This window comes from Onychostoma macrolepis, chromosome 20 (genome assembly GCF_012432095.1).
Source record: "Onychostoma macrolepis isolate SWU-2019 chromosome 20, ASM1243209v1, whole genome shotgun sequence".
Classification (NCBI taxonomy): Eukaryota; Metazoa; Chordata; class Actinopteri; order Cypriniformes; family Cyprinidae; genus Onychostoma; species Onychostoma macrolepis.
Genome location: NC_081174.1, coordinates 17,991,208 through 18,114,115, shown reverse-complemented (window position 1 = coordinate 18,114,115; position 122,908 = coordinate 17,991,208). Strand labels below are relative to the sequence as shown.

Below are 122,908 nucleotides of genomic sequence, written 5' to 3'. Positions count from 1 at the left end.
CTCTGCTCGGGGGGGGTGTCAGTGGGGGTTAGACCGTCCTACACCCTCCAGCCACCCTACAGAGCACATCATAAACAAGCCATCCACCATCAGCTCTTTTCCAATGAATTCAGCTCAGTATAACAATAAAATATCAGTGTGTTTAGCTGCTCAGATTGACACGTTTACATGTCCTGACCCAGTTAATTGACGTTAACCATGGTTTATATCGTTGTGTATACATAAACACTCCAGAGGCACATGCGCTCCCTTGGTTTATAAACTAAAGTACTCAAGTGGTAAAACTTGTCATTTTCAGCACAAGTGGGAGGAAGGCTCTGTTTTGGGCTTTTTTTCACGCAAATGATTGTAGAAAATGGTTTTTGGATTATGAAAACACTAAGAAAAAAGGTTCTTTTAAGAACTATTCACAGAAATGTTCTTTAGGGAGCCCAAAATGGTTACTCTGTGGCATCGATGTGAAAACCCGCTTTTGGATCCTTGTGTTTAAGAGTATATTTAAACCGAGACCCCTCGTGAGCGGATTTAACTGCTACATCTGATTGCCTGAAGGATGGGCTGTTTTTGGAGGGAAAAACAGTTGTGTGGGAAGGGTGCAGGAACCCCGCTGTGATGGGAGTTCCCCTTCTGACACTACTTTGCCTCCCTGTGGACTTTTACTATGTGTTAAGGTGTAACATTCACAGGCCATGAGGCAACACAAAAACACCCTAGTGATAGAATATGGACCGCTGCAGCGATTCCCCTCTCAGTTGTAATCTTCTTGTCATTGGCCACCATTTATTTATTTATTTTTTTGTATGCAGTTGCTAACTCATGGGTTGGATGTACTTATGTTACTAGGAATCAGCATAATCCCTCCCTAAACTGTGTTTGTGTGCTTTTTGTATTGTGTAATAATAACATATGCAAATAGTGCTGAGCAACTCGATGAGGAAAATCTCACTGCATCTGCTTCAGTTATTGACTTCAGATATGCAAGTATAGCAAATATAAACTGAAGTAAATCAGGATATAAAAACAATTTGAGGGCATTATAAAGGCTTTGAAAAAGGAGAATGCTCGATAGTTTTACCCAGGAAGCTATGCTGCTGTGCTTTTTCAATGCTCTCCATCCCCCATACCTCTCTGAATAACAAAACTGTTACTGGAACTTCAACCAGAAAGCCCACCCCTTCAGCCTCAAGTTTTCATTTGAATCTTGGCTCAGAACTCCTCAGCTTCTCTTGATAAACGTGTGCAGAAACGTAGGACAGGTGCTGTGGATATGCATCTTTTGTCACCTGAACTGACTCATGGGAGCTCGGCGGCGTCCTTTGCCTTGCCTTGCAATTTATTTCTCAAAGCAGCCTGTTCTTTTCTTTTTTTTTTTTCAGCTTTGCAAAGTTAGGTACTCAAGCTCTCTCTCTCTTTTTTTTTTCTTTTTTTTTCCTGAGGTTGTTTTGGACTGCAGTTTCCATCTGCCTCCCTGTGAACCTTCACCTAGAAATATCCACCAGATATCCTCTTAAATTAATTTCTCAAGTTTGCTACTGCCAAGCCCCTTAGAACGGCAGAGAGGGAATAAACTATTTTTGTGATAGCAGGTCAGGCAGCACTGAAGTTGAAAGGTGACTCTATTAACTCATTATAATAAAACGAAAATAACCGTAGTTGTATTGACATCATTTTCTTTAAAATCCACACCCTGGAAGTTATTGTAAATAATCTGTTGGGAATGCATTATTGAGGTCAAATGCGAGAACTAATAAATAAAATACTTGTGTGTGCGTTTAATTTAACTTTGAAGTAGTGAACTTTCTATTTATCAAAGAATCCTGAAAAAAAGTATGAGAGGTTGCATAAAATATTAAGCATATGTTAAGTTTATTACACACAAAATCAGCATATTTGAATGATTTCTGAAAGATAATGTGACACTAAAGAAAATTCAGCTTTGCCATCACAGGAATAAATTGCATTTTAAAATATATAAAAACAGAAAATTATTTTACAATATTACAGTTTTTACTGTAGTGTTGGTGAGCATACGGGACGTCTTTCAAAAACAGAAATCTTATGGAGCCCAAACTTTTAAATGGTAATGTGTCATTTACAGGTTTATCATACATTGTCAGATGTCATTAAAATGACCCTTATGGCGTTTACAGTACCTTCTTTTTTTGAAAGGCACTTTTGTATTTGCAGCAATATCATTTCCTCAAGGATTAATCTGAGGGCCTCAGTTTCACTGGAGCTTAATCATCTAGAGCTCATTGTCTAAGTCTGTGGAAGCGGATGTTGATGTGTTAACCCAGCTCTCTGCTCACATTACCTCACCAGCAGTTAGCTGATCTGAAGGCTGGGCCGATAGATGTTCTTCCAGTCAAACCGGCTCTTTTGACTCCGTGGCTTTTAAGATGAGAGGCGAGAGAGAGAGCTTGTAAAGCCGGTCAGGTGAGCTCTCGCTTTGTTAACAAATCTTAAGCCTCGTGCAGACTTCGCTTTAAATCATCCGTTTACCTCTTATCAATGACCTTTGGTCTGGATATACTTTATACTTACATTAAGAGCCACAGTATGTGTTTCCATAGCTGGGTTAAATTGCACATTTGTAGGGCTGATAACGTTGATCATCCACTCATTTGCAGAAGTTATCTTCAAATAATTAAAGAGGAAATTCGTTTGTTGTGACATCATGCTAACAAAAATGTTATCTTCAGTGTTGCTATCATCTTTTGGGTATATTGGTGCTTCCAAATAATCCACGTCAGTGTCTTTTTCCATCATTTTAACAATCAAAAATATGTAAAGCTTCTTCAAAAAACTGAATGAGTAAGCGAGAACCAGTCAAGTTTAAACGTTTGGTAGATATCATTGGAAACACATGCTGACCCACATGCCAGTCCTGCATGCATTGCATTCTTACGGTAATACTACGATTAGAGCTGACAAATGATAACACTGATGTCTGAACTGTCGCAGCTCATTCTTACAAAGGATTATACGGCTCTTGTATGCTTCCTTTTCTTAGCTCAATGTCAAGAACTTAATCTGACTTTGTCTCATAGTAGTGTTCAGCAGCAGCGCCTTTCTATCTTTCTTTAAAAATAGCCAAGTTGTCACTTCACTAATGAGAAATGTAATAAAGCTAAAAAATCGAAATATTGACAATGTTGACAAAACGTTTCCGTTTGTGTTTGTTGAGGGAATACAAGGTAATTTCCCCAAACATTTTTGTCTGGACAATATCTTTTGTATTATTTCCTGGTTCGTTTGGTGCTGTGAACCATTTAAGATGACTGAAATAAACTGCCAAACTATGGAACTGTAATATCTGTCAGCTAATCAGAATCAAGCGTTCTAGAGTGCTGTGCTATCCTTGCAACATGAAATTAAGCTATTTTCTGTGAATGTGCGAGACTTTTGATTCATTAGCTGCTATAGGTAATTAACTACAAGAATAACAAAGTTCATTACTATTTGTGCTAAACCAGAGGTTTTATGATAAAGGTGATAAATTAAGTCACCCAAAACTCACCCTCATGTTGTTCCAAACCTGTAAACCTTTTGTTCATCTTCGGAACACAAATTAAGATATTTTTGTGAAATCCAAGAGCTTTCTGACAACTCCATAGACAGCAACGCAACTGACACGTTCAAGGGCCAGAAACGTAGAAAGAACATCGTTTAAAATAGTCCATGTGACATCAGTGGATCAACTGTAATTTTATGAAGCTACGAGAATACTTTTTGTGCGCAAAGAAAACTAAAATAACGTCACATGCACAACGACACCATACAGATGCATCATACTGTCATGAACGTGCAGAAGAGAAGAAATGTGACCCTGGAACACAAAACCAGTCTTAAGTCGCTTGTAGCAATAGCCAACAATACATTGTACGGGTCAAAATTATTAATTTTTCTTTTATGCCAAAAATCATTAGGATATTAAGTAAAGATCATGTTCCATGAAGATATTTTGTAAATTTCCTACCATAGTATGTCAAAACTTAATTTTTGATTAGCAATATGCATTGATAAGGACTTAATTTGGACAACTTTAAAGGCGATTTTTCTCAATATTTAGATTTTTTTGTACCCTCAGATTCCAGATTTTCAAATAGTTGTATCTCGGCCAAATATTGTCCTATCCTAACAAACTATACATCAATGTAAAGCTTATTTATTCAGCTTTCAGTTGTTGTATAAATCTCAATTTCAAAAAATTTACCCTTATGACTGATTTTGTGGTCACAAATTGTTGAATAAATTCATAATTTTTGTTTTCTTTGCACACAAAAAGTATTCTCGTAGCTTCATAAAATTAAGGTTGAACCACTGATGCCACATGGACTACAGGTGCATCTCAATAAATTAGAATGTTGTGGAAAAGTTCATTTATTTCAGTAATTCAACTCAAATTGTGAAACTCGTGTATTAAATAAATTCAATGCACACAGACTGAAGTAGTTTAAGTCTTTGGTTCTTTTAATTGTGATGATTTTGGCTCACATTTAACAAAAACCCACCAATTCACTATCTCAACAAATTAGAATATGGTGACATGCCAATCAGCTAATCAACTCAAAACACCTGCAGAGGTTTCCTGAGCCTTCAAAATGGTCTCTCAGTTTGGTTCACTAGGCTACACAATCATGGGGAAGACTGCTGATCTGACAGTTGTCCAGAAGACAATCATTGACACCCTTCACAAGGAGGGTAAGCCACAAACATTCATTGCCAAAGAAGCTGGCTGTTCACAGAGTGCTGTATCCAAGCATGTTAACAGAAAGTTGAGTGGAAGGAAAAAGTGTGGAAGAAAAAGATGCACAACCAACCGAGAGAACCGCAGCCTTATGAGGATTGTCAAGCAAAATCAATTCAAGAATTTGGGTGAACTTCACAAGGAATGGACTGAGGCTGGGGTCGAGGCATCAAGAGCCACCACACACAGACGTGTCAAGGAATTTGGCTACAGTTGTCATATTCTTCTTGTTAAGCCACTCCTGAACCACAGACAAGGTCAGAGGTTGCTTACCTGGGCTAAGGAGAAGAAGAACTGGACTGTTGCCCAGTGGTCCAAAGTCCTCTTTTCAGATGAGAGCAAGTTTTATGTTTCATTTGGAAACCAAGGTCCTAGAGTCTGGAGGAAGGGTGGAGAAGCTCATAGCCCAAGTTGCTTGAAGTCCAGTGTTAAGTTTCCACAGTCTGTGATGATTTGGGGTGCAATGTCATCTGCTGGTGTTGGTCCATTGTGTTTTTTGAAAACCAAAGTCGCTGCACCCGTTTACCAAGAAATTTTGGAGCACTTCATGCTTCCTTCTGCTGACCAGCTTTTTAAAGATGCTGATTTCATTTTCCAGCAGGATTTGTCACCTGCCTACACTGCCAAAAGCACCAAAAGTTGGTTAAATGACCATGGTGTTGGTGTGCTTGACTGGCCAGCAAACTCACCAGACCTGAACTCCATAGAGAATCTGAAGGCCACTGTCAAAGAAACCTGGGCAGTGCCACAAACTGATCACCTCCATGCCACGCCGAATTGAGGCAGTAATTAAAGCAAAAGGAGCCCCTACCAAGTATTGAGTACATATACAGTAAATGAACATACTTTCCAGAAGGCCAACAATTTACTAAAAAAAATTTTTATTTATTTTTTTATTGGTCTTATGAAGTATTCTAATTTGTTGAAATTAATGAATTGGTGGGTTTTTGTTAAATGTGAGCCAAAATCATCACAATTAAAAGAACCAAAGACTTAGGGTGAATCCCATTTCTCTGTCTTACCCCTTCCCCTACGTCTTACCCTAGCCCTTGTCCCTCGAAACCGAGTGGTAAGCGCTAGGGGTGAAAACATACCCCTATGAAATGAGACACCACTTGGTTACGGTTACGTCATCATATACCGTCGCTAGCTGGCTGCTACGTCACCAGAGCCGACAACTGTCGATCACGAACTTTGGATCGTTTTACAAACTTGTTAAAACTGTAGACATGCATGGAGTCCATTCAAGGCTAGTCTGCGGGACTGTTGTGCAAATCAGCAATGTAACGTTAGCGTCGCAAACTAGCGATTTTTTAAAAACGTTTCAATTAAGAACATGGTTGCAAATATATATGTACAGGACTGTCTAGAGCACAAAACAAGACTGTCGTAATTTTTAAATAAATTATTTAAGCCGAAAATACTTGATTGTTGCCGGTTGCGCAGTGTGTTCTGGGTACCCTCGGTTTCAAGTAAGCTCATGAAAATGCTTGGTTTTAAGGGTATCTACCACTTCCCCTTAACCCTACCCCTCGATCAAAACGAGAATTGGGATAGCCCTTACTCTCACGTGAACGCGCAAAACTAAGGGGAAGGGGTAAGGGGAAGGGGTAAGACAGAGAAATGGGATTCACCCTTAAACTACTTCAGTCTGTGTGTATTGAATTTATTTAAAACACTAGTTTCACAATTTTAGTTGAATTACTGAAATAAATGAACTTTTCCACGACATTCTAATTTATTGAGATGCACCTGTATTTTAACAATGTCTTTACTACCTTTCTGGGCCTTGAACGTGTCAGGTGCATTGCTGTCTATGCAGGTTCAGAAAGCCCCTGAATTTCATCAAAAATATCTTAATTTGTGTTCAGAAGATGAACGAAGGTCTTACAAGCTTGGAACGACATGAGGGTGAGTAATTAATGACATAATTTTAATTTTTGGGTGAACTAGGCCTACCCCTTTAAAATAGCATGATAACTAATGATACTTTGCAATATAACGGACTGTTTGGAAGCTGCTGGCTCTGGAACCCTGGCACATTCAAGTTAAAAATGGCTGTGCCAACTCTTAAGATAAAGGTGGATAACAAGGATGTAATGTAGAATACAGTGCAGATATCTGAAAATAAAGCATTCTCCATTATGTTTTTTAGAGGTTACTTATGTGGAATGATAATTGAGGGACGGTGATGGCGTTCTCATCAGCCAATGTTCTTGTTATTTAACAAGCCTTAGCAAGCTTGTGAGAGTTGATGCACCATTTGTTAACATGTTCTGATGTCAACTTGTCTTCTCTTTCGGTACTGGCTCAGGTGGTTGAGAAGTGTGGGATACTGTTGGTTGTTGTTATCATCTTGTCCTTACTTGCAGTTGCGCCACTCAGTTGGCTCGTGAGGCTGCACCCCCACCCCTACATGCAAAGTGTGAGAAAGGCACCGCCTCCTGATTCTCACCCTTGATGGACCTATCATAATTAATTCACTTATCTTTACAGAAGCATCTCATCATTACAATAAAGCTATTGATGTTTCTGAAACTTTATGTTGGCTGTTTGTGTTGCCAGTTTGTCTTGAAGTATGACTGTATTTGTCTACACTGTAAAAAGTGAAAGTTGACTTAACGTAAAAAAGTTGAGGAAACCCGTTGCCTTAAAATTAAGTACATAATTTTTTTAAAAAGTTAAGTGAACTTGACAATTCAAATAACTTTTTTTAAATTATCATTTACTTAAATTTTAAGGCAACGGGTTTCCTCAATTTTTTTAAGTTAAGTCAGCTTATCACTTTTTACAGTGTATGACTAAGCTTCTTAAATTAAATGAAGTGACCAATTTTGAATGCTCTACAGCAAACTGAACAGAAGACTTGACTCACATTTGCTGCAACCTTAATGAAGCAATTCTCTAATAAGCATAAAAAGCCCTAAAATCACATTTGTTTTTTTTAGTTTTTTTTTTTATAAAATACTTTCAAAATATTAATTTAATTAGGCTTTGGTATTTTTTTTTTCATGGATCTTTTGTTGTTGTAAGAAGCTCTTTAAATAACTTAATAAATAAATTAAAGTCATTTGGAACTGCAATATCTGTCAGCCAATCAAAATCTAGAGCACTGTGGTATCCACCTTATTTGGCAACATGCAACTAAGCTGTTTTCTGTGAATATGCAAACTTACTTCACTGATTTTATATATATATATATATATAACAAATCCCGAATAAAAGTATTAATTTCTTAAAAAAATAAATAAATAAATAAAATGAAAGAAAAAAATTTACTGACCCCAAACTTGTTTTTAACTTTTTATTTATCAAAGAATCTTGAAAAAAGTATCACAGGTCCCAGAAAATATTAAGCAGCACAACTGTTTCCAAACAATGATTATAAATCAGCATATTAAAATTATTTCTGGAGGATCATGTGACACTGAAGACTGGAGTAATGATGCTGAAAATTCACCTTTTCTTCACAGGAATAAGTGATATTTTAAAGTATATTAAAATAAAACTGTTATTTTAAATTGCAATATTTTAGAAAAAATTTTTTTTGATCAAATAAATGCAGATGTGATGAGCATAAGAAACCTCTTTAAAAAACATTTTAAATCTTACTGATCCCAAACTTTTGAGCAGCGCTGTGTGTGTATCTATATCTATATGTATGTATATATATATATATATATATATATATAAATAATGAATTTGTCATTTAGATGCTTTTACATTTTGTATTAATATTTTGAATTAGTTTTTAGTGTATTTTGAATTTGTGTTTTTACTTTAATTTTAGTAATCTTGTTTTATGTTTGTCGTTTTTATTATTTTTGGTTATTATTTCTCCCATCTGTTAAATACATCAATTTTTCAATACAAGTTTGCAACAATGTGCTCTAGGATTTTCATTTCTGCAGGGACGATGTGATGCTGTGTTAAAATTTGTCTTAGAACGCAATTATAATTTCCTTTTGGAAATCAAAATACAGCAAAGTGAAATGTCAGCATGTAACATTGTGTCATGTGACAAGATTGTATCTTTGTGTTTATGTTGACCAAGATGGATCTTTTATTGGTCAGACTAAGCAGATCATTGCTCAATGGGTTTCAAAAGGTCAAACTATAATGTGGACAAGAGCGACATGTCAATGGCATAAGAGCCATGCAATTGATTTAGATCAATGGTCAAAATGATACCATCACATTGAACAGTCCAATCAAGGCTCATATCAAATCTTTGAAGTCATTATCAGCTCATCAGTCTTGTGAAAGGGGACCAATCTGAGGATCAGGTATGATTTCTTTGAAGACGGACATTTGTAATGCACTGAAAGACGTACTATTGCAGCTGATGAACTGTCATTCTCTAATGAGGCAATCCCTAAGTGTTATCAAGAAATCAGTGTTCACAAGATCACATGACTACTTACCAGTTATCTGTCGATACAGCCAGCAACAGATTTAACAGGATTCTGTCTTACAGTACGTGTGTGAGAACTGAAACCATAACAGCTTATAAGCCACACACCCGAAACTGTGGATGAATCAAATAAACATGACAGTGAGTGTGGGAGTGTGTAACGTTACTGCCTACAGGCAGTTCGGCAGACAACAGCTGTGAGACAAGCAGAAGCCCTCGAGCTGTCCGTTATCACTACTTTTATTTTCCTGATTAAACCTTCCCTTTGCTCCAGGGATATTTTCCACAGCAACACTTGCTATCTAATTATTAAGAGTTCTTCATTTATAGTTAAAAGCATCATGTTTAACTAATTACATGAAGACAGTTTATTAGTGTCAATTTGTAAAGCTAACAAAGATTTATGTAAAGAAAGTTTGAATGCATGAAAACTAAAGTGACATGAAGTATTTTTTGCTTATAGTTTTAGGAATGTAATGTAAAAACGTAAAATCATTTTCATCAATTGAAATAACACTGAAATGAAATAAAATATAAATAGTAATATTAGAAATAGAAATAAAACCGAAATGCATTCTTGTCTTAGGACAACTTTGAACTTTTTTGATCCACTTCAAATGTTGACTACTATATATACAAATATATTTTATATTGGTAGTTCTTCTTACTACTAATGACCACACTGTCTGAATCTGGGAAGCATTCCTAAGATAAGATTTCTACTACTGATCCTATACTATGGTCAGTTTGGAATTCCTCACTCAAGGACTGAAGTGTTTTGGGAGCACATGGTGGAGATTGTTTGGTGAACCATGGGATGCACATTGAACTTTGTCATCATAATCATCGTCTTCTTCAACATCATCAATATCTCATCTACAACGTCATCAATTATATAAGTACTACAGACATTCATTAAAAGACATTCGTGTTCATCATTGGACAATGCTCAGGTTTATCTTTCATCCATAATTTCACTCCTGGTGCTGTTTGTTTGCTTGTAAGCGCAAATACTTACATTTCATGAAAGTTACTGAGACTGCTGATTTCCTTGTTTTTTTTTTTTTTTTTTTTTTACAATAAGAATTGGGTAAATCTCATCTGTGTGTTTATTTGGACATTGTGTTAACGCTATATTCCTTATTTAAGGTACATATATTAAGAAGGGTTGGTGGGCCCCTCCCTCAAAATATTTTGTAGTGGCTCTTTCTTTAAAAGAGAAGGGGAGCAGTTACATATTGGCAAATAATATATAACATATAATAACATATAAGTTATATATAACAAATAATTTTCATCAATTGAAATAAAAATGAAATGAAATAAAATAAAATATAAATAGTAGTATAAAAAACTTAACTTGTATGAAAATTTGAAATGTTGCATTGACAACTGGTTAAAAATAGAAATGTTGCATTGACAACTACACTGTAAAAAGTAAACTTAAAAATTTGCAATGGGTTTCCTCAATTTTTTTCAGTAAATGATCATTTAAAAAAATAAGTTAAGTGAATTGTCATGTTCACTTAACTTTTTTTAAATTTTTTTATTATTATTTACTTAATAATTTTAAGGCAACGGGTTTCCTCAATTTTTTTAAGTTGTCAACTTATCACTTTTTACAGTGTAGTAAAGTTGAAGTACTATAATTACTAAAACTGAAATAAATTAAAGCTAAATCAAAAAATATTTTTAAAATACAAAACAACAAAGTATTTAAAACAAACTAAAATATAATTGAAAATAGAAAATATCACAATAAAAGCTAAATAAAAATATGTATAAATACCCTAGCAACTGTTTAGCAACATGCTATAAATCGCTCAAACACCCTGGCTAAAACAACCAAGCAACTAGCATAAATTACGCAGGTTCAATGGTTGATAAAGCGCAAAAATCTAGTTAGCGTCTAAAAGAATGAAGTAAATGTCATTTTGAAAGCAAAATTTGTAAGATTAAAATTAAAACATTGTGTTAATACAAGAAAACAAGCCGCAAATAAGTCCCAAAGGCCTATGCATGATCTTGTCTGTGAATCAGCCTATGGCAATAACAGTAATGGGTGATTTGGCTGACCAGGAACAGGCCGGGTCTGTGACTGTGTACCTGTCTCCTCTCAGGAGGCCTGTAGGTAAATGTGACAGGAGTGAAACTCATTGAAACTGGCTGCGTGCCAGAGAAGGCACTAGTCAGTTTGGTCTGAGGCCTGGGAAAAGGGGCGGGCAAGAAAGTTAACAAAGAGGTGAGTAACCGTTTCTTTAACCACAAAGTGAGATGAACACCTCACCATTCATGGGAACCTAAACCTGTCAGGCCTGGCCTCTGTTGCTCAACATGTGGAAAACGGTATCATGCTAGACTCCAAAGCACAAATGCATCCTCAAAGAAACGTGGGTGTGTGTGAAGATGGCTGAATTTACAAGCAGAGAAGATTAGTTTAATTACTTCATGTCAGGCTAATTATAGAAATGTGTTATTTCTTGCTTTCCTGTAGTTCTCTGACTTCTTACTTAGAATATGTTCACTATGCTGCTAGAATAGATGTAATAAAAAGTACTGTATTGTTTGATTCCATTCATTCAGTCAATCTGTGCTGTGGTCTAACAAACATGACGGTCATGCGTCATTTGATCTTTCATATTGTTAGGAGTGGCAACACCTAATGAAGTCCTCATAATCCATAATGGTTCACTTCAGTGCAACAGGAATTGCGCAACTCATTTAAACAGGATTGTTCTTCAGGTAGCAAGAGCGTAACCCCACAGTGGAAGTGATTCATTGTTGTTAGGCTTTGTTACAGCAATAGTGAGCAATACCATCATGCACATGACAATTTCACTATGTGGTTTTTGTCATTTAAATAGGTACTAATGGCAGCCGCTACTTCTGTAATTCAACATGACTGTTTAGTGTTTTATGAGACATGTGAAAGTTTAAATGTAAACTGTTATGATAGAAATTTGAATTTGATCTAGAGAACTATAGTTTGTCAAGACACTTTAAACGCTGACACCATATTATAGTTTTACCTGAAAGTTTAAACACATTGTTGCTCACCGATGAATCCTCTGCAGTAAATGGGTGCTGTCAGAATGAGTACAAACAGCTGATGAAAACATAATATTGATGAATAATCCACACAACTCCAGTTCATCGGTTCACTCCAAAAATACAATTTTTTGTATCATTTAGTCAGTCACCCTCAAGTTTTACCAAACCTGTATGAGTTTCTTTCTTTTGTTTAACACAAAAGAAGATATTTTGAAGAATGCTGGTAACCAAACAGTTGCTGTAGCCTTTGACTCCCATAGTATAGAAAAAATACAATGGAAGTCAGTGGGAAAACAAACAAACCAAACTAAAGAATTTTTATTTTTGGGTTTACTATACCTTTAATGTCTTGTGAAGTGAAATGCTGTGTGCTTGTAATATACAAATACATAATTAAATTAATATTTTACATGGTTAATTGATGGACTGTAATGCAATGTGGATTAATTGTAGACAGCTGTTTGGACTCTAATTCTGATGGCACCCATTCACTGCTGAGGATCCAGTGGTGAGCAAGTTTTGTAATGCTAAATCTGTTCCGATCAAGAAATGAACTCCTCTAGATCTTGGATATTCTGAGGGTGTATACATTTTTAGCACATTTTCATTATTTGATGAAGTACTCCTTCAAAGCCTTGAAGTTTTAATTCTATAAAGAAAGAAAGAAAGAAAGAAAGATTTATATATAATATAAATGTATATATTTATATATAATTAGTGCTGTCAAACGATTAATCGCGATTAATCGCATCCAAAATAAAAGTTTTTGTTTACAGAATACATGTGTGTGTGTACTGTGTATATTTATTATGTATATATAAATACACACACATGCATATATATATTTAAGAAAAATATGTCTATAAATAATATATAAATGTATATAAATATATAAATATTTTTATATGAAAAATATTTATATATAATATAAATTATATGAATATAAATATATACATGTAAACACATGTAAATATTTTCAATATATATACTGTATGTATGTGTCTTTATATATACATAATAAATATACACAGTACACACATATTTTGATATTTTGGATGCGATTAAAGGCGATTAAGTGTCAAAATTAGCACGTTAACGCAGGCAATACATTTTTTCAGTTTAACGCGTTAAAAATATTAAAGCTGCCTTAAAACTGTGCATACATGTAATATATTTTATATAAGTCACATTTAAGAACATGACTCTGAAATAGTTTTCAAAACTGTCCTGGAGCAGCCGAGCACTGTCACCCTCATCTAACACACCTGATTCAACTCGTCAGCGCATAGACTTTAAGACCTGAAGTTTGTCAGAAAAGGTAAAATGAGTTGAGATTGATATGATGCGTGTCAGATCCGCGTCACCTTCAGCAGCGGCCGCTCTTAAAGAAATAACAACCAAAATAACCTAATGCTGCTGTGATGTCTATTAATCAAATGGAAAAAGAAAAAAAGAGGAAAAAAGAACTTTTATAGCTTTAAGGATTCATCTATATTTAATTTAGAATTTAGTGTTTGATAACTTCAATTTCAATTTCTGTATATTTCAGCTGAAGGAATCAATTTTATAGAGAAATCAGTATTGGTATCAGTCTTTAGTCATAAAAAAAGATGCCAAATATTACAAAATATACTGTCTTTATGTTGTTTGTACATTAATTTGAAGATCGAATGTGAAATTATTGCAATATAAAAGTTTATTTAAAAACTTTAATGTTAGGTGGGATTAATCGCGATTCATTTCAGAAAAATTTGCAATTAATTTGTTTTTTTTTGTTTTTTTTCATCAATTGACAGCACTAATATAAAAATTTATATATATCTTAGGGCTTGAATGTATGAACTTTTGGAAAAAAAAATGTAGTCAATGTAACAGTATGAATTTCATTTTGAGCAGTTTGAACACTACAAACAACGGCAACAAGCCCTTTGTCTCCTGTTTACACTTCAAGGGTATGTGAGTGGTATCCTCTCCCACATTCATCTGAGCTCGGCTCAAAGTCACAGCATGAGACCTCGGAGCAGATAAGTGTGAGTTCACAATGTATTCATATTCCTTCAGTACCTGACACCTCTCTGTGTCTCATTTACACCCTCTGAAGATATTTGCAGGACCATTTACATCAAGTACTCACGCTGGTTGGGAAGTGTATTCTGATCTCTAACATTTGATTGCTATGTACATATAATTTAGTAGTACATAGTGTGTGTAAAGAAAGCGATGTTTGTTCTCATAACCACATATTTAATTTAGTCTTTTAATTATTTTTAATCAAAATCAAAACCAAATCAGCATATTAGAGTTTTATGAAAGGATCATGTGACACTGAAGATTGAAGTAATGGCTGCCGATTCAGCTTTGCCATCCTACGGATAAATTACATTTTGAAATGTGTGTGTATATATATATATACACATTAAAATAGAAATTATTTTTAAGTTATATTTCACGATATTATAATTTGTATAGTATTTTTGTTTGAATAAATGCAGCCTTGTTGAGCACAAAAGACAAAAAAAATCTTACCGACTCCAAACTTTTGAATGATATAATAGCTTACACTGTTGCTTAACTGAGCTCAAAAATACAATTAGGGAACAATATCCATTTTCATTGTGTTATTTATTTGATATTTAAGAGAAACACACGATTGTGTAAATAAACAACTTTCACATATTACACTTGAAGCAGGAAAAAAGAATAAAAACAGAGAACTTGCATAGTTGTGTTGGGAAAGCAGCTTTGGAAATGTATTTTGCCCTTTAAATGTATTTTTACATGATGCAAATAAACACTGAAGGAGAAACTGTATAAAAGTGCTGCTTGAATTTGATCAAAAGGCAAAACAATAGTGAAGACAGATAAAACGATCAAGCGGTACATCCTTCTTGCCTGAGGCATCAAACCAGAACAGTTAAAACTGTTTAAAAAAAAAAAAAAAGAACTGTTAAAACAAACAGCATTTAAAAAAAAAAAAGATAACTTCCACAAGAAGCATATTTGTAACAAAGACAGTATTGTTTACCCCGTGAGAAGCACACACTGTCAGTAAAAGATTAAAAAATAAACATAACCAAGCTATGGCTCCACAAAATGGGCTGGGCTTCTATACTTTCATCCGTGTATGCGCTAAACCCGTCTTAAGAAACCAGGAAGATTTTCCCTGGATGTAGGAAACCATTTTCACACAAGCCTAATAATCTTATCTTGCCAATTTGCAAGACAATCCCCAGCTAAGGTTTATCAGGAGAACAGGCTGAATAATTGTAAGAGTGATGTTGATTTCATGTCACAGGCACCTAAGAAGGAGACATCTCACACATTGGCTTTAGTTTGGGCTGTTGCATATGAAAGAGTCAGTCTAAGTATCGCCTGACACAAAAGAGATAAGACAGATACCCGCTCTTGTTCCCTCGACCATCAGAGACATCTCCACGTGAGCACCATTCAAGCTTTGAATAGGCAGCTATCCAGCTCATGCAAATTCATTCATTTACATATGGTGGGTGCTCTTTGTGAACAATAAATGATTTAAGGAGTAGTTTTCTCTAATCTTTCTTCATAATGCGTGTATAAATCTTACAGCAAGTGTTACTCATACAGCTTGTGCGATTAAAATGCTCCGTAAACTTTGTGTCGAGTAACACAACAGCTCTCAAATGTCACTCGAACATTTCCTGGGAAGTTTCCCACAGATCAAACAACTCCGCCCATAGAATAAAGCTAAATGACCGTAGGTAAACACATTGTCCAAAATAAATTAATATCTCATGTAAACAGTCCACACATTTTGACCCACAGGGTCAGATGAAGCAGAAGAACTTCTTCCAGCTGCACTTGGAAAAAGCTTTAGCTCGTCTGTCCGACAGTCTCAGTTTTTTGGCCTTCCTGGCCTTGTGTTTAATAGCCGCGAATATTGCCGAGTCGAAGGCCTCCTTTAGGTTCTTCTGGGTCAGGGCCGAACACTCCACGTACTCGGCGGCCCTGATCTTCTCGGCGAGGCTCCGTGCCCGTGAGCTGAACACGGGTTTGACCTTGTACCTGTCCAAGTCTATGAGAACGTTAACGTCCAATAGAAGGTCCGACTGAGTTCCGACTAAAATGATGGGGGAGGATGGGTTGCACGCACGAATCTCAGGGATCCATTTCTTGGTTATGTTCTGGAACGACGTGGGGTTAACCACACTGAAGCAGAGAAGGAAGACATCCGTGTGTGCGTAAGACAGAGATCTGAATTCATCAAATTCTTCCTGCAAGTCAAAGACAAAGACAGATAAGAACACTAGACAAAGTTAACAAACTTCTGTTTAACAGAATTTACACTTTACAAACTTAAATGTCACTTCACAGATTTATTTAACAGAATATAAACTTTTTTTCACTGTTTACGCTACAAACTTTTAAGCAATGTTTTCAGTTTACCAACCTTTTAAAGGTTCTTTACAAACTTTTTAAAAAAAGTTACATTTACAAATCTTTCTGAACAGTTTATACTTTACAAAAAACTTGTTTACAACTGACAAACTTTTAAACAAAGTTCACATACTTTATCCACTCTCAACTCACAAGAAATTTCTACAGCTAATGTGAAATATTTGATTAAATTTATCACAAATGAACAAAATACCTGTCCAGCTGTATCCATCAACTGAATCCGCACAGGGGTCCCATCCACCTGAACTTGTCCTGCATAAGCATAATGTAAAGACTCTTTAAGTTTTCATCCTCATAATTCATCTAATTACTTTAATTTAACCATCAGAGTTTAGAAGGGGTCAAAGATCATCCGCTTACCCGAGAAGACGTCAAAAGCCGTCTGTTTGTAATCCGTAGGGTATCCATTGGTTGTGTAGCTGACTATCATACTAGTCTTCCCGACCGCACCATCCCCAACCAGCATACAGCTGATCCCGGGCTCCAGCGCGTCGTCCTGCTCTAAACACACGGACGGAACTCTTGACTCGTGGTAAAAGTAATCCATTTGAGGTGGCATGTCCAACAATTAAAGCCAAGAAGAATTGTCTTCAGGAAAACTTTGTAAACTCCACAGTATTGGGTGGTGTCTTTGTTGAGACTGATGAGTGACTCATTACTTTCTCAGCTCAAAAGCTGACTCTCTCTGATCTGTGACGGATCTCTCTGTGCCTTTTCTATCAGCGATTCGGAGAGGCTTGACTTTGCATAGCCACGCCCACCGCAGTCCCGGGCCTCAATGGAAAGAACAAATCTTTGGTTTGAACACAGATAAGCTATTTAACGATTCGTTAACGATTCTCAAATGAAACAAAGTGCATGCCTTTTCTAAACGGTTAAATGAAATGCATTTTATTACTATGCAATTTAATAGACCCTTTAAATATTAAATGTAGGCTACTAAATGCAGAATACAGTAGTGTCCTGAGGCGTTTTATCCTGTTTTCACAGAGTCATCATCTTTAAGAGGAAAAACTGGAATTACACAGCCCTGGTCGACTGACTAGTTAAACATGAGCCGTGTACAAATGTTAAAAATAAAGTCTGCATTTTCATGTTTGTTTTTACTCTTTTTAGACCTTTGTCTTTGCATCTGGATTTAAAATATTAGACTGCCATGATTGAGTAATTATTTTTAAATGTAGCACAAAAATAACCATTACAAATTAAGCATAATTCGCTTGCATGATATTCAATCCTTAACTAAACAGTGCCACTACGTGGACAGATAAAGAACAACAGTGAAGTTTTGTCATGTAATCACATGATACTCATCAGCTGACCAAGACAGCCATGCACACAACACAACTCGGTCTCTTAGTTCTGTCTTTATTCATACATAAAATATAACTTAAAGCTCAGTTTCGTTTTATTTTGTATCTGTTTTAGTTCCAGTCTATATTAATTAGCACATAGCGGAGGCATTGCCAGTAAATGAGCTTTTGAACGGGATATTTAGCTCACATGCTAGCGTGTAATGGATGGGAACAGCTGCTAGAGATACTGTGCATCTTTACGTGCAATGTGAACACAGCTTCAGTGTTTGTTGTACATACTGTAGTTTTGTGAATAATTGATAATTTGCAATGGCGTCTATTCTGGATCAATATGAAGATTCTCAGAACATCCGTCAACACAGCCGTGTGTCAGCGGCCAACATCGGGATTACTCATTCAGGTACAAACCTCTGCATTGCAAATATTATGATTTTGTAATTTGGGGTGACTGTGGTACTTTACGTGATTTTTTCCGTTCAAAGGGTTTGTGAATGTAAGGTTGGAGGAAGAGAAACCTATTTTCAACAAGCAGCGCATCGATTTCTCACCTCCTGAAAAAATCAACCACTTATCGGTGTGCAACAACCAGTTATGCATGAGTCTGGGGAAAGACACCCTGCTGAGGTAAAGCTGCCATTTCTCAACTCTATGTTATCAACAACTGTTTAATTGGGATATTTTGCAGCTGTTGCGTTTTGCATTGATTAGTTTATGTACATGCAATTAGTGATTAATGTGTATTTTATTGTCTGAATATTGAAAGGCAGTGAGGATGTGGACCATTAAAGACAATTGTCTTTGAAATGCAAATTTAATCTGGTCACAGGCTGTTAAAGTGGGATAAAAATAACTTAATCTGCCTTTTATTTGTGTTCTTGTGAAAAAGCAATTGCTAATTACGATTATTTGTTACAATTCCATTAAAATATGTATAGCATGAATTCCTGTAAACTGACCTGAAAGATTTACAGAGCAGTTTAAAGTGTTGTAGCCTAATATGTTGACATGCATATTATGTTTCAGAATTGATCTTGGAAAACCTGATCAGCCAAATCAGATTGAACTGGGAAGAAAGGATGATAGCAAAGTGTACAAACTTTTTCTAGATCCTACAGGTAATCATGTGTCGTTGTTTACACCTTGAGGATTTAAATGCATTTGGATCATCTATTAGATGTCATTAGACAGACACATACGTGGTTTGATTAGATTTCCATTGAAATTAGTATGATAAAAGAAGCTTCCCAAAGTAGTTTAACAGAACTGGGAAATTCAATTAGGAAAATGTATATTTTCAATGCTTGGAAGCTAGTACAATGGATAAACGCATGAAATGTAATCTGTTTTTAATATGATTTATATCATGTAATGCTCTACAATGCATCCCATTAAGAGAAACCAATTCTCTGTTTAAGCCTGGTATTATGATCTGTTTTGTGTGATCCATTCACAAATGGTCAGGTGAGACGCGGCATTGTTTACATCTGATAACAATGTGCATTTGTCGTACAAACACTGTTTAAGCTTTGCAAAAATATAAATTTTTGTGTTTTCCATTAACCTTTTAAACTTGTCAGCTGGCATATGATTTATTTATTTTTTTTTACAATGATTTTCCCCCCTTTTGTCTGTTTTCTTTTTGTGTAACAGTATACCACAAATTAATCAGTTTAATAATTTTTTACTCGGTATGCTATTATTTAATGTTTTAATAACAAATAATTTTAAATAATTTTAACATAAATATGAAATAAAAAAATATAAAGAAATTCAATGAGAAGTGCAAATTTATAAATGTAAATATAAAATTGTAATTTTAAAGTTTTTGTTTTTGTTTAAAGCTGTAACCAGCAAAGTTTAATATCTCTTTTTGGCACATTGTTTGATTGACAGATGAGTAGGATCATCAAATTTTTTAACTGTTTTGCTTGGATTAAATGCCTGACATTGCAAGATTATCTTGTGGTAGTAAATAGCACAAACTGTACAGTAGTCTTTTGCCATGTATGCCACAATTTGAATGCTTAATAATATTAAATAATTTAGAAATTAGTATTTAAATAACACACACACACACACACACACATATATATATATATATATATATATATATATATATATAGTGTGTGTATGTATAGAGAGAGAGAGAGCTGTAAAAGTTAAATAAAAATACATTTAAAATGGTTAACAGCAAAGTTAAAAAATTGTCTTCACACAGTGGTTAGTTGACAAGTCATTAGGCTCATGAGAAGGATTAGCTTTTACAATGCGACATGGTCATTTTGAACCCCATTTACACCCATGTGTAGCATTGACTGAAGATGGATCTTATACCAGGTGTAAATTGGATCAAAAGCTCAGGCCTGGCATTTTTAAACTTGCTATTTAGTGTTGAACTGCTTAAATTTATTTGCTTTTTAATGGAATCTGTAAAATGACCTTATCGATTGTTTTACAGGGTCACATTTAGTCATCAGCCTCACCACAAACGAATGTGTATACCTAAACCGAAACACTCAAAAGGTCCGAAGTCTGTCACGATGGAGAGGCCACCTGATTGATAGCATAGGATGGAACAAATTAATCGGCTCTGAGACCAACACTGGGCCGATTCTGGTCGGCACCAGCCAGGGAATCATCTTTGAAGCGGAGATCTCTGCCTCAGAGGGCAGTCTGTTCAACACTAACCCAGACCAGTACTTCAGACAGGTTCATTCCCTGGAGGAGGATGGTAAGCCAGCTCCGGTTTGTTGCCTCGAGGTGGAACGTGGCTTGGAATCCAAGTACTTCATTGTTGCGACCACACGGAAACGCCTGTTCCAGTTTGTAGGAAAGCTGGCAGAGGGATCCGAGCAGCAGGGGCTCAGCTCCATCTTTGCCCAGAACCAGGATCTCCTACCCAGCTTCCAGGAATTTCCAGTCAACATGGGCTACAGTGAGATCACATTCTATACATCAAAGCTGCGCAGTTCCCCGAAGACCTTTGCATGGATGATGGGAAATGGGGTTTTGTATGGACAGCTGGACTATGTGCGGCCCGACTCCCTACTCAGTGATGTTCAAGTGTGGGAATACACCTCAGACATCGATTTAAACTCCATCAAGCCCATCTCTATAGTACTCACCCAGTTTCACTTCCTGCTCCTGCTCCCAGACCGCGTCAAGAGTATTTGCACTCTGAATGGACAGGTAGTGCACGAAGAAAAGTTTTTTCCGGAAAAGTTCGGCAGTCTAAAAAAGATGATCAAAGATCCAATCACTGGGCTCGTGTGGATCTACACCGAGAAAGCTGTGTTTCGCTACCACATCCAGAGGGAGGCACGGGATGTTTGGCAGATGTACATGAACATGAATAAATTTGACCTGGCTAAAGAGTACTGCAAAGACAGACCAGAATGCCTAGACATGGTGCTGGCCAAAGAGGCGGAGCACTGCTTCCAAAACAAGCGCTACCTGGAGAGCGCCAAATGCTATGCTCTCACTCAGAATTACTTTGAGGAGATCGTGCTGAAGTTCATCGAGGCCAAGCAGGAGGAGGCCTTGAAAGAGTTTCTGATTAAGAAACTGACCAACCTCAAGCCCACCGAGAAGACTCAGATCACCCTGCTGGTCACCTGGCTGACAGAACTCTATCTGAACCGGCTCGGTCAACTGGAGGCCGATGACGGCAAGCAACACCTCTTTCTGGAGACCCGTGAAGAGTTCCGCACCTTTCTTAAAATCTCCAAACATAAAGACTGCTTCTACAACAATCGCAACACCATCTACGACCTGCTCGCTAGTCACGGCGACGTGGACAACATGGTGTATTTCTCAGTCATCATGCAAGATTATGAGCGTGTCATATCTCATTACTGCCAGCATGATGACTACAGTGCAGCCTTAGATGTTCTCTCCAAACACTGTGATGACAAGCTCTTCTACAAGTTCTCCCCGGTCCTCATGCAGCACATCCCCAAAAAGGTGGTCGATGCATGGATTCAAATGGGAAATCGGTTGGATCCGAAGAATCTGATCCCAGCGCTGGTGAACTACAGCCAGATGGGCAGCATGCAGCAGATAAACGAGACCATCCGGTACATGGAGTTTTGTGTGTATGAGCTGGATGTCAAAGATGAAGCCATTCACAATTACTTACTGTCGCTTTATGCCAAACACAAGCCAGACGCTCTGTTGTGGTACCTCGAACAAGCAGGAACGCACGTCTCTGACATCCACTACGACTTGAAATATGCCTTGCGCCTTTGTGCCGAACATGGTTACCTGCAGGCCTGCGTCTTGGTTTATAAGATTATGGAGCTGTATGAGGAAGCTGTGGATCTAGCTTTGCAAGTATGCGTGCTTTTATACTTTTTACATTTCTCTTTTAATATTCCGTCATTAATTACTCACCCTCGTGTTGTTCCAAACCCGCAAGACCTTAAGATATTTTTGATGAAATCCGAGAGATTTCTGACCCTGGATAGACAACAAGGCTACTGACACATTCAAGGCTCAGAAAGATAGTAAGGACATCATTAAAATAGTCCATGTGACATCAGTGTTTCAACCGTAATGTTATGAAGATACGAGAATACCATTTGAGTGTGAAGAAAACAAAAATAATGACTTTATTCAACAATTTCATCAAAAATATCTTAATTTGTGTTCTGAAGGTCTTGAGGGTTTGGAACGACATGAGGGCGAGTAATTAATGACAGAACTTTCATTTTAGGTGAACTATCCCTTTAAAACGGTCTGTATTGGTATAATTATACATTTACATTTTTCTAAAATAATGCCTATATTTATTCCTTTAGGTGGATGTAGATTTGGCCAAGTCTTGCGCCGACCTTCCAGAGGATGACGAGGAGTTGAGGAAGAAGCTGTGGCTGAAGATCGCTCGTCATGTGGTTCAGGAGGAGAAAGATGTCAAGAAGGCCATGAACTGTCTGTCCAGTTGCAACCTTCTTAAGATTGAGGATATCTTGCCTTTCTTTCCAGATTTTGTTACGATAGACCACTTCAAGGAGGCAATTTGTAACTCCCTGGAAGAGTACAACCACCACATCGAGGAGCTGAAGCAAGAAATGGAGGAGGCCACAGAAAGTGCCAAACGCATCCGTGAAGACATCCAGGAGATGAGGAACAAGTACGGAGTGGTTGAGTCTCAGGAAAAATGTGCCACTTGCGAATTCCCCTTGCTCAACAGACCTTTCTATCTCTTCCTGTGTGGACACATGTTCCATTATGATTGCCTCTTACAGGAAGTCATCCCTCACCTCTCTGCCTATAAGCAGACTAAATTAGAGGAGCTTCAGAAGAAGCTGGCAGCGACCACGCAGACCACCAAATCCAGGCACAGGCCCAAAGAGGAGGATACGGTCAGCTTAGGTAAGGGCCAAGGAAGCAGAGAGCAGATCAAGTCTGACATTGATGACATCATAGCGTGTGAGTGTGTCTACTGTGGTGAGCTGATGATCAAATCCATTGACAAGCCTTTCATAGATCCACAGAAGTTTGATCAAGAGATGTCCAGCTGGCTCTGAAGGACACATTTCTCCATGAGTTCATTTGAGGGCTGCACAATAAATATATATTATACATTGTACATATCCTGACAAATTAACCATTTGTGCATTGTGAAAGTTGCAATTTGTTTAGAATGTTACATGCTACATGCTGAATTAATGAGTATTAACAGATATGTACTGTGCAAATGGCCTTCTTTGATTTTATGTTGCTTCCTTAGATCACTGGTCACTTCAAAATTTAACATGCACTTGTTTTCATTTTGCATTATGAGTAATGTGAATAATATCTTTTTTAATGTATGCAGCAAAAAATAATAAATGATTGCTATTTGACCAGACTTTGTGTTGTGATACATTGTTATGGGACAAAGGCGTAAAGGGATTACTCCTAATGTAAAGACATTTTATGGAAATTGTTTTCATTTTATAAAAAAAAAAAACAGTTACATTTTTATGAAATCAGTAAGAAATGTACACTATACACAATTTTGCATTTAAGCACAATTTTAAGTTATTGGTGTTATTTACTTGATAAGTTAAATGACCTCTGTTCATTAGTGTTTATTTTTAACAATTGTATACTAAATAAATAAATAACCAGAGATATGGCCAAGGGTTTATACATATCACTATAACACAGAGATAAAGGAAAATATATAAAATGAGAAAATAAAAAGCAAAAACTAAATGAATGTTATATAGATCACTTAATACAATAGTCCTTCATATATAGCCAAATAGCCAAAAATTTTTTTATATATATATATATATATATAAACACCAAAATGTGAGCATTTCCAGTTTTAGTAGGTTTTTTTTTTTTTTGTTACAGTTAATAGATAGATAGATAGACATATAGATGATAGACAGACAGACAAAATTGGGTAAGAAAAATTGGGTTAATTTCAATACCTTACAAATAGCAAAATAATTAAGTTGCATAGAAAATAAAAATTTTCATATTGCATTAGTGCTATTTGTGTATTACAAGACTGTGACAAATTCTACGTCAAGTCCCAATCACGCGATATTTTGAGGCTACATTCGGAAAGTGTTACGTCATAAGACCTTCGGCAACGTTCGGTTTTTCTAGGCGCAATCAGTAGAACTCCGATAGCCATTACTCTCTCCTCCAATATAACCCACTTAATTTATAATGGGTCGCATTCTCACCACTATCTTTTTTAAATGAAACTACTCTTTTCTTTTTGCTACTAGTACTTTATTATGATACGTCCCTAAATGCTTATAAGATTGCAGCCTTCGCTCTATAATTGATTGGTACGCCTGTTCCCCACTCTGTCCTCGCCATGGCGCCGTGTCCCTGCTCTCTCAGTTACTGAAAGTGGCCGCCTCTCTGCTGCTACCGACTCACGGTCTCTCTCCTCGCTCACAACCGCCATTTTGGAGACAGAGAGCTGCGAGTCGGCTGCAACAGAGACAGAGCAAAAACGGCGGACACGGGGGACAAGGTGAGCTAGCGTTTATGAGGAACATGGTGGGGAGCAATGGGGGAAGATGGCCGGGAGGGAGAAAGAATTAGAATATGGGAATCGCAGATCTGCTGGCCTCCTCGACTCCCGCAGTGCATATAGACATGAGACGGGACAGATGGTGCTTGACCTCACGTGGAACAAGGCCATGGAACGTTACGAATTATTTTAAATCTTATCTCCCTACATTTCATTTGACAAAGAGGTGGTGGCCTTAAAGAGACAGAACCCATTTAAAATATTCAAAATGATCAAGAACTTGCCATGATACTAAACCTTTGCTAAAAAGTCACCTCTGCACGATTATTATTCAAAATAGCAGCCAGCTAAACTTCATAGCCATGTTTTAAAAAAAAATCTCATAAAGCTCGTTTTTAGTGGTCGTGGCTCAAGTTTACCTTACATTGTCGCGCTGCTAACTAGCAACATATACAGTAACCCTGGATTTAGATTAACAAGCAGCACTAGCTGCTGAGACGCTTAACGTTAGCGTTAGCTAAACCTAGCCAGCTTAGTGTGCTAGCTAAGCTAAGTCGGAAATAAAACATTAGCCTGTCGATAGTATTCTGTGAACTAACAGTAGTTTTACCCGGATTTCATAATAAGTCTTAAGACACCTTGCGCCGCTGTACATTTCCTCTTTATATAAAAGGATACGCTCGTAGTGTGCGTTAGGTTTATAAATTGCGTTGTCTTGTATGAAGAAACCAAAATTGACGAGTATTTGTCAGGAACGCATAAGTCTATTGATTTTATAATATTAGTTTCCCGGACATTAATGCCAAATGAGTAGCCAAACTATTGAAACGAGTAACTCATAGGCTAGCCATTGCTCTGTTGGTTACATTGCATCCAGGAAATGGTTAAATGGGGCACTAGTGGTGTGAGTGCATTAGTTATGTTTACAAAAACTCTCAAAAACCTGTGCACATGCACCAGTATTATTTGAGGTGGAGTATCATGTTTGCTTTAGATTTGCAGTGGGTTGAATTACTACAAACAGATGTAAATCCTTCTCTAATGGTGCATTTTCAATAAAACTGCCTATTTTTATATAAATAATACTTATATTTTGAGCGTTCACTAGTAGTTTTTAAAGTGGATGTGAAAAGGAAATTCACCCTATTTTCTGTTTTATAAATTTTATGAACAATTCATCAATTCAACAGTTCATTAGTTCAGTATTCCACATTTTAATAGTCAAAAATCCATCCATGCGCTTCACGTTTTTATTTTTTTTAAGTCACAGGGAAGTAGCAATAGATTTGTTGCTACATTTTCTCAACATTAAAGACCCCAGGAAATGATGCCACAAAAAGATGATTTGCTACTTGGTACTTATTACAAGTATTTTTGGAGGGTGTGGATATTCTCATTCTAGCGAGCATTTGGTTTGAACAAAAATCTGCAGTGCAAGATGAGTTATCAATACCTTTTGATAAAATGTCAAGTAAATCTGGCTGTTTTTCTGTAATACTTGTAAGGCAAGTTTTTTTGTGGTCAGTAGGATTTTTTTTAGTTTTATCAAACAAGGATGATTAATGTGACTAAAAGTAACAGTAAAGACTTGTTACAAAGTGTATCTCATTTTACACAAAAATATTAAACAGCACAACTATTTTTAATATTGACAATGATAAATGTTTCTTGAGCAGCAAATCAGCATATTAGAATGATTTCTGAAGAATCATGTGACACTGAAGACTTGAGTAATGATGCTGAAAATTCAGCTTTGCCATCACAGGGATAAATTACATTGTAAAATCTATTAAATAAAAAAAAATGTTATTTAAAATTGTAATAACATTTCACAATATTACTGTTTTTACTGTATTTTTATCAAATAAATGCAGCCGTTGTTGTTAGCATAAGAGACTTTTTTAAAAAACATACATTTTTCTTTTTTTACCGGTCCCAGACTTTAATAAGAAAAATGTACTTTTCTTTGAGTCTTTGAACAGATGCAAATCTAAAAAGTCCAATTATAAGTTCAGGCAAAGTCATTCACAAGTTTGTCCAGCTGATTCTGAACCTCGCAAGGCTGTTTATCAAGTTGATTAGCGCCTCTGTTGCCCTACAGAGGGCACATCCTGCTACAACAATGGAATAAATTAAGTATTACATTTCAGTACGCTGTCAATAAACCTGTCAGCTGTGTTAATCTAAATCCACTTCATTATCATTCAGCTACTTCCAGTATGCCATGTGCAAATATATTTTATTAATTTATTTCTCATTTTTATTCGCAATTTGTTATTGTCATTAAGTTCTGAATATTTATATGCAATATTCTTATTCTACATGTGCAGTAAATCTTACAGTGATCTATATAAGAGCAGACAGGTTCATCAGTGAATAAATCAATATCACATCCTTTTCTGTTTCAGATTAATCATTTCTGGGACACTGAATGTTGAAATTGTGAAATATGAAGTTTCGCTCTCCAAAGGTACTGTACTGTTCTTTGACCACAGTTTTATTACCTTGATTCAAAGCATTCAGATGCTCTTCATAATCTCATTTAGAGTTAACCGTCAAACACTTTCCATATTGTATTTGCAGTGATCGCCCTTTCGGGCTCTTAACCTCTACCTATGGCCTCGGAGCAGGATGGCGTGGGAGACTCCACATGCTCAAAGTTGGCCAAACCACTTCACCTGCAGTACCTTGAGCGATCCCTCCGCCTAGACACTTTTCTAAGGCAGACTGCTGCTGTTTTTAACCAGAACATTTCCAGGTAAATTGTTGTGTAGTTCCTTTTTGGCCTTTTATCGTTTGAGTCACTGCATGACTACCTTGCTTTTACAAAAGACTATAATGTCTTAACCCAGTTTGTGATTTTCAGCTCTTTTGTTGTTTTTGAATGATTCTCCATTCCCCATAGTTCCAAAATCCAAAAGATAATTTTGGGAAATAATGCACTGCAGCTTGATTGTAAGGCATGTGGTGGGTTGTTTATGGTTGTGTTTGTGTGTGCTTCTCTATATCAGCGATGACAGCGATGATGGTTTGGGCGAGGGGTCTTCTCTGGCCCCGTCTAACCCACTGCTGGCAGTGAAAAATGATCACATCAACCCTGAGAATGAGAGCAAGGACTCCTGCAGAGATAGAGAGGCGGAGTGTGGCACTCTCAATGGGGCTGTGCTGCAAGGTACAAGACATCAAATAAAAAATAGCCATGCTATATAACATAAGAATGTAATTTTCTGTATATATTGCGCTGACCAGTTGTCGTGGACTTCTGCTGGCATCTAATGCCATGAATGTAGTACATTTTGCCTTATTGATATGACAGTATTTAGCTGGTCATGTGATTTCAACATGGCGGCCTTTATTAGGCCTTCCAATGTTTATATGATTTTAAACATATTTTTCAAAAGTACTCTTCATTTATTTAGGGGTAGAAGCTAACCCCAAATTGTCATCCACAGAACACAAAGCTGACAAGGCCAGCCTGTATAACTTCTCAAAACTGAAGAAAAGCAGGAAATGGCTAAAGGTAATGTATAGATACAACGCTACAGTAATTCTGGGAAAACCTTTATCTAAATCCAATCCCTGCTTTAAAGAAGCCTGTTTCTGCCTCGAGTAAAAATAAAACCAGTTATTGCTATATAAATATAAAATTTAAAATAGTAAATAAAGGCAATTCACAAAATATGAACTAACAGTTAGAAGAAATATAGTCCCAGTTTTGATATGAAAAGTCAAAATTGTGAGAAATAAAGTGGCAGTAATAGTGAAAGTAAAGTCGCAATTAAAAGAAGTATACTCGCAATATTGAGATACAAACTCTAAAAGGACATGGTGATGGAAAAAAATTGTTGCAATTATGACAAAATGCAAATACATTTCAGTAATAAGATATGAAATTACAGTTGTTTTTGCTCTGAAGAGGAAACATGTTTATCCATACTACTATTTGAACTGGCAAAAAAGTCATTCATTGGTAATTGTGCCTCTCATATATGTCTGTGTCTAAGCATTCTGATGTTTGGGAGATTGTTTGTGAATTTCAGGGCATCTTGCTGAGCGATGACACCACAGATTCCGATACTGACTCGGATGATTCTGACTTCACAATGACACAGGAAGAGCTCCAGGACATGCTGCGCCTGCACAAGTTCACCAAACTCCACCAGAGCAAGTTCCACTCTGACAGAGAAGTACGGCACACTTGCTGAGTCTGGGATAGTTTCCCCCGCATAAATAGCTTCATGGAAACAGTTGGTAATGTGTGTTTGTGTTCACAGCTGCAGCACTATCAACACTACAGCACTGGCCTCCTGTCCACTCACGACCCATTCTACGAGCAGCAGCGCCACCTACTGGGCCTCAAGAAAAAGAAAATCAAGGAAGAGAAGAAATGTAAGGGTAAGCCTACAGAACAAAAGAGGATGACAGCTGTTTTCTGGTCATTTGAATACTCATCCTTCTTCTGTTTTCATAGCCAAGTTAAAAAAGATGAAAAAGAAGAAGAAACGAGGAGAGGAGTTCTCCATGGAGGGACGGCCACACGTTTCTAAAATTTTTGCCAAGTTTTCTCACGATGCACCTCTTCCCATGATCAAAAAGAAGCACTTAACCATCGAGCAGCTCAATGCTCGTAGGAGAAAGGTCTGGCTCACGATTGCCAAAAAAGAAATCCCAAAGGTACAACCATTTTCTTGGGAATCCCATTGAGCTTTGTGACACACACAATATCTATTTCTTCTGTTCCCGCTTTAATCTATGCTTTCATTGTCTCGTTTCAGGCATATAAACAGAAAGTCTCGGCAAGGAACTTTGTTTTAACCAATGCCAGAAAGGTAAGAGATGTTTATTTTTTATATAACCTACCACTGGGGTTTGAGAGAAATCTCTTATGCTCACCAAGGATGTATTTATTTGGAAAAAAAGTCAAATAATGTAATTCTATTTTCAGCAATCTTCAGTGTCACATGATCCTTCATCAATCATTCTCATATTCTAATTTGGTGCTCTAGAAACGTTTCTTATCATCAACAGTTGTTCGACTTAATATTTTTGAAGAAATATTTTTCAGTTTTATTTAATGAATATAAACGTATAAGATACATATAAAGGATGTAAGTATAGTACACACAAAGTATAAACAGAATTGATTTGAAATAGAAATCTTTTGTAACATTATAAATGTCTTTGCTGACACTTTCGATCAATTTAGTGCATCCCTGCTGAATAAAAGAATAAACATCTTGCAGACCCTAAACATTTGAATGTCACAACATTTGAAGGTCAAAATTCTGAGACAACACAGCCATTAAAAATGCATGTGTACACTTGTCCAGTTGGCCCACCAGTGTATGCGGGAGGTCCGGAGGGCTGCGATCCAAGCGCAGAAGAACTGCAAAGAGACTTTGCCGCGAGCACGCCGCCTCACCAAAGAAATGCTGCTGTACTGGAAGAAGTACGAGAAGGTGGAGAAGGAGCACCGCAAACGTGCTGAGAAAGAAGCTCTTGAGCAACGCAAACTGGATGAGGAGATGCGGGAGGTATCAAAATATATGCACTAGAAATGATATTTCACTGAGACTCGCTACCTAAAAACATTGTCCTGACAGTTCTTCCTTTGTGTCCTATTAGGCTAAGCGTCAGCAGAGGAAGCTTAACTTCCTGATCACCCAGACAGAGCTGTATGCTCACTTCATGGGGGGCAAGCAGAACGCTGGGGGAGACGGCACACAGGAGGAGATCCTGCGCAAGCTTGAGGACAACACCTCCCAACGGCAGATCGACATCGGTGGAGGGGTTATGGTCAATGTCGGCCAGGAAGACTATGGTAAGATCTTATTCTGACCCTGATAGATCTTATCAAAATGCGGATTACAATCATATGCATTTTAGAGTCATTTTTATGCTGTCCTTTTGCAGATAGTGAATATTACAAGTCTCAGGCCCTTAAAAATGCAAAAGAGGCATACCAGATTCACCAGGCCAGAGTAAGTGGCAATCTGATTTGCATTATACATGTTTATTTTATTGAATTTCTGCTGGAAATGATTACATTGTCCCTCTTTTTGTTGTATAGACTAGGTTGTTTGATGAGGAAGCAAAGGACAGTCGCAGTGCCTCTGTGCATGCGGCTAGTGTGTCTGGCTCTGGCTTTGGCGAGAGCTACAGTTTATCAAACCCGTCTATTCAAGCAGGTGAAGACATCCCCCAGCCCACCATATTCAATGGGAAACTTAAAGGCTACCAGCTCAAAGGCATGAACTGGCTGGCCAATCTTTATGAACAGGTGATTTTTGATGTTCTCTTATGTTTATTTCTATATATATATATATATATATATAAGCGTTCAAAAGTTTGGGTAATTCCGATTTTTTTTAAAGGAATTGATACTTTTATTCATCAAAGATGCATTAAATTGATCAAAAGTGACACATTCATGATGTTGGAAACGCTTTCATTTGAATTTTCTAATCATCAGAGAATCTTGAAAAAATATATATCATATGCAGCATGACTCTTTTCAACTTTGATAATATAAAATAAATATTTCTTGACTAAATCAGCATATTAGAATGTTTTCTGAAGGATTGTGTGACATTGCAGACTGGACTAATGATGCTGAAAATTCAGCTTTGCCATCACAGGAATCAATTATATTAAAATAGAAAATGTTTAATTTAAATTGTAATTGTATTTGACAATATTACTGTTGTTACAGTATTTTTGATCAAATAAATGCAGCCTTGGTGAGCACACAAACAAATTTTACAGACCCCCAAACTTTTGAACAGTAGTGTATATCGCATTTTTCCATCATGTCTGTGATCTTTAGATGATTCATGTCTGTTTGTCTCTCATAGGGCATTAATGGCATTCTGGCAGATGAGATGGGGCTTGGAAAGACAGTGCAGAGTATCGCTTTACTGGCTCATCTGGCAGAGGTAAGGACTGATGTTCCAAGAAAATGAAGTAGTTACACACTGAAAATCTTGGGATTCACCCTAACTTTTAATAATACTATTTTAGTATTATTAATACATTTACAGTTCCATAAACAACAAATAGTAATACTACTATTATGACTACAACTACTAATAAATAAATCTCAATTTTAGTTTTCTTATAGCATTTAAGAGCAAATACACGCATATGCTCTCTCCATCCATATTGTATCATCTTCAAGCCAACAGATTTCACTTGAAAGATACTGTATTTCCCAATCTCCAGGCTCTCAGGTCGAAAATCTGGAAAAGGTTTATTTTTTGGGAATGAGACACCAGAATTTTAAAAGAAAATAATTATCCGTTCTGCTTTCCTGTGCTATCATATTCTTTTCTCCCAAACAAACCCCTGACACCACAAATCAGTTATTTGGCATCAGTTCGAACCCTCCAGCTGTCTCTGCTGCTCTCCTTGACTTCCAGGGCTTGCGAAAAGAGGAGGATACAGAGTTTTGGTATTTGATATGAAAGTGTAGCACTGTGGGCCCATAGGAAGCCATGGTAGCATGTTACCTCGTTCTTCAGTTGTTTCCTGTTTTGACCCCTCTCTCCTCTCTCTTTCTTTCCCACCATCTCCGTCCCCTTCCCCCTCCGCTGTCTGCACCTGTTTGGCTTATTTTGTGTTCGTGTGCTCTATCTGACAGAGGGAAAACATCTGGGGACCCTTCTTGATCATCTCCCCAGCCTCAACACTCAACAACTGGCATCAGGAGTTCTCCCGCTTTGTCCCCAAATTCAAGGTGAGTGTGGCAGCTGTGCAGGGAAACACCTGCAGCCGTGGAATCCTTTTTACCGCGCTCTCTCTCTTGCTCTCTTTCAGTGTCCCTCACTGTCTCAAACTTTTTATAAACCCATTGAACTACGTCTATTTTCAGAACAATGGAAAATGTGTTTTTTCTTAGCCTTTGCATATTTTTGCTGTAAGGAAACGCATGACAGATTACTGCACTTCTCGTCTGATTTTTGTAATCCTTAGGGGGCAGTGTTGTATCATTTATAGCGTGTTCCACTAATATCAGCATCCTAAATATTCATTTCCTGCCAGTCAGACTAAATCTCACAAATCATCTGTATCTGAAATCCCAGCCAGAAAAACTTTAGGAATATGGGAGGGCTGAGCAATAATTATTTCTTTTTGTTGGCCTGGTAAGGCCAGTAGTTCGGATTAATACTTGCCCTGCCAATGTTTTTACTGGCCCTGACACAATTTTATTTTTAGCAACACATTTTTGTGTGTCAGAAGGAAGAAATATGTTTTTCATGAAACACTAGTTTTCTTTATATTAAAAACAAGATACAAAAAGTAATTTATCACGTTTTTAATTTGTGTAATAACTGGAAATTATAGAGGTGCAATGTCAATGAAAGCTATAAATTCTAACACATACTTTTACTTTCTCATTCTTGCCTGGCTTAATCAGTCTATCCTTATTGTAGAGGCCTAATTAATTCATGTAATCATGTGAAGTTAAGATTATGAAAAGTATATACTTATATTTGAAAGTTTTTTTTCTTTATTTGATTTCATCAGGCTTTCATCAGTTTTGTCTCATTCTGTCTTGCAGGTGTTACCATACTGGGGGAATCCTCACGATCGTAAAGTTATTAGAAAATTTTGGAGCCAGGTAAACATTTCATAAGAATATTGCTCTATACTGGGGGAATTCTCACGATCATAAAGTTAATAGAAAATTTTGGAGCCAGGTAAACATTTTATAAGAATATTGCTCTAAAACATAGAACTTCAAGCCTGCTCCTTGGGACCCACTGTCCTACAGAGTTCAGTTCTAACCCTAATCAAACACACCTGAACCACCTAATCAAGGTGTCTTCAGGATCACTTGAAAAGTCACATGCCAGGACTTTACAGGATAGTGGGTCCCCAGGAGCAGGGTTGAAGACCTATGCTCTAAAATATTAGAGTAATTGAAATCTACTACTTGAACCATGTTTTATTTTTTTGGCTTCTGTAGAAAACCCTGTATACCCAGAACGCACCGTTTCATGTGGTCATCACCAGTTATCAGCTGGTGGTGCAGGATGTGAAGTATTTCCAGAGGGTGAAATGGCAGTATATGGTTCTGGACGAGGCCCAGGCACTGAAAAGCAGCACCAGGTATTTAGCACTCAATTAGTACTTTTTAAATGTAAAATAGCAGTTTTTAGAATGTATACATGTAGCACTATATGTAAATAAATTTTGGAATAACAAGATGATTGACAGCAAAGCATATGGGATTATTACATACAAACTAGTCTTGAAAAAACAATAAATACACAAAATGAAATATGCTTAACATAAAAGAAAAACTGAAAAGAAAAAAAAAAATCCCCATACAAATAGAATTTCACCCCTTAAAGCTATAAACTTTGTTTTACATAGTATTTACTTAAGTAGTTTTGGAACTGACACGATCACTGCCACACTGCTGATAATCTTAAAATGGCCTAGTATAGCCAGTTAATCACTGTATTTTCTTGCAAATATAGCTGCAAAGTCTGGTTGTCTCACTGATATGCATCCTTAGTTGAACCTTTCAACAAGGGAAAAAGATCTTATAAAAAGCTCCAGATGCTCCAGGGAGTCTCCAGTTCCCGTCTTCGTAGTCAGTGACACTATGTCTGGACTGGAACCCTTCAGAGAATGAGGGCCTCTCGAGCTCTGAGTGTGAGTTTGTGCCTCTCTGGAGATGACAGCACATGTGCCAGCAACTTCTGTTGTGGTGGAACATGATTTATTGCCCAATCAGAGTCTCGACAGGCCGTCAGAGTGGCTTTCATGAGCTTTTAAGTCTCCAAAGTCCCCATAATCAATGAAAGACTTTACCGAGTCTGAGAAGTGAGCTCTGAAGAGAATACCTGTATGACGTGACGTGACAATTTGTGCTCTGCATTTATCCCATCCAAAGTACACACACGCAGCCGTGAACACACACAGCCATTTTTTTGTTGCTCAAGGGCACCTCAGTCGTGGTATTGAAGGTAGAGAGAGCGCTGGTTATACACTCCCCCCACCTACAATCCCTGCCGGACTGACCTTTGGGTTACGAGTCTGACTCTCTAACCATTAGGCCACGAATTCAGAGTTCAGCGTTGAGTGTTGATGTCATGTCGAGAGTTGTATCCTCCGTTAACCTCAGCTTGCTGCTTGCTTGGGAGGTCTTAGTAGCTGTGTCTGGGTATTCTTGGCAGTGTCCGATGGAAGATTCTCCTTCAGTTCCAGTGCAGGAACCGCCTTCTGCTAACAGGGACGCCAATCCAGAACACAATGGCAGAAGTGAGTGTATTCATGTGAACCTTGTTTGAGAGTCCACGTGTGCGAGTGAAAAACCTGACGTTGTTGTTCTTCCTCTCAGTTGTGGGCCCTGCTTCATTTCATCATGCCCACTCTATTTGACTCTCATGAAGAGTTCAATGAGTGGTTCTCCAAGGACATCGAGAGTCATGCTGAAAACAAATCTGCTATTGATGAAAGTCAGTCAACTCTTGTGTTTATTTCCTTTAAGTTGTTGTTTACTGCTCATTTGATCTCCAAGTAGGCTACAATATATATTAGTGTAAATTATTTTTAAAAAGTTTGTCAAGACAAATATGGATGTTGATGTGAGAAAGACAGTATAGAAAGTCTGAAGTAGATTTTAAAGCTTGAAGGTTTTCAGTTTGAAGTAGTTTTAAAAGTCATCCTCATCTATTCTTCATCTAGTCATTTTGATAGCATATTTTAGCATGTTGTTAAACTTTGCTTGTATGTTTTAGCATTTAGCTAGCGTGCCCTAAGCTAGTTGTTAGGTTTTGATACTGAGGAGTTTGTATCAGAAATTGTAATCTCAGAATAACAGTCCAATTAAAATGAAGAACTGTAATATATAATTTAATAACATGTAATATTAAAACAGCAGCACTCCGGCTGAGCAAGCAAAGCCTTCATGTTTTGCTCATGTTCTTCTGTCGCTTGATGTGATTTACCGTGGTTTACCCTTTCAGACCAACTTTCCAGATTGCATATGATCCTAAAACCCTTTATGCTGCGCAGAATAAAGAAGGATGTGGAGAACGAGCTCTCTGACAAGGTGATGTCCTATAGCCTCTAAATCAAAATTATGGTTTCATACCTAAAATGTTTATGTATGTAATATTTACGTTGCTTATTTTTCAAACCTGCATCTCAGATTGAAATCCTGACATACTGCCAGCTGACCAGCAGACAGCGGCTGCTCTACCAGGCTCTAAAGAACAAGATCTCCATCGAGGACCTGCTGCAGTCATCAATGGGCACATCCCAGCAGGCCCACAGCACCACCAGCAGCCTCATGAATCTTGTCATGCAGTTCAGGAAGGTGAGGCCGGGTTAGTCAGCTTTAAAGGGATAGTCCTCCCAAAAATGAAAATTTGGTTGGAAACCACGATAGGGTGAGTAAATTATGACACAATTTCCATTTTTGGGTGGACTATCCCTATAAAGCCTGTGTTACCTTTTAAACTCTTACTGTGTACAGTGCCTTGCGAAAGTATTCATACCCCTTAATTTTTTTCACATTTTGTTATGTTGCTGCCTTATGTTAAACTGCTTTAAATTACTTTTTTCCACATCAATCTACACTCCATACACCATAATGGTAAAGCAAAAAAACTGTTTTTTAACATCTTTTAAAATGTATTAAAAATAAAAAAAAAACTTAAATGATTCCATTGCATAAGTACTCATACCGTTATCTGGGACAGCTGAAATTTAGCAGGGCTTGACATTAAGCATTCTCATGTGGTTGTCCTTCGGACAAGTAAATTTGTCATTTACTTGTCCGAGTATAAAAGTTACTTGCCCGGGGAGAAAAAATTAAGTTAAATTGAGTTATAAATATAATTATTTATTGTAGTTATACAACACACATTTAGTTTATTTAGATTCGTCTTTTTAAATGAAATAATGAACAAAATAATAAAGTGTGATAATACTATTATATTTTAAGGTAAAAAGTTAGAATTAAATACAAATACAATTATTTTATAGTAAACTTAAAAATAAAATGCTAATATTTACTTATTAGCTTTAACCTATTTTTAAATACTGTAAATGTGAAATTAAAACCACCAGTAGGTGGCATCAAGTCACTGTTAATAAGTGAGTCGACTGAACCGAATCATTTAAACGGTTGATTCATTCAGGCACAAAACACCGTCATGTTGCTCAGAGACGCAAAACAGCACTGTGGCTGTGTTTGGAGTTATTTTTGTTGGTGAATAGAGCAAAAACAGGCAATATGGTGTCTAAAACGTAACTCACTTAATGTTAACTTCTTGTTTATTGAACTGTTATCACATTTGTAATCATGATGATTTTTGAAGCAAAAAAAAAAAAAAAACGGCGTTCGATCTTCGTGTGATATTAACTATATGAAATTATATAAATGCATTCATTTTCCTCCCCCATATCTTTAATTTTCTGATTATTCTATATGCATTGTAATTGTAATACTGAATCATGCAGTGAAAGAATGCACGTGAGCTAACGTTAGTCTAACCTAGACAACTTTACGTAATTATGCGTGCACTCTTTGTTTGATTCTTGCAATATACAAGTTAAAACTACAATTACGAAATTATCGCAAACGATATATAATCGCACACCCCTATAACAAAGGCTATATCACAAATAAAGGCAGTTATTATTGTTTTTGGTATTGACATTTTCAAGTTACTTGTCCGATTGGGCAAGTAAATTTCTCTTTCACTTGCCCGTCCAAAACATTCACTTGTCCCGGACAAGCGGACAAGCGTTAATGTCGAGCCCTGACTACACTTTGAGTGAAGGTAACCTGTGGCAAATTCAGTTGAATGGGTATGATTTGGAAAGACACGCGTCTTAATAAAAGGTCTAACAGGTGATAATGCATATCAGAGCAAAGACCAAGCCCTGAGGTCAAATGAACTGCCTGTAGACCTCCGAAACAGGTTTGCGTCAAGCCATACATCTGGGGAATTTTTTGCTTCATTGAAGGGTCACAGAGGCATGTAGTCTCTGTTAACCTTAATAGAATAAGTTTGAAACAACCAGGACTTTTCCTAGAGCTGGCCTCCTGGCCAAACTGAGCAATTGATGGAGAAGGGCTTTGGTTAGTGTGGTGACCAAGAACCTGATGGTTACTCTAGTTGAGCTCCATGATCATATGTGGAGATAGGAGAAATCTACAGAAGGACAAATACCACTGCAACACTCCACCGATCTGGGCTTTATGGCGGTGTGGCCAAACTCAATCCTCTCCTCAGTGAAGACACATGAAAACCACTTGGAATTTGCAAAACAGCACCTAAAGGACCCTCAGACTCTGAGAAACAAGATTATCTGGTCTGATGAACCTCAATTCTAAACATGTTTGAAGGAAATAGGCACTGCTCATCACCTGCAGAGTACCATCCCAAAAGTAAAATGTGCTGGTATCAGCCTCATGCTGTGGGGCTGTTTTTCAGCAGTAGGGACTGAGGGATTAATGAAAACCCAGTCCTGAGCATTCAGAACCTCAGACTGGGCAGAAGGTTTACCTTCCAACAGTACAATGAACCTAAGAACACAGCAAGAGTGGCTTATAGACAACTCTGTGAATGACCTTGAGTGGCCCAGCCAGAGCCTGGGATTGAACCCAATCAAATATTTCTAGAGAAACCTGAAAATGTGTGTCTGCCCCCATCCAACCTGGCAGAGCTTGAAAAGTGAACAGGTGAGGAGACAAATGGCAGATAATTTCCAAATGCTGATGAGCAAAGCTTGTTGCATCAAACAAAAAAGCCTTGTGGCTGTAAAGGTGCTTCAGCTAAATATTTAGTCAAGGGTATGGATACGTATGCACTACTTATTTCAGTTTTTTTATTTTCGATAAATTTACAAAGTTGTGACAATTCTGTTTTTGCTTTGTCAATATGGTGTATGGAGTGTAGATTGATGTGGGAAAAAAGTAATTTAAAGCAGTTTAACATAAGGCAGCAACATAACAAAATGTGAAAAGAAAATGAAGGGGTATGAATACATTCGCAAGGCACCGTATATAGTGAAGAGCTGCTGTTTTTAAAAAATGTTTTTCTCAACTTTAAAAGGTTTGTAACCACCCAGACCTATTTGAGCGTCAGGAGATACGTTCGCCTTTCCACATGTCCCTGAAGCCCTTCATCATGTCCAAATTTCTGTTCCGACACGCCCTCCTCCACACGTCTGACCACGGAAAGACCAAGTGAGTTGATCTCAATGTAGCTCCCAGGTTTACTGTACCTTCCTTAAGGCCCTTTCACACCAAGGATGATAACTATAAATTTAACGCTCTAATTCTGTAAGAATAGGGAAGTTCACACCACAAATATACATAGAGGAACAATATCGTTGGAATAACCTGTTGGAGTAAAGAGCAATATATATATATATATATATATATATATATATATATATATATATATATATATATATATATATATATATATATATATATATTATTATCATTATTATTATTATTATTTATTTTCCAGCTAATGAATGATAAAAACATTGTCAGCTTATCAGAACATTTAAAGCAGCAGCCAACAAACAATATACAGTTGTGCTCAAAATGATTCATACCCTTGGTAAATTTGATCGAAGAAGGCTGTGAAAATAAATCTGCATTGTTTATCCATTTGATCTCCATTTGAGACTGTCCCTGCTAGAAATGTTATAATGGGCCATGGTTGGATCTTCCATCAGGACGATGTTCCAAAAAGGCATCAAAAACAAAACAAAACTGGGTCACTGAGTACAAAATGAAGCTTCTGCCATGGCCACCCAGTTCCCTGACCTGAACTCTATAGAAAATGAATGGGGTGAACTGAAGAGTTGAAGCACCAACATGGACCTGGAAATCTGAAGGGTCTGGAGAGACTGTAGTTTATAGTTTTTGTTACAGTTCTTTGTGGTTATCAAGCTTTATGTGAACAAACCTTTAGGGTGATTCTTAACCAATGGTGTGGCATTGTTGATTCCATCAAAATGTTGTTATACAACATGTGTAATAGCTTTTACAAATCATTGTTTTATTTATTCTCTCACTCCTCAGGCTGAAGCAGACTTTTCTCTCTCCGTTCTCTGCTCAACACATTCAACAGTCCTTGTTTCACCGAAAAAGTAAGTCTATTATTCAACAATTACATTCTGATTTTGTAAACTTGTCTAATTTCTGATCATATGTTCAACTGATACAGCTGACGATGGAGGCAGCAGCTATTCTTTCCTGCGTTTCATCGATGTGTCTCCTGCTGAGATGTCCAACATCATGCTTCAGGGGACTCTAGCGAGGTAAGTTATGCCACACTCACGTTAGTCAAAGAACAGGATAGTTCACTTAATATATCAAATAAGAATTTAATTATTGCCACATGTGAGATTTGGGTGTATTCCAGCACACTGATTGTTTCCTATGGCAAACAAAAGCAACTGAAGAGCTGTTTAGATAATAAAATCTCCTCTTTTCTCAGGTGGTTAGCCCTATATCTGTCTTTCAAATCGGCCTACCGGCTCCACCACAGCCGTCTGTGGGATGAAGAGGTGCAGGAGAACGAGCATAAAGGGAGAGCCCGGTTAGGCAAGCTGTGTTTTTCACACAGAGATCTCATCCTGTGGCTTAACCGGCCAACATCTTACCCAAATGTCCACAGGAGTCCTATTCTACAGGTGAGCTCTGTTGTTCTTTTTCTTGCTTTGTCATATGACAATATCTTTACTAGCTGCCTTAATCACCATATGTTAGTGGTTCTCAACCCTTTTGAAGGCCCCACTTTATCCAAGACTATTCAACAGCCCTTCGACCTAAGATGAGATGACCTCAATTTTTTGATTGCATTTTAAAGATCATTAATATAAATAAATGTAAATAATTTTGACATTTATTTGGCCCCTTCTGGAAGTTTGCTGAGGCCCCCTCCTGATAGAAAACTTCTGCTATATGCTGTCCTTTGTAAGTGTTCTTTTGTCTGAACTGTGACAGATTACAAAAGTTAAGCGTCGACTGTTGTAAAATGGTGTCAGGTAAGTCATGACAGCAGATGCAACAGCTTCATTGCTCTGATTTACTGTAGTGCTGCAGAACCAAGAGCCATTTACACAATTATTATGTTGAAAGATGTGAGAAGTGGGCAATGGAATGGAAAAAAATTGTGCTGTCAAACAATTAATCAAAATAAACTTTAGAAAATGTGTATATTTTATATGTATATATTTATATATATAATATATAAATGTAACATTTTTCTTAAATATATACATGTGTGTGTATTTATACATAATATATATATATATATATATATATATATATATATATATACTGTATATATACAGTTCATACGCATATATTACAGGTGCTGGTCATATAATTAGAATATCATCAAAAGTTGATTTATTTCACTAATTCCATTCAAAAAGTGAAACTTGTATATTATATTCATTCATTACACACAGACTGATGTATTTCAAATGTTTATTTCTTTTAATTTTGATGATTAGAGCTTACAGCTCATGAAAGTCAAAAATCAGTATCTCAAAATATTAGAATATTACTTAAGACCAATACAAAGAAAGGATTTTTAGAAATCTTGGCCAACTGAAAAGTATGAAAATTAAAAGTATGAGCATGTACAGCACTCAATACTTAGTTGGGGCTCCTTTTGCCTGAATTACTGCAGCAATGCGGCATGGCATGGAGTCGATCAGTCTGTGGCACTGCTCAGGTGTTATGAGAGCCCAGGTTGCTCTGATAGTGGCCTTCAGCTCATCTGCATTGTTGGGTCTGGTGTCTCTCATCTTCCTCTTGACAATACCCCATAGATTTTCTATGGGGTTCAGGTCAGTCGAGTTTGCTGGCCAATCAAGCACAGTAACACTATGGTCATTGAACCAGCTTTTGGTACCTTTGGCAGTGTGGGCAGGTGCCAAGTCCTGCTGGAAAATGAAATCAGCATCTCCATAAAGCTTGTCAACAGAAGGAAGCAAGTGCTCTAAAATTTCCTGGTAGATGGCTGCGTTGACTGTAGGGTTGGGTATCGTTTGGGTTTTTTTCGATACCGGTGCCAAATCGATACTTTTAAAACGGTACTGGTGCCTAAACGGTGCCTGAACCGATACTTAAAAATAATAAAAAAGAAATAAAAATGACCAATTCATAATTGGATTGGCCATTAGCACTAAACACATGATGTCTTTTTCATTCATACTGGATGCCAGAGGGCGCCCTCGCACAAAAAATCCACATATCCAGTCACAGAAGTAGCGGAACTCATGAAGCTCTAGGAAATCCCCAATATGGACAAATGCATTGCTATGGATGTAACTGAGTAAACAAGATATAAACGTTTTGAATGATGAAACAAATACAATAAACACTCGACTACAACAATGTATAGTTTATCTGTGTTATTCAAGCCATCTCTGGTATTTCCATAATAATTAAGTATATTTATAATCTATTGCCAATCGATGTATTAGTAGCCTATGGGTCATTTTCTGCCTCATTCTGTGACAAGAAGCTACATCAGATCACAAAAGGAAGCATTTAACTGGTGCTGTGGACTAAAAAGTTAATGCTCTCTTTTGTTGGACAACAGGTTTAAAAACATGAATGCAAGAGAATTTTAGCTTTAGGCATTTTAATTTAAGAATGTTTAGCTTAGCTAGTTAATGGAAGGTTATCTGCTGCAGTCAGAGCAAGTGTAATTTCTGCATTCATGCGCTCCTCGGATGCTGTCATTTCCAGAGTTGTGCTTTTAAGGCGGAATGTGAAAACAGCACGCTCGCGTTACTACAAAGATTTGTTGGACTTGTATTATTAGAGCTTTGGACTTGAGTTCACGTGCATTTTCTCAGTCGGGAAATTATTTTTCACATGAGGTTGATGATGATGCTTCTTACGTTCGTTTTGGAGAAACAAAGGACAAATATTTCAATCGATTGCTCAGGCATGGCACCGAAATGAGGCACCGAAATCTGCGTTCTGATTAGGTTCTAGTACATACCGGTTACATAGGTACCGGTGCCATATTGGTACCGGGTTTTGGTACCCAACCCTAGTTGACTGTGGACATCAGAAAACACAGTGGACCAACACCAGCAGATGACATGGCAGCCCAAATCATCACTGACTGTGGAAACTTCACACTGGACTTCAAGCAACATGGATTCTGTGCCTCTCCACTCTTCCTTCAGACTCTGGGACCTTGATTTCCAAATGAAATGTAAAATTTACTTTCATCTGAAAAGAGGACTTTGGACCACTGAGCAACAGTCCAGTTCTTTTTCTCCACAGCTCAGGTAAGACGCTTCTGACATTGTCTCTGGTTCAGAAGTGGCTTGGTAGCCCTTTTCCTGAAGACGTCTGAGCGTGGTGACTCTTGATGCACTGACTCCAGCTTCAGTCCACTCCTTGTGAAGCTCTCCCAAGTGTTTGAATCGGCTTTGCTTGACTGTATTCTCAAGCTTGCGGTCATCCCTGTTGCTTGTGCACCTTTTCCTACCCAAATTCTTCCTTCCAGTCAACTTTGCATTTAATATGCTTTGATACAGCACTCTGTAAACAGCCACACCTTTCAGTAATGACCTTCTGTGACTTACCCTCTTTGTGGAGGGTGTAAATGTTCGTCTTCTGAATCATTGCCAAGTCAGCAGTCTTCCCCATTATTGTGGTTTCAAAGAACAAGAGATACCCAGAATTTATACTGTAGGGATGGTCATTTATTCAAACTCAAATGTAAATATTCTAATATTTTGAGATACTGATTTTTGAGTTTCATGAGCTGTAAGCTCTAATCATCAAAATTAAAAGAAATAAACATTTGAAATATATCAGTCTGTGTGTAATAAATGAATATAATATACAAGTTTCACTTTTTGAATGGAGTTAGTGAAATAAATAAACTTTTTGATGATATTCTAATTATATGACCAGCACCTGTATATAAATAATAACTTTTATTTTGGATACGATTAATCGTGATTAATTGTTTGACAGCACTAGAAAAAATGTTCTTTTAACACGAACGCCACGATCCACTAGATTTTGTGAGACGGAAGACGTGAGTGTAACATGTATACATAGAAAAACATACGAAACGCAGTACAGTGGAATACAAAAAAACACCTTCTGTGTGAACGTCCCCTAGACTTCTCATTATTGGCATATGATCTGGTTGAAAGGTACATTCCAAAATAATAAGTACTGGTTAGTGGAACAGTCTCGCTTATAGATGTCTAGTTAACATCCTCGAGCAAAACTGAATATCTTCCAAAGATTAGATTGCACAAATTTTAGCGTATTTTTTGCTCATCATATTTCTTGCATCCACCATTTTGGAGTTTGGAGTGTATGAGTGCTCAGGTCTACTCTTGCTTTGGGTTACCTCACCGAACCAGATTAAATGACCCTCATCTTTCATTAGAGGCAAAGTCTCGTATTTCGTTATGGAAACCTATTTCTACTCACCCACGAGACTCTCCAGTGTTGCTGTGTATCAAATGCGGATGGGAATATCAAAGGTCCAAACTGATTAGCGGGGAAAGGAAAGACGATAGAGGAAGTGATGCTGGATCTCCCAGTCCAGAAGCTACAGTGTCGTCCCCTGGGGGCCAAACAGCGGCAGGGGTTAAACTGCAGTTTGGCGCGCTGGCGTGTGTTCAGGCTACGGTCAGGGGAAGCTGTGTTCAGAAGGTGCTGACTGAGGTGTAATATTATCCACTTCCCACTATGGCTTTTATACCACACAAGCGTCTCCTAGCTCCACTGGGGCATGGATGGGGAACACGACACCACAACAGTCAGCTCCCCGTGTGGACTGGCCCATATCGAGCACTCAGAGGCCTGCCGTTAGACTTGTAAAGAACCTTAAACTATACTAACTAGTGACAAAAGTGAAAGCACCTGCCTTTTTCTAAAATTTCAGATCTCTCCCAGACATAATTTGGAGCAGTTCGGTTTTCTCCAAACATTGCAACATACTGCGATTTTGAGTTGTAAACCAAGATACTCAGCAAAACTGATTCTCAGTCTCTAGGCAGTGTGTGATTTGTGAGTAATCACGTATTGCTCAAGCCCTGTGCCGAATGTGAACCGAGGGATCCTCTCTGTGCAGATGTAGCTGATCTGTGTGTTGTTGTATGGTAATTAGCGTTTCATGTATTTGTATCAGTCAGTGAGCAGCCGCAGGCAGCAGTGCTGTGAGAATCTCAGGGCTCTAGATGCTGGATCGTATTGATGCCTCATCTGTGTTTGTACGGTCACTCTCAGTGATGTCCTGGCAAGAGTTTCAAGCCTGTGCTTTATGAAACGAGACAAGCACTCCTGCTGACACTGCCCTACTGCACCTTTCTTTCTTTCTCTGGCTTTTTGTTCTTTCATTTTATTGTTGCTGTTTATTTGTTCTTTCACTCTCCCTGTTTTTGTTCTTTAATTTTATTAATTAATTAATTTATTTATTTTTTGATTTTCAAAAAAAAAAAATCATACATACTCTATGCTTGTTTTATTTTTACCCTATTTTTCTTGACTTTATTTTTGTTCCTCTGTTCTTTTTTCTTTCTTGCACTCTTCCATTCTTTTATTTCTGCTCTCTTTTTCTATTCCTTCATTATTTTAGTTATTGCTGTTGTTTTGCGTTTTCTTTCTTACTTTGTTCTTTCTTTTCTTCTTTCTTGGTTTTTGTTTTTGGCTTTTTTGTTCTTTCATTCTCCCTCTTTTTGTTCTTTCATTTTTAATTCCCTGTCATTTATTAATTTGTTTTGTTTTTATTTTTATTTATATATTTTTTGATTTTCTTGCCTTTTTTGCATTTTTTTTATCCCCTATTGTTCCACCTTGACTTTATTTTTGTTCCTCCTGTTCTTTTATTCTTTCTTGCGCTCTTTCATTCTTTCATTTCTGCTCTCTTTCTCCATTCCTTTTGTTCTTTTAGTTATTGCTGTTGCTTTGCTTGCATTCCTTTTCTTGTTTTTTTCCTTCTTGTTCACTCTTATTCTTTTCTCACTTTTTCTCTTTTCTTTCTTTCTCTCTCATCACATGTCTTTCACACCTCATCTATCATTAGCTCACAGCCTCCTCTAAATGAAGTTGACATGTCTGTTTATTCTTGTCACTTTTGTGGATGCAGACAGGAAACAGGCAGATATATAGGCTGGTCTTTATGATTCATGTGGGTCATTAGAGCTGTAGTTTTGACTGTGACCCCTTCTGGACGTCTGTTACCACTGTGGTCTCATTTAGGGTATCACTTCTGCTCAGTGTGACCTCTTGACTTGTGACAAATGGAGCTGATGAGATGGGAGTTGGGTTTACATTAGATTAGCAGTAACTCGTTGTAGAGAGTAGTGAGATCACTAGGAGGTGCTGCAGGCACATGTACTCCTTTGTGACAAATTCACACATCATGCAGAAAAACGGCCATCCTCACACACACACACACTCAGTCATACGTGTTGACGTTTTGACAGTATGTGATTTAGTAGGGTTTAATGTGCAATACCAACCTTGTTTTCTTTCTTTCCTGCAGGATTTAGTGTTCACGTCTACAGGGTCTTCGCTGATCTGTCACACTGACGTGGTCATCCACAGCAGACGCTCATCCACTCAAACCTTCAGACCGTGCCAGCCTACCCAACCACCCAAGTTTTTACTCACTGTCACACCCAGGGTGAGAAACACACAGCCTTTCCCTTCAAAAACATCTAAGTGGACCATATTGATTGCCAGAACTTTCACTCAGTTTAGCGGTTTGAAATAAATCCAGATTTCTATATTCAGTAACTCTGTTTTCAGTATCCAGTAACAGTTTGGCAAAAGTCTGAAACTCATCAGCGTGGATTTCTGCTGAGGGTGGTCAGATGCTGACAGGGATCTCCCGCTGTCTCAGAAACAAACTTTCTATCCAAAATGAAAGACTTGTTCTCTGTGTGGCCCTCAGTACAAGCCTGGTTTATTTATCCTCTTTGACCCCCTGACAGATCTTCTGCTCAGCTGATCATGACCCCGGTGGAGAGTAACCAAACAACACAAGCCCACCAGTGAGAAATCAGAGGTCTTGGTTAAGGGCTGCTTCTCTGGCTGTGAATACACAGCCCATCAAAAACCACACCGCCATTTGGGATACTCCCAAACTCTGGGATATTATCAAGATATTGTCAATTCACATGTTTGTTACTAAAGGAAACTTGGTAGTTGAGACTGACAACATTATTAGCTGGTTCAAGATCAACATTCCTATCAAACAATTCTAGCCAAACTATCTGAGTGGTTTTCAGATCTTTTTAGATTGAAAAAATATACAGGTGCTGGTCATATAATTAGAATATCATCAAAAAGTTGATTTATTTCACTAATTCCATTCAAAAAGTGAAACTTGTATATTATATTTACACACAGACTGATATATTTCAAATGTTTATTTCTTTTAATTTTGATGATTATAACTGAAAACTAAGGAAAATCCCAAATTCAGTATCTCAGAAAATTAGAATATTACTTAAGACCAATACAAAGAAAGGATTTTTAGAAATCTTGGCCAACTGAAAAGTATGAACATGAAAAGTATGAGCATGTACAGCACTCAATACTTAGTTGGGGCTCCTTTTGCCTGAATTACTGCAGCAATGCGGCGTGGCATGGAGTCGATCAGTCTGTGGCACTGCTCAGGTGTTATGAGAGCCCAGGTTGCTCTGATAGTGGCCTTCAGCTCTTCTGCATTGTTGGGTCTGGCATATTGCATCTTCCTCTTCACAATACCCCATAGATTTTCTATGGGGTTCAGGTCAGGCGAGTTTGCTGGTCAATTAAGAACAGGGATACTATGGTCCTTAAACCAGATACTGGTTGCTTTGGCACTGTGTGCAGGTGCCAAGTCCTGTTGGAAAATGAAATTGCATCTCCATAAAGTTGGTCAGCAGCAGGATGCATGAAGTGCTCTAAAACTTCCTGGTATACGGCTGCATTGACCTTGGACCTCAGAAAACACAGTGGACCAACACCAGCAGATGACATGGCACCCCAAACCATCACTGACTGTGGAAACGTTACACTGGACCTCAAGCAACGTGGTTTGTGTGGCTCTCCTCTCTTCCTCCAGACTCTGGGACCCTGATTTCCAAAGGAAATGCAAAATTTACTTTCATCAGAGAACATAACTTTGGACCACTCAGCAGCAGTCCAGTCCTTTTTGTCTTTAGCCCAGGCAAGACGCTTCTGACGCTGTCTGTTGTTCAAGAGTGGCTTGACACAAGGAATGCGACAGCTGAAACCCATGTCTTGCATACGTCTGTGCGTAGTGGTTCTTGAAGCACTGACTCCAGCTGCAGTCCACTCTTTGTGAATCTCCCCACATTTTTGAATGGCTTTTGTTTCACAATCCTCTCCAGGGTGCGGTTATCCCTATTGCTTGTACACTTTTTTCTACCACATCTTTTCCTTCCCTTCGCCTCTCCATTAATGTGCTTGGACACAGAGCTCTGTGAACAGCCAGCCTCTTTTGCAATGACCTTTTGTGTCTTGCCCTCCTTGTGCAACGTGTCAATGGTCGTCTTTTGGACAACTGTCAAGTCAGCAGTCTTCCCCATGATTGTGTAGCCTACAGAACTAGACTGAGAGACCATTTAAAGGCCTTTGCAGGTGTTTTGAGTTAATTAGCTGATTAGGGTATGGCACCAGGTGTCTTCAATATTGAACCTTTTCACAATATTCTAATTTTCTGAGATACTGAATTTGGGATTTTCCTTAGTTTTCAGTTATAATCATCAAAATTAAAAGAAATAAACATTTGAAATATATCAGTCTGTGTGTAATGAATGAATATAATATACAAGTTTCACTTTTTGAATGGAATTAGTGAAATAAATCAACTTTTTGATGATATTCTAATTATATGACCAGCACCTGTACATTATCCTTATTATTATTATTATTATTATAAAAGCCCAATTATTTTTCATTAATTAGTCTGTTGATTCAATTTTAATTCTCTCTTTTTAAATATTATTATAATTTTATTTCTACAATAATGTTATTTGTTTACATATTTTTATTAGATTTTATAGTTGTGAAATTAATAATATAATTATTATTTATATAAATAGTAATGTCAGAATTTGTCTTATAATTTCATGAAATATAATGAAATAATTAAGTATTTAAATATATTTTATAGTATTTTATTTTATAAAACTAATAATTGTATAATTCTTCTATTTTACATATTTAATTCTCTAAATTCTCACGTTTTATTCTCTCGGTTTTCTTCCTTGTTTTCCCAGTTTGAACCACTGCTCTTTTTTTCGAACCCCAACAATGACCCACCTTTTAAACCTGAGATGATTTTATCTTTTATCAAATGACAGTTTGATCAGAATCTTTTTCAAGCCCTTAAGCCTAACCGCAACCCTAAACCTAATCTGAAAGGTTATTTCAGACCCAACAAAAGACGGTGAGCCAGGAAAAATTTCTACTTCAGCTAGTCAAGATTTTAATCTTTAATACGTGACCAGTGTGCTTGTACTGAATCATATCCGCAGCGTTAATGGTTCAGTCATGTATGAGAAACTTCTTTTTCCTCCAACATCTGCTGTTAACTTGGCTAATGTGAGGCTATCTCTGTTTTATCCCAGCCCCGAGAGTCAGGATTGTGTCTGGCCTCATGGGCTCGATGTGAGAATTGGCACCGCATTGGCACCGGCCCCTAGGCACCAGGGGCATATGGGCACTGTGGGAAAGTGATAAGATAGATTAGTCGCCTTTTTCTCTTTATTCATGAGGGACTCTTGACCCTGTTGGCTTTTTATGGCCACATCTGCGTGTTCGCGCTCCTATTGGTCAGCTGTTCGCTACAAAACTGGAAGCCTGGCCAAAGCTGAGCTGTTTTTCATCAGAGATAAGAATGAAAGGAAGATAATATCATCCGCTTGTCAGCACGCCATAAAATTCTCCACAAAGCTGAAAGAGGGATAAAGCGAGAGGGAGAGGGAGAGAAAAGAAACGGTCAGTGGAAGGGGTTGTGAGCAGTGTGAATCACTACAGGAAATGGTCATCTGTTACTCAAAGGCCTGTTAGCGCTGTTAGCACCGCTGACCTCTGCCACGCTTTCCTGCCAGAGCGGCGGGGTTCGGACAAAATGTCAGAAAGACAGGGTTGTGCGTGCCTGTGTGTGTGTGTGTGTGTGTGTGTGCACGTTCGACAACTGGAAATGATTCTTCTACCCCCTCAAGCTCCAATTTGTTTGCTGTTTCTTAGCGATAAAAAGACTGAATAGGGAAATAGATGCCAATTATCTGGAGGAAAGACACATTGATAGTGTAAACAGCCTCGGAGGTGCTGACTAAGGGATTTTCTTCTTTCCCTAGGTGACTTCAGTTCCCATGGAACGCTACTGTGCGGATCGCAGCGCCGAGTATGAATGGAGGTTAATACGAGATGGAGGGAGTCTCATTGCCAAGCAGTGCTTCCTGTACGGTTCCCCCGAGCTGGCTTGCGCCTGGGCTCAACGCTCTCAGGCCTTCCTCCCTCAGAGCCCAGGGGGCGTCATGGCCCTGCAGCAAAGACACGGCTGGTCCTTCATAAGGATCCCAGGTAGGTGAAATCCTGGGTGGGAGTTAGCGTGCGTGCATGTGTGTTTGTTTATGTTTGCTCGTGTGTAAAAGCGGTCGAGAGGTACTTCATTTTTCCAAGACGTTTGTATCCGGCTATTGTCCTTGCAAAGACATTTTTATTTAAGACAAAGGACTTTCTCACGTTCATTGGTTTGCTCATAAAGGTTTCGAATGTCTCGAGAGGAAGTCAAAATTTTATTGAAATTTATAATGCCCTCAGAAGCGACAACTCCCTCCTTTAGACCAAACACAAACCAGAGAACTGTGTCTCAGCTCCTCATGGCAAGCCTTCAGGCCCTGAGGGACCCCATGGCACCGCTGTGCTCTGGGGCCAAAGTGCATTTCAATCAAAGAAAACTGGCTAAAAACGAGATGGAGACCCATGGGAGAGTGCTGGAGGTCATGGAAGAGGCCATATCTGAGGGCCGGTGCACCTCAGTCACGGTCACTGTTTTGGCACCAATGCACAGCCATTCGTCACATGTTTAGCAGTGCGATAGGAGTAGTGCCAGGCGATACTTAAGACGATACTTAAGACTTCATTTGCAGATAAGACTGATTTTTGCATCAGCCTGTTGTGTGATTTGCGCACAGGCATGTGTATTTGTGTGCGCGTTCCAGTGTAATTGCTGGGAGCAGACTGGGGAAGAGAAAGAGGTCTGGGAGCGCTTGTGAAGTTGGGAGGGGGGACAAAGCAAGGAAGTTGGACTATTGGACATTGTTTCTGCACAGCGTTAGGTAAGCGCTTTGAATGTGTATGTGTGTGTATCACTGTGAATGTTCATTCACAGGCTTAAGGTGTTTCAGAGCGCACTTTTCCCATTTTCTCAGAGTCATACTGTACCCAGGGAAGGAAATGACACAAGACTGGGTAAGAGTCATTGAAGTATGCTGGCGGTCCCACCACTGGCTCATGGATTTGAAAGCCTACATCTCCATATAGAGGCTGATCGAGAATTTATGAGCAATGACTGGATACTGTATTGAACGATTCCTAATTATGGGTTATATATATATATATATATATATATATATATATATATATATATATATACTCGCATAACTCACATTCTTTATTCTCGTTTTTAATGTGTTATTTCCTTGTGAGTGGGGAAAAAACATTTAATATGTCAAAATCTGATTGTGGCTGTATTTGTAAATCTGTAACGTAAGATGCAAATAAAAAAATTACATATAGATAAGTTATATAGGTCAGGTGTTCATAAATGGGGGGGGGGGAGGGTCATAAATAATTGAAAATGAGCTTAAAGTATATGAATAAAATGAGTGAATAAATAAATACAGTACTATAACAGTACAGTATTATGAGTAGAAAGAAACATAATAGACACATACTTTAGGCGTATTTATTATTTTCCAAAGTGTATGTTGGGTATTTACAAGAAGCTATATAAATGCCTTCTAAATTTTAGGATTTGAGTCCGTTGCATGAGGATGATGATATTTGGGTGTCTGTGACATCTTAAAGATTGGAAAAACTTGATTGCATGAATTATATCATTACAGATACATTTTTGATTGTATAATAAAATCATATAAAAAAATCAGGATGATCACATTATCATGTCATATATATAATTAAGATTAGTAGTAATAGAAGAAGAATATATATTTTTATTTACCCCTTAGTTCTAGAGTTATAGATACATTTATACCTGAGACAACCATTGAACAAATGTGGACATATTCGCCTTCATAGTGCAAAAACATTTACTGTGTTTACTGTATCACACACACACATTTAGCAAGATGCATATTTTTGGGGGGGCTGTCAACTTCGGTCTGGCCGCCCATAGAGCAGTTTGCACACATGAAAGTGTTGGTGTACTATCTGCTGTACCTTTCGTGTCACACTAATTGGGGGGCAGGCCACAGGAGGACAGGCTTTCTCTTACAATAGCTCTGCACATTGTTGTAATGCGGCTGCTGCTTTGAGCTGTTGTTTTGAGGGAGAGAGAGTGAGAATGCTGCAGAGCTCAGCTCACAGACAGCCTGTGGGAAACTCTGCTTTCCCTTCCTGTTCTTTCAAAGAATCTCTGCACTCCAGCAAAATGGCCGGAAATATTCCTGGCCTTTTTGATTTGGGGCCCAAACAACAGTGACTGCATAATTGTTTGTGATCTGCTCCCTCGCCCCGCCTTTCTGACTGTGAAAAACAGCCAGACTGCACCAAGGTGTTTGGAAAGATTATCCACATGGTTTGTATATTAGAAAGTAATATATATATTGGCCTGTCGAAAATCCTTATACGTCAATGACTCATATATATATATATATATATATATATATATATATATATAGATATTATTTTAATCATTTTAATCTAATTATTTATTATTCTTTTACAATTACTATACCTTTTTTTTTTTTTTTTTTGTCTGAAGCTACATTTATTTGCTAAATGGAGGACACATTATGGGAATATGGCCACGAACAGACTCGAACCCTCATTTCCCATGAGCTCCACTGCTCAATCTGTTCTCAAGACCACCGCTTATTTTGCTTTTGCAGGTCAAAGGCTGTAGAAGTCATGAAACGAGTGCTTCCCTGATGTAGGTCTCCTTTTGGCCTACAGAGGGAGCATTTTGCTTGGTTTTAGTCTGCTTTGCCTCTCCCTTTTGTGTGAAATTCAAAATGTGGTCACATCTTTCACCCCCTTTGCTTTTGTGTTTGGGTTAGTGCTCAGATCCCAGGCGGGATCTGGTGAGTATAATCGATATGCGACAACTTAATGACAGTCTCCCTGATTCGCTCATTTCCTGTCCCAGCAAGATCTGTGGTCGCTGGTCTGATGCAAGACTCTGTAAACATTGTGTGTGGCAAATGCATCACACATTTCATATGATTTTTACCTACAAAAAGATGGCTTTAGATGGAATATCCTACTATCTGAACCCATTTCATCAGCAGCTGGCCTGTGGCTTTTTTGATTTGAATATTGTATTTAGCACTTTTTTACTCCCTTTTTGGGCCATAAAATGTTTCGGTTGCGTTGCTGTCTATGCAGGGTCAGAAAGCTTTCGGATTTCATCAAAAATATCTTCATTTGTGTTTCGAAGATGAACGTAGGGCGAGTAATTAATGACAGAACTTTTAATTTTTGGGTGAACTATATACTAAGGCAGTGGTTCTCAAACCTCTCCATGAAGTACCCCCAGCACTGCACATTTTGTATGTCTCCCTATGGCCGCATTTACACTGCATGGTTCAAGTGACCCAATTCCGATTTTTTTCCTCCCATGTGGCACAGATCGGATATGGCCCACGACCGTGTTAGCAGGAAAAAATCACATGGATTCCGATCGGTTTCAGGCCTCATTCATATGTGGAAATAAATCAGATATGAATCGGATACGTGCACTTGCGCCTGCCGTGTAAGCGGTCAGATCGGATATTCCCCTGCAAATGCGACTCCTACGTCATTGAAAAGTGAGTTTTTAAACATTTCGCGGTACAGACATAACTATAAAAAATTAAACATCTCTAGCTGAGTAGCAGAGTATTAATTTCGTTTGTTTGTGTTACATAAAAGGCGGTCTGACGCTGAAATGTGTTGCTTTTGAAATCACGCTGAGTGCTGTTGTCAGTTACGGCTCGTGCTCAGACGAGCGCTTCAAACCCGTTCGTTCCATTGAAACCACAAAATAAAATGCACACAAACATGTCCCTGCCTTTGATATACAATCACTGATGAACGCATTTGGGTTTAATTACTAAAAAAAACACAGACAATGTGACATGCTTAACAATATAGATATTGTTTTACTATATAAAGTATATTATACATATTTATTTGTTTATAGATCTACCTGAGTGTTATTCCACTCGCAAGCTTTCAGCGGAGCTGCGTACATCACTGTCCTGAAGAATTTGTTCTAGGCTATATAATTATTTTGATGCAACTATTGCATTAAAAACGTTTCTATATGAATTCCATGTCAATAAATTAAACTCTATGTACTATTCAAATTGATTTGTGATGTCATATGCTATTTTTGGCTTGTTTCACCAAGTGCAGTGTAAAATGCACACATCGGATGCGGGTCACTTTTAAAAGAAATGTAAGCACGTCGTCCAAAAAATCGGATATAGTCACAAAATCGGAATTGGTCATCAAGACCTGCAGTGTAAATGCAGCCTATATCTGACACCCCCATTTCAGGTCTTGCAGTCTCCACTAATGAGCTGATGAATTGAATCAGGTGTGATAGATGAGGGAGACATACAAAATGTGCAGGGCTGGGGGTACTCCAGGACAGGTTTGAGAACCACTGTACTAAGGTATAGTTCACATAATGTTGTTTTTAACCACACTTTCAAAAACAGTTGAAAGGTCCATCAAAATATCTTTTGGGTTCCCCATTAGAAAGTTATTCAAAACAAAATCAGGGTGAGTAAATGATGACAGAATTTTAATTTCAAGTGCATTACACCTTACTTTGGAATTATGAGCTCATGCCCTTCTAATTTATTTGTGCAACTCTGCCCTGTTTTTAAGGTGCAGTAATCACTGTCACTTCTGCGAAGTTTTTCCAATTGACAGAGTGGCAAAACAAATATTGTTTATGTTGTGCACCAGCCTCACCCCTTGGCCCTGTGCTCATGTTTAGGTGTTGACTAGTAGTTGTACTGGGCGTCAGTAAACACTAAAGCTAATTTTATAGCAAGTTAGGCTGGTGCTTGTGTTGTCGCCCACTGTCCCTTTTCCAGAAGAAGCGGCCCTAAAGCTGAGATCACTTTAATGAAATTAGCAAGCAGCGGAAAGGCAATTAAGTAGGCAGGGGGGTTAATGAGCTCGTCCAGGGCTCTGTGACAGATTTTTTAATTGGTTCACCCTCGGGTCAGACCTGAATTCTGGACAGGAGGGATTGGATTAGAGCCGAGGCTCCTGGAAGGGCACTCTTGAGGGGTTTCCACCAGCAGGTGGGTTGAACTGATAGCAGTAACCAGAATGATGTCTGATGGCACAGTGCTTGGTATCTTTGTTCTCCCTCTGTTTTGCAGTTGGAAGGTATCCTGAAAATACACGAAGCCGTCCTCGATGAACTTTCATTCCGACATAATCCACCCCTAAATCTGTTATCGTGAAAATCTAAATGATGAATTCACCCTTGTTAGTTTCCCCTGAAAATGTTTTTGTATGAGATTAGTTGTGTTTGATAAGCATGTCTAAGAGCTGGTTTTAGATGAAGTAGCATGTGTCTGACTAATTGCAGACTCGTCAGACTTGTGAAATAGGACGTGTGGGGGGATTTGATAAGACGGGAATGGAAACACCAGAGGAGACTCTGTGGTGCCGGTGCCATTGAGTTGTGGGTACCAACGGGTCACATCATCCCCTTAGACCACCATCTTCATCCCACAGTCTTTCAGGGACTTCATAAAGTGGGATCTGGCAGCTCTTTGCCTCATCCCTCTGACGCCAGACCCATTAGATTAGAGCTTTATGGGGAAGAGCGTATGGGAGACTCTTCTCTCTTCCTGAAACCGTCCTTCTCTCAGTCGGGAACCTGAAACCTCTGCTTTTTTCTAAAGAAACCATTTCTGTTAACACTGTGGGATATGGTTGTTAAATGTCTACATGTATTTCAGCAGGCAATCTCTTGGTGAAAAATGTGATCCTACTAGCAGTCTTTAGTGGTCTGAAAATAGTATAGTATATAATCATTATGTAGTGTAGTATATAATCATTGTATAGTGTATAATCAGTTCTAGTAGATATTTATTGAATCTGCAAGTCACTGTAAAAAACTAGAGCAATTTAAGGTATGTACACTACCATTAAAAGAACCTTTTAAAGAAGTTAATCATTTTATTAACCAGGAACACATTAGATTTTTTAATCTAATCCATATATTTTGAATCTATCTATAACTACAGCTGAAATATCTAAAATTTGGAAAGTAGCCATTGTATCTCCTGTCTATAAGAGTGGTGATAAAATGGATCCAAATTCATATCGTCCAATTTCAGTTTTGCCCTGTGTTGCAAAGGTGATGGAAAAATTCATCAATAAGCAATTGATAGGGTTCCTTAATACAAATAACATCTTATCTAAAGTTCAATCTGGTTTTCGTTCTTTATTTAATTGTACTACAGCAGTTGTAAAAGTTATGAATGATATCTATAATGCATTAGAAACAACAGTTCTGAGCAGCTATTTTTATTGACCTTGCTAAAGCTTTCGATACAGTTGATCATTCTATTTTGTTATCCAGATTACGTATTATTGCTGTGTCTAATTCAACCCTATCTTGGTTTTCTAACTATTTATTTAACAGATCCCAATATGTAAAGATTGATCAACAATTATCTGTAACATTAATTATTAATAAAGGGTTCCCTCAGGGCTCTGTGTTAGCATCAACCCTGTTGTCAATTTACATTAATAATATTTCTCAGGTTATCTAGTCAGGAAACCTATATTCACTTATATGCGGATGATACTATTCTTTATGCTGTTGGATCGGCATATGATGAAGTTTTAAAACAAGCACAGGATAGTTTTAATAAAATTCAAGAGGCTTTTAATGACTTGAATCTAGTTTTAAATAGCACAAAAACAAAAGTAATGTGGTTTGGGGAAAAACAACAAAATAATAAAGACATTATAACTTCGGATGGGGCAATAATTGAGGTAGTATCTTCATAATAAATATCTTGGAATCTGGCTTGATAGCTCCTTGGCATTTACTACCCACATAACTAATCTCCAGAAGAAAGTTAAATCTAGACTTAGTTTTTTGTTTCCAAATAGATCTGTGTTTACCACGTCAGCCAAGAAACATCTTGTTGAAACTACTATTTTGCCCTTGTTCGATTACGGTGATGTGATATATAGAAATGCACGTAAAGGTGTTCTGGAGCAATTAGATGTGTTGTATCATGCAGCAATTAGATTGATTACTAATGCACCTTTCAGAACGCATCATTGTGAATTATACGCCTTTTGAATTGGACATCATTGCATATAGGACGAGAAACTCACTGGTATATTTTTATTTACAAAGTTTTGCTGGGTTTATTACCTGAATATCTTCAAAAGTTGTTGAAATCTCATTCTAATACATATACAACTAGACCATCGAATTATATTTCCTTGGCTATTCCTAGAAAGAAAACTACTTATGGTCGTTCCGCTTTTGAATTTGCTGCCCCAAATGATTGGAATATGCTAAAAAATTTATTGAAATTGGAGACAAATATTACAGTATGTGCATTTAAAAAATTACTAGTGAATGCTCTGCCCTCGACCTGTAAATGTTTTAACTTGAGAATTTAAAAAAAATATATATTATTATTATTTTTTTTTATGTATTGTGATATATGTTTGTATGTCTCAGGAGATATTAATTCTCCTGCCAGGCTGTTATTGTAAATAAGAAATTGTTCTTAATTAACTTGCCTGGTTAAATAAAGGTTAAAGAAATAGGAAAATAAATTTTTTTTTATCAAAAGTGACAGTAAAGTCTTTGTTACAAAATATTTCTATTTAAATTAAATGCTGTTCTTTTGAACTTTCTGCTCATCAAAGAATCCCAAAAAAACAATCAGGGTTCCATGAAAATATTAAGCAGCAAATGGCTGCTGAACATTCTGCTTTGCCATAACAGGAATGAATTATATTTTAAAAAGCAATAAATATTAAAAACATTATTTGTAATAATATTTCATAGTATTTCATATTTTACTGTATAATTGATCAATGATTTATTAAATTAAATTAAATTTGAATTTTACAAATTAGCTGTTTTGTAAATTGTTATTTTTTTTCTGTATATTTTAAATATTAAAGTCAACAGCAAGGCTTTTAATGAAGCAATAAATCAAACTTGTTTTAATTAAATTTTTTAAATTATTCCAAGGAGATTTTAGATATCTGCTTTGAAACTCTTCAGAAAGCTGATGGATGTGCAGTTTCTTCATGATTAGTAAATGAAGAATTTGTAAACGTTGTAAAGTGTCTTTGTTTTTCCAATTTCATTGCCAGATAATCTCATCAAATCTTGACTTTTTTAAAGATGGACGATAATGTAAATTCAAGTGTAATTTTGTGTGATTTGCTTGCAAATTACATGATTTGCTCTGAAGCTTTCAAACAGAACTTGCCATACTCTCTGCAAACATATCGCTTAGATGTGATCTAGTTTTCAATCGAATTCAGTGCAGCCGAATATAACTGTTTCGATGTATACGAGGATTATTATTTGGATTATTAAAACTTGAGGAGTCGTTGAAAAATACCTCTTTGGCCAAATTTGGCCCACAGGACTGATGTTTAAGACCCCCTTCCTTAGAGAAAATGTTCACCTCGGGTGGAGTAAATGAGATCCATGTGGTCATTATCTTGTGGATCACCAACACGGTGAGTATGAGTTTCTTTGAGTGTATGGGTTAATTTGAGCCATTCTCCACCACTCATTGAAAAGGTTACACACATGCCCTTTTCAGGGTCATAGGGGTGTTGAGTCAGGGTTCAGCTATGGTTCACATTAGCATGGACATGATATGGTAACAGCAACATGGTCATGCTGGCCGTGTGTTTGACATGCTTTTTGTACTGTCTAAGGCTCGGCCAGCAGGCCTCAAACTGTCTCTGGGGATCTCTAGATTGCTCTGGCAGCCGGCTCATTTTGTGTGTATAATCACTTTCTGAGTGCCCATGACTAGCAGGGTCATTTAACTTCCACCCATGAGCTGACCCTAGGGTCAAGGGTTGCACCAGTCAACAATGGGAAGCCCGTGCTTCCTCTTTTGTAAGCACCGTTGGGGTGACAGCACTGACAGACCATTGCCACAAAATTTTCTGGTCTGTGAACGTCAATCAAATGTGTTGAGGTCTTACATAACTGATGTACATTTGATGACCACCTTAAATTTTGAAAAACTTAATATACAACTTGATTAGCATTTACAGGATGACGTGAATGTGGATTAGATGAAGTAAACAAACAAAAAAAAAGTTACTAGAGATGCACCAACATTAAAATGCTAGATATTGATTGATAAGCTCATGTTATGGCCAAAGACAAAATTCTGTACTATTTTGTCTAAAAAAATAAAAATAAAAGCTTATCAAATGCATTCATTTTTTATTTTTTTATTTTTTTGCTAAAAATGACATTTAACATTATCAGTCAGTTATTTTGTTTAAGATTTGTGTTAGTTTAAATGTAAAAATACAGAAAAAGGAAGAAAAAACCCCTCCTGTATCCTGTACCCAATATGGTACAAATGCATCACTAAAAAACAAAACAAAACACCTATGTCATTCTGTGTAGTACGTACAGTATATTTTTGCCTAATTTTGGTCTTTCAATAAAGCATACCATTTTACTCTTAAGTAAAAAAAAATTTCCACTTAAGAGAACGTTTCACTTTTGTGCTCAATTGTTCACGATATCACAAAACAAACATATTGAAAGAACTTTACAGCGTATCTGTAACAGATTTTGCTGCTGAGAGTGGGGTTTCTGTCATCTGCAAGTGAGGAGCAGGAAATGGAAAACCCGGAGCGGAGTGATTATCGAACGTTTGAGCATGGAGGGGAAATTGCTGTCACTCGACAAGCTTATTCATTATATTGCTTTGATTTGTCTAATCAGCTCCATTCCGACAGTGTGGGAAACAGTTTTGATCTTGTGAGTTGACGCATTATTTACCATTTTTCAGTGTTTTGAAATGTTTTTCTCCTCTTTGTTCTTCAGACAAAGAGTCTCTGATCACAGACAGCGGGAAGCTTCACACTCTAGACCTGCTGCTGACTCGACTGAAGTCTCAGGGCCACCGAGTTCTCATCTACTCTCAGATGACCCGCATGATAGACCTTTTAGAGGTGAGTGCTTCCAGGAACTTCTCACAGTCGGTGACTGACAGCTCTGTGGCCTGTGAACATTACGTAACTACGTCATGTCATTGTGACATGTTTTTTCCTTTAACCTTCAACCTTTCCTTCATGTCCACAGAAATCTGTCTGTACTGAAGCGATTGTAGATATCTGAGGTCACGCTGAACGTGTTTTTGTTTACATGTTCGTTGTACTTTGAGTGTTAATCCCACAAAAGGAGAGATGGCTAAATTTGATCAAGCATTGTGAAGGGAAATAGCTTCATATTGTTAAAGTTGGACAAAAGCTGAGAGAAGAGAACTGGAGGAAACAATCACTTTTTCCAGAGGCACACATTTGTTTGCCACATGTTCAGCAGCAAGCCAAACATGGAGCTAAAAGTAGAAGCCTCTAATAACATTGTCAATAGAGGCTGCTTATAGTCGTACACAACAGCGCTCGTAGTCTAGAAACACCTCCTTAGAGTCAATAGGAATTCCTTCCGATTCATTTTGGCTTAAGCCTTTTCCATGGCAGTCTTTCTAAAGTCTGATTACGTAGATTTGACTTCCTTTATTTGTGAAGTAGTTGGTCTATAGAAAGTGTTACGCGTGGAAAAACATGCCATCAACCTTTGGCTTTGATTGGCCATTAGTTTTGGCATAGACATGTATATCTGCACCTATATTTTTACCTTATGTCAACATGAAAATCTTGATTGATCCTATTTTCCTTTTGGATACACATTCCTGGTCTTATTATGAATGATTCATCAGTGCACGCAATTCAAAAGACATAAAATGTTTGGCTTTACATTCTTTCATCAAAATGTAATAACTTATCCTACTCTGAAATGACTTTGCTTTTCAGCTGGCATCACAAATTTGTCTTATTTTTCAACATGTGATGGATAATATATGATCCACAATTTCCTGCTCTTTTAATAGAAATATGTCACACATATATAATTTTTTTTTTTTTTTTTTTTAAATAAGTACATTTAACTATTTACTATAGTAAAGGAACCCTGTCCTAAAATATAAAGGAAGCTATATATTTTCATTTATAAAGACCCATTTATGTTGTGTGCAGGATTTTATAAAAACAAGTTACAAAATATATGTATGCAAAATTAAATTGTATGTAAAATATATTGTAAAATATGTATAATGTAACATATAGTGACATAAAATAACTTGTTACTGAAATTAAATAAAATATACATCAAAAAATGTTTTATTGTTAAAATGTTTAAAATCATTTAAATGTTTTAAAAACATTGCATTAAACAAATTTAATTTCTGTCTCGAGGTAACATGTCAACTTTGACAGCCCTAAAAATGCATTTTGTAAAATCTTTTTTTTTTTTTTTCACACATTTTTTACGGACTCCCTAGAAACCCTTAAGGGCGCTATAGCCCAGTTTGAAAACCCCTGTATCGATGTATTCCCTGTGCAGAAGCCGAAGATTGTCAAGTCTTGTCTCCTTTGATATTGTGTCTCTCCAAGCAGATCCCTTGAGTGTTTTGGTCAAGTTTTTTAAATTTGTTTATTCATTGTGCGTTCAATTCCTTAACTCCCACTTGAGATCTGTTCAAGCATATTCCAGGCTTTGTTCCTAAGTCTCAGGCTAAATCATGTTACGTTCGACATTCTGCTAACCTGGATTTATATTCTCAGCGGTGTAATGCCGTTTAAGATGGTCTCATTTGTTACTTACAGCTGCAGAGAAGCTTGGGATTTGTGATCTAATGTTACTTCAGGCTGGAACAAAGTCCTAATCAAAGACATTTAATGTCAAAGAGAGTGCTAATGCTTGCTTCATACGGTCCAGATGTGCTTTTGGGAGGCCATCCAGTGGAGTGGTAGGCCCAGTGGAGTTGAGACTTCACTCTGGGTGGCGTAGGAGAGTGGGAGGTCATCTGAGAAAAGTCTCTGGGAAGAGTCTGCAATGCTAATGAGGATCTGTGGTGGTGTGTTAAGGGGGACATTATTGAAAACTGGCCCTGCAGTTTTTGTGAGAGGATTAAAGTGAAATAGACACACCAGTTTCATATCGTTGACTTGTTTGCCTGCATGATTTTCCATTTTCTTACTTGAAATGTTTCTCAACTGTCCTGCAGGAGTACATGGTGTACCGCAAGCATACTTACATGAGACTGGATGGTTCATCCAAGATTTCGGAGCGGCGGGACATGGTGGCTGACTTCCAGAGCCGGTGAGTTTTCAGCTAGTTTTCAGCAGCCCGACAGCAAGGTTTGAAAAGGAGACGCACACGTCTGTAAGCGCCCGTCTCTTCTTAAACCTAATTGGGGCTTGTTTTTCCAAAATGTCACCAAGCGTAAATTCCTCATCCCTAGCGGTGCTATCAGGGTTTTGCGCTCTTCTCTTTCCCCACCCTTCCTCACAGGGTCTGGTTTGCATTAGCTCAGCTCTCTGTGGGTGCAGTGGGCTCTGGTTTTTATTTTCTAGAGGAGTGTGCTGTATATTGAAACGTCTCTCTGTGTAAATCCTGGGCGATTGGGCAGGCCCCTTAAAGAGCACGATCTGCCTCCGCTTTATTTGCTTTCTCTCACTGTTCTGGTCTCCCCTCCCTTTGCAGGACGGATATTTTTGTCTTCCTCCTTAGTACCAGAGCCGGAGGCCTGGGGATCAACCTGACAGCTGCAGACACGGTGAGGCCATAGCCCATCAGCACATCATGATTACCAGATCGCCTTCCCCCCACCGGAGGCCATGAGAACAGCCTCTAATATTGGATGAAATCAAAGACATTTAGCACTCATGTAATAATAGCTGCTGAACTCGTTGACCTTAACACGGACACTTTGAAGCTTCGACCAAATGGTCGGCATGTAACGCGACCAATCCCAGTTTGTTTTGTTTGGGGGTGGGTTTATCTGAAATGATGGATATCGCAATAAAAGAAAGGTATTAAATAAACAAATAACGGTGCAGCAGTCTCTGGAAGTGGTTACACAGAAAACTTAAAAAATAAATAAATAAATAAAAAATTTGATTTTTACAGTTGAATATGTTCTGTTTGTGTAGATGCAGAATAGGATCAGAATCAATGGTTAAAAAAATAAAAGTCAGCAAAATGTGCAGGTCAGCTTGAGGATATCAAGTTTATTTACTACTTCATGTGTGCTACATGTATCTAATATATATGCAAAATATATGTGTGCAAAATTTAATTGGCTTTTATATTGTCACCTTACTGAAATTAAAGAATATTATTTTGTATTATCTAAAAAATATTTACTAAAAACCATGTATAGAATAGTTAAAGTATTAAACTGTTTTGAAAATGATTGCATTAAGCATAATTAATTTATTAAATTAGCATGTTAACTTTGACAGCCCTAATGGAATAAAGAAAATGCTTTTTTTATCCTAGTGAATAAATAGTGAATGATCACCTTTAAACTGAAGCTCTTTGGACAGTTTTTTCAATGTTGACAACAATGTTTAAATTAATATATAAAACTCACAAATATAAAATGTTTGAATATTTGATTTAAATTTTAATTATTTTGTCTACAAAATTGTCGTTTTTATCAGTTAAAATTAGATTCCATTTTAGTTAGAGTAACTTCAATATGACATGACTGCATACTGGGTAACTGATTTATTTATTTAAACTAAAACATAAATCTGTGCTCACTGTATCAGCCATTGTAAAGTGATGAAGAATCTACTTCCTCTGCAGCTTGTTAACTTGACTTTTTCAAGTGGACTGATTTTTAAAAAAAAAAAAGAAAAGGAAAAATAAAACTCTGCTTTTACTCCAGATGTTGAATTTGGTCAGCCAATCAGATAAGAGCTTGCCAGATCCACAAAGTGCTTTTTAGTTTTGTGTACAGTAACATTTAAAATGTATTCATTTGGCTGATGCATCAGATGGTTAGTGAATTGACTGTGGAGGTGTGCGATCTGAGGCTTGAACAGCATTTTAAACCAGTGTGGATTAAATGTGCAAGAATTAAAAATACCATCTGTGGAATAGCTTAGAATAGGAATGAGTTCATAAGAGGAGATCATTTCATGTGACCAATTTAGCCATTTCCTCTCTTTCCAGGTGATCTTCTATGACAGTGACTGGAACCCCACAGTTGACCAGCAGGCCATGGATCGAGCCCACAGACTTGGACAAACCAAGCAGGTCACAGTCTATCGGCTTATATGCAAAGGGACAATTGAGGAACGCATCCTACAGAGAGCCAAAGAAAAGAGTGAGGTTAGTACACAGTATCGAGTGCCTTCCTCAGGCCAGAAGGTTACACAAAATATAATGTAACATGTTTTCCTTTTAGTTCAGCTAATTCTGCAGTGGTTAGACAAATTACCCCCTTTTCTCCTGTTAGCTTACATCAGTAAGTTTAAGTTACAAAGCTATATTTATCTAAATGTCAAACCTCAGAAGAGCCTTTGCAGTGACAAGGGGGTTAAAGGAATATTTAGCCCATGGTTTTAACTCTAATTACAACTAATTATACTATAATTGCATATGTGCTCTAAACATGTAGTCCAGGATGTCTGTATCAACACATCATTATTGTCAGTGTTTGTTTCCAAGAGTCAAATTTTCTCTTCTTTCTGCTCTTACTGATTTGATTTATTTATTCTCTGTCTCAATAATCACTTTCGGCTGTGGGATCTGCACTTCAGATTCAGAGGATGGTAATTTCAGGAGGAAATTTTAAACCTGACACCCTGAAGCCCAAAGAGGTGGTCAGCTTGCTGCTGGAAGATGAGGAGCTGGAGAAAAAATGTGAGTTACCACTCTGTTTATGATAATAAATGCATATGTGTAATCTAAATGAGTTAATTAGTGAATTAATTGCTCAGCTCTGATTGGATTGTTTGGTTGTGTTTCCGGGCAGTGCGTTTACGGCAGGAAGAGAAACGGCAGCTGGAGGAGAGCAGTAAGGTGAAAGAGCGGAAGAGGAAGAGGGAGAAGTATGCAGAAAGGGTAAGTGCCCTCAGGTGTGAAGTGATGAAGAATCTACTTCCTCTGCAGTGGAGTATGTGTGTGTGTGTGTGTATATGTATATGTGTGTATATGTATATATATATATATAAATTACTGAAACTTGAACTAAAACCCTTGATATAAAATATAAAAAATAAAACCGTATCTAAAATGTCAATATTCTATTTGTAAATAAATAATACTAAAATAGCACTGCTTTATATTCATTTTCACAAAATGTTTATTTATTTTTTTTTAATATCAAGATTTTCTATAAGGTTCCTGACGTAGAAATCCATATAGATATTATAACAAATTATTTTGTATGTGAACATCAAGAAAATGCCCTAACCAACCTTGTCCAACTGTCCTGTTTCCATGCATCCCTCTCATTTTTTGAAGAAGAGAAAGGAGGATGACCCAGACACTAAGAGGAAGAAGGAAGGTGTGAATGTGGTCATCCCTTTTGTCCCGTCTGCAGACAACTCCAATCTGTCAGCAGATGGAGAAGACTCGTTCATCAGTGTGGACATGGACTCTGCCATGCCCAGCCCCTTCAGTGAGGTAAGAATGAATGAGACTCTACTCGTATACACTTCCTGGACTGGATTGAACTGTGTGATCCTGATAATGTTTATTGAATTGCAGAGGTCATGGTGTCAGGAAGAATTATTGTATAGTGCTGGTCCTGTAATGACAATTCTTTAGCTGATGAGTCCACAAAACAATCATGTGAGAACTTTCCCAAAGAATGGACGATTTCTATAGAGCTATTATGCCATTGTCAACACACATCCTCTCATTTACTTGCTACATTGATGTCACGCCGCTCTTCCTCCTCCTCGTCCATCTTCTGATCCTGCTGTCTTTCCTTCGTGGTGCTGTCCCTCTGTCCCTGTCTCACCCCCAGAACTATGTGTCCCTGCAGATCTCGTTGAGCAGCGAGCTCCAGCCCAGCTCCATTCCTGCAGACGAAAGCAGCAGCGACATGCTGGTAATTGTGGACGAACCTGTGTCTTCTGCTCCACAGTCCCGTGCCACCAACTCTCCTGCTTCCATCGCTGGCTCTATGTCTGACACAATGAATGGTGGGTGCCCTTGTTTTAATTCTTGTTAGTTTTTAATTACATTCAGACTTATATAGCTCACAGAAAGCTTTGTTATATTACACATACATAAAATTTCACACATTAAAGTGCCCCTATTATGGGTAATGAAAGGTTCATATTTTGGTTTTGGGAGTCCCAATAACAGGTTGACATGCATGCAAGGTCAAAAAAACACTTTCATTGTCTTATAATATGTATGTATTTTTACCTTACTTGCTCAATGACTCCCAATAGATTCGCTGATCGATTCATTTTTCCAAACCCCTCCTTTGCATGACACTAATCTGCAGTGATTGGTCCGATTGGTCTCATTTTCATTTCATCTCCTTTGTGAGCGCAGTGCTGCTTTGTGTACAGCTGTACTGGGGTAAACCACTATTCTTTGCACCTAGTGGCAAAGAATGAATTTGCATTTTCATTCAGACCAACGAGAAAAGACCAACAAGTGGGCGGGCAATATGCTAATGTTTCATGTTGACGTCAACGTGAAGCGGCTTGGGTTTCGTTTTAAAAACGACTCGTTTCAATGATTCAGAGTCAACTCTTTCTTTTGAGAGACAGTAACTTTATACATGGTGCACTTTCAGATTTAAAACTTTGCAGGATGTTTTTATTCACTTAGAGCTGTGTTACACACTGCATAAAAGGTAATTTTCAAAAATCCATAATAGGGGCACTATAAAGGAGACCTTTTATGCCCCTTTTTACAATATGTAATACAAGTCTCAGGTGACCCCAGAATGTGTCTAAATTTCAGCTCAAAATACCCCACAGATCATTTATTATATCATTTTGAAAATGCCTATTTTGAGTAGAAGCAGAAACATGCTGTTTTAGTGCATGTCTCCTTAAATGCAAATGAGCTGCTGCTCCCCGCCTCCTTTTCCAGAATAGGGCTGTGCCTTTACAGCTAGTTCCTCGAATACTCTGCTAAAAAACATCTGTTTGCTATTGATTATCATATCTATCATGCTGAAATCATGCGTTTAAAACCATATTAGTTTAAACTTCTGATAGACGGTTTCCTGAGTGCACACATCTGAAGCATGCGCACAGAAAGCGGCTGTCACATGGCATGTGAGTAACTAAACTAAGTTCTCTTTCATGTCTTATTGCCCTTAAACTTTCAAATACACAATTTTATGTTAAAAACACATGAGTTACAAAAACAGTCTGTTATGTCTATGAAGGTAAACAGCTGGGAAAGAAATTGAATGTCTATATTAGATCTGTGTGGCAGCAGCGTAATATACAGTAAATAAATCAATAAATCCACTGCTCTCTTGTCTCCTCTGATGCTGGGACTATAAATAGTGTTCTGTGCTCGTCAGTGCAGCCAAAGACAGAACCATTAGCATGCTTTGCTCGAACTTTCGCCATGGCGTTAGAACTGGTACACCACTGTCGCTTGCAAAAACAAAATGACGTGTAGATTATATCCCCTTTCCACGTCATGGAGGAAGTGAAATCTGACTTGCTCGTTTTTTCACAATCTTGCAGAGAAAGGCTTACCAAAAAATATTTTTTACGTTTTCTGGGTTGGTAGATGCACCAGGGACCCGATTCTAGCACTTAAACATGGTAAAAGTCAGATTTTTATGATATGTCACCTATAAGACTTTTTTTCAGTCTTAACACCTACATTTACTACAACTTATATATGTTTGTTGTGGCTTATTGCTTTACTGTTCAAATCCATAACTATAGTTTAAGAAGGTCACGTTTAGCACAGACCTGGCTGCCTTCCTGTCGAGTGATGAGGAGTGCTAATAAGCAGTGTTGCAGTCTAGGCCATAAAGCTGAGCGCGCAGAGGTTTGTGGGATTGAGCTTGCCTATGAAACGCGAGCAGAACTGTGGCTATGAAGGAGACATGGTGCGTGTGAGTCTGGGCCACAGTGGCTCAGACAGCCTTGGCATGCAACCTCATAATAAACTGAGGATTAGAGAAAAAATGGCACACTCCTACAATTTAGAAGAAACATATTGATGTGTTTGGCTGGCACATAATCTGTTAAATAGTTGTAGATCTGTGAAATCACAGTTTGAGGATACACTACCAAGTTTGGGGTTGGTAATTTTATTAAGGTTTTTGAAAGAAGTCTTTTATGCTCACCAAGGCTGCATTTATTTGATCAAAAATACAGTAAAAACAGTATTATTGTGAAATATTTTTACAATTTAAAATAACTGATGTCTATTTTAAAATACTAAAATGTAATTTAATCCTGTGATGGAAAAGCTGCATTTTCAGAAGCCCTTAGAGGATTAGTTCACTTCCATAATAAAAAATTCCCTGATAATTTACTCACCCCCATGTCATCCAAGATGTTCATGTCTTTCTTTCTTTCCAGGATTTTTCTCTATATAGTGGACTTCAATGGGACCCAATGGGTTGAAGGTCCAAATTCAGTTTCATTGCAGCTTCAAAGGGCTCTTTAGAAAATGACCGACCGTTTGGCTAGATTAGACCCTTATTCCTCGACTGGGATTGTGTAGAGCCCTTTGAAGCTGCATTGAAACTGCAATTTGGACCTTCAACCCATTGGGTCCCATTGAAGTCCACTATATGGAGAAAAATTCTGGAATGTTTTCCTCAAAAAGCTTGATTTAATTTCGACTGAAGAAAGATATGAACATCACATGGAGGTAAGTCAATTATTCTGGAAGTGAACTAATCCTTTAATCCTAACCCATTTCATCACATGACTCTCTCTCAGGTGTCTCCTCCCAAGATATATCCAGTCCAGGCAGGGGAAGGTCCAGTCGGAGTCGAGGACGACCCAAAGGCTCTGGAGGAGCTGGGAAGTCGTCTTCTGTGAGGAAGGGAAGAGGACGGAAGTCCACCGCGGGCAGTGCTGCAGCCATGGCGGGGGCGATGGCAGGGGCGGCAGCAGCGTCTGCAGCTGCGTATGCCGCATACGGCTATAGTGTGTCCAAAGGTAACAGATTCAATTTTGACTAACAGAACTCCTGGTGAAAAGGTCTACAACAGTTCATCCATTGTTAATCAATCCTCTTCCAGGTATTCCAGCAACTGGCTCCTTACAACCGGCTCTCATTCGGTCTTCAACCACACCTGCCTTTGTTCCAGCTGGCACCTCCTCCCCCCAAGCTAAAGGAAGCGCTGTGGCCACCAATTCACAGACTTTAGGACACGGCAGTTCACAAAGCCAGCACAACCCCACTAAGAGAGGCAAAGGACCCAGCAACCACAGTGGGCGGTAGCAGCTTGTGAACGTTCGCTTTTCGATTGTAGCATGGCCAATGCATTTTCAGTCCCAGGCTGGCAATTCTCACGCTGACGATGTCGAGCCGTTATCACACCACAAGCCCTACTGTCACTGTGAGACCCGACCTGATGCCCACCCCAACTTAGCATCCATTTCGGGGGCTGGTGAGCAGGAACAGCAGGTTGTGCACTTTCCTAAAATCAAAAACAAGTCACTTTTCCATTGAGAATTTGATCTTCTGAATATGAAATTTAACTAATTGTTCCTTCGTACAGAAAATAGCCATTGTTAAAGGCTGACATAAGAGTTTATTCCAGTGACAGCTCTTTTTTGTTTTCTGATGACCAAGTAAGCAAAGGGCAACAAGGCCAAATGAAAGATTAAAGAGTTTTCTTCATCTTCTGGCACTGATCATGAGATGTTCTGCATCATTGTGAGCAGAGATGAGTTGAAATGGGAACGGGGGAGGAATGTTGGTTATCAAACACCCTCTCGAACAACGTCTTTACCTTGAACACATAGGAACAGATAAGACTGCTTTTGTAAAATCGCTCTTATTTTTGTAGGACAGACTTGTTGACATTTGTTCAATTAAGATACCGAATGGCCTTCTTTCTATGTTTATTTGCTGCAAATTCAAAGATTTTGGCTTAAATACTAATATATATTTTCTCTTGGGAAGAATACAAGAAATCAATGTTTTTTGTAGTATATGCAATGAAAAAATGTCTGAAGTTAGTGCTGCTTAAAAAACGTGTCAATGCTCAGACCGTGACTTAAAATACTTGGATGTGAAATGTATCATAGCTTAAGTTAAAATTTGGTAATTTATGATGATCTGTGCTAGTTGTAAATTGTATCAAAGCGGTTTTATTTTTAAATAACATGAAAAGTTCATAATTTTGTTGCATCTGTGACATATGGCTGTGGTTTTGAGAGAGGCCATTTCTGGGTTTATTTTGTCTTTAAATGTTATGATAAATGTTCTATGTATGTAAATACTTCAAGGGTATCATCCCTTTCAAAGTTCTCCATTTTCCCGCAATTGCTTGTCTATTTTTATAGGTCAGTGTAAATACCTGAAGAGAAAAACCCAAACGGCCCTTTTACTAACTTGGAGAAAAACTAAATAAACATTGATTCAATTATTTGAAATTTTCACATATAATGTGGTTTTTGCTTATGCACACTGTTACCAACTTTCTGCCTGTTTTTAAAATGCAAGTCTACTTGAGTCAAATCTTCTCACCTTTGCCATTTTGTTCTCTCCTATTCAACACAAATAACTTCATTTCACACCAAACACACTTGACAATCAGGTTACAGGTTCTCTGAAGGTTTTAATGTGCAAAAGGAAAACAACTGTAAATGGCTTAACGGTATTCTGCTTCAGTGCAAATTAAAATGGAAGTGTATTAAGGTTTCATGCCCACACATTCAAAATAAAAACGTGAACAGCGTTAGAACTGGACAAACTTTGGCAATACATCGTCACACAAGCATACCTTTGTACTACAGCACCATATACTTAGGTCAAGAGCAAAAGACAACGAGAATTGACAGTATGCATGATGTCACACTATAGAATAACAACATAGACAGGCTTAAATACCATGTTCCCTTAATACAGTATCTTTACTGTAGTACAGCAAGTTGTAATAGCTTAGTATCAGGAGAATTAAATATTTGAATAGCCACTAAATCACAATCGCACCTCAAGGACGGCAACATTGACAATGCTAGGACCTTAATAGTGTTTGGACTAAATGTTGACCCATTTAATGTTTTACAGAAGATACAGGTGTCTAGCCTGCCAACAATATGGGTCTAATGGTGGTGAGAACAGCTGCCTCGATGGAGAACAAGTGAGGGTCATCCACATCAGGGCAGCTGTCTCTCATGAACTCCGCCAGGCGAAGAAGGTATTCGATGTTGTGGCCCGACTTCCCCTTGCACACAGCGATCTGAGCGGCAATTTTCTCTGTACTGGCAGGCCCCAGGTAAATAGGGTTGTCAGGTGTGGCGATGTAAACCAGAGCCTGGTCAGGTGACTGGTTCATGCCCTGCGGGAAGAACTCTACTACCCGGGTAAGGTAGCCGCCTCTTACCGCCTCCCTTACGTTCAGATACTTGAGAGACTCCTCAACCTGAGAGCCAGTCACTTCAAAGGCAACACCCCAGGTGCACGCCTGTGTATGAAAACACAAGGTTAGTCACATATAGTGAAGGTAACCAGTATTTAAAGAGACAGTTCACTCAAAAAATAAATAAATAAATAAAACAATTGTAATTAGCTTACTCTCATGCTGTTCCAAACCTGAATGACTTTGTTCCAGCAGAAATAAAATGTTAGGCAGAATGACAGCCTCAGTCACAATTTGCTTTCATTGAATCTATTTGTTTTTATACAATGAAAGTAAATGGAGACTGGCTGTCATTCAACTTGACATCTTTAGTGTTTAGCGGAAATCAGTCAGTACAGGTTTGAAACAACAAGAAAAAAAAAATTTAAGTAACTTATTACGCCCACAAAATTTGGTATTTCTCGGTTGTCTATTCATAGCGTTGTTCCTCTAAAAGGGGAAGTTCCACTTACGTCATCCTCCTCGATGAGCGTCACCACTCTTCCGGGCTGTCATGGAAATACGCAAAGGTCAATGAGTTTCAATGGAGGAGCTCTGCAGGTATTTAGTTATACGTTTTTAAGAAAACTATAAATTTGTATAAATAAAGAAACTCACCATCTCATCATCTCCACGATGGAAATTGTCCCCGTGCCAGAAGCGTCTCTTGTACCCCTTAATATAGCCGATCTTGCTCCTCTTGTACTTGAAGTCTGGTTTCCAAACCAACGAGCCGTACCCAAAGATCCACAGACTGGATTTTCCAGCGACGATATCTTGAGGTTTCATCTTTACAGGATGGTATGAGGATAGAAAGGGTAGTAGTTTACGCTTTGATGTAACAGCTGCTTTGCGCTAAATGAATGGGCCCACGGGCTAACTGGCTAGCGTTAGCTTCCTCCTATCAAGCAGGAGAGGTATTGGTTGGCTCACGGCTATACCGCGGACGGTATCAGAGCCCAACTGCTTGGCAGTTGTGATGGTGAAGTCCCGCAAATCGCGTTCATTTGCCTGGTGCATGCCGATGCCGTGCAGTTACCGCATTATTGCCTTAAAACTCCATCTCGGCCTCTTCGGCTCTATCAACTAGAATAAATCACAAAAGCTGTTACTAGCTCACCGGCCAGCCTGCTGTTTACCAACAAACTTCTACCCAGCCAATCACACGACACTTTAAAGTCGGAAGAAACAGCCTTTCAACCGTTGTTTTTGCGCAGCCTACACTACCGTGCTGCTTTTCCTCCACAGCGGATGATGAAATGTACGCTGCTTTGAGGCAGACTATATGCGACGGTGTCTATGGGCGTATCTGACCTTGCTCAAAATCCTGGCCAATCACAGTTTAGATAGGGCGGGGCGTTTTATCTTCTATCCAATCAAATCACCTCGCCGTGATTCTGTATGCGCATACCGGTCTGATTGGCTCACGAACCAGTAAAAAACGCGAGAGGTTGTTTCATTTCATAGGCGAGCCAGACGTCAGTCACAGAATACTCTCACGCTCATTGGTCAGAGAATCTGTCGCTTAAAGTCTGTTCGGCTGATGCAACTTGAAACAAGGGTTTCAAGCGGCGATACTGGAACAGTAAGTACTGAGAGTATTGCATCAGGCCTTCTAAGAATGTTATTTGACACCGAAAACACCGCTGAATGCACATACAAGGTAGCAGATTTGACCTCGTATGCAGTCTTCATGGGAAGATATAATAATTTATATTATAACAGGACATAATATATGATAAAATATAAAAATTTTATCCATTTATCCATAGCAGGGATGCTGAAGTGTAACTCAGCATCTCAGAGGCATAATAATATATAATATAATATAATATAATACAATATAATTAATATAATAAGGAAATCAAGATGCTGTTTCAAAGCATGCCCACGATTTCCATTTTTATTTTACATGCAGTAGTCTAGTCAATTAAATGCGTTTTGCATTGCCACCAGAAATGGTAACATCCTTCAGAAATCCTCCATTCACTTTTATCCTATCATGACTGCTGAGACAGATTAGTTACTTCCTAAAGATCTTTTAAGCTATGGCATCGGCTTGTATTTAAGATCTCCTTTGTCTGTAATCTCTATCTATGATAGTGTGACACATTTCAGACCTTTCCAATAAGTACACAAACAATTTTTCATACATTTCTAATCTTTCTACAAACCTGTCACATCCAGTGCTACATTTTTAACAGGTTCAACCACAATGTGTTTATCTCTATTTTGCTTACATCTCATGCTCTGATTATTTACATATTACGATAAAGTTAAGGTCATCAATACTATAAATTCGGAAAGTACATATTGTTTGTCCTTAGAATTGCGTCATGTTCTTCGCAAAACAAATATTTATGTACTGACCTGTTGTCTGTCTGGAAGATTCAGAGTCTTATTAGATTAATGTTTTTTTTTTGCGTATTATATATCTGACCAACCTCAGAATAACAACATGACAGCATCATCAAATTATGAAGAAATACAGGCAGGTCAGACTTGTGATCTCAGTAGTGTCACAGTTCTTTTGTCTGCCCTGTTTTGGATCTACGCCTTAGGTTGATGAGTTTTTTAGCCATTAGTCTACTATAGTGACGCATTTAATATTCCCTCTGTAGCAATGCAGATGTAACATTTTTCTGTCAACAGAAAGGAAATTATTTTATTTTTGCAAGCCTGTTAGTCATTTTTTTCCCAGGTAAATGAATCATTAAATTTCAAAACAATTAGATTAGAGACAGTACTGTATTTGCTGTTTTTTGCTGCATAAAAAGTTCAAATTAGTCAAATTTTCGGTCGATAAACAAAACACTCCTCTGCCCCTGGCCACCCCTGGACATTTCCTTGTAGTATAGCTTAGGCTCTTCTTTGGTTAAAATAGGATTATCTATAAATAGAGGTATTAGCTGGCATCATAAGATACAAGCACATGTAAGCTTCTTAAAGGTCTGCATGATGCACAAGCCTTTCTCTGCCTATAGCTCAGGCAGACGGGGGAGCTCCAGTGACCAGACCTTTCACGGGACAGCCTGTTTACTTTCTCCAGTGCAGTAACCTTAGGCGCGGACACGCTAGGCCCCCGCTGACCTTATATGAATGACAAATGCAGAATGGAAAGAGGGTCGTGTGAATTGCGCATGTGTTGTACTTGCCGTGGTTCTTTTTAGCCGTTACTGTTGATCAAGTTACTGAAAGTTTTATTAGCATAACTGATTGAATGTTTAACTTAATCAATGTAATTATACTGTAATTGATATGTAATTTGACATAGCCCATTATTTTCAAAATGCACGTCATTTGGATCTTCATGCTGCATACGTTGGCTCATGTTAGTTTGACGTTATGTTGATGACCAGTTGAACTAGTTTCAGCTATAGTTAGGAACATACCGCTGTCAAATGTCCAAAAACAAAAAAACAAAAACACACATGTACTGTATGTCTTGCAGAGAATGGGCTTGCCATAGGGTGGAGACCAAGAAATCTCCACCCAAAATAAACAAACCCAAAATCTTGGAAAAAAAATACATTCCCATGCCCCATGCACACATATAGTGCACTTAAACATTCTTCCTGCCATACATGATAAAATGCAGGGAACATTTCAGACATGGTGTATTTCATGGAATTTTTTTTTTGTTGTTTTTAAACTGGTTGACTAATAGATGAGAATGTTTAATAATTGTATACTTATTTTAATCATCAATCTGTATGCAATTTTGATCTTACTTTTAATTTCTTTATTATTATTATTTTGATGATGTTATCTTGAAGGGATTGTTCAAATGGAAAAATGTTATCATCATGTTCTCATGTGAACCTCATATTCTTTATACCTGTATGACTGTCTTTATTATGTGGAACACAATATAAGATATTTAAAAAATAATATATATATATATATATATATATATATCTCATCGTATTTAAAGATATTTTAAAGAACGTTCCAACTATTATTGTCCACAGAATGAAAGTGAATGGGGTCCAAAACAACACTGAATCCCTTTGTCTTTAGTTGTATGGACAAAAACAGATCTTCAGAATATCTTCTTTTATGTTCCTCAGAAGAAAGAATTTCACACAGGAGTAAATGAAGGAGAGTAAATAATGACAGAATTGCCATGTTTTGGTGAACTGTCCCATTGGTGAAAGTCTTTTGAGAATTGCTTTAATTTGTACGTTTTCATTGACATATTTCATTAAATTCATCCTATAAAAGAGAACTTCAAGAACAGTGTGAAAAGCAACGGACAACAGAATGTTGTTGTTGTTGTTGTTGTTAAATAATGAAACTTGCAGCTTGTGTTGCTGTACTAACCTCATGGGCATTTTAGTGACATCTAGTGTTAGTGAAGGGAAATTTCAGATGGAGGGCCTCTGGGTTTGCTGGATTTCTGGCTCATGATAGCTGTGTTTTGGACATCATGTGCTTTAAATCGTACATTTTAGTATTGCATTTGAACGCTGTTTTAGGATGGGATTAATGTGCAATTTCAGGTTCAGAAAAAGTTCATTTGTGTTGTTTACCCATTTTACTCTTTTGACTGCACACGGCCGACCGTGTCAGAATCTAATGAATGTTTAGCATCCTCCTATCAAGGATGTTTTCACATTCCACAGCCCAGATTTCAAAATACTCTTGAAATGAAATCAATAGTCTTGATTTGATGCCCCCCTCCCCTTTTGTTTGTTATGAGCTCGTTTCCTGAAACTTTTCGGGATCCGTACAAATACAGAGAACGAAGAAAGAAAGAGATGCGTGAGAAAAGCGTTTGGCCAGTGCCGGCATGTTCTGCATTTTTTAATCAGACAGGAAGCAGGAAATGATGTCACGGGGTCACAAACAGGATGCAGTGATTATAACACAATGAGAATGCCTGGCCATGCGATTTAGACCCAGAGGCCAGAGAGCAGAGCGCACACACACACATACACACTTGCAGTTGCGGCGGGAGGGGTTCGGGTAACAGGTTGCATTGCGAAAGCTTTAGCGTATAACTAATTGCTGCGATAACAAGTGTTTAACGCTCCGGCTGCTGACGGAAATTCTCTCCAAACCTTTTCGAAATGTGTTTATTCTTCTTAAGCGTCCTTTTGACCCAAGCACAGACGCAAAGACAAGGATGCTTAGATGACACGGATGAACAGGATGTGTGTGTTTGCGTGGCACAGATTTGTTGTCGGTTGTTGATTATGTTGCTCTTTGGAATGGAAAGAAACCCGAGCTTGACCTGGAAAACCATTTCTGGTTTAGTACTTAGTTAAACTCAAAAACGCATCTCCTGCATGGCCCTCTGCTGCCTTGCATGGGGTCTCATAATATTGACTTTGGCCAGGGTGATGGGAAGGATGAATCTCAGAGCTGAACATCAAATAAAAGTCCAAATTGCCTTATTTTTTATGATGCATATCAACTACTTAAATTGCCGATCAAGCCTTAGCTGACCTTTGCACCCTTTAGGTGATTCAGTACTGGCTGTTCTGCTCTGGCAGGCCGATAGGGTCTTTGATTTATTGAATTCTTTTTTTAAATAAAATGTTTGGAGTGCATAATGCCGCTGAAACCCATCTGTGGGCGCCAAGGCCACGTGCACAGCTCCAGTCAATTCTTTTGTTGTGGATCGAGATGTCTCCTTTGGCCCCGAAGGCGAGGCTGAGGCCCTCGGAGCTGGAACTCGTTTGCGTCTGTAGATAAGCATGTGTGTTTTCTTTACGGGTGCTCTGCAGAGCAGCGCCATGATGAGCCTGGTGAGAGGGGCGGCATATGCCGCTGTTTTTATGGCAGGGCAAGGTTGCACCCTGGGGCATCTGTTTCGGTTTTCTGAGGAGGGGCCGCTCCTCTGTCGTTTGCGCTCTTCGCCTGTCTTTGTTTCAGAATTTCCAGCTCAAGGGGCCTGTATCCGAGGCAACGGATTTAAATTTCAAGCCAATTTACAACTGGGGAAGGGGAAGGAGGGGGTTGTGAGTTTTTTTTTTTTTCAGGATTGAGAGAAAATAGTTCATGGAGATGTAAAAAAATACTGCACATTGGTAAGCAAATTGTAGATTTGTTGTTTATATATAATACACACACAAATGTGAAATTATCAAGAAAACAAAATAGCTTGAAGGAATTAACTTTTTTTATTCTTCAGATGTTTGGTTTCTTATAAATATGCATTATATACAAAATAATAGTATAAAACATATAAAGAGCAGTGTGTCATTATTAAATTAACTCTGGAAATAATCACTTTTTAAAAAAATTACATTATTGGTTCTGTATTCTCAAAACTAATTATAGGCAGTCAGTGGTGAGCAGTCGCTTTGTTTTTCTGTTTCTGTCCATTTCTTGTCTTGTACTCATGGGCCGTGTTGCATAAAAGAAGTTAACTTAACTTCCTCTTGGATCTTGCTGGCACAGTTCTGCGTATTACGGTTCTGCAAGTTATTTTTCTTTTCTTCTTTTTTTCTTTCCATGTTGATTAAATTCTCAAAAACAATCCAAGAAGACCCTGGGCACAAACATAGCACTCTACTTAATTCTTTTAAGGCTTTTTTGTGAATTTTCAGCTGCTTACAATCTTATTGTAGAGAGGAGAGCAAAAAGTCTTTTTAAATGATTGATGTTAGCAGTTTTTTTTCTTCTCAGACATTCATAGCGCTCATCGTTGATTTGTTTGGGTAAGCTCTCTGATTGGTGCTCCCCTCCTCGGTCTTGCATAGCTGGCAATGCTGGTTGAAGGTTTGGAAGTCCCTGGCACCTTCTATTGATTACTTGGCGGACGACGTGTCCATGATTACCGCAAAAGGATCTTTTTTTTTTTTTCCTCAAAGAAGTCCCTTTTCCTTTCAGCCCACGGGGGAAAAACATACCGTAGCAGAAGAGTTCAGAAATCATCCAGGACTGTACACGTTTGTACACAAACACTTCTTCAACATAAAACTAAACTATTGCATTCGATGAGCAGGACTCTGCTCTCTCCAGTTTCTCAAGTTTCTCAGTGCAGCAGTGGACGTCAATATAAATCTCCAGTCTCTAAGTATTTTTGTAAACAATCCAGAAAAAGATTCTGCTTTGATTGTGTTTTTTTCTCCTCTCTTCATAGACATCAGCCTGTAATTTATACCTGTGGAAATTGTCAAAACAAAACAGAGGCTTAGATTATGCTTTGGAATTGATGCATTCTTCTCAATATGTACAGTAAGAATAGTATAGGTTCATTACAACTTGAAATGCATACAGTAGAATATTTAGTGGCCTAAAAGGCAGATTTATCACTTTTCTCTCTATTAACAAGCCTCTGTTCAGTAGCCTAGATTAGTAGACACTGACAGAATGATAAAATTGTGAGCAGATCCCTGCTTGAAACATGGAGACATATTAAGAAATGAAATGATCCTCCTTACCTCAGTTGCTATGACACATTCACTCCTCTCCTCTGCTATTACAAACACAGACTGGTACACGGAGTCCCTTGGGGAACATATCGTTGATATCCTACACTCTGGCTTTTCCCTGCACACACAAATCACGCTTCATGTTAACACAAAGTAAAAGCACATGGGGCAGCTATTTATTGTGCTGTGATGGGGGTGAATGTGTTCAGCTCATGTTTTCGCTTTATAGCGTTTTGTTCTTTTGCTTTGTTTACAGAGGCTGATGTAAGAAAACCCCTGTAAGAGGAAAAGGCGCTTTTGTTGTGCGGTCCAAATCAATAAAAATCTTTTAATGGGGTAAAAATGCTTCTTGCTGTCAATGCCTTAGGGCCTGTGAGTAAAATCCACGTTCGAGTGTGTAAATGTGTGTTGCGGTTGCGGATAACTTCTTTTAGTCAGTATTGATGTTTGTATTACGGTCATCAGGCGAGCACTAAGTGCAAAGGTAATATACTGGGCGGCACTCTAATGGAGCATGACCTCAGCATAATAAAGCAAATTCAATTTATCCAAACACCTCTATTTATCAAAGTGACATGAAATCCATTTCTTACCTGTACATTCTACTCAATGGTATTTTCTCTTCTAAACACTTTTCGTATTTATGACTTTTGTCCTCTTGGGATACGATGTCCTTGAACTCTTTCGATGAATTGTAGTCCAAGTGGCAGTTCTTGTGTATGTAATTTGATTTGTCAGGTGTGCAGTCCACCTCCAGGCTGACCTGCTTATTAGTGTTCTTCAACTGAGAAGTGGGGATCAAGTTGTCTCTTTGCGATTCCGACATGTTGTTCATTGCCTCACCTCGAGTCCTTTCTCCAGATGCCTGCCTGTGAATGTGGCGCAGGGCAATAACCACCATGCAGAGCAGAACCACGAGAGCCACCAAACCCACGGCTAGAGAAACCGCAGCCCACTGGAAGCGATCTTCGGTTTTCTCTGTGGTCACGGGAGCGGTGACAGAGTAGTATTCACAGTGGGGTCCGGTGAAGCCGCTGGGGCAGAAGCAGGCGGGCGGGCTCCCTGGGATACCCGCGCAGGAGCCGCCGTTGAGACAGGGTCTGGAGGAACAGGCGTTGGAAGGCCGGTCACAATTGCGGCCTTCGTATCCCGGGGCGCAGGAGCAGACGTAGTCGTTGATGCGGTCGTAGCACGTGCCGCCATTAGCGCAGGGGTTGTTTGCACAGTCGTTGATGTTGATCTCGCAGCGCTGGCCAGTAAAACCCGCTCGACAGCTGCACATGCGAACGCCCCCCAGGACCACACACAAGCCATCTGTGGATCAGTGGGACAGGTGTCAGTGACCAATTTTACATAGATATGCTTGCGCACACACACATCTGGATCTCTGCATCCGCATTATTTCTAAATGGAAAAGTTAGAGGCAGAAAAGATGCATTCTCGTACCATTGGCACACGGCAGAGTCGTGCATTTGTCCACTCGTCTCTCGCAGTTCAGACCAGTGTAGCCTCTGGGACAGTCACATGCGTAACTGCGCCCGTTGTCTTTCTCGTGGCATCTGCCGCCGTGAAAGCACGGGGAGTCTGCGCAGGTGAGCAGACTGTGTTCACAGTGAGTTCCCTCAAAGCCAGGCAGACAGGTGCAGATGTAACCTTTGTCAAGATCCTATAGGGTGAGAGAGGAAGCAGATGTTTATGGACCCATTTGCATTGTTTTATGTTTGTCCAGTAATTCTAGATGTTGAGAAAAAGGCTTTTCAAAGGATGCTTGGATCCATTAATAAGGCCATAACATGGCTAGTGATTAAGCCTGAGGTTTTTCCAAACACTAACAATGAATATTCTGACATGGACAGACGATAAAATGGTAAAGTCATTTAATATCAAAGATTATCTGTCATATTTTAGTCATTTTAGTATCATTAATGTCTATTGTGAAGAGGATTAATTTATTTGTGTTTATTTCAGTCCAAATTCACATTACAGTTCAAAAACACTAAGCTCATTAAACGCATGTGGTTTTAATCAAATTCATATCCTCAGATTGAGTCAGAATGACTATAAAAACATGAAGGTTTGGGGCTTTTCAATGAAATAATGACTCACCGAGCAAAGACCTCCATTCTTGCATGGGCTGCTGTCACATTCGCGCACCTCAAGCTCGCAGTTGACCCCGGTGTAACCAGGCCGACAGGTGCAGGTGTAACTGCCCTGACCTGTATTCATACATGTGGCTCCGTTCACACATGGCTTGTGATGTGTGCAAAAATTCAAATCTGTTTTGAAAGAAATAATAATGTCAGTACTAGAAAGGGTCATATTTTTCAGCATCAGTGTGAATCACCTTAAGTTTTTCCACGTTTCAGTCACAGATCTACTTGTTCAGTCTTAAACTAGCAATGAGCTAAAGTGCTGTAAGCTCTATTATTACCATGACACTGAGGTCAATGAAGAGTGAGACATTCAGACAGCTACTGTAACTGTTTAGGGTTTAGTCTTACCTTGATCACAGAACAGTCCACCCCAGCCCTCTTTACAGTTGCACTGCCATGGTTGCTGACAGGTGCCGTGTTTACAGGCTGGATATTTCCTGCACTCTGTGCAAAGTTTACCCTGCCATCCTTCTCTGCACCTGCAATACACAAATATGCCAAAAAAAAAAAAAAACTTTAAATATGGTTTTTAAAACCCCACTAAACTAGATACTCACATAGGACATTTTTCCATCAAACTATAGCTGCCAAAACTCATTTAATGACAAAAGCTGAATAACAATGTTGCATTTTAAGGCTTATCCTGAATGTAGGTCAGAAAATTACAACAGAGCAAATACTATATAGACTATGCATGTGTGCAAAGACAAAAATTAAAAGGAATATTCCACACTTCATACACAGGCCATGTATACTTACACACACTCTCCAGGTTTGGAGCAATTGCCATTCGCCTCACTGCATCCCTCCAGACAAATCGCTGCATTAAAAGAAAAAGCTCTTATTATTAAAGGTTCATGGGTTTACAATAGTTACGAAAAGTTCAAAGTTATTTTGACTTAAAGGTGATGCATGTAATTTCCCCCATGTTAAATAATTTGTCCTCTACCCACTTAATATGCATTGATAAAAGTAAGCCTTTCAGATTGATTCTTTAAATAGTGTACCAAAACATGGCATTCGGTCTGAAATAAAAATGTTGTCTTAGGCAGAACTACCTGTTTGTCCAACAAAAGACAGTTCTCAGGTAACTTTTCTTTTTGCACAAAAAAATAAAAAATCCAACTTCACCTTTAAATGTAAAGGTGCATACTTATTGAAAATGTAATAAATTAATAAGTGTGACTGACTCATTTTTTGCATTAAGCTTTGTTGAAGCTGAACGAAAAACAGAAATGGCAGAAACTTAGACATCTATTTCCAAGATCCGACTCCATTTTCCAACAGGAGCATCCATAATTGCATTGTGGCTTTAATTTAATATCAGCTGCTCTTGTATAAACTCAAGTTTAGTAGGCTTACTTGTTCATTATAATGGCTCTTAACCAAATAAATCTGTCTTGCTGCAATCAGTTGTACAGAACCTGTCTGGCGAGGTCACTGCTTTGGGTGCGGGTAATTTACTGTTGCTTGTGTTGAGCTGTCTATGACATTGATTTTGAGCGGGTACCGACCGGCGCTGAACTGCTGGTTAGACCGCAGCAGATGCTCTATCCCAATAACGGACAGCTGCCCCTATTGTTGTTTGTAGTCTGTGCGAACCATATTTGCAGCTGCTACGCTGGAGCGCAACAATGGGGACTACAATTTCGTGGCGCGTGGCGGATAATAATGGCGCGATTAACTCGGCGCGTGCTTGCCATGACGCTCGTGCAGGATTAAATTACCAAGCACGCGCGCTTAGAGTATACACAAACTGTGTCAAGCGCCCTGATCAACACCGTGAATTCTCAGAGAAACTACAGCAGTACAAAGAAAAAGCCGAAAGCAAAACACACAAGACTCAAATGTATACAGTCGGCAAACATACGCTTTCCATTAAACCCATATCCATCTCAGAACGCTGTTTGTATTTTCTCCTGCTCATTACGATCAAAAGAAGTCAAACCCCAATCTTAAAGGACCTTAAAGGTACATTTATCTTTTACTTATATACAAATAGAATGATTTCGTTTCAAACTCGTGTTTGATTGACCATTAAAAAAAAAATTATAAGTTAATTTAAAGGCGCGAACAGTATGGCCTGAAGAGCGAGGTAACCGTAGCAACAGCACGCTACTTGAGGATCATCATTGGACGAAACACTGACAAAACACTGGCATGTTAATTATTCGATATTATATATTAAATATTAATTTAAACACTTATTCACACTAAATGTAAAAAATAAAAGCAAGTTTATTTGTGCTAGGGGCCACAAAACATGATTCTGGTTGTTCCATTTCCAAAATTTCCTATGCAAATTCCTTTTAAAAGGTTGATCCCAGAGGCACTCAATACATGTTCTAATACTTTTGTTCGACTGTAAATTAGTGGGACGAGCAAGACACAGAGCTCACACCTAAGCAAAACCTCACTTTTCAAAACAAGAGTCCAGTGGATTGTGATCTCTGATTGCTTACGTTCTTCGCAGTACTCCCCCTTCCAGCCAGGGAGACAGGATAACTGCCCATCTGGGTTGCAGGTGTAGTGGCCAAAACGGTCGTCCCTGGGCGTGCATTTTTTGGAACAACTGTCGCCGTAGTAATTGTCACTGCAGATGAACCGGTAAGAATACCTTAGCTCTGTCTGCTTCCCGCTTTGAACATCCTGAGACCATTCAGCCCCTACTTCCAACTTTCTTTGGATGGCAAAAAAGCTTATCTGCAAGTCGGGGTTGTATGTGTCTGTAGAAAAAGAGGAGAAGATTGTGATTAGGCCATTGCTGAATTATTATTTGATTTCTTGTTTTTTCTTTTTCTCAGGTTAAAAAGCTTATATGAAATAAGTAGGTTAGAGTGTGGTGTGATAGTTTTCCTTTTTCTTTTTTGAAAGTGTCTTCAAAGGAAAAAATTTAGCCCAACTTCAAGTTCTGGGAAGTTGACACATTTGGAGTAAAACTTATGTTTAAATTTCCTCTTCCTTTGAGTTAAGCAAAATATTCCCATGGTATTATCCCATTCTAAAGGGCGGGACAGACAAAGGTGTAAAATACAGGAAAATGCAGTCGGATGGTTTTGGCAAGCGCTGTGTATTCTCACCAAAGCCCACTGCGCTTTCCCACGCCAAAAATAAACCAAAGGAAGTTCAATTGTGTTCGAGCATGAGAATGCAAAGGTGTTTGAAGCAATAGGAAAATGCATTACAAATTTACATCTTTTCAATGAACATGTTTCTTAGGAGATGGATACAGCTTGCCAAGGTTTAATAAAGCGTTGTAGACAAAAAAGAAAAAAGAAAAAAAAGGTAGGCTATATAAAACATTCTAATGAAAAGAGAAGCTTGAAATTCTGTATATGTACAATATCGAAGTGTCGCCCTCTAGTGGACAAAATCGAATCTTACCTACAGGTAGATCCGCGTAAGGTGAGTGCCAGGCCTCAATAATCAATGAAAATGATCCCTAGGAGGAAAGAGAGATTTAGATTTTCGCCTTTTATATCTAAAACACAAGATTACATACATTATTAAAACATGAAAGGATGAAAGGATAAATAAAAAATAACAGCATTATGAAATCTTTTAGGAAGCAGAAATAAATTAATAACGGCAATTAAAGTGATCAAAATATTGAATAATGTGGAATGCATCAAAACTGTTACTCTGCACATGTTGAACCTGGCTGCATTACAAACTGTTGCTACCCCAACGCTGTAATAAAACGCAAACATGTTTCAGATCAAAAGGAGTTGCATTTGAGCTCACCGGCCAGCCAAAGTTGAACGGCAGTCGAATCGGTGTGCTGAAAGAGCCACCTCCCATGATACTGAACGAGTTTGTCCCCAGCACTGGCGTTATGGCACTTCCAAAGATACAGTCACCTGGAGACACGACCACCTGGTAGTTTTTTAGGCAAACTCGGAAGAAAGTCCTGCATTCAGGCTTGCATGCATTGCCATTTGCGAGCAAGCCTTTGAAATTTCTGAATTCGTGAAGGTCGAGTTCGAAAACACCAGATCCAAATATCTGAAGGGAAAAATTACACGCGTTACAACATTGCACTGCAAACACTGGCTTACCTACAAAAGTGCGCTCGAGAAACAATTGAGAGGAGCGGGGTCCTGCTGACTCTCCACAGGACCTGGGATGTTTACCTGCGTCAAAACGGTCGTGAAAATTGCGATGAGAAAGGTGAGCCAAGCTGCCATGCTTTTCGATTCTCCTGGGCAGCCGCGTCACCCACGATTATATTCCCCGAAAGAGCCTATTCCAATGCAAAAGGGTGCAATGAAAACAAACGCCGAAGAGTAAAAAGGTATATCCCGCTGCGCGTCCACCCTGCACGGCACTTCAGTGTGCAGGAGCACGTCAAATTTCCAGGTTATCCAAAAGGTGAAGGTGAAACTGGGAAATCAGCATCCAGTCTTATTCCTCTTCGTCTCAAGATATCCACGGAACATGTTTAGTATTCCACAGTGAGCACACCGATGTGTTTAGTGTCAATGGTAATGTCTTGTTTTGGTTCTAAACTTTGTGCGTCAGCAGCGCGTTGTTGGGTATCCTCGCGCTTCTCGTGTAATTCGTGAATGAAGACTTGTTTCTTGCGTCCCGCAGTATTTATACTGGCTTTGTGTCCGCGCTGCTCATTATATAAACTGTCTATCACTAAACGCCGCCCACTTTATATACTCAGTCAGCCCCCCTCTCTCGACAACAATGATATCCACATTTAATACCCACCACTACGCGGATGATGACCAATTGAGCGCGAGTGATTATTAACAAGCCCAGCATCTGTTGGCATATTTAAAGCATGCACGGTTAAACGCTGATCGTTTCACACCGTGCAATTTTCTCTCATCCGAAAACGGAGGAAACTTCGCACACACAGCCTGTTACTTCTCGTTTGTCCCCGTTCCAGTCAATTGCGCGGGTAATTATATTACATCACTGAACGCGTGCGCGGTCAGTGTAGGGTCATACACCTTACCTGATGTTCCGGCGTAGAGCCTCTTCATGTTTCTACCTAAGCGCTATAGTAATCACTATAGTAGGTACTATTTGAATTTGAAGATCTATTTTAAATACATCTCTAAGCATTTATTTTCATTTTCACAGTTTTATACAAAGTATTTTATTTTTGTATTTTTATCAAAAGAATCAAAAGCTCACTCCAAATCATGCCTAATTAAAAATATGATAATGAATAATATTTCCTCATTTAATTTGATACATGTGCTGCACGCGTTGTCCTTTCAGCCTAAATGCAGCATGCCATTATTGTTGAGTCGCGTGCCCCTCGTTAGAAGCGCGTTTCGAGGGCTTTCATGTGCTTTCATACGGGCCTCTGGCTGCGATGGGGTGAGATAACAATTCAGCTGTATGATAATTAGGGTTTTAGCCATAACCACCAAAAAACTCTTCGTCGTCTTCTTTTGCAGTTAACAAGAATGATCATGTAAATTACTCCAGTTGTATTCTGGTTTAATTTTACCCTTTTCCCTAAAGTGTCACGATGGTTTATGAATCAGCCATTTTGGATGAGGATAATTGAGTCATTTAGGTGTAAGCCGGTGTTATTTAATTATCTTTATTTCGAGAGAAAAAAAAGGTGATTAATTTAGCTCAAAATCAATCATGCAATGTATGAGCTCAATAAAAGATTAGTAAATATATTAAAACAACCTCTGGATATACTGAACCTGATGGGCTAATAAATTGATTACTTGCAGACATGCTCTTTGATAAAGCATTACATCGGATAGCATAAGCCTATATTTCTGAAAGGAAAGAACAATGCAAGTTTAAATTGAAAGCATTTCCAGTTTGGTTTCGATATTTTGCCAATGTCCACAGGCGTTTTGATTTTTGATTGGTTGTGCTATTGGACTGTCATGTCGCTTGAGGATTTTCTATTTACCATCTGGTGTTAGATTGAGCGCGCGCGCTGATCGACTGACTGAACCTGTTCATTTTGGATTCTAGCTGGCATCGTTAGTGTGAATAGAGAGGGATTCGGTGCATCCAAGCAGTGCATTAATTGCATTACAATAATGCGAAATTTTCAATAATAATAGCAAGCCCTGTTTTCATTTGCCAGTACGCTCTGAACGAGCCAACATGAGTAGGCTGTTTGAAGGAAACGCCTGATACATGCACAGGTGGCGAAAGTGCATGAAAGAGGGTTTAATTGCTTTGTGGTTAGCGGTGACATTTGAGCTCTTTCGACAAGGCATTATAGTTTCTCTGGCGATCTTGCCAAATTTAGTAGTAAGCCGAACTGACAGCTTGAATATCCCATTATCAATCACGTATTAGGAATAAAGCTTATAAAATAAGATGTAGTTCAAAACTTTACAAGCTCGATATATTTCAATATTGCCTATATTTGAATCACACACTGGCCGTACAGCCAGATGTAGTTCATTGATCCTATTTAGGTCTGAAGCTGAGGGAGTATAAATCATAAATCATATAAATCAGCTCAGCTGCAATACTGTAGACTCCCATCTCTTCCATCCTCTGTTGTTTAAAATATAATTTTTTGTGACATAATTGTAGATGCCTCACAAAAACTGTAAACTTTGATCTAAACCCTTATGTTGATAAACTGTTATACACAAATGTGATTCTGTTTATATTAGCCTGTTTTTACTTTTTGTCAATAGGGCAGTTGATAGTTATAGTAAGAAGGGTAGCCATAATAATAAATATGGCTCACTTCCCATGTTTTATCGGTTAGTGTTTTTATGAAACATTTATCAAGGGTCTTTTTAAATGGAAATTCTAGTGGATGTTGACACAGACCCCGATATGTGAAACGGTGTTTGTTGATTCGTTATTATCGGTTTCAAATATCTTTTTCTCCATTCTGGTCTGCTTTTGAACATTTGCTGAAACAGCATATTTATCTTTTTTTTTTTTTTCTGATGATGTATTGAATAGGTTTTGTGAGTCATATTTACACACCTGCCATGCAGATGATGGCTAGAACAAGTTAAACAACAAAATGAAAGAAAATGCATGTAGAGAGTGAGAGCGATGGAGAGACATACCCTTTGCATCAATACTTGTTTTGTTTATGAACTGAATTAATTTTTAAAAGCACCATTTATAACAAATTAACCATAGCAGAGACATGTTTGTTTTGGCTTACGTGAGCAATCACTGAGTTTCAGTGGACAAAGCAGTGCATTAGTCCACAACGCCACATGGCATATAATATCATTTGTTTTGCAACTAGTTAAATAGCAATACCACTCTCAGCATGCTTCAAATCAGCCTGTTTTCCTCAAATCATTAAACCGGGTTTATTGTCTGATGGTATCGTATTATTTGCACCCAGGAGGTTGTGTAGAAAGCAGGTTTCTGGTTTGATAGCTGTGGAAAATATTGCCCGTCTTATCTCCTCTGAGGCCATATGTCTCAAATTAAACAGACATAATAAATGTCATGGTGCAAGCAACAACTGAGCATTTATAGATGTGTTTCATGCATTCACACTGCTGATGATAGTGCATTGTGCTAAATGTGGAAAATTACCATTCCTTGTCTCTTTTCACATTAGAAGGGGAGATAAAAGACAGAACAAGCTGTGAATAACAAGTTGTTTTAATGGTTGCTGTGAAACGATTGTCTTTGAATAGATTAAATATCTATAAAAATGTCCAATAATCTATAAAAAAAAAAACAGATAAGAAGTGATTAAAATATATATAAAAAAGATATATAGAACTAAGAAAATAAATAAATGCTGCTGTTAGTAAAAATAATGAAACTTCGTACACATTATAGATGACCGTCTGATAACACCACAAAACTGAACTTTTCAACTTGTTCATTCAATTATACGATTCAGAAACTGTAACTCTGGATTTGAACGAACTAAAGTCCCAAGAGGACTTTCTGCAGTCCTCAAATCGCCCTGCGGTGAGCAGAACAGTGGATCACAGAGCATTTTTCCTCCTGTGTCTACACCACTTCCCTCCACTCCACAGTTGTCTGGTCTATATACAATATATGTCTTCTTGTTTTGACTGTGCATAGAGATCTAATGATCTGCCTGTTCTCATTCATTTCTAAAAAGCGAGCTAAATTTTGGAAGGATAATCATTTTAATTGGATGTAGATGTACAAATTCTTATGTTTTTTAATATATATTATCCTTGCAGATCTTTTGTGATATTGTCAGATCACCAAAATCAGGTCAGACAGAACAAGAAGAATTTTTTTTCTTTTTCTATCAGCATACTACTTTAGATATGAGCACAAATTTAAATAAACAAATAAATAAGGTTTCTTTATTATATGGTTTATGTATGTCAGCTACATCTGCTTTGTATCGCCACATGCAGAAGTGCTCAGCATTGTTACTGTAAATCCAGAACCTATAAAATAAAATAAACCTGCTTCTTTTGCCGGACTGACTTATCAACACTTTTTTTATTGCCAGCACTGGAAGTGGAGGCAGATGGCCCTGGTCCACTTGGATTACACCCCCATTAAAAACATGGCAGTTTCACACTCTGCGATGCTACATTTGATCTCTGAGCCACAATCTGTCTCAGCCAATCAATATCCAGTCCATTGGTAGTGCTGCGCTAAGAGGCTGTATATCAGCAATATAAGCCACCTGTTTCACTGATTATAGTTCAGAGCTCTATTTGTTTTAGCTAAGCACCAGCAAATGACTAAAGTAGGATGACGCTCATTGTAAAATATTCCACTGAGGAAGGTTAATTAATCCGAGTTGCTCATGTTAGATATATGGCTTCACACCAAATCCAACCTCTATCAGAATTTTTTTTTTTTTAAACTTTGGACAGTGAATATGGATGCTTATATTTCTATGGCTATAAATGTAAACATAATGAATATAGATAAAAATTGGACGGTAAACAAAAGTACAAAAGGCTTTGTTGCCATTATAAACATCCTCACTCAAGTATAGCGATCTGATATCTATCAGACAGGCTGCGTCCATCTTGATGCTTAAGGTTTCACATTAAAATCACTAGCACCCACCCATCACCCCACTGAGAGGAGCTTGTCTATCATTCTGAACCTGTTTTGGAACTTTTCTACCATTCTCTCCCACATTATGTTGACACAACAGTATTGTTCCAGCACTCTTCTCGTCCCTCACAAGAATGCTGTTACTGGCAGTTGTTCTGTTGAAACCACGATCCATGAGTGTATTTTAAGATGTCACAATCCATCGTATCATGACCTTCTGGAAGAAACCATACTGAAAAGTACATAATAATCAGAAATATATTAGATTGCACACGAAAATGCAGAATAAGCAAATTTCTCAGATGTAATCGACATTACTGGCTGTTTTATTTAGCAAAAAGTGGATGTTTGAATCAGTAAATAATGTATTTTAAAAACAACTACACAGTTTTTAATAATATAAAATAGTTTTTTTTTTTTTTTTTGTATTTAAACTTCCACTTCGATGTCTTCATAATTCCGGTGTATACTGCTGCTTAAAAGATTGGGGTTGGCAAGATTTTGAAAAATGTTTTTGAAAGAAGTCTCTTATGCCCCAGGCTGCATTTATTTGATAAAAAATGCAGTAAAAAGCAATTTTGTGAAATATTATTACAATTTAAAATATCTGTTTTATATTTTAAAATATAATTTATTTCTGTGATGGCAAAATATGTTGATTTGGTGCTCAAGAAATGTTATTTATTTATTTAGGAAGCCATAATGCATTTCAGAATTCTTTGATGAATAGAAAGTTCAAAAGAACAGCATTTATTTGAAATGGAAATCTTTTGTACAGTTATAATAATGCCTTTACTGTCACTTTTAATCAATTTAATGCATCATTACTGAATAACAATATTAATGTATTTAAAAAAAAAATCTTACTGACCCCAAACTTTTGAACAATATTGTACATTTAAATGTCACCCCTCCTGATATTTGTAACCCTGCAATATTTATAGGGAAACAACGGGGTTGAATGAATCTGATATTTGTGTTCTCTCACCTCCAGAGCAGCAGCTGAACTTGACGCATCCAGCTAGTATGGTGCTAATGACAGAAAGAGACTAGTTCCACTTCCTGACTCGATTATGAGAGAAGACATGTGGTTGAGATACAGAACGTAGATTAGAGAGACCACCTGCAGCCATGTAAGGGGTTTAGAGCACGATGCGAGACTGAATTAAAGCATGCTCTAATCTTCCCAGAAAACATACTCTATTAATCAATGACATGCTACATCTTATCATCCACATCTTTGCCTGCGAAACAAAAGTGAAAACCGTGTGTTTGATCTGCTTTCTGTACTTTTTCATTACGGAAGCTGGATACAACTAGTGATGTGACTCATTTTACCTTCAAAACTTTGGCGCTGGTGGTGATGAAGTAAAATGAATCCCAGTGGTTAGGTACATGGCACCTTGGGAGCATGGCCAAAAGCAACACATGGGGGCACAGTTTCTGCAAAGCCTTTGCCACAATGGGATTAACGTCTGTAGCCCAAGATAATCCCAGTTGTCTCCACACTAACCCACCCTGCAAAACTGGAAGATGAGATTGAGGGTAAATGGACAGAGAGGGGTAAGATGGAGCCAGAGGGCTACACTGGACTCATGAGTGACACACCTACAGATTTTTGTCTACTTTTTTTGTTACCAGGTAGGAGTGGAAGGTTCTACTGGCCGAAGGTCTGAAAACAATTTGGGTAATCTGTTACATGGGGTGCAAGGCTACTAGCCATCTGTGGGCGTGACGTGGTCAGTAATCAGTCAACAAGTGAGATCTATGCTGCAGTTAAGCTCCATGCAAGTAAATGCACTACATACTTGGAAGTCCAAATGATCTTGAATTTAACATTTCTTCCAATCCTGTATGATGTTTACAGGATGCAGGTTATAGTAGGATATGCTTTTCCCAGAATGCTCAATCAGCACATCTGGTACAAGAGAGAACAAATGAGAACACTGTAAAATTACTGCTTTCCCAAATCAAGTTTATTTGATTAAGTATACTTAAGTAAAGTTCAAGTATACTTTAAGTAGTAAGCATACAAATATCAGTTATACTTTAAGTATAACAGTAGTAAACTTTGAGTACACAACTACTTTACATCAATGTTTTTAGCTTGTACTGCAACTATACTAAAAGTGAACTTATAGGTATACTGATAGTTTACTAATTAAATACTTGTAGTAGCATTTTTAGTACACTTTGAAGTATAGTCTCAGTAAACTACTAGTTTAGTAGTTTTATATGGTAAGTATACTCGTAAGTTTTCTTTAAGTGAATTTTATATCATACTTTAAGAATACTACTATGTCCCTATTTAGGTATTAATTTGTATATATTTTGTTTTATGAATATCTGAACATACAAAACATCAAAAGAACAGGGTATCTGCTTGTAAACAGAAACATTTTATTCTAGCTTCATGCATTCTTTTTTTAAACACTTGAATGTAAGTTTCATAAATAAAAAAATAAATAAACAACATTTTGAACAAAAAGCTGAAAAAAGTCTAAGAATTGGATTCAGAATGATAATCAAAACATAGATGGAGTTGATCAACACCCCAAAGCTTGACAGTCATTATTACCTCTTCATTGGTTGACATTTTAATTCCATAACGTTACACAGTTTTGATGCTGTTTTATGTCAGATGATCGTGTTAGATTACATGTGGAAGTATCTGTTGTTTCGGTTTCTTAATTTTTTGGAAATTCTGTACAGAAGATGTGGACTAGCGCCCCCTACTGTATAACAATGAAAACACGGGATTGTAGGAGCACAAGTATAGCTCAAATATATTTAGACTTTTTCTAAGTATAAGTCAAGTATACTTAAATGTCATTTTTTTTAAGTACATAAAATATAAACTAAAAGTATACTTTCCTATTTTTAGTTTAAAAGAATTATACTAATAGCACACTTGAATAAACTTCTTTTTCGTAAGGGTTTGTACGATACACTGAAACAATTTACAATGAAACAATTTTCACTGAGATATTGCTAGTATATTTTCCAAATAATTCCAAATAATACATTGAATTAAATGTGAATTTAAGTAAAAAGACTGACATAGTATTTTCTCCTTTATGAAAATGAACCATGGTTTTATAGTAAAAGTGTAGTAACCATTTTTATTTATTTATTTTTGGCATATTGACTACCATTTGTATAACCAGAGTTTTGCTACAAATACCATGGTAAAACTATGGTTAGTGTAACAAAACCATGGTTATTTTTTGGTTACCAAAAATACCCAAAAATAGTTGTACCCAAAAATAATGTCTTTTTTTTTTTTTTTTTTTTGGTTTTATGTGTAGTAAAACAATGGTTAATTTTCACAAGGGCTTGTAAAACATACTGCAATATATGGTAAAGTTTGTAAACAAACTTCTTTGAGAAAGCGCAAAAAGCTATAAATTGGACAAAATCTAGGTTGAAGTAGTTTCATAAACTTGAAGTTTAAAAATTAGATAAATAGAAACATTGTTAGCATGTTTCTAGCTCATTTTATCATGTTGCTGGCAGGTTTTGGGATGCTGTTAGCATGTTTTGGCACATTGCTAGCATGTTTTAGCAAGTATTAAAATGTTACTTTGTTTCAAAGTAAACAAAAAATTACTCTGATATTGCTTGTAAAATTCACAAAATAATTACAAAGAAACTGCAGGTAACACATTAAATTAAAAGTGACATTTTTAAGCAAAAATAATAAAATAGTATTTTCTTGTAAAACATACTCCAGTAAATGTATAACATGTGAAACAAGACAATTAGTGAAATAAAACAATGCGAGCTTTAAAGGGATAAAGGCAAATTTACTTGTGCTGATCTAAAACTGTATGACTTTCTTTTTCTGTAGAAAAAAACGCAGAGGAAGATGTACATGTAATGAAAATCAATAGCCTCCAAAAACAACATTGGACCACACTGACTTACATTTTATGGGGGAAAAAACACTTTAGTGTTTATATCTCGGCTTCGTCTTGCATGTATACACATTAGTCAGAAAGATGGCCCAACTCCATAACTAAAATATGCTATTATACTCCCAGAGGGTTCTCTCCAGAGATCTTGTTAGCCACTCACCTAATTAACCACCAGGGTCCACATCTGTAACGCTTCAGGTCATGGGGTCATCCATTATTCAAGGACTGTGTTAATGGACGAAGCCATCTTCTTCAATTTTTTGCATCTTTTAAACTAGCTTCATGCAGACACAGAGCAGGTTATTTGAGTAGTGTAGTAGTGTTTGACATTTATGAATATTTATGAAAGTATATAATGGAATAGATGTCAGTCAGCACATTATATAATTCTGCTCATCATTTGGTACCACATGTTACCATTTTTCATATAAATCAAATTTGAACCCAGAGTAAATCTATCACAATTATGGCCGTTCGAATGACGTTGTCTCTCCGAGAATGCTCAGAACCAGACTATTGAGGAGAAAATTGAATCACTTAGGAAGCTGGGGTCAGAGGAAGTGACCTAAAAGTGCTGACACAAAATTACTCATAGCAAGGGTTATGTCACAGGCTGTCACAGTTGTAAAGTGTTGGGTAAAGTGTGCAGTTCATCTGACAAGACGCTGATGCAAGTGCACCGGCTTCACGGAAGACAGTAGATGTCCATTGATTACTACATTATGACTACATCAATACCAAGAAAAAGTCAAACAACTCCCAAAGGAATGATGCAATTCATCTGATAAGTGTATGAGTTTAATCATGTCAAACAAGAAACTTAAAAGGACAAAATGACAGCTGATACCAACACTTGCAAAAACTCCAGATGACTTTGGATCGTCATACAGAATTGTCCAATATTGTCCATATATAGTAATCATTATGATCCCCATCTATAATGAACAGGTTCATTGTGTCTGAATACATGATGTTTACTAACTACATAACTTACAACTGTATATTACTTGACACATTCATCTCTAACTAATGACAGAATACTTCCTGACTGTAACATTTAAATATGCTTTTTCAGTGAAGCTGTTTTGAAACAATATGTATTGTGCAAAACGGTATACAAACCATTTAAAACAAAATACTTTTTCTTATGCATAAACATTTATTTATTTACATTGATGGTTCCACAAACAACCTTTAACTGGACTTTACTATGGAAAAAGGTTCTTGAGAATATTAAAATATTCTTCTCACAAAACTAAGAAATTCAGAACTGTTCATAGAAACCTTTATTTTGGAACTTTTATTTTTAAGAGTGTTCTGTGAAAATCAGCGGGTCCAGTGCTGTTGTTGTTGTTGTTTTTGGGCCCCATTGACTTCATTGTGTGACCACAAACATTCTTCAAAATATCCTTGTGTTCTTATGGGTTTGGAATGATGGGAGTGTGAGTAAATGATGACAGATTTTTCATTTTGGGGAGAAATATTCCTGTTTGCAATGAAAGTGGGATTAATGCGATGGGTTTAACAGGAAAGCATGCTTTTCTTTCAACTGTTGTGATGTTTCGATCTGTGACTGTCATGAAACAGGAGGCTGATGAGGCTCCTAATGAGCAGTTACCACTGAGCTTCCTGGCCAGCTAGGAAGGGGCAACAGAAAATGATGATGGCCGGAGCAACAAAGGAATAATATTTCTGTTTATCTGCTTTGGGATGGGTCAGGGGTATTTTTGGAAGGCTGTTGTTTTTTCCTCTGCAAATTCCAGGTTCCGCTTTTTTTCCGTCTCCCCCCTTCACCCCTTGTTCCCAGACTGTGAATGCACGGACGCTTCCTCTCCCTTCTTCCTATTCTCAGCCTCTGATTGCTAGGAAGCGTATTTGTGTGTGTGTGTGTGCACGTGTGTGAAGCAGAGACACACACGCAGATATTTAATAGTGAGGGGGAGTGTGTGTGTGGTGTGTAGGGTGTGGGGGGATATGGCCATTAAAGAAATGAGGGGAGAGTGTCAGCGCTTCCACGAGTGCCGCTTTCTCAGAAACAGCTGCTGGTAGTTAGTGTGTTAAACCTGTGCAGACAGCTCAGAAAAGCACATGCAGATGGATTTAAACTCCTACAGTTTTAATCAGACTGTGTCATGCTAAAATTACTCCGTATTGCAGACTAAATAAGCAGACTAAAAATGGTTTGTCTGTTGGAGGACATGGTGGTGCTTCCAGGTGATATGACTTTAGTTTTCCTGATTGCATGCGTTTATCAATATTGAATATCCTGAGGATGTCTCTGCTAATTGGTGAGCATCTGAAAATCCATGAAACAAGCTCATGTATAAAAACAGTAGTAAATGGCAGCATGCCCTTCTTCTCTCATAAGTCTTTTATAAAGTGCAGTAGCTTCTAAAAAGAAGTTTGTTCAGCGATTATGATTTCAAATATACAGTGGGATCCAAAAAGTCTGACCACAATGAAAATCTGGGATTCGAAATGCAACTTTAACCTGGAATAAACCATGTGTGAAGTAATGATCTAAAGGCAAATAAATATTTATGGTTCTGCACAATGTCTTAGTCATTAATTAAATAAGTCTGTTTCTGACATTAATCATGTCATACTGGAGAACTTAATCATCCGGTTTTACACAGCCCGTTGTTATTAAAGCAAAATGGGGACAAGCCAAATATTAAGACATTGAGAATTTTTCAGTTAACTTTTCACTCAAATTGTTATGCTAACAATATAATTTGTAATGCAATTAAAATTACATTAAATCATTGTGTTCTTTTCTGACTTTTGGACCTTAAATTTCTCTTTTTACCCACTTTTTAAAGTTTAGGCTTAGTTTTAAAAGACGTCTCTTATGCTCAACAAGTCTGCATGTATGCGATCAAAAATACAACAGAAATGGTAATATTGTGAAATATTATTACAATTCAAAGTAAATTCTATAATATACTTTAAAATGCAATTATTTCTGTAATAACAAAGCTGAATTTTCAGCTGACTTCAGTCTTCAGTGTCACATGATCCTTCAGAAATCATTTCAGAAATGAGTTCCTGCTTGAGTGACATTTCTTAGTATTAAAATAGTTTTTTTTTGTTTTTTTTAAACATTTGTTCAGGATTCTTTCATGAATTGAAAGTTCAAAAGAACAGCATTTTATTTGAAAAAAAAAACAAAAAAACTTGAACATGGAAAACCAGACATTATGATGATTTAAATGCAAAAGTAAACAAAACTGTAAACCTTGCTTCTAGTGTGCCAGTGACACACACCAGTCTAGAGGATGCAGACACCAGAGGGTTACTGAAAACTATTAGTGCTTGTGACCTTGGGACGGGTCATGACCTCTGAGTGTGTAATGTCCCACAGTGACGTAGATCAGTATAGACACCCCATGTGAACAGCGATATTCTCTGGTGCGTTTCACTTCATGGCTAACATTTCTTTTAATGAACAATGAACATTTGAACATGACTTTTATTTTATCTTTATCTTCATGGATAAGGATCTGAGCTGACAACTCATTCCAGGGAAGTATGAAGAGCCTGTCACATCATCTTCCCCTAAGGCAAGGCATGTAATCCAAGGCTGCTCAAAAATGACTGACTGTTCTTGCACTTTTGAGTAGTTTAAATTGCTTCCCTGAGTGACATGTAACCTAGCTAACCAACTCATTATAAGTATAACTTACAGTGGTATTAGGATGTAGCCTGAGGAAATTAGCACATATGGTATTTTGCTTCAAAATGTTGCTTCTGTTTTTCTCTAAAAGAGCAACTAAATCCATAGCTATTTGTGCTCAAATCCTTTCTGCTTTTGCAGAATTCACTTTTTGTTTGCCAAGTATCTAGAAGTATTGCAAAACAAGGCATTTTTGTTAAACCAGTGTCTTGAATCAAGCTCACATGGGGTCTAACGCCAAAATTAACATTAAGCTGTTATATTCTTTTAGGAACCATTTCCTGCTCCTAAAAAATATTCAACAAACCCGATTCCCTTGATGCAAACGTGTTTGACAGAGATCCAAACGGAGAGCTCAAAACTTCACACTTTCAAGAAGTCCTTTTGGGATGCCACAACTCTTGGCAATTAAAGGTCAGTGTTATTTCAGTTCAGGGTCATTGGGTAAGACTAACAGTTGTAGAAGAGGAGAGACATGTATATAACTTAACTGAGATCATTACACCATATGCCAGCGCTGTGGTTGTTTAGAGACAGCATCATCGCCTAAAGCTTGCTGTTGATATAAAAACAAAGCAGTGCTGCTTCACCAACAGTCCAAGCCGCAAGCCAACCCTCTATGTTTACAGAGAAACAACAACCTCCGTCAGTCTTCTCCATCCAGAGTTTGCAGCTTTCCCTCAGGTTCAGCTGGAATACTACATGAAAAAGAATTCATCCAAACCACACTTCAAAATTCAAGCATGTTAAGTGAGCATATCATATTTTTCTAGCTGTAAGAGGTCATTAATCTTACTTTATTTACATTATTTTTGGATTCCCTTAGAGGTTTTTATGTCATGACCCACATTTGAATGAAAAAGAAAGCAGGCCCCGAGGACATTTTTGAACAATCCATGTTTTTTTTTTTTTGTTTTTTGTTTTTTCAGCGATTCCAGCGGCTCCAAATCTCCTGGGGAAATGTTAACACGTAAAACAAGCAGATAAACACAAATCCAGACTATCATTTACTATAAATCTCCCAAGAGCTGTGCATCTGCACTTGACTGCAGAAACGGCACACGCCATTCTTATCTGAAAGTCCAACGAGCTACAGTCTGTTACATTGTCAGAGCAGAGAAAATGTTTCATTTCCAGACATGGTTCTGTTTCTGCTGCGATAACCAATCTTCACTTTAGTCAGCTGTTTGTCTGGAAGCACAACCAGAGATAGGGGCACCTTGATTAATGTTTAAGATGTAAATATTTATATGGGTTGCATTTCATGGAGAAGTACAAACAACCAGCACATGGGTCTTTTGAGTTTGAAGCCTGGTCGGGTGTCGAAGCGGAAGAATTTTTTATTTACCGGTACATAAATTCACATCATCTCTTGGACAGTAAATCAACAGTATAGCAGATGTTTTGTTAGTGTAGTCTTCTATGCCTTTCAAAATGATTTAAAAACTCGTAAAAAAGGAAAAAAAAAAACTTATCTTTGGGCTCTCACATTTCACTCTTGTTAAGAAAAATCATGACTCTAAAGTTGTCCTGAATTTTTCAAGCTAGCTGTCATCTTATACTCTAAATATATCTTATACTAAATTCCTCGCATATGTTTTGGGTTTGGTTTAGGTTTTTGTGCATGTAATCAGTAGAATGAGCTAATCATATGAACATGCAATACATTTAAACTACCATAATTAAATTGTGGTTTTCTATAAGCTAATAAGCTCTTGCCCTTTCATTTTTCCCTGTAAAAAACATTTTATTGACTAATTGATTGATTGTGCAGGCACATTCAAAATCAACACTTTATTTACTCCACCTTGTTTCTATAAACCGGTGGAGTATTTTTGGCTGCAATCTTCCCAGAGTTCCCATCGATGCTGTTATGTTATGCGTAAGGTGTAATGGCATTAAAGGAACAGGAAAGAGCCTGTTCTAGCCGGAACTTCCCAGTTTGGAGACAAAAGCAGTTAATGATGACTTACAGTTAAAAAAAAACAAAACAAAACAACAACAAAAAAAAAAACCCTTATGAGTCACATTAGGACTATTGTAAAGAGATAAGGTTCCAGCTCAAAGTCTAGTATTAATATAATTCATATGTATCAGAGGGAGTTGGGAGGAAATATTGGAGGAAGTAAAGAGGGAAATGGTGGCCCAGGAATGGGGGGGTTGAATGTACCAACAGGAAATCACAATTGTGTATGTTCCTCGAGTCACACACTGCTACTATATGCATATACAGTAGATTATACACATACTGACAGATCTGATCTATTTGCATTTCTGCGTCGTTTCTGAGCGGTTTTTTTATACACATCAAACAAGCACCTGTCTTTGTGTCAGCAGCTATAGGGTCTGTCTAACTAAAACGCTTTCAGGATACAACGTATATGCTATAACTCCCCTGGGTTTAATGCATTGTTCTTGTGAACACAGAGTCATTCATTTAGACATAGATGTTCTTGACTGTACTATTCACAGCTGTGACACTTTGAGCATGCTATTTTAGTGGAAAAAACGGCATCTTACTCACTAGATATTTGCAGTCCAGTAGAACAAGGCATTAAAATTAAATCAGTTTGTTCATTACAGATATGCTTTCTAAATAAATTAGACTAAATTATGCATTGTGTCTTATTCGCATTTTACAGTTCAAAAGTTTGGGGTTGGTCTCGTATGCTAAAAGACCGCATTTATTTAATCAAAAATACAGTTCAAACAGTAATACAGTGAGACATTATTACAATTTAAAATATTGGTTTTCTATTTTAATATACAGTTTAAATATTAATATTAAAATGCAATTTATTCCTGTGATGTCAAAGCTGAATTTTCATCAGCCATTACTCCAGTCTTCAGTGTCACATGATCCTTCAGAAACCATTCTGATATGCTGTCCTTACGATAATCAACCATGGTTTTATTATAGTAAAAGTGTAATAATAACAATTGTTCTCTTTAGAATAATGCGGAAAAAAATGCTGAATATTATTTATTTTAAAAAATCTTACTGACCTCAAACTTTTGAACAGTAAAATGTGGAAAGCAGACAGTAAACTTTTAAAATTGGTTTTCCATTAAAAACTGTGTCCATTTGGTGTACAACATTGATCACATTAGTATGTTTCTGTACTACAAACAGTAGCGTGTGGTGCTAACAATGCAGGTTCGCTTCAGACTTGAACTGATAAAATGTAAGCCTGAATGTAGTCTTCTTAAAAGTGTGACCAAGCTGCAAGATCAGAAATTGGCACCATTACCTGATTTGCATAATCAGGTGCTAAACCTCCACAGTGTGATTCCTTCTTCTTAGCTAATTCTCAAAATCACCTGACCTGCTCTCTCGGCTCTACCTTTTTTGTCACTTGTCCCACATCCTGTGTGTACATATTAGGGTTGCAATGTCCCAGAGAACCGCACAGGGAACACAATGCTGAGAAGGCCTTGCCTCTTTCCCTATTGTGGCCTCGTTAGGGAAATGAAAGGGGTGTTCCGTCTATACTGACCCTCCGATGTTTTTGCCAGTCCCTGCGTTCAAGGATTGCCTGGGAATTATTTCGTTTATCAGCACTATTGTTGCCGGCCGTGGTATATCTCAATAATCTATCTATTGCACAAATTACAGTTGGATTGCGAGGCCTGCGGCAGGATATACAACTCACTGAAGTGGAAACAATAGGAAAGAGTCATTCCATCTTAGTCATTAGCGCTTTTATGAAGGAGCTATTTAATTAGCCACAATAGTTTCGTGTGAGAGTCATCCCCTAACAGAAGTTCACAATGCTGTGAGGACCTGTCTGGCCTTTTCACAGCTGATCGTTCTCATCCTTCAGGCCCTCCCTCCTCAACCCCTTCCCCCTACCGTTCCCTTCACATTCTCATCTCCTCACAGCTTGCCTCTCTTATCTGCAGCCTCCAGACAGCTGTGTGTGTCTTTGTGTTTGTCTGCACTGACTGTGCGGCTGTGTGATGTGAACGTGGGTACGTATGTACGCATTGACATGGAAGCAGTGAGTGTAAGCGTTTTGGTCAGAGGCCATTTAAGTACAATGTGTTTTGATGTGGTTTGCATTACATTTAAGCCTACAGAAAGGGTCGAGGATTAACAAAATATTGAATTTCTTGAGAAACCACCCAGGTCTTACTCATTGTGTTTGGACACAGCTGACTTGACTGTTTACAGTGAGTCTGGGAGGTTGAGCAATGAATGGTTGAGTAAACAATTATACTGTATGCGCATGATCTAAACCGGACTTGAATTTTATCAAAACAATGGATCCGCTGATGACAATCACTGTCAGCATCGCCTGTGTACAATGTGCTATTTAAATATTTAAATTCGAAAGCTTCACTTTCTGAATGTTTGCGCGCTTGTGATTTCGTTCAAATATGGGATGCAGCTTGCTGGTGAGAAACATCCTGTTTACTGTGGCCTTCCTGGCTCAGGGATCATCTTTGACATCACTTTATTGTCTATGGCCATATTCAAGGTAACCACTCATAGGGGTCACTGTCTGATGTTCTTCCTGATTTTAAAACATATAGAAGTTTTCAGAACCTTGTGTATCAGAGGAGTGGTTCTCAATTGGTTTTTCTTCACGACCAGGGGCTTAAAGGGTTACTCCACCCCAAAATGTATATTTTGTCATTAATCACTTGCCTCCATGTTGTTTCAAACCCGTAAAAGCCTTGTTCGTCTTCGGAACACAACTGCGTATGCTGTTCTGTGTCAGCCGCAAAACATACGCTGTTTTCATTCAAAATAAACGTAGAAAATGTATCCGTGTGGCGCAGCTGACACAGAACAACGTTCGCAGTTTGCTCAATGGGGGACCATCAACTGTTTTATTACTAGCATTCTTCAAAATATCTATTTTGTGTTCAACACAAGAAAGAAACTTATACAGGTTTGGAACGACATGAAGGTGAGTAAATGAAGATAAATTATTTTGGGGGAGCAATGCCTTTATCACACCTTTTTTTTGTTTTTTTTTCCTTCTCTTGAGGGGGCACCAGTGCTTAATCTTTCATTATAATAATTAGTGCAGTGTCTTTAGATCCAACACTTTTAAATTATGATTCCAAACAGTAACATACAACCCGAATTCTGGAAATGTTGGGACGTTTTTTAAATTGGAATAAAATGAAAACTAAAAGACTTTCAAATCACATGAGCCAATATTTTATTGACAATAGAACATAGAGAACATAACATGTTTAAACTGAGAAATTTTACACTTTTATCCACTAAATGAGCTCATTTCAAATTTGATGCCTGCTACAGGTCTCAAAAAAGTTGGCACGGGGGCAACAAAGGGCTGAAAAAGCAATACATTTTGAAAAGATTCAGCTGGGAGAACATCTAGCAACTAATTAAGTTAATTGACATGAGGTCTGTAACATGATTAGCTATAAAAGGGATATCTTAGAGAGGCAGAAGCTCTCCAATCCGTGAAAGAGTGCGTAAAAAGATTGTGGAATACTTTAAAAACAAAGTTCCTCAACGTCAAATTGCAAAGGCTTTGCAAATCTCATCATCTACAGTGCATAACATCATCAAAAGATTCAGAGAAACTGGAGAAATCTCTGTGCATAAGGGACAAGGCCGACGAACTTTGTTGGATGCCCATGGTCTTCGGGCCCTCAGACGACACTGCATCACTCATCTGCATGATTCTGTCATCGACATTACTAAATGGGCCCAGGAATACTTCCAGAAACCACTGTTGGTAAACACAATCCACCGTGCCATCTGCAGATGCCAACTAAATCTCTATCATGCAAAAAGGAAGCCATATGTGAACATGGTCCAGAAGCGCCGTCGTGTCCTGTGGGCCAAGGCTCATTTAAAATGGACTGTTTCAAAGTGGAAAAGTGTTCCATGGTCAGACGAGTCCAAATTTGACATTCTTTTTGGAAATCACGGACGCTGTGTCCTCCGGGCTAAAGAGGATACATTTGATGGTTCCTTAACCCTAACCCTAAAACGGCATCTTATTTCTGTGTTTGACAGCTCATTTTTCAATTAGGGCTTTAGTCTCTTTAGTCTTCTCTTTAGCCCTTCAAAGAAATGCAACATCACAACACATTTTACCTAGACACATACATATTGATTTTGGTTGATCACAATAGTAATTTTTACAAAACACTAAAAATGAATATTTAGTCAAATTTTGGACTGATTCCCCCAATCACCCATATAAAAACCCCACCTAGGCTAAGTGATATATTGGTAACACTTTATTTCGATAGTCCACTTTAGACTTCTACTAACAGTAAGTAACTTTGCAACTACATGTCAACTAGCAGTCATTTGAGTATTAGTAACCTGTCTGCTTAATATTTTCTAACACTTTATTTTGATGGGTCCACAACATACAACATACTGACTATGAGAAACTTTGCAAGTATGTCAACTTATTCTACAAACCCTAAACCTACCCTAACAGTCTACTCTGAGAGTTAGTAGACATGTAGCTACAAATGAATGAGAATTAGTTGACATGTAGTTGACATGCAGTTACAAAGTTACTTATAGTTAGTAGAATGTCTAAAGTGGACTATCAAAATAAAGTGTAACTGATATATTTTAATTATAATCTGTGAAAATAACTGAAAATCACCTCAGCTTGAATGTGCATTACGCACCTGTTCACGACCCAGACTGTACATTAGGTAGCAACCCAGAACGTTCTAAAGTTAATTGTAAGCAAAAATGTATTTAAAAATGTTAAAATTAGAAATATTAATAAAAACTGATAATATATTTTCTGAATTAAAATAAAAATAATTATTTTGTTCTTTAAATGTAATTTCACTGGTTTCGTGCTCTAGGAAAGCCAATAAAGTGACACAAACCATGTTGCAAATGAACCCGTATTTAATGTTAAAGTAGCCTGGATTCTTTTTTTTTTTTTTTTTGTGTAGTTTTGTTCATGGTTTGAGGATGAGGGCATGTCAAGCAAACTTTCCATGTTGGCATCTGTCTAATGACAGAATTTGTGCCAAAATACTGAGAATTCATGGCCCTTGACGTCAACAACAAAATATTAAATATGGGAAATGTTCTCTATGTATGATTAGTTGATAAGTCTTGTTACGTCGATGAGCCTATTTATTTTCCACCCCTAACAATGCACAACTATATAGTTAGGTGTATTTTATTATTTGCTATAGGAAAAGGGGCAATTTTTTATTTCCTTTTCAAAACAGACACGTTTGGCCCAACAGTTGAAAACAACACCGCACAGAGCCTAGGCTATGAGCCATTGTGCGTTGGTTTATTTTATTTTATTTTTTTGTGGTTTGATAAATTGGCAAATGTGCTATATATAATTACATTGTTTTGTTTTATTTTTGTTGGCTCACAATTTATCCAATTTAATAGTCATGAAAAAATAGTTTAATCATAAACGGTTATGATTCAAATCAATCACCACATCATTTGAGCCCTCAGAGCCATAAAACTCTAACAGGCCATGGCATTTAATCATTAGTTTTTAAAAGGGCTCTTGTCACATTTGCTTTTGGAATGCGTGTCAGAATCCCTGAAAATATTTATAATTTCATGGGAAGGTACTCGCATGCTCTAGCACACACACTCCCACACATACTAAAATACATCTGCCAGCTGTGTGTACTCAATCTGCAACTTAACTTCATCTTTACCTTGTTCGATGCATGTTTATGGTCTTCACAATAGTGGCTGTATAACACCATCATTTATTCAGCTTCTGTTGTCTAAATGTTTTCATTATCCACCAATTTCCAAATTAAGGTGAAGATAAACCTGGCCTTCATTTAATATCCAGAGGCAACTTCTGTCAACACCTGTGCCTGGTATCACTATGACATTTTTAGCACAGCCATGTATACATTTAGGGCTAATAGTGTTAGATTTTAAGTAGCTTTTTTTTTTTAATCAAATGAGCAATAAGACCTTGTTTCCATGCAACGTTGAATCAGCTTCCTCTTCTGCCTCATTCCATCTCCTTTCCCCCTCCTCCATCTCCTAGTGCCGCTTCCTGCGTGTTATGTTTTTGAGAAGCTTCACATCCTTACGCTTTGACAATTAGGTCCCGTTACTAACACAGGAGGTTGCGTACAGGAACATCTGCGTGATGATTATTTTGAGCCCTCACATGAGGTCTCTCCTTTATTGTGCCGAACTCTGGCTGTGATCTTGCGTGTTTCTCACCCCCATCGCCTGCTGCCTACCATGCTACCTCTGTCTGTTTGGTTCTTTAGCCTCATGGTGTGGTGCTGTAGTGAATCTTATAGCCTTTAAATAGCAGTGGGAGGAACGGTATAATTGCAGGCCCACAGAGGACAGATACCCCACTATCACCAAATGTTAGCAATGCAGTATGATAACACCTCCATAACCCCCACACGTGAGAGCCCTCGCCAACACAGAAAACACATGGTGCTTTTGGCTGCCCATGTGAACATACAAAGGGGTGTATTTGGGGGTGCGTTAACGACAGGCGAGCTGGCACACGTCCCACTCTGTGTTTCACACATTTCAGCGCTGATGTATGTGCTCTCATCAGCTCCTGTCTTTCCCAGCATCTGTTGCTGTGTGATTGTTAGAAAGGGACTACTGTGCTGTTGCAGCGTTGTGCAAAGTTCCGTATCTATCTATCTATCTATCTATCTATCTATCTATCTATCTATCTATCTATCTATCTATCTATCTATCTATCTATCTATCTATCTATCTATCTATCTATCTATCTATCTATCTATCTATCTATCTATCTATCTATCTATCTGTCTGTATATCCGTCCGTCCATCCAACCATCCATCCCGTCTGCCAGTCATTATTCAAATCAGGCTTTGTCACAGCAATATTCAAAAAACTTTATTTGTTTGTTTGTTTATAGAATACATTTACATATGAATTTCTTTGAATGTCATTTTAATTCTATTAAATAATACATTCCTCTATATAAATATATAAAAATGTAATTATACATCAAATTTAAGATGTTTGTGAGTGTGTATGTTTGTTAATGGGGGAGAAAAGTGCTAATATGACATGGTCTTATTTTATTTCATAAGCATAATTGGCGATCATACTTGGACTTTTCTGTTGTTTGTTTTGTTGTTGAGCCCATTTCCATTCGATCAAACTTTCAGGACAGACTAATCATCTTGTCATCTTGATCAGTTTTTCACAAATCCAATATTTGGATCAGTTGTTTATTAATCTGCAGCAGTATTAGGACGGATCCTGGGCAGATGGCTGTATGATTTCATTATTTCCCAGTTCCTTGCCATACTGGTGCAAATACAGAGAGGCTTGGCTGTGGTGTGCAGTTCTGGCGGGGATGTCAGCTCAAGGTCGAACTCAGCCTCATTTGCTTCTCATTAAGCAGTTCCAGGCATGCTCAGCCATGCCCGATCCCACTTTATTTCCCCCTATTAGAAATGAAATTTGCGTGCCAACGGCACATGGAAAGAAAACACTAATTCTGTTGTTTTTCGATGAGGGAAGATGGGACATTGTATTTAGCAAGGCGCAGGAGCCACTGGATTTCCTCAAAGACGACGAGGTGTGTTCAATCGCTGCTCCGCATACCACCTTCCTGGAAGTCAAGCACCTTTCCCACAGATTCAGGCTGAGAGGAGCGTTACCATGGATACGCAGACTCACCACGACATGTGACCGCTGGTTAATTCTGATCAAGTCTCTCGCTTTTTCTCCATTCCTGTCCCTCTCTCGCTCTCTATTTCCTCTGCTCTCTATTCCCTCCCTCCATTCCCAGCCTTACCTCTGAGCCTGGGAGCGGAATTCTGGGAACATTTTTCCATGTGAAACACCGAGCACCAGTCGAGGGGTGTGACGCCACTGCATTGTTTTAGCCGGCGAAAAGAGGAACCGCGCGCGATGAGGCCAAATCCTGTCCACTCCAAAAAAACAGCCACTTTCTCACACTGGCTTCCTTCCTCGCTGGACAGCTCAAAACAATCCCATAGTCGTAGGGCCCAAGGAGTGTGAACGAGGAATCAGCCGCACAGAGAGCAAAAGGGAAGCGGGCCTTTTTCTATCGGTTTATGCAGACTGTTTATGAGCCATTGAAAACAAACAAAGGGGCAACACTACTCATGCCCCCCCTCGACAGCCGCCAACTGACACCCACACAACAAAGAGTGAACGGGCATTATATCATCGCGAAACAACTAAGCCGCTCGGCTGCTGGATATTTTTTTCACTCAAGCTGTCTTGTTGCAAAAACAATGAAAAATCCTTATCATGAAAAACGGTTGGCTGTTCCTGAGGGCAGCCTTTTTTTGCCTTTTCAGTGTTCAGCTAAAATAATATATACTGTCACCTGGGAAGTTTCAGAGATGTAACCTTCTCGGTGCATATGGTTTCTTTATGCCAATTTTATATTTATTTTATTTAAATGTATATATTGTAATTAATAAATATTAGGCTATAAATATATTACTTATTATTAATCAATTTTTAGATCAAGGTTAGGTGTCAAGGTAAAAATGATCACCCACTTTTCATAGTGTTTTACCTTTTTTCTGGTAAAACGCATCTGTACGAATTCTTGTGGCATTCTAGCAATGATTAGGAGTGGGGGCTGGAGGGGTCTGTGGATCCAATCAGCGGCATGAGGCATTCCCGCTCACTTGCACATGAGCTCTGACTTTTCAGTGAGGTCAGGAAACCGTCTCATCTATGAGGATAGATTCGGCTGCGGTGGTCTGTCTTCAGCTGTAGTGCTGTTCTCAGGTCAGGAGTTTAACGAGTTCCAAATGTGTGCATAAGGCCATGGAGAGGCTGCATACGTGCCTCCCCTTGCGATGACTCAGATGCCCCCAAATCCTCCGCTCTCATTCTATTGTTTTATTCTGCGATGCATTCAGCACGTATGGACACTGACTTTCCCTGCCCCCATCTATCTATATAATATATAAGTGTGCGTATATATATATATATATATATATATATAATTACAGTGGGTACGGAAAGTATTCAGACCCCCTTAAATTTTTCACTCTTTGTTATATTGCAGCCATTTGCTAAAATCATTTAAGTTCATTTTTTTCCCTCATTAATGTACACACAGCACCCCATATTGACAGAAAAACACAGAATTGTTGACATTTTTGCAGATTTATTAAAAAAGAGAAACTGAAATATCACATGGTCCTAAGTATTCAGACCCTTTGCTCAGTATTTAGTAGAAGCACCCTTTTGATCTAATACAGCCATGAGTCTTTTTGGGAAAGATGCAACAAGTTTTTCACAGCTGGATTTGGGGATCCTCTGCCATTCCTCCTTGCAGATCCTCTCCAGTTCTGTCAGGTTGGATGGTAAACGTTGGTGGACAGCCATTTTTAGGTCTCTCCAGAGATGCTCAATTGGGTTTAAGTCAGGGCTCTGGCTGGGCCATTCAAGAACAGTCACGGAGTTGTTGTGAAGCCACTCCTTCGTTATTTTAGCTGTGTGCTTAGGGTCATTGTCTTGTTGGAAGGTAAACCTTCGGCCCAGTCTGAGGTCCTGAGCACTCTGGAGAAGGTTTTCGTCCAGGATATCCCTGTACTTGGCCGCATTCATCTTTCCCTCGATTGCATTTAAGGATTATGGAGGCCACTGTGCTCTTAGGAACCTTAAGTGCAGCAGAAATTTTTTTGTAACCTTGGCCAGATCTGTGCCTTGCCACAATTCTGTCTCTGAGCTCTTCAGGCAGTTCCTTTGACCTCATGATTCTCATTTGCTCTGACATGCACTGTGAGCTGTAAGGTCTTATATAGACAGGTGTGTGGATTTCCTAATCAAGTCCAATCAGTATAATCAAACACATATATATATATAGCATGGGGTCAGTAAGATATTTTGGAAATAAATAATACTTTTATTCAGCAAGGAACCATTAAATGTATCAAAATTGAGAGGAAAGACTTTTAAATTATAAAAACGTAGTGCTGGGCAACGATTAATCGCATCAAAAATAAAGGTTTTTGTGTACATAATATATGTGTGTGTACTGTGTATATTTATTATGTATATATAAATACACACACATGCATATTTAAGAAAAATTGTATGTTTATATTAAATATATATTAAATGTAAATATTTTCAAAATATATGTGTGTCTTTTATATATACATAATAAATATACATAGCACACACACACATATTATATAAACAAAAACTTTTATTTTGGATGCGATTAATCACGATTTTTCATTGCCCAGCACTAAAAAAAGTAAATAAATTTAGTTATTTTAAACAATATCAAATAATCCTGAAAAAATGTATCACAGTCTCCATAAAAAACATTAGGTTAAGAAATTATGAAATGTTTCTTGAGCACCAAATCGGCATATTAAAATGATTTTTGAAGAATTATGTGACATTGAGGACTGGAGTAATGGCTGCTGAAAATTCAGCTTTGTCATCACAGAAATTAACTATATTTTAAAATAGATTAAAATAGAGAACATTTATTTTAAATTGTAATAATATTTCACCATATTACTGTTTTTACTGTATTTTGGATCAAATAAGACCAGCCTTGGTGAGCAAAACACTTTTTCAAAAAGATTTTAAATCATACTGACCTCAAACTAGGTGAATGTACTGTGCACTGACAAGCTAAAAGTATTTTTTTTTCTGACAGTGTATAGATATATATATATATATATTGCATATATATGGTATATACTGTTGGTATACTTGGACCTTGACTCAGACTTCCCTGGATGCCTGCATGCAATAGGCTTCAATCATCAAATTAAACACTGATGTTCACGGCTGCAGGGCTCCTGTCAAGTGTCTATATTAGGAGCAGATGAGCTTGGGCCCTTGACGAGGAGTCCTGACCGAGTTTGTCTTTTTCTGAAAGTAAATGTGTGTTTACACTATGTATATAGAAACAGAACGGGTGAACAAAAACAAAAACAGCCGGGGTTGTGCGGCGTTTCCTGGCCTGTGTGCGTGCACTGTCCTTCGTCTCGCCCCACCCGAGGATGCTGTTCCTTTAACAGCTCCGCTCAAACACACACACACACACACACACACAGGCTGGGAAAAGCCTAGTCTGACATGGCCGAAGAAGGGAGCGAGCTCGGAGGAAGCACCTGTTCTTCCGCGGCCGCTGCTGTTGCGTTTATCTGACCCCAGTCACATCAGGTGGCTTCCTGGTTTGCGTCAGTTGCTGCTCCCTGAGGCCTGGCTGTCATTGGGCAGCTCTGGCCCCTCCTCTTCCTGTTGCTGCCATGCTCATTGATCTTGAGAGCTTTGTTGCTTCCTGGTTTCTGAGAGGACAGCAAATTGGTGGGTCTTTGGACCTGACTGATGGAGTTTCTCATCAGCCACACTCTGACATCTGCAAATACACAAGCACATGCACACAAACAAACTCTCTCAGATTGTGAGATTGTCTGGTTTCCCTGTTTACATGTGTATATATAAATAAATATATGTATGAATGGAAGAACTAATTTAAGAGGGTGAGAGAAATTCATTAAACACACATACAGTGCACTTGATGTTTACCAGCAGAGCTGTTTCTTAGTTAATGCGACACAGAACATTTGGGAAATGAAATGATGGTTGGAAAGCAACAGCAAACACACCGCTTCCTACACGCATATACAGCTCATAACATATGCTGGCCAGTTTTTATGAACCACTCTCCAAGGCCATTGGGGTTTTGGGTGAAACAAACACTCTGATCTGGCATGCAAGCACAGTGGAGGAAAAGTTATGGGTGCTTTATACATTTCAGTCCTAAAATAAAGTTATTGTTGTATAGTTTTTGTTATTGAAATACAGCTCTTTAAATACTAAAATTACTAAAACTAAAAATAATACAAATAAATAAATTAAAAAACAGAAACTTTAAAATGTTGAAAGCATATAAAACTTAAAACTAAAATTAGAATGAAATCTTAAAATATAGAACTAAAAGCTCATTCAAGATATGAATACATATTATAATAGCATATCAATAAAAATAACACATACATGCTAGACTAAGCCAAGTTACAGTTATGTCTGCTAGCCTGACTGCACAAAAACCAGATGATTTAAGTCTGACTAAAGTGTTTACATGTCATTTAAAAAAAAAAAAAGACAAATGATTGCTTTAGTCAGACTGAAATCAGACTTTTAAAGTGCATGCAAACATACTTATCCTGACCTCACATAAACTGCACAGAGGTTGATTGACACCTCACTCAACAGTAGTGTGAGTAATCAAATGGTGCCTCCCTTTGTGGCACTGAAGTGATTCCTTTCACTAGTAAAATCCCAAAAGGAAAGCTTTCCTTTAATCACTTAAGGTATAGATCTTTTAATGGATGGAATTTTATTGTCACTAAAGCTATATGGCTAACAGGAAGTGTTTTTCAGAGAGCCCGACTGTGTGGCTATTGATTACTATGGATGTTTGCTGAAATGAATGGGACAGCATTTACAATGTTACTGAGATCCTCTTTATTCTTTTTTTTTTTTTTCTGTGACTTGTAAAGTGAAAATAATTGTTTTCTGACTTCCTGTTTGTTCCTGTCCTGTCTATATCGGTCCTACTCACTGAGACATGGAAGATTCAAAAGACCTGTATCGTCTGTATCTTTTACCAGAATCTTTGTTATCTCACTTCACAACAACTGTAGAAATGTCAGACTGAAACCTCTTATCTCCTCTATCAGGAAGAGCATATCTACGTCGTGGCTCTGGGTTTTGTGAGATGCATCAAACATGGAAGTTATTCCAGAGCGTCATCACTCATCCTGTAAATGCCGCTTCCTTGTGTCTTGTTTTCCAGCAGGTGTTTCTCCAGAATGACTCCACCCCTTCCCTTCAAAGCCGTCTTTGTTATGTCTGTTTAGGCCAGTTGTTTGTGAGGCCATTTCTTGTTCTGTCCTCACTCAGATGAAGAAAATACCGAACATAATGACACTGGGTAATTACAAGGTAATTTCCTGTTTAATGACTCTGCGTTTGATGACTTTTGTTGTAGTAAATGGCATAGGCTTTAATGGTCCTCTTCTGCAGATGAAGGCCCAAACCAGATCATTCATGTTACTCGAGGGCATTTGGTCTGGTTGGGTCAAACGCAGCACTAATTTCTAAGAGACCATTGCCTTTTGACTGGGTCTCAGCGGTTCTCTGGTGCTCGTTTCTTGTGGTTTGCCCCCCCCCCCCCTCGGAGAAAATAGACTCTTCATGGACTTTTCCATCCAGCCCATCAGCTGTGTCTCTTCATTGACAAAGCTACACTGGGCGTCGAACCAGCCGTGCTCTTTGTGAATGAGTTTCTGAGGATGCTGTGGCCTTAAAGCTGGTTCAATAGCTGCTTTCCTGTCATTACCCCCTTCCCCCATCCCAACCTGGCCTTTCCCTCTGTCTCATTTCCTTTCTGTGAGTGCCATGTTTTGTGGGGGTCCGATAACAGGGGCACAGTTCTCATGGATATCCCCTATGGGGGAGGGAGTGATATTGGCCAGGGCACAGAGAGAAACAGTCACTACATATATTATATTGAACATAAAGATTGGCTGTGAAAGCAACTTAGCTCTCAGGCTCTAGCGCCAGTTACACCAAATATAACTAATATGTGCAACACAAAAATGAAAACAATCTCTGCTTCACATAAAATGGATTATAGATTCCAGATGTGCTTTAACAGTCTACTTCCCTTTAATGCTGTAATTCATTTGCTTTGTTTTACTCTTTTAAATGCCATGGACCCTCAGATATGATCAGCCTTATGTTCCCTATTGTAAAATTTAAAAGGCGGTTTTTCGTATATAAAGACTATGTATAAAGATCTATACTGTGCAAATGAATAAATGTGTAAAATAATATTTGGGAAATATTTAAAATATTTGCATTGTACTGTTAGACCTACTATTTATTTTATTAATTAAATCATTTTTTTTAAATTTTTTTGTATCTTATTTTGAATTTTATCTTATTTAATTTTATTAATTTTTTTCCAATTCTCTTGTGGCCTTCCAGAACCCATTTTCAAAACCTCTGGTTTAAGTGAATGAGAGCATCTTTGCATAAAAAATGTTGCTTTGTTCTAAAACTAATGGTACATATGTATATGCATAAAATTCCACAAAAAATATTTAGTCAAGCTATACATTTTTAATTAAACTTGACTGTTTAGTATTTAATGAAATAAGTTTCTGTCATCTTTGATTTAGTTTTCATTAACTGTTGCGGTGCATCCCCAAATGATACATCTTGCCTAAGAATTTGGTTAAAACCAGTTATTTTAGGAGTTTTTGTGTCAAGACTAATACCTTCAAATGCTGCTTCTAGGTATCTCACTAGGTTTTGAAAAACATAGCTATCTGTCTGTCTGCACAATGGAGTGGTATGATGTCATTGTGTCACAAATTTATACAGAAACAAAAGCAAAAGCCACTTAGTTTGTTTTGTTAGGAACACTGTGGGTCCACAGTGGAGCTGCCAAGAGACAGGGAGTGGATATGCCCTCCGATATAGAGCAGGGCCCTTGCCTGTCAACAAAACAAAACCAAGCTTTCTAGTTATAGTCTCTAGTTATAGTCTCTCCTTATTTCTTTGACATCAGAAAGCAGTTTCCTATTTTTTTTCATTCCAGACATCATAACCTCAGGGGCACGATGGGCTGATTTTCCCCTGCTTTTTGTTTTATCTCATGATACATCTCTCAGCACTGTTTCTGTAATTGCATTGCAGTTGTATAACACCTTGTAGTATTGCTTAAAGGCTAAATTCCAGATAATCAACAGAGGGGCATTAGGGGGCTCCTTGTGTAACATCTGAAACCCCCCAAGGACAATTATGAATCACAGGGTAGATGAGACCTTGTCTGCTTTTCTGTCTTCTTGCATGTACAGTCTTGTCTAGATCTGGGTACACTGGACTGTGATGAACATGAGATGTTGTTCTTTGGAATCTTGCAGAGAAATACCACAGACATAGATGCATGAATTACCAGAAAGGCCTCTATTTTATTACCCATGGACCTGCTGAGTTTAGTTATACTATACCATTGGCATCAGTTTTTTTAAAGTTTTTTTTATAAGAAATTAATACTTTTATTCAAGGAGGCATTTTATTTTTCAAAATATATAATATGAACATAAAATATAAAAATGAATATAATATAAAACAAGATTTCTATTTCAAATGAATACTACTCATTTAAAGTATCACTGTTTCCACAAAAATATTAAGCGGCACAACTGTTTTTAACACTGAAAACATTTTATTTTGCACCAAATGCTGATTTAAATAATAATATTACGATGATTATGAAGGATTATGTGACACTGAAGACTTCAGTAATGGCTGCTAAAATTCAGCTAAGAAACAGAAAAATAGAAAACTGTAATAATATTTTATATATATATATATTATTACAGTTTTCTGTTTTTCCTTTTCCATATATATATATATATATATATATATAAACACACACACTGTTGTTCAAAAGTTTTTTTTAAATAACAGTTTTATATTTAAATATACTTTAAAATATAATTTAATATACTTTAAAATAATTCAGCAAAGCTGAATTTACAGCATCATTACTCCAGTCTTCAGTGTCACATGATCCTTCAGAAATCATTCTAATATGCTGATTTATAATCAATGTTGGAAACAGTTGTGCTGCTTAATATTTTTTGGTACCTGTGATACTTTTTTTCAGGATTCTTCGATAAATAAAAAGTTTAAAAGAACAGTGTTTATTCAAAATAGAAATTTTGTGTTATAATATAACACTACTATTTCAAAAGTTTGGGGTCAGTAAATTTCTCTCTCTCTCTCTCTCTCTCTCTCTATTTTAATTTTTTTTTTAAAAGAAATTAATACTTTTATTCAGCAAGGATGTGTTAAATGGATAAAAAGTGACAGTAAAGACTTATATTGTTAGAAAATATCTCTATTTTGAATAAATTATGTTCTTTTTAACTTTTTATTAATCAAAGAATCAAAGAAAAAATATCACAGTTTCCAAAACAATATTAAGTAGCACAACAGTTTCAACACAGATAATAAATCGGCATATTAGAATGATTTCTGAAGGATCATGTGAGACTGAAGACATAATGCCTAATGAAAATTCAGTGCTGCATCACAGATATAAATTATATTTTAAAGTATATTAAAATAGGAAAACAATATTAGAAATTGCAATAATATTTCACAATATTACTGTTTTTTTTTTGTGTATTTTTGATCAAATAAATACAGACATGATGAGCATAAGAGGCTCTATTAAAAAACATTAAAAATCTTACTGATCCCAGATTTTTGAATGGAATTATGGTGGCATGTGCACACATGCGCACGCACACACACAAAAAAATCTACAAAAAAGTACTAACAGTATCACATCACATTAATGATCAAATGGTAATACCGTGCTAGTGAATGATTTACATATCCAAAAATGTCCAGATTGCATTATCATGGAGGCATGTCCAAAAAACACCATGTAACTTTTTGGTTATTTTTGTGTTATGAGAATCACACTAAATACAGATAACATCATCTTACATTTCAAGAAAAGAGGATGAACCTTTGATTCTAGTAAAAACAGATTGTAAATGGCGTCAGCTTAGAAAGTCATGTCATTTGCAACATTTTACATTTTAACAGGACTGCAATATTTTTGTGTTGAAACAGAGAAGGTTAATTCATCCTGCTGTCTAATATTAGTAAACCAGTCTCTCTCTGCATTCCTCTGTATGGCGCAATGTCAAGAACAATAAAGCCATCAATTTAAACCGCTTTTTCAGCTTGGATCTATTATTACTGACTAAAGATCTCATGGCATTCTCAGAAAAACATGAAAGTAGGTCCACATTAGGTCATGTGAGCAGAGGTAGTTTTTTGCTTTGTTGAAGCCCAGAGAGTGATCAGCAATCAGGTGCACAACTGTCCTGGGATTTATATTTAAAATGTGAACAGCGCTGAAGACTATTAGTTATGACTGTAACAATTTCACATCGAACATGCGTATGACATTAAATAGACCATCCTGTAAATGATTTCCTCCCTTTTTTGAATTCTCATGCTTCTGACCACACATCTGGATGGCTGTCATGATGAAAAAGATTCAATATGGCATGGTTTGTTTTCTCAGAACTGCTTTCACCCAAACATTTATGTGGTAATAGAGAGGAAAGAACTTACAGAAGGCTTTGTATTGGAATACTGGCCTGTGGCTGACAGGAACGTGACGTCGGTCATCCCTGTTCAGTGTTACATGGGGCGGTTCCTCACCCTTGAGAAATATGGGCCAAACAAGCAGCTTTTTTTTTTCTTTCTCAGATGTAGACTGCATATCTTGGCACATATACAACTGCATATACTCATATGTTTTTTTGTTTGCATTACTGTGTTTGTGGTAGTTGAAGCCTCTGGGCATGCCTGTGTTGAATCTCTCATTGAGGTCCTCGCAGATCCATTTCAGGACGTCCTTCTGCTGTTCTTCATCATGAATATATAAAGGTGATAGAGGTGAAAAAGCATAAATTTAAGCTAAAATAATATTTAAAAAATGTAAAGTAAATTTAGAAATTAATTAAACGAATACAATTGAAAAATGCAATAAAAAAAAAAATACAAGTAGTGTGGTACTCCTATTACCCATCATGCTTTGTGACTGCGATAAAGACAAAACAAGGCCAAAAAAGGTTACAATGCTTATTTTTTAAACTATATGAATAAATTATTAAAATTAAGAGGTAGATTAGAGGAAGTAAAATAGTTATAATATATGTAAAATATGTAAAAATTAATAACTGTCCTTTAACTGTAAAAGACTGTTAAAATGCTGTTAAAATTGGTTAACAGCAAGTTCCTTTACTATATATGGAGAAAAGCTGTTCAAACCTTACATTTCATGTAATTTTACAGTAAAATACTATTAAATGTAATATTACATTTTTAGAAGTCCAAAAGAAAAAGTCTTATAATTTATAATGAAAACCCATTTTGTTTAAATAACTGTTTCTTAATATTTTTTTTGTTATCACTTAAAGGGATAGTTCACCCAAAAATGAAAATTCTGTCATCCTTTACTCACCCTAAAGTAGTTCCAAACCTGTATGAATTTCTTTGTTCTGCTGAACACAAAGGAAGATATTCTGAAGAATGTGGGAAACAGAGCAGTTCTGGGGCACCATTGACTTCCACAGTATTTTTCTTTCCTACTATGGAAGTCAATGGTGCCCCAAAACAGCCTGGTTACAAACTTTTCAAAATATCTTCCTTTGTGTTCGGCAGAACAAAGAAATTCATACAGGTTTGGAACTACTTGAGGGTGAGTAAATGATGACAGAATTTTCATTTTTGGGTGAACTATCCCTTTAAGTACATTAGTGGTTTATGTTAAGTCTTATGCTATTTTATTAAATATGTATTGCATTATTTTTGTGCCATGTGTTTTACCATGATGGTGTCTTTTGTGTATGATACACTTATTCTTGACATCAGCTTGTGGAAAAGCTACTTGTGATGAACTTTGCTTCTTCTTATGGGTTTCGCTTTACCACCTGTTATATGGTAGTGGTCAGTATATGTCAGTAGCAGCGTGCTTTGATAATTCCTTCTTTCATTCTTTGATAATTACTCCATTTTTTGTAAATAACAGTTTTAAACTAATATTTACAGGATGTTCTGTAAATATATTTTACTGTATTTCTACAGAATTACAATCACAGCTGACAAGTTTTTTTTTCTGTAAAAAATGTTATCTAATATTAATCTAAAAATGAGTTTATAGATTAATAAATATTGACTTTTGGGAAACATTTTTCAGTGATAATTATAGTTAATTTTTTTTAAATTGTGTTAGCCTACATTTTACACTGAAATACACAGTTTTATTAGAGTGTAAGTTCAGCAAGGCCAAAAAGATTCAGAATGACATACAACAAAAAAATTACAAAAAAACTTTCAAAGTGGTTTTTGCCTTGAGTATATTTTTTGGATTGGACAAATGCATATTTCTTCCATTATCATTCCATATTGGCACTACTTTTGGCAAGATTTCTCAGTCTGGTGATTAATCTCTGTTTTTTCAGTGTTTCAATCAAATCCATTCATGATTAGTATGTGTATGTGTCTGTCACACTTTTCTCTTTACAAATGGATTAATCTCCCTGTTGCCACAGTGCCCCAGATGAGAGATGTTTATGAAATGGTTTTATGCAGAGAAGGCCACCCAGTGCCTCTGTTTGTTTCCATCTGTACTATGCAGGTGCATTGTAGAAAGACAGGCCAAATGGAATGGAAGGACAATGGAAAGCTGGCATTAGAGAGCCAGTGGAGGGGGACCAGGTGCAGTCCAGAGCTGCGATCAGACAGGGCGGGTACATAAATAACCCTGTTAGTGTGTGCAGAGTGGCATTATCGCTCCCATACTGCATTCTGTTAAAGTGTGCTAATAATTAGTTGATTGATTGTCTCCCAAATGGTTACACTTTTTGAAAATGTGCAAAATATTTCACTAAATATTTAGCTGTTATATCAGACCACACGCAAAATATGCTACAAAGCAGTTGGGATAGAGATCAAAATGATCTATTTTGCATCATAAAAATTCTAAATTGCATGCAGAAGTTGCGCTTATTTGTTCAAATGGACCACAATGCACAATTACAGCACTGTTTCCTACTCTCACTGCCGCCATGTAGCACCAGCTTCAATGAAACATTAATGGAAGAAAAATAATCCAGTATATCACAGTGTCTAAACTGCCGGTCCATTAGTTTGTCATGTTTAATGCATAAATCAAACACGATTCTTTCGGAAAGCCTTTTCCGTCTGTATGAAAATGAAGACAGAAGGCATATATCTCATTTCCAGACCGAGCAACATGTGGAAAAAAAGCCATCAGAAGTGATCGTGTGACACCTGCAAAGTCGTTCCCTCTGTTTGTCCTTGTGTCTGTCTGCGCTGCAGTGCCAGCCTTGTGGCCTTTGACTGTTGATGGTGATGACAGCTTTGAGGTGGGACGTTTATTTTTCCACTATTTTATCATAAATAGAGCTCACGGCTGCCAAAGATGTAAAACGGTTCACAGACCCGTAAGCAAGATATTCGAGTGTGAACAAATGCTGCTCCAACTGTAAAACATGCTGGGATAAGCTGCCTTTGTATATATGAGGCTGCAAAAACCATTGAAGTAGATGCTGATAAAGCTGAGTGAGACAATAAAGAGTCCTTAAAGAAAAACATGCTCAAACATGTTTGGTTCTGTTTGGTTCACTTATCAGTGTTGTTAGTTCATGGTCCAACTGTGAACGTGAAAGTAACATTTCTAAAACAAACAATAGAGAGAATTAGAAGAAAACTGTCTAGTCAGCTGCCTCCTACTGTTTTTACTATAACATGTTTCACGGCTCCATATACAGCATATTGACCTGTTTTTACACCTTCACCCACATCCAGTGAGGCATAGGTCACATGAAAATAACACTTGTGACATTATTTACTCTAAATAGCTTTCTAAACACACATTGACTTTTAGTCTTCTATGAATCACGAGTTTTTATAGCAGGATGTCAAAGCTCCTCTTTTCCATACAATGAATGTGAATGGTAACCACCGCTGTCAAGCAAGATTTCAGTCTTTTCCTCACACAAAATGATAATATGGCTAACTATTTTATAATGCTTGAAAGCTCCTGGTCCACATTCACGTTCACTACTGAGAAGAGGGCCGCACAAACATACTTCGAACTTCCACAGGAAGCCATACAGGTTTGGAATGACATGAGGGTTAGTAAATACTATAACTTTCATTTTTGGAGTGAACTTGTCTATTGAGAGATAATCTAACGCTATCATTGAATTTTACATTACATAATCTCACACAAACAGAAAAAAATAATTATAGTACTTCTTGCCATTCAGTCATTCAGAGATAAACATTGTTTTATGGTTACCATTCTGAAAACATACATTATGTCACCCAAGACATGTAACTTTGATTTACACACTGCCTCTAGCATGGGGAGCGGATTATTGGTTCGTTTTTTTCTCATCTATTGAAAGTTCTTCTAAGAGATGGATGGAAACCAGGTGCTCATTTAACAATAGAAAAGACTTTTAAAGTTTTGGACGTAACTCAGGCTGACAGAGTGCATGTGCATGCTGAGCCTGGCATGCAGCTGTATCCGTTTGCAGGGAAATTTTAAGGTTAGTCAATTATATTACATCTGTTTCCACCTGAGTCCAATAAGACACACGCCTTCATGAGGACATCACACCATAGCAAGATCTGTATACAACCAATGTGTTTTCAGATCAGATCCAAAGGCTCAGTTTTCTTTCGGTTTTTCCAAATAAGATGTAATGCTGTAGAGTAATTTCCCAATTTTGATGTTACTATTAAAGCTCTCTGAACTGCCATACCTCATAAAGTGGGAATGAATAAAAGAAGAAAGGCAGAAACGATTGTGTATTCAGTGTTGTGGGACACTAAACATTGAGATATACTTACTAGTCTATTCCTAAAAAACAGGCTACTTTAGCCATTTGAAACCTATTAAATATATTAAACAAAGTATTATATGAGAGATATTATTCACAAGAATGTAAATGTGCAATATATCATTTTGTTAACTTCAAACACTTACACAGGAAGAAATACAAATGTGTTTTTGTGCATGTCTGAGGCTTATTTTCCCAATTAAGAAAACATTTTGTGGGAAATCAAAATAAAATTCTAAGTTTGGTGGTTGACTGCACGATGTTCAAAAACACAGTTAACTTTTAACCGCAGTACTGGCAGTGCTCCTGTTGCTGTAATCCAGTTTAGCTCCTCTCTAAAGCCAATGAACTGAATTAATTTGATACCCCTATCAAACCTGCCCTTCGCCGAGGGCCAGCGCCACCGTTAAAACTCCTCCAGCAAATGTTACTCTGTAATCTAATTGCATTTAATGGTCACACATTTCTATGGATAGTTTGTGCTTAATCCCACCACAGGAAAAAATGAGAGTAGACATTAGAAAATAAGAATGAATGAATGAATGAATGAATAAATAATCAGAAAAATGAATATTTTAAAATAAACTAATTAAAAATTCTCAGTCAAAAAGTAAAAAAAAAATAAAAATAAAAATAAATGAAAATTAAAGACTTGAAATGACTGAAAAACATAAAAAGAAAGGTCATCTTCTGAACACAAATTAATATATTTTTGATGAAATCGGAGAGCTCTCTGACCGTCTCATAGACAGCAACACAACTGAAATGTTCCCAGGTCCGGAAATGTAGTAAATACATCGGTAAAACAGTCCATGTGACATCAGTGGCTCAACTTCAGTTTTGCGACACTACGAGAATACTTTTTGCACAAAGAAAACAAAAATAACAATTTACTCAACCATTCTTCTCCCCCGAGTTACGTCTTCCGCCATTTTAGAGAGTAGCAGAATGCATACGCACGTTTTCAACGCTTAATATGCAGATTTAGTTCATGCACGTGCTTCCCCCCGAGCATAAACAATGCTGATTAAGTCAAATATGTTCTTAGGTACTCTCCACTGATGTCACATGGACTGTTTTACCGATGTATTTACTACGTTTCCGGACCTGGGAGCATTTCAGTTGTGTTGCTGTCAATGGGAGGGTCAGCTCTCCGATTTCATCAGAAACATCTTAATTTGTGTTCCGAAGATGAACGAATTTCTTACGGGTTTGGAACGACATGAGGGTGAGTAATTAATGACAGAATTTTCATTTTGGGGTGAACTAACCCTTTAAATATTGATCTATTTTTAGGCATTTTGTCCTATTCCTTTTAGAATAAAATGTTTTAAAATTGTACAGTGGTGTGAAAAAGCCCCCTTCCTGATTTTTTTGCATGTTTGTCACACTTTAATGTTTCAGATCATCAAACAAATGTAAATATTAATCAAAGATAACACAAGTAAACAACATACAGTT

At 37.6% G+C, this 122,908-nt stretch overlaps 5 protein-coding genes across 7 annotated transcripts; 2 read left to right on the top strand and 3 right to left on the bottom strand.

Moving 5' to 3' along the window:
• Positions 1–14,838: 14,838 nt before the first annotated feature.
• rhov (ras homolog family member V) lies at positions 14,839–17,462 on the bottom strand. The gene is made up of 3 exons (XM_058756381.1): positions 17,010–17,462; positions 16,843–16,901; positions 14,839–16,465 (listed from the first exon to the last, which is right to left on the bottom strand). The coding sequence occupies exons 1-3, from the start codon at positions 17,206–17,208 to the stop codon at positions 16,019–16,021; spliced, it is 705 nt and encodes a 234-aa protein (XP_058612364.1). The 5' UTR covers positions 17,209–17,462; the 3' UTR covers positions 14,839–16,018.
• Positions 17,463–17,940: 478 nt separating this feature from the next.
• Positions 17,941–23,810, top strand: vps18 (VPS18 core subunit of CORVET and HOPS complexes). Its single transcript, XM_058756380.1, has 5 exons — positions 17,941–18,365; positions 18,448–18,589; positions 18,989–19,080; positions 20,424–22,297; positions 22,765–23,810. The coding sequence occupies exons 1-5, from the start codon at positions 18,275–18,277 to the stop codon at positions 23,491–23,493; spliced, it is 2,928 nt and encodes a 975-aa protein (XP_058612363.1). The 5' UTR covers positions 17,941–18,274; the 3' UTR covers positions 23,494–23,810.
• Positions 23,811–24,786: 976 nt separating this feature from the next.
• ino80 (INO80 complex ATPase subunit) lies at positions 24,787–70,918 on the top strand. Of its 3 annotated transcripts, none has more exons than XM_058755195.1 (37): positions 24,787–24,950; positions 27,359–27,420; positions 27,534–27,708; positions 27,962–28,122; positions 28,403–28,470; positions 28,991–29,137; positions 29,225–29,345; positions 29,422–29,624; positions 29,726–29,779; positions 30,281–30,484; positions 30,576–30,771; positions 30,864–30,931; positions 31,021–31,230; positions 31,805–31,885; positions 32,590–32,685; positions 33,511–33,570; positions 33,919–34,061; positions 35,138–35,222; positions 35,302–35,419; positions 35,930–36,015; positions 36,115–36,282; positions 39,032–39,165; positions 40,018–40,085; positions 40,163–40,256; positions 40,436–40,631; positions 46,487–46,627; positions 50,319–50,544; positions 60,293–60,420; positions 62,535–62,629; positions 63,014–63,086; positions 64,493–64,651; positions 65,083–65,185; positions 65,298–65,386; positions 65,792–65,950; positions 66,315–66,474; positions 69,214–69,435; positions 69,519–70,918. In XM_058755195.1, the coding sequence occupies exons 3-37, from the start codon at positions 27,566–27,568 to the stop codon at positions 69,719–69,721; spliced, it is 4,662 nt and encodes a 1,553-aa protein (XP_058611178.1). In that variant the 5' UTR covers positions 24,787–24,950; positions 27,359–27,420; positions 27,534–27,565; the 3' UTR covers positions 69,722–70,918. The 3 variants fall into 3 exon arrangements, with proteins under 3 accessions (XP_058611178.1, XP_058611179.1, XP_058611177.1); XM_058755196.1 differs by having other exon boundaries at positions 24,788–24,950; positions 29,225–29,339; positions 65,789–65,950; XM_058755194.1 differs by having other exon boundaries at positions 24,788–24,950; positions 65,789–65,950.
• Positions 70,919–71,046: 128 nt separating this feature from the next.
• On the bottom strand, positions 71,047–73,133 carry chac1 (ChaC, cation transport regulator homolog 1 (E. coli)). Its single transcript, XM_058755197.1, has 3 exons — positions 72,468–73,133; positions 72,323–72,358; positions 71,047–71,915 (listed from the first exon to the last, which is right to left on the bottom strand). The coding sequence occupies exons 1-3, from the start codon at positions 72,636–72,638 to the stop codon at positions 71,532–71,534; spliced, it is 591 nt and encodes a 196-aa protein (XP_058611180.1). The 5' UTR covers positions 72,639–73,133; the 3' UTR covers positions 71,047–71,531.
• A 2,957-nt stretch (positions 73,134–76,090) lies between these two features.
• On the bottom strand, positions 76,091–86,166 carry dll4 (delta-like 4 (Drosophila)). The gene is made up of 11 exons (XM_058756737.1): positions 85,521–86,166; positions 85,132–85,392; positions 84,772–84,829; positions 83,850–84,113; positions 82,147–82,207; positions 81,736–81,866; positions 81,341–81,510; positions 80,681–80,900; positions 79,828–80,548; positions 79,244–79,352; positions 76,091–78,963 (listed from the first exon to the last, which is right to left on the bottom strand). Exons 1-11 carry the CDS (start codon positions 85,572–85,574, stop codon positions 78,958–78,960), a joined length of 2,055 nt encoding a protein of 684 aa, XP_058612720.1. The 5' UTR covers positions 85,575–86,166; the 3' UTR covers positions 76,091–78,957.
• Positions 86,167–122,908: the final 36,742 nt, after the last annotated feature.

Excerpts from the sequence above, each read along its gene's own strand:
- rhov (XM_058756381.1), bottom strand. The coding sequence starts at position 17,208 with ATGCCACCTCAAATGGATTACTTTTACCACGAGTCAAGAGTTCCGTCC. Across the intron at positions 16,902-17,009 it reads GGCTTTTGACGTCTTCTCGG|GACAAGTTCAGGTGGATGGG; the intron begins GTAAGCGGATGA and ends ATGCTTATGCAG. Across the intron at positions 16,466-16,842 it reads TGATGGATACAGCTGGACAG|GAAGAATTTGATGAATTCAG; the intron begins GTATTTTGTTCA and ends TTTGACTTGCAG.
- vps18 (XM_058756380.1), top strand. The coding sequence starts at position 18,275 with ATGGCGTCTATTCTGGATCAATATGAAGATTCTCAGAACATCCGTCAA. Across the intron at positions 18,590-18,988 it reads GGGAAAGACACCCTGCTGAG|AATTGATCTTGGAAAACCTG; the intron begins GTAAAGCTGCCA and ends ATTATGTTTCAG. Across the intron at positions 22,298-22,764 it reads CTGTGGATCTAGCTTTGCAA|GTGGATGTAGATTTGGCCAA; the intron begins GTATGCGTGCTT and ends TTATTCCTTTAG.
- ino80 (XM_058755194.1), top strand. The coding sequence starts at position 27,566 with ATGGCCTCGGAGCAGGATGGCGTGGGAGACTCCACATGCTCAAAGTTG. Across the intron at positions 35,223-35,301 it reads TCCAGAACACAATGGCAGAA|TTGTGGGCCCTGCTTCATTT; the intron begins GTGAGTGTATTC and ends TCTTCCTCTCAG. Across the intron at positions 65,951-66,314 it reads TGCCCAGCCCCTTCAGTGAG|ATCTCGTTGAGCAGCGAGCT; the intron begins GTAAGAATGAAT and ends GTGTCCCTGCAG.
- chac1 (XM_058755197.1), bottom strand. The coding sequence starts at position 72,638 with ATGAAACCTCAAGATATCGTCGCTGGAAAATCCAGTCTGTGGATCTTT. Across the intron at positions 72,359-72,467 it reads ATCGTGGAGATGATGAGATG|CCCGGAAGAGTGGTGACGCT; the intron begins GTGAGTTTCTTT and ends TTTCCATGACAG. Across the intron at positions 71,916-72,322 it reads CGCTCATCGAGGAGGATGAC|GCGTGCACCTGGGGTGTTGC; the intron begins GTAAGTGGAACT and ends TTTCATACACAG.
- dll4 (XM_058756737.1), bottom strand. The coding sequence starts at position 85,574 with ATGGCAGCTTGGCTCACCTTTCTCATCGCAATTTTCACGACCGTTTTG. Across the intron at positions 81,867-82,146 it reads TCCAAACCTGGAGAGTGTGT|GTGCAGAGAAGGATGGCAGG; the intron begins GTAAGTATACAT and ends TGTGTATTGCAG. Across the intron at positions 79,353-79,827 it reads CCATTGAGTAGAATGTACAG|GGAAAAGCCAGAGTGTAGGA; the intron begins GTAAGAAATGGA and ends TTGTGTGTGCAG.